The 114,723-nt window shown below is 42.3% G+C and overlaps 4 protein-coding genes across 9 annotated transcripts; 2 read left to right on the top strand and 2 right to left on the bottom strand.

Annotated features, from left to right (window-relative positions):
- Positions 1-1,255: 1,255 nt before the first annotated feature.
- Positions 1,256-1,774, bottom strand: C2H4orf46 (chromosome 2 C4orf46 homolog). Its single transcript, XM_055794810.1, has 2 exons — positions 1,552-1,774; positions 1,256-1,433 (listed from the first exon to the last, which is right to left on the bottom strand). Exons 1-2 carry the CDS (start codon positions 1,711-1,713, stop codon positions 1,278-1,280), a joined length of 318 nt encoding a protein of 105 aa, XP_055650785.1. The 5' UTR covers positions 1,714-1,774; the 3' UTR covers positions 1,256-1,277.
- A 183-nt stretch (positions 1,775-1,957) lies between these two features.
- Positions 1,958-23,501, top strand: ETFDH (electron transfer flavoprotein dehydrogenase). Of its 2 annotated transcripts, none has more exons than XM_055794806.1 (13): positions 1,958-2,110; positions 3,972-4,118; positions 4,787-5,016; positions 6,521-6,602; positions 6,847-6,965; positions 7,272-7,349; positions 10,036-10,182; positions 15,308-15,448; positions 17,448-17,591; positions 20,663-20,831; positions 22,093-22,275; positions 22,629-22,850; positions 23,157-23,501. In XM_055794806.1, the coding sequence occupies exons 1-13, from the start codon at positions 2,077-2,079 to the stop codon at positions 23,318-23,320; spliced, it is 1,860 nt and encodes a 619-aa protein (XP_055650781.1). In that variant the 5' UTR covers positions 1,958-2,076; the 3' UTR covers positions 23,321-23,501. The 2 variants fall into 2 exon arrangements, with proteins under 2 accessions (XP_055650781.1, XP_055650782.1); XM_055794807.1 differs by lacking the exon at positions 1,958-2,110 and adding an exon at positions 2,277-2,493.
- Positions 23,502-24,119: 618 nt separating this feature from the next.
- On the bottom strand, positions 24,120-39,445 carry PPID (peptidylprolyl isomerase D). 2 transcript variants are annotated; one of them, XM_055794808.1, is made up of 10 exons: positions 39,262-39,445; positions 37,316-37,456; positions 36,768-36,874; positions 32,685-32,873; positions 31,806-31,928; positions 30,104-30,210; positions 27,420-27,561; positions 25,024-25,110; positions 24,897-24,939; positions 24,120-24,354 (listed from the first exon to the last, which is right to left on the bottom strand). In XM_055794808.1, exons 1-10 carry the CDS (start codon positions 39,344-39,346, stop codon positions 24,263-24,265), a joined length of 1,116 nt encoding a protein of 371 aa, XP_055650783.1. In that variant the 5' UTR covers positions 39,347-39,445; the 3' UTR covers positions 24,120-24,262. The 2 variants fall into 2 exon arrangements, with proteins under 2 accessions (XP_055650783.1, XP_055650784.1); XM_055794809.1 differs by having other exon boundaries at positions 24,120-24,351; positions 39,262-39,442.
- A 7,503-nt stretch (positions 39,446-46,948) lies between these two features.
- FNIP2 (folliculin interacting protein 2) lies at positions 46,949-99,301 on the top strand. 4 transcript variants are annotated; one of them, XM_055794176.1, is made up of 18 exons: positions 46,949-47,306; positions 69,543-69,669; positions 73,040-73,174; positions 74,245-74,345; positions 74,428-74,499; positions 75,154-75,254; positions 75,410-75,499; positions 76,637-76,708; positions 77,321-77,450; positions 81,326-81,527; positions 82,109-82,197; positions 83,058-83,204; positions 83,348-83,517; positions 86,829-88,146; positions 88,851-89,007; positions 90,171-90,371; positions 94,022-94,137; positions 95,423-99,301. In XM_055794176.1, the coding sequence occupies exons 1-18, from the start codon at positions 47,212-47,214 to the stop codon at positions 95,499-95,501; spliced, it is 3,402 nt and encodes a 1,133-aa protein (XP_055650151.1). In that variant the 5' UTR covers positions 46,949-47,211; the 3' UTR covers positions 95,502-99,301. The 4 variants fall into 4 exon arrangements, with proteins under 4 accessions (XP_055650151.1, XP_055650152.1, XP_013150786.1 ...); XM_013295332.3 differs by lacking the exon at positions 46,949-47,306 and adding an exon at positions 62,290-63,013; XM_055794177.1 differs by lacking the exon at positions 75,410-75,499.
- Positions 99,302-114,723: the final 15,422 nt, after the last annotated feature.

Genomic DNA, 114,723 nt, shown 5'->3' on the forward strand with positions numbered 1-114,723 from the left:
CAATTTAATACAACTTGCGTACTTTGAGGGGCCAAGTCTCCTCAAGGACTGTAACTGCTTTTGATGAGATATGCAAGGATGTCTCTCCTTACCACTACTTCCTTTTTCTCTTAACTTGCTTATGGATATATTCAATGTTGTAATTTTTTCTGTAAGTAACACAAGAATATGCATTATTTCAGATTTTTTTTGTAACATCTTTATTGTTTTGATAAGAAAACTACAGTTTGTCTTTTAAAATGTCCTTCTACCAGTAAAAATAAGGCTGCCTAACAAATCATGGTAAAGCCATGTTCTCCTGCAGCCTGTCATTGCATTTCAGCATTACTTTTTTCACAGTGCTCTGGTAAAGGTATAGGAATTTCAGTACAGCTACTTATTACACATTAGTGATCTTTTGGACCAAAATGTTCTGTTAACAACAAGCTCTAGATTAACTAACTAGTAACTGCTTAAGGCAAAGATAAAAAATAGGGCCAAATACTGAAAAAGCTCTAACATGCTTTCTGAGAGATGGGAGAAACCATTTCACCGACTCTTTTCTAACTGATGGAGGCTTTTACTTACAGTTCAGAATAATCCATCCTATCAATAAATGATGCTGTTAAACTTCTACCATGCAGAGATATATGGTCCATCATAAGGCACTTTATTACAACAAATTATAGTGTAAAATTGTTTGCAGTAATCAAACATCTTGCAACACATCTGCAGCTTTACAGAAATGTATTGCAATACTGCTAAAAGTAGGCAGGTTTGGCACATAAGGCTTATGTGAAGCTTGTAAAAGAGACACAACTTGCCGTATTACCCCATCCTCAAGACAAAGCGTGCATAGAGAAAAGCTGAAGTTAGTTCAGCAAGTTGCTCTGGAGTTGGCAGTGTTTCCGCTGGTGACAGCTCCTAAAGCAGGGCTGGCGAGACCTCGCAGGACACCAGTTCCCCACCAGTAATGTGTTCTGAAGGTACCACACAGGCTGACTTTGCATCCACCGTGCCGGGGGGCGGTTAGAGTATTTCATGAGCGCTTTGAGCTGCAACAGAAGAGTCTAAAAGTCAAAACCGATTCCCTAAACAAGGCCATTTTAGCCGGTGACTTACACACAACATCCATACGACTCATCAAATATTTCTGAAAGAACGCCGGGCTCACGGGGAGCTGCTGCAGGAAAACAAAAATCCACGCCAGCTCCTAAAGAAGCTGGTTCGCAACAGCCCCGCACCCCGGCGCGGCGCAGGCGGGGGCTCGGCGGGCCGTGCGGGGGGCGCGGGCAGGGTCAGCCGCTGGGCTTCAGGGACTCGTACCCCTCCCTCAGCAGGTCCCGCCATGTTCGCAGGAACCGGGCGTTCTCCGAGCACTTGGTGGCGAGCTCCTCCACCTGGGCCGACACGGCCGACGTCGCCTCCAGGATCTTCGCCAGCGAGCAGGCGGCCTGGGGGAACGGCAGAGGTTGGGGGTCGCCGATGCCCTGCAAGCCCCGCCCAGCGCCCTCCGTGAGGAGTCCCCCGCCCGCCCGCCCGCCCGCCCGCCGCCGCCGCGCCGGCACTCACGTTGCCGATCTGCATCTCCACCTCCTCCAGCAGCTCCCGCGCGTCGCCGGCCGGCAGCTCCGGCGGCCGCGACCCTCCGCTCCCGCCGCGGACCCTCCGGGGCCCGGCGCCGGGCGATCGCTCGGGCACCGCCGCGGGCGGCAGCGGCCCCGCCTCGGCCATGTCCCGCTCCGCGCACCGGCGCCGCCCGCCGCCCCGCCCACCCCGCGCCGAGCCCCGCCTCCCGCCCCAGCCCCACCCCCGGCGCGCGCTAGGGGCGGGGGACGGGCGGCGCGCGGCTCGCCGGGAGCGGTAGTCCTTCCCGCCGCCTCCCTCTCTGGGAGGGAATCGGTGCGTACCCGCCCCGGAGGGCGGCTGCCCCGCCGCCGGGAGCGCTGGGAGCCGTAGTCCTGCCTGCGGGGCGGGGCGGGACCCGTGGCCCCTCGCCGGCCACCGAGCGCGCAGGCGCGGCCGAGGGCAGCCGGGGGGCGTGTGCAGGGCCGTCGCGGGGACCGGAGGGCGCTGGGGGGTTCGCGGGCCGCCGCCATGCTGCTCGCTCGCTGCCCGGCCTCTAGCCGAGGTAACGCGCTGGCTGGCTGCGGGGGCGGCCGGGCGGCCCGAGGGGACGGGGCTGGGGCAGCCGCCGCTCGGCGGGGCGGGCGGCTGGCGCGGCGCGGAAGGAGAGCAAAGGTCGCGGCGGGGGCGCGCCCGGGTGTCCGGACGCGGGGCTGGCGGGCGGCCGTGGGGCGGGGGCCGTGGGGCGGCGGGGCTCCCCCTGCCCCGGCAGCCTCTGTCCGCCCGAGCTGGCGGGACGGGCGGGCCGAGCCGGGCCTGAGCGCTGCCCGAGCCCGCCCGGCGCGTTACGGGCGCACGGAGCGTGCGGCTGTTTTGGGAGCGTCGCTGGGTGCCCACCAGCCGCAAAGGGCGAAGTAAAGTCGTTGGATTCGTGCCCGTGCTGAGGGGGTAAGCGTAGAGGCGGCGTGCTGGCCGCCGCCGGAGGGCCGTGGGACCGGGACGTACCTCCCGAGCAGGTGGCTAGCCCCGCGGCCGGCGCGGCCCGAGGCCGGCGGGCTGGTCGGGCCCGGCGCCCCGCGGGAGCAGCCTGCCCGGGAGCGGCCCGCCCGCTCGGGCCTCGGGCCTCGCTGGGGCTGTCAGGCGTGTGCCGAGCTGAATATCGCTCGTGTGTGAAATTAAATGACGGGTTTTAACTCTGCTGTGTGAATTCATATTGCCGTCAGTTGTGCTCAAATAAAAATACCTCAAAAATCCAGTTAAGGTGGTGTGGTTTGGTATGTATGTGGAGGTGTAGTTGTTAACACTCTTACAAAATACTTTGGTCCCAGGTCCTGCCTGGTTGCAGGTAAAGGATAATTAAGAGTCACGAGGTTATATGATAATAACTTTTACGTTACGTTGGTTAAGTACAAAATTGCTGTTAAGAAACCAGCACAGGCAGCACTTACTACCTTGCATATGGTGACCAGCAGCAAGACTGTCCCTGTGGGGCGTTGCAGCGGAGGATGCTTGTGCTGGCATTGCCACTCACCATTCTCAACAAAGCGTTTCAGTCCTAGGATGCTGGGGATACTACTGGTGTAATTTTGCAGAAATACTTAAAATGCAATACTCTTTTTCTTCACCCCTGAAATTAGAGAAGGGAAAAGCCTTAAAGGAAGGAGAAGTACCTGTCAAGGTGCATTAGTTCATAGACCTTTTAACTATAGTTTTGGTGCGAACCGTACCTGTTTTCTGAGTACAAATTGCATGCATATTTGTAATTTTTTGGTGGAAGAGGGAAATCGGGACAAGAATGCGACGTAATAAATCTTCCATTCGGTCCATTTGCTTAAAAAATTCTGATTTGCTTTTGCAACAATTAATGTATCTGCAGCAAAGGTAAAGTTTAACTGTATCTACGGTTTCTAGCTTTGGCTAAAGCATACTTAGGTTTACATCTGAGCTTTTATTGTAGACCATGACATGGACTTTAGCTGAACTGTCTGGTATATCAGTAGCCCAAACTGTGTGTCTCAACATGTGTTGAGATGTCAGAAGAGAGGAACCTGCATGTCGTATCTCTACAGTTATTTGGTCACTTTGAATGAAATTCAAAATGAAGTAGGAGCTTAAAATGTGGTTCATCTGTGTGTTTCGTGCATGTTATCCTATGTCTGCTGTCAGAAATGGTGGGCCAGTGTATTGAGTGGTATTTTGTGAAGAATGCTTTAAGGGGAAGCTCTTCACTCTTCCCTCCCGATATAAAATTATATGGTGCATTCCTAACTTAAATGGTAAAATCTGTGTTTATGGTTTCTCATCTTCACATCACCTAGTAGTCTTTTCAGGGGGAGTTGTTATATTTGTTGTGCCACTTGTGTCTCTGAAAAGTCGAAATATTTGGAAAATTACCGATTTGACAAATTTGTTTCTTGTTTTTGCAGCACGTCAGGGCTTTCATGCTCTAAAGTTGATAAAGAGAGACTGCCATCCATCACTGCATATCGCAAGATGTGCATCTACTGCCTCTGTGCCTCGCATAACTACACACTATACAATTCATCCTCGGGACAAAGACAAACGATGGGAGGGTATGCAAAAAACCGCATTTTTGAAAAGTTTCTTTAGTATTGTTACTCAGTTCTAAATACCTTGAAACGTGTGGCTGGTTTTCTTTCTTTTTACAGAAATCCTGTACTCTTAAATACAGTACTAATACTCCAAATAGAAATGTTGTGGTTGCTATCTCACATGTATGTCTTTAGTGCTATGAAATGGCATCAGATTAAACTTGATCTGAGTTATTGAAAGAAAGTATATACGCAGTTCTTGTTTTAGTTACCATCACAAGATTTAATTTAGTGTAAAATAATGTCACATGTTCTAATTAAGAGTCTTTTTTCTTTTTTCTCCTTTACCTAGAGTTTCACTGAGTGTCTTTGATACACCTAACCGACTGGGCTCTTCAGCTGAACGTTCTTAGATGGTGTTTACTTATGGTGCATAGAGATTGAGTGTATTTTTTTGTGGTATATCTTCTTACAACTTTAAAAGACCTAATTGTACATGGGTGTGCTAATGTCCTTCTCGCTTTTCCAAGCACTGAAGTGGGGATTCCATTTAATATTTAGCCTCCTTTTATGCAAAGTAATACTTCTGGGTTAGCCACTAGCCAGTACCACAGAACAAGGCTTAGTGAGAGAAGACTGAGGGAAACTGTAGAATGGTTTATATTTTTATCTTTTTTTCTCTATTAAAGGGGTAAATATGGAAAGATTTGCAGAGGAAGCTGATGTTGTCATTGTTGGAGGAGGCCCTGCAGGTCTTTCTGCAGCTATTCGACTCAAACAGTTAGCTGCTGAGCACAACAAAGAAATACGTGTTTGTCTGGTGGAAAAGGCTTCCCAGATCGGTGCGCATACACTGTCTGGTGCTTGTCTTGAGCCAAGATCCTTAGAAGAACTGTTTCCGGACTGGAAGGAGCGGGGGGTATGTATTGAGTATGTAAACACCGAAATTGCCAGCTTGTAACGAACTCTGTATCTGACTCAGTCTGGTATGACTTAGTACCTTGGTACCTTTGGCACTTAGTACTGCTTTGAAATACGTTGTTCTAACAAAACCAAAAAAACGTTACCTTCTTTCTAGTCTGTTTCCTTTAGTTCAACAGTGCTAGTTTTATATCTACACAGATATGCTGTGGCCTTTGCTGTTTTAGAGAGTAGTCTTACTGCAGATACGCAGTATGTCTGATGTGTCCTGGGATGCACTACACTTACTGCCTTTGTGCAGAATCCAGCTCCCATGCACCAGCCGTAATATGGTTAGTTCTTGGCAATGTCAGACTCACTGCTTCTGTACAGTAGTTCTCTGTAGTGTCAGAAAATGGCACACATGCTGACTTTTGTGCAGACATAGAGATTTTTTGGAGGCCTAAGATGCTTCTAGGAGGGAGGATAACAAGAAATGAGCCACCATCTGTTGTGGTTTAACCCTAACTGGCAGCTAAGCACCATGCAGCTGCTTGCTCACTCCCTGCAGTGGGATGGGGGAGGGAATTGGAAGGACAGAAGTGAGAAAATTCATGGATTGAGATAAAGACAATTTCATAGAATAAGCAAAACCTGTGCACACAAGCAAAGCAAGGAATTCATTCATCACTTCCCATCAGCAGGCAGGTGTTCAGCCATCTCCAGGAAAGCAGGGCTCCAACAGGCATAATGGTTACATGGGAAGTCAAACACCATAACTCCGAGTGTCCCCCACTTTCTTTTTCTTCTCCCAGCTTTATATACTCAGTGTGATGTTCTATGGTATGGAATATCTCTTTGGCTAGTTCAGGTCAGCTGCTCTGGCTGTGTCCCCTCCCAGTTTCTTGTGCCCCTCCAGCCTTATTGCTGGCAGGGCCTAAGAAACTGGAAAGTCCTTGATTTAGTATGAACATTACCAAGGAACAACTGAAAACATCCATGTGCTGTCAATGTCGTTCCCACACCAAATCCCAAACACAGCACTGCACCAGCTACTAAGAAGAAAACACAATCCCAGCTGAAACCAGGACACCATCTCTGCCTGAGCAGCCACCTGACTTGCAGCCAGTGCCTGCTGTCACCTGGGACCTGCAAGAAGTGGTCTATCAGCTAGTTCTTTTGTCTTACTGGGATAAATATGGAAGTTGAGCTGCCTCCTTTAGAAAGGTCTAGAATACTGATGTAGTACAAGCCTGTGTACAAACTATAAAAGTGATTTTTATTTATTTATTTATAAAAGTGATGTAAGTACTTGTTCCGTTTTTTTTTTTTACCTCAGTAGTTGTGTTGACTCTTGCCTGTTGACTGCCTCATAAAGTACCTTATCTTCTCTTCTGTGATACCTTCCTACAGAAGTGTTTTATTGAACCCTTACAACTGCCAGTTTATTTTATTTATCATTGTTTGTGTTGGATTGGCTAGAAAAGCATAACACTCAGTACGGTTTCCATTTTTTAATGTAGGCTCCACTTAATACTCCTGTAACGGAAGACAAGTTTGGAATTTTAACAAAGAAATCTAGAATTCCAGTGCCAATTCTTCCAGGTAAAGTTTAATGAGGTGACAGAGAGTCGTCTTTTTCTGTGTCTTTTTTAACTTTTCCATGAATCAAACAATTTTGATTCAGCATAGTGCAGCAAGTATATGTAGAATGTGGATGATGTCTGTGGTAATGCGTGACGTTACTGTGAAGATAGTAGTCGCAGAAGTAATGACATCTTGATGTATGCAACTTCTTTTATTTTGCCTACTGTTCTATGTTTTATGTGTGTGTGTTTTGTTTGCCTAGGGCTTCCGATGGTTAATCATGGAAATTACATAGTACGTCTGGGCCACTTTGTGACTTGGCTAGGTGAGCAAGCAGAAGCTTTGGGTGTTGAGCTGTATCCAGGCTATGCAGCCGCGGAGGTAATGACATCAGTGTGTATATGACAAGCATTTTTGTAACCCCTTCCACTCCCAATTACCTGTATATTCACAACATTCCTCTTAACAGACGTGTGTAGTGAAAACTGTGTTTCAGTGTCTAAATTCCCTGGCCCAGATCCAGCAAAGTGCAAGTGGATCGTACAGTATGTTAATAAATACATAATCTTCAAGTTTGACCATTAAAGACATTGTGCTTAGTTAGAAGTTCTGCATTAGAACTTTTTATGAATGGACTAAAATGGCAAATCATTAAAATGTGTTTTGTTTGTTTAAATATTTCCAAAGGTTCTTTTTCATGAAGATGGTAGCGTGAAAGGAGTAGCAACTAATGATGTAGGCATTCGAAAGGATGGAGCACCTAAAGTAAGTAGGCATTTTCCCCATAACTAGAGTCTAATTATGGAAATTGTGATGTATCTGCTTCTACTGCATCAGTAGTCTTGCTGCAGCCTAAGAAAAATGTAAAATTCTGTACCTGTCTTCCCTCTCTGTATATAAAATGGATCAATATCTGTGAAAGTTCTGGTCTCAGAACATTGTAAACTTCTTCTGAGAATAGTAGGAAAAGCCTTCACAGAAAGGTTTGTTTGAGGGTGACTTGAAGGAAATACTGTAAGGGTGTTTTGGCATGTGTGAAGTCAGGAAACAAAGGAAAGGATTCCAGGAACTCCTCGAAAAGAAAGGTGCGAAGGTGAAATAGAAAGCTGTTGTCCCGCTGGTAACGAGCAATGTATAAGGGAGTGTGCTTCTGGCTCTTTTCGGGTTTTTGATATTTACAACTGCAGTTGTATTTGTTGACAGTCTGTCTACCTTGCTGGGGCAAAGTGCACACTGAATCTCTATACCTTTTTCCTGGTGGGTCACATTTCTGTATCCAGAAGGTGACTCCCAGCCCTAGGTGTTGGACTTTGACTTTCAGTGGGATACAGAACCTATGGTAAGCATGTTGCTTCTCTGCCATACATTAGGGACAGTTTGGCACCTCAGAACAACTTTCACGTGGAATTTATTTGGCTATGGAAATTATGGGTACAGGTTTTTTCTTAAGGTTTACTTTCTTTTATGAGGTTTCTTACTAGTTCCTTAGAGTTTCAAAGAGATACTTACTTTCACATAAAATTGTGGGCTGTTTTTCCCATTTAAGGCGGGGAATGAGAAGTAAAGATTTATTCTTATTTTGAGGGAATATAGAAAATGGAGGAGGAAGTGATGGCAGGGAAAAGTAATATTTTTTTCCAGTATAATGTTGTCTGTCTCCTGCAGCGGATGGGTGCACTGTTATTTTCAGATATACATTTTGCCCAGTAGGAGGAGCAAGTAATAAAAAATAAAGTTTCTGTGGTAATATAAATTTATTGGGCGTTTGGTTTTGTTTTAAAATGGGAAGGAACTGTGACTTATTTATTTTCAAGCATCCTCAAAACCTAGAATTTCTTCTATTTTTTCTGAAGAATGTGTCTATTAACTTTTTTCATGTAGGTCATTAGTGTGCCACTACTGCAGCTTTTTGAGTATTCTAGTGTTCTAGCTGTCAGTTAGGTCAGCTGATACTGCTTCCAGTGTATAAAGGTTCAGGCAAATACACATCGTTTGTATAACCTTCAAGGCAAGAATATCTTCAATGTGTTTATACAGAGCCTAATCAAATAGACTGTGGTTAATGAATAGGGTTTCACCTTGCAGTCAGCACCAATCAAACAAAAATGCCAGTGGTAAAAATACATAGTAAAAAGTTGCACGTTAATTCTTATGTAGAACCTGGAGAAAGTTGTTAACCATGACATACAACTTTGAAACATTTCAGTAATGTGACAGATTCATGAATTTCTGATGGTTACAGTGTGCAGTTGTAGTTAATTGGTTTATTTTCTGTAAATCTACTTCAAATTGGACAATATATATTTTTAATCTTTAGATCAAGTAGTAACTCCCTGTAGTTCTTTAAGTGTTCTGTAAGATTAATTCACATTCAGGTTGACTGAATCAGAAATTCAAAGACTACAAAAAAAATCTGGCAAAATCTTGTAACTCCTGTTTAAAGGTAATGCTCAACCAGAGGGAATATTTTCATTTGCTAGCCTTTCAGATATTTCCAACCAGTAAGTTACAGGCAGATCACACCTGAAAGACAATTCAAAACCAAAGCAATAAGCTGCTCCTGGACTTATGCTGGCTTGCCTTGAGATGGTTTTATTAAGTCTGCTGGATATCTTCATCCAGAACTGTTTGCATGATCTTTTTCAACATTAAACTTTCTGACTCAAATCAAGCTTTTTTCTTTTTAAAAAGTTTTAGGGTTTTCTCTGCAAGATTACGTATATTTAGAATCTTGTATCCTTACATTGTAAATTTATTCTAGTAATATTCCAATCCAGTGCACTCACGTATAAAAGTGACATGCTCATATACAAGTATGCCGGTTCCCCTTATCTTACTCTGAGTTTCATTGGAATTTTTGATAAGAAAGTTTTTTTTGTAATGATACTTAATGTTATTTTACTTTCACTATATGTTTTAACATGTAAGATTGGTGTAATATTATAGTAACTTCATTTTGAGATAGTGGCTTCTTTTGGGGGCAGGGGTGATGCTGGTTTTTCTGATCTGGTGTTTCTGTCTAGCCTCTATCATATACATGTGTATGTGTGGGGCACAATGTTTTATTGTGATGTGAGTTCATGAAAAAAAAATGGAAGTGTGAAGTTACAGGTTAAGAGCCTTTGTTCTGTCAAGGCACATATGTGACTCTGCACCATATGAACGACCAGATGCGATGCAAATATCCCCCAATGTGGAAAAGATCTTTTTTCAGTAGCAAATGGCCATTCACTGTACTGCTGCTTTACTGCAGTCCCCTTACAAGATTTGCCAGGGTTCCATCATGGTTAGGTGGAAAAGACAACTGGACTAGAGCCATAGCTTGCAATGGTTTATGGGTTCTGGGCAGTGCCACAAAGTAGTATAAAATCACTTTATTGCCCTCCATCTTCTTGCTGTGAGTTTGACATGGCAAAGATCTAACTGATGATGAAATGCTCTACTTTTTCAGGCTACCTTTGAAAGAGGTTTGGAACTTCATGCTAAAGTCACAGTCTTCGCTGAAGGTTGTCATGGACATCTAGCCAAACAGCTGTACAAAAAATACAATCTAAGGGAAAAGTGTCAACCCCAGAGCTATGGCATTGGACTGAAAGAGGTATCACCTGCGTAATTTTAACAATTAAGGAAAATACTGTTACACTGTAAAGTAGTTTTTATTTGCTTTTAAGCTAATTTGAGTAAGCCATTAGAATGATAGATTTTGAGTTACACTTTCAGAATTCAGAATTTTTGCTATTCCAAAGCGGATCAGAGAAGATGCTCCCTGAATGTTGATTGTTTCATTTCAGCTGCTTCTCCTCTTATGTCTGTGTTGTAGAGGTACCTGTGAATCCACTCTGTTATGTTAATTTGATTTCAAATTACGTTCATTTGTGAAACCTGTTTTCAGCACTTTTACTAAATGAGGTAGGGATTCACGCTGCCTAGTTTTAAGGCTTTTTAGTACCTGAAGAGGGGTGGAAGGGCTTTCTGTGGGGTTTCTGTATGTTAATTAGAGAGGGTGATAGAAAAGAACTGTTCCAGGTGGTGAGTCATGATCTTGGAAGTGCCTGCTGGGTGAGCTATTTTTTCACCCCCCAAAATCTGTTCACTGGGCTTATAAAATTGGAATAGAGTTCAGGTTTCCTTTTAAAAATATTTCATAGTAAGGAAATACCCCTCATGAAAAAGAGCTGTATTATTTAGAATACGTTCAGAGTTTGACTATAACATATTCTTCGTTTATTACTTCAAGCATGTGCTTCAGCTACAAAATATTTGTTAAATAATTAGTTTACACTTCTGTAGAGAATAACCACTCTGGAAATCTATGACAGGTATTAGAAATTGTAACTAAAACTATAAGTTGTCTTTAAAGCAGGGTTTTGCTGTAGAGTTCCTTTGCTTCCAGATGAGACTGACTACTTCAGCAACTAGTACAGTCCAATAGGAATGGATCTGTAAAGTGAAATAGTTGGTGCTGATGAGCTGATACCCATGCTATGCACATTTCAGGTTTATTTTTACTTTGGACTAGCTCTGACCTAGTCCTGTGGACTGAGTGCCCTTTCATGACTGGGATGCTTTAGATGGGCTTCTGGAGCCTGTTGTACAGTTTAGTTTCATGTGAAAGGAATCCAGTTCGTGCTTTCCGTGGTTGCTGTACAATGTGAACGAAAGCACAGTAAGTGGGAGGAATCAGGAGTCCAGCTAAAGAATCTGGCTCTTCATCTAAAATGGAACATTGATGTAAGCCTTCTACAGTCCACTGACTATTACCTGCCGCCGCTGTTTCACGCGGCCACCAGTGATACAGCCAGGAGCAGTCTGAGGAGTAGTAAAAGCATTACAGAGCCCTGGCAGTGGTGGTAAGGGACTCTGAAGCACAGGTAGTTTTTTCATCAGTCCTCCTGGTCAAAGGGAAGAGGTTTGAAAGGGCCAGTCAAATCTAGTGAACCAACAAATGATTGCAGGACTGGTGCCACAGCCAGGGGTTTGGTTTCTTAGACCATGGATCTCACTTTGAGAAACCTTGTCTGCTAGAGGCTCGTGAGGTCTGTCAGTCAGAGCCTGGGAGGAACATCTTTGATCATAGGCTTGCCGGCTCGTGAGGAGAGCTTTAAACTGAAGGTGCTGGGGGACAGGAACCTTGGTCTATCCCACTCCTACCAGTTTGATGCCAGTGCCAGCAAGACATGCCCAGAGCCTGGAGAGGGATGGCAGGGCAGCAGGAGAGCATTTTAAGAGCAGCACAAAGGAATTGCAGCCGCTCCAGCCAGTAAGTCTGCTTCATTGGGGGCCCAGCTTAAATGCCTCTATACAAATGCATGTAGCATGGGGAATAAACAAGAGGAGTTAGAGATGTGCACATGCCTGCAGGGCTACAATCTTGTTGGCATCATGGAGACACGGTGGGATAGTTCCTATGACTGGAGTGTTGGAATGGAAGGACAGGCTCTTTAGGAAGGACAGGTGGGGAGAAGAGAAGGGGCTGTTGCCCTCTGTATCAAAGACCAGCTGGAGTGCATGGAGTTCTACCTGGGGATGGAAGAGAAGCTGACCAAGAGCTTATGAGTCATGACTAAAAGGTGGGCAGGGGCAGTTGACATTATAGTGGGGGTCTGCTACAGGCCACCTGACCAGGAAGACTGAGCAGATGAGGCCCTCGATAGGCAGATAGGACCTGCCTGATGTTCACAAGCCTTGGTCCTCATGGGGGGCTTCAATCTCACTAATATTTGTTGGAGGGACACAACACGGCAGGGCATAGGCAATCCAGGAGGTTCCTGGAATGCATTGATGATAGCTGCCTTCTCCAGGTGACAGAGGAGCCCGTGAGGAGAGGTGCCATGCCGGACCTTGTTTCCAGCAGCAAGGAGGGGCTGGTGGCGAATATGAAGCTCAAGGGCAGCCTTGGCTGCAGTGATCATGAGATGGTGCAGTTCCAGATCCTTAGGGCAGCGAGGAGGGTGCACAGCAAGATCACTACCCTGGACTTCAGGAGAGCAGACTTGGGCCTCTTCAGGGATCTATTTGGTAGAGTGTACCATGGGATAGAGCCCTGGAGGGAAGAGGCACTCAGGAAAGCTGGTTAATATCCAAGGATCACCTCCTCCAAGCTCAGGAGTGATGCATCCCAGCAAAGAGGAAATTGGTCAAAAACACCAGGAGCCCTGCATGGGTGAACAAGGAGCTCCTGGAGAAACTCAAACACAAAAAGGAAGCCTACAGAGGGCAGAAGCAAGGACACGTAGCCTAGGAAGAATGCAGAGAAATTGTCCCAGCATCCAAGGATGAAGTTAGGAAAGCTAAAGCCCTGATAGAATTAAATCTGGCCAGGGCCATCAAGGGCAACAAGAAAAGCTTCTATAGCTACATTGGTGATAAAAGGAAGACAAGGGAAAATGCGGGCCCTCTCCAGAAGGAAACAGGAAACCTGGTTACCTGGGACATGGAGAAGGCTGAGGTACTCAACAGCATTTTTGCCTCAGCCTTTACTGGTAGGAGCTCCAGCCACACTGCCCAGGTCACAGAAGGGAAAGGCAGGGACTGGGAGAATGAAGAACTGCCCACTGTAGAACACTGGGTTTGAGACCATCTAAGGAACCTGAAGGTGCACAAGTCCACGGGACCTGAAGAGATGCGTCCCTGGGTCCTGAGGGAGTTGGTGGATGAAGTGGCTAAGCCACTACCCATTGTATTTGAGAAGCTGTGGCAGCCTGGTGAAGTTCCCACTGGCTGGAAAAGAGGAAACATAACGCCCGTTTTTAAAAGGGAAATAAGGAATACCTGGGGAACGACAGGCTGGTCAGTCTCATCTCTGTGGCCAGCAAAAATCATGAAGCAGATCCTCCTGGAAACTGTGCTAAAGTGCATGGAAAATAAGGAGGTGATTGGTGAGAGCCAGCATGGCTTCACTAAGGGCAAATTGTGCCTGGCAAATTCAGTGGCCTTTTGCGACTGCATTACAAAGTTGGTGGATGAGGGAAAAGCAACTGTTGTCATCTACCTGGACTTGTACAAAGTTTTGTCACATTTGTCCCACACAACATCCTTGTCTGTAACCTGGACAGACATGAATTTGATGCCTGACCACTTAGTGGATGAGAAATTGGCTGGACGGTCACACTCAGTTGCCATCAATGACTTGATGTCCCAGTGGAGACCAATGACAAGTGGCATGGCATTGGGGGGCGGGGGGAGTGGGGTGTGTGTATTAAGACTGGCATTGTTTAACATACTTGTCGGTGACATGGACAGTGGGATCGGTGCACCCTCAGCAGGTTGGCTGATGACACCAAGCTGAGTGGTGTGGTCAGCACGCTGGGGGGAAGGGATGCCATCCAGAGGGACCTTGGCAGGCTTGAGAGCTGGGCCCGTGTGAACCTCATGAAGTTCAACCAGGCCAAGTGCAAGGTCCTGCATGTGGGTCAGGGCAATCCCAAGCACACATACCAGCTGGGCAGAGAAGGGATTGAAAGCACCCCTGAGGAAAAGGTCTTTGGGTGTTGGAGGATGAAAAGCTCAACACGGCCTGGAAATGTGTGCTTACAGCACAGAAAGCCAACTGTGTCCTGGGCCACACCAAAAGAAGTGTGACCAGCAGGTCGAGGGAAGTGATCCTTCCCCTTTGCTCTGCTCTCATGAGACCCACCCAGAGTACTGAGTTCAGCTTTTGGGGCCCCCAACATAAGGACATGGACCTGTTGGAGCAAGCCCAGAGGAGGGCCACGAAAAGGCTCAGAGGGCTGGAGCACCTCTCCTGTGATGACAGGCTGAGAGACTTGGGGTTGTTCAAACTGGAGAAGGCTCTGGGGAGACCTTATAGCAGCCTCTCAGTGCCTAAAGGGGGCCTACAAGAAAGCTGGAGAGGGACTTTTTACAAGGGCATGTTGTGACAGGACAAGTGGTAATGGCTTTAAGCTGAAAGGGGGTAGATTTAGAGTAGATATCAGGAAGAAATTCTTCACTGTGAGAGTGGTGAGGCACTGGAACAGGTTGCCCAGGGAAGCCTGGACGTGTTGGAGGGCAGGTTGGATGGGGCTTTGAGCAGCCTGGTCTGGTGGAAGGTGTCCCTGACCATGGCAGGGGCGGTGGACCTAGATGATCTTCTAAGGTCCCTTCCAGCCCAGACCATTCTATGTACCCTCCATGCTTGAGCTGATCTAATGATGCTCAGCTGCCCTCTGTCAATAGACTGCATCTGGCACATAATTCCATGGTGAAGAGACATTTTGTGAAATAAGCAGAAAATTTATTCACTAGTGGAGACATGAAGATGCTTCTGTGAGTTTGCTGTGGATCAGATGAGCAGAGATGTGCAGAAGAGAGCAGAAAGAGGACAACCTGTTTGACAGCAAATATTTAGATCAACTGAGGCATATTGTTAAGCCTGACCTTGAAAAATTTGTGAGGAAGTTGCAGTGATTCATATGAAAAACTGATGATTTTAAAGAAAAAAGTCAACATAAGCATTGTAGTTGAATGGAAATTTTGGATATAGTACTGGAGCCTGTCAGTGCTTTCCTGATGTGCGCCATTTCAAAGAGAGAAGTATTAGGAAATTCTTAAATGGTAATACAAAACAAGTATACTTATTACTTGGTATTTTGACGCATGAATTTATGCATTGGTCATAGCAGTAAATTGATATTCTTCTATATTCAGTTCTGTGTTTGTTATGTTATTGAAAGACCATTACTTTGCAATACAAAGTCATTTTTTGGTCATCTTCATTTTAGTTATGGACTATTGATGAAAAGAAATGGAAACCAGGAAGAGTAGAACATACTGTAGGCTGGCCTTTAGACAGACATACATATGGAGGATCCTTTCTTTATCACTTAAATGAGAGTGAACCTTTAGTTGCTCTTGGATTTGTGGTAAGTGAAGTTGGTTTTTTTTTATGCTTGTTTATTGTTGTTTGCTCTTCATTTTATGCAGTTTCTTTTCTCTGTTTCAATGTGAAGATGAAAACACAAGAACAGCAACAGACCAGATTTAGTACTTTCTTAATCTTAAGCGCGCTTATATCCGTGTTAGGAAAGGTCAATTTGTCGTGTTAATCTGTCTTTATTCCAGTGCTTCTTACTAAGAACAAAACTAAAAACTTACAAATAAGGTTTTTTGCAAACCAATTTTGATAAAGCTAAAACCAAACAAGTAAAACTGCTCGCAAAATTTTTGCAAGTTAGGTAATGCCTAAATCACATAGGTTTTGTGCAATTCCATTTCCTCAGTTGTGTGCCAGCCTTGGGTGCAACTCCACATTATGAGAGAAGGGTGTAAAGTGGAAGCATTCTGCAGTTCCACAAGAAGCATGCCTTGCATTTCTGAGCTCTTGATTGTTCTTACCATTATTCACCCTCGTTCACCTTGCCACCTTTAGCAACTGCCTTTCTGAATTGGACAGGCAGCGGCTTCTTTCTTACTGCCTCTTTATCAGAAGCGTTGGGATGACTAGAGACACAGTGTTGTGTCATTCTGCCAGCCAGTGATGGATGGAGTGATGGTAGGAAATGTGTTCCTAGCACCTGCAGTTCGAAATGAAGCATGTATTCTTTATCCCATGCATGTGCTTTACACACAGATGGTGTAAGAGTCAGGCACGCTATCTGGACTTTCAGCAGCATGGAATTCAGGTGACGCTTTGGTCTCCTAGATTTCAGAAGGATTCCAGAGTGTTTTTCTGGGGGTGAAAGTTATATTTTTGTCTTAACTGTTTTGTAAGAAACAGTGGAAAAAAACTTGTTAGCTTTTCTCAGGTGTGCATACCTGTCCTGTGCAGATTACCAATACTGGAATTAGTAAGTACAGACAATAGACATTCAAATTCTGTTTGTTTTTAGAAGGGTAAAGAGCTTTGATTCTTACAGAGATTGGTAATCAGTAATGTTCATATTATGTCCAGATAGGAGAAAATCAGCTTTTCTGTGAACATATGAGGGCATGTTTGTCTCTGAACTTTATACCTATGTCAGTCTGAGCTGATTTTTTAGTAGGACTATCTCGTACTTACTTTGAAAATTGTTCATTAACTTTATCTAGCAAGAAAAGTAGATGCAAGCAGTGCCCTAAAAGCAGCGAGCTGCCAGAGAAATCAAGGTACTTTTTGTTGCTGACTCATGATATATTTTATTTGTCTCAAATAAAGCTTCCAGGAACTGGAAGTAACCCCTTTCTCAAAAGAGAAGATTTGGCAACATAAGTCCTTTTAAAGAATGTATTAAACATGGGAAATGCAGAGGTTATCTTTGGGCAAATTCTCGAATGTATAAGATAAGAATCCCAGGCATCCAGCCAATTGGCAGTCTTTCCCCCATTTGCTGCTTTCATCATTGCTCCCCAGTGCTTTACTACAATGGTTCACCTAATTGAAAATGATAATTGACTCAGCTAGATGATGTGAAGAACTGGTTAACATGTGAACATAACGACCTAGAAATAACGATCTAGAAATAACTCTTTTCCTCTCCTTTGAGCTTTTCTAGGGCAAAGAGGTTTTGAAACACAAAACAAGTTTTCTTGCTAGTTTTCTTGCTTATCCTGCCTGTTAAACCATGCTTAATTTAATTTCACTGTTTTATTTCAAAGACAGATGGAAGTTGCTTACAATGCAATTAAATGTTTTCCATGCTTCAGGTTTCAGATAGGGCAGGGAACAGCTTTGTAGCAGCAAATTCTCAGATTTGCTTCTACTGTTCTGCTAATAGTACATATTTTTGGCAGTAGGTTCTTTAAGTAGAAAGATCCTAAGGTTAGTTTAGTATAAAACAGATTTAAAGACTTGATGTGGTAATAGGCAATTGTTTTCTTTTCAAACTTTTGTGGAAATTACATACTTTATTTTCATTAATATTGCACTTTTCTGTTTTTTTTAAGGTTGGTTTAGATTATCAAAATCCCTATTTGAATCCATTTAGGGAATTTCAGAGGTGGAAGCACCATCCTAGTGTACAGCCTACTTTGGAGGGTGGAACAAGGATTGCCTATGGTGCCAGAGCGTTAAATGAAGGTGGTTTCCAGGTAATGTTTTCATGAAGCTCTTTACTTTGAGTTCTCTGTAACAATATTTCCAGTGCTTTAGATTTGAGTTGCATGTGGTTGGGAAACAACTGAACTATAATAAAGCTAGGTAAAGCCAGAAGTTTTGCTGGACAGAAAAGCCTTGCTATCTTGCTGGTTACTGGCTGCTGAGATTTGCTGGACTTAGGCTCTGTCATACTAAAAATCTTCTGACATAGTCACTTTATTTTCTAAATGAAATATAGTCATAGAATTGTTTAGGTTGGTAAAGCCCTGTAGGATCATCAAGTCCAACCATTAACCTAGCATTGCCAAGTCCACCACTAAACCATGTTCTTGAGCACCATATCTGCATGTCTTTTAAATACCTCCAGGGATGGTGACTCAACCACTTCCCTGGGCAGCCTGTACTAATGCTTGACAAGCCTTCCAGTGAAAAAGTTTTTCCTAATATCCAGTCTACATCTTCTCTGGCACAACTTGAGGCTGTTTCCTCTTATCCTGTCACCTTTTACTAGGGAGAAGAGACCAATACAACCTCCTACACATCACTACAACCTCCTTCCAGTTAGTTGTAGAGAGCAATAAGGTCTACCCTCAGCCTTATTTTCTCCAGGCTCAGCAACCCCAGTTCCCTCAGCCATTTCTCATCAAACTTGTGCTCCAGACCCCCCACCAGCCTCGCTGCCCGTCCCTGGACACGCTCCAGCACCTCCCTGTCCCTCTTGCAGCGAGGGGCCCAAACCTGAACTCGGTACCTGAGGTGCGGCCTCACCAGTGCCGAGCGCAGGGGGACGGTCACTGCCCTTGCCCCGCTGGCCACACCGTTTCAGACACGAGCCAGGACGCTGCCGGCCTTCCTGGCCACCTGGGCACCCTGCTGGCTCCTGCCCAGCCGGCTGCCAGCCAGCACCCCCAGGCCCTTTCCCCCCAGGCCCTGCCCAGCCGCTCTCCCCCAGCCTGGAGCGCTGCGGGGGGGTTGCTGTGACCCAAGGGCAGGGCCCGGCACTGAGCCTGGTGGAACCTCGTACAGTGGCCTCGGCCCATCGGTGCAGCCTGCCCAGACCCTCTGCAGAGCCTCCTGCCCTCAGGCCGACCAACACTCCCGCCCAGCTGGGGGCCATCTGCAAACTGGCTGAGGGTGGGCTCCATCCCCTCAGCCAGGCCCTCCATAAAGACACTGAACGGGCCCCAGCACGGAGCCCTGGGGACACCGCGTGTGACCGGCCACCAGCTGGGTGTAACCCCACTCGCCACCACTCCTGGGGCTCGCCCGCCCAGCCAGCTTTTTACCCAGCGTAGAGTACGTCTGTCCAAGCCACGAGCAGCCAGGTCTCCAGGAGAACGCTGTGGGAGACGGTGTAAAAGGCTTTACCAAGGTCCACACAGACAACATCCACAGCCTTTCCCTCGTCCAAGGGGTCAGTCATCTTGTAGAAAGAGACCAGGTTTGTCAAGCAGCACCTGCCTTTCATAAACCCAGGATGGCTGGGCATGTAATCTTTCTGGATCCTGTCTAAGAGAGGAAAGAAATGTAACCAAATGTAACTAAAAATGTAGTTTTGGTTATATTGTTGCAGATTGATTACTTTGTCCGCTCTGAAGTGGAAGTTTGTCATATCACGTTGTAACACACTTGTGTTACTAGCTTAGTTCAGAAACAATTGTTAGTCCATTATTGACACAGATGAGATACAAAATGCCAAGATGTTTTAATCTAGACTTTTGTACAAGAGGGCCTTCTTTTTCCGTCCTGTGCCCTGGTTTATTGCAATGGTCATTACTGAATTTCTGACTTTGAAGAAGTAGCCAGATTGTGACCTCAGTTGCATATTCCTTATACTGCTCAAAACATATGGCTGAAAGAACATGATATTTTTTAAGTACAGACATTGTTTGTGCTAAGTTAGACAGCAGGACTGCAGCTCTTGCACATCTCTGCCCGATCTTTGGACTTCTTTGCTGGACTTAAAATAACATGTCCCTGTGCACAGTTCCTAATATAAAAGTGTGGCTTATTTTGTTGGGGTTTTTTATTTATTTCCTGTAGATAGAATTGTCTGGTTAATGATGAAATCATACTTTTAAATGGCTTTTTTTTTAATACATGCTTTCAGTAATATAAAGCTTTATTGATGATTCACTTAGGAAGATTTTTAAGATTAGCTCTTCTTTTGCATGTGTTGCTTGGATTAATAACTGTAGCAGTCTGACTCACTTGCATCACTGGCATCCAGGAATATATTCTTATGTAAGTTGTTCTGTAGCTCCAGTTTTCTTTTTGGTGACAGTATTGCATCAAATAGGTGTATAAAATTGCCATCAATCTCAGCTTTTTTGTCTGTCATAAGTAACCTTATGATCGTGTTCTTTAGTCTTTGACATCTAGTGATGCTAAGTTGGTGTGAGAGAGAGCAAGTGAGCTCTTGGATGTTTCCCTGATTTTGTAGCTTTTTTGGATATGTGGAAGGAGGGGATGAAGTTTAATAAAACTACATCTGCATAGCTGTTATTTCTTCTGTTTATCAAAATTGCAAAGTCAAGCACTTAAAACTAAAAGTGGGAGCGGGAGGGCGGGGACAGGACAACAGACAGGGAGGGCACTATGCAGTTTCATGGGGAAAAAATTGTGGAAAACCACCAAGTAATAAACTCTAAGATGAGATGCGTACAGCTTAGTGTGTGGAAAGCAGGAACACAAATGTGTCTTCTTTTTTTTTTTTTTTTTTTTTTCACCCAATTGACAGAAACTTGAAGGAAGAAAATAGTATCGGTGGCTGACATTGCCACAGTCCTGTTGCAGATAAAGCAGCTGGAGAGAGGATATAAGGAAAATATTGTCATGATGTTATACTCTGCCCTGGTACAGTGTCTGTATTCTTACCTGCTTACTGTGCCAAAGTTCCTTGATGAAATGGACTGACTGTGGTGTATTTTTAGATAGTGCACGTGCAAGTCTAAAAATGTAAAGGGCACTCAAGCCTAATGCCAGTTTCATGTGGAGAATGTTATTTTCACTTTAAAAGAACAGAACAAAATAAACAAAACACCTTTCTTTGTTTCCTCTTCAGTCAATACCCAAACTCACCTTCCCAGGTGGATTATTAATTGGTTGCAGTCCTGGACTCATGAATGTTCCTAAGATCAAAGGGACACATACTGCGATGAAAAGTGGCATGTTGGCTTCAGAAGCCATCTTTAGCCAATTAATCAATGAAAATCTCCAATCAAAGACAATAGGTAAGATCACTGTATTTTGGTTTGTAGTTACCTTGTGTTCCATTAAAATCTCCAGCAGCTTAGCAGTAACTAAATGTGTGAAGGAATTAGTTGGAAATGCAAATAAATCAGGAAATTAGTGTGGTTCAGTTATTCTGGAGATGGACATTGGTGCCACACGATTATTATTTTAGAAATATCTTCTCTGTAGTGGTGGACTCGGTCCTAGTGAGCTTTCATTCAGCTGCAGCAGGTGTATTGACACGTTGCCACAGAGGGTATGCTGAACAGTTAAAACTTCAACGAGTACAACAGGTTAAAATCTTGCAACCCATCTGAAACAATAAACATGCTTCCTGGGTCGTGTGCCACTCCTGTTTCATTATGGACAGGTTTTTTATGGTGTTTCCAGTTTTGTCAAGACTGTAGAATATTACAGCCCCCTTTCTTTTCTGTGTGTAGGTAATGAGCTTTTTCCAGAGCCTTATGTGAGACAGAAAATAGGAACTGTGTTTTCATGTATAGACAAGGCTTAAAACTTATTATTTAGAACACCTATTCCTATACAGTAGTAATGGAGAACGGTGAGGGGGAAGCTCTCAGAAAATTGTCATTTGAAGAAACAGGTTTTTTGTAAGATAATTACTTCGTTTTAACTACACTGCAATAGATGTGTCATGTCAAGTGTGCAGCATCTAGTATTTGTAAAGAATACAAAGAGTTTAAATCAAAAGCTTGTAGTCTAATGTGTCTCGTTCACTTGCTGATTACAAAGGGAAGAAAAAAACGTTCTCTAGCACTGGCATCATGTATTGGGCTGTAGTCATAGTTACTGAAATCAGAATGTTTGTGATTGTGTAATCTGTAAAGAAAAAGCTTTTGAACTTGACAATGTTGAAATTACAGACCTGACTCTTGGATCACAGGTAGATTCTCCTGGTCAATTTTTAGATTCTATGAGCAAGTGGCTGTTTTCCTGTAGAGGTGCCAGTACGGCCACCTGCCTGGTTATCTTTATATTTTGCTGAGGTTTGAGGCAATTTAACGCTGCTTGCGGGTGATTTAAGAGACTACAATGGAGCAGTAGGTATCTGCTGGTACCCACCAACAAACGGGTCTCTTCAAGAGGCTGAGATGTGTTGTCTAGTATATTCCTTGGTTATTGTTCTGAAGTTCTCATTTTGCTGCCTTGGTTGCTAACAATTGCTTTTATTCAGTAATTTTTTATTTCAAGGATAGTCTTTATGTACTGTAGGTACCTAACAAGTATGTACTGCCTTAGGACTTGATGTACAAGAATATGAAGAGAACCTGAAAAAGTCCTGGGTCTGGAAAGAGCTGTACGCAGTTAGAAACATCCGACCATCCTGCCACAGCATACTTGGTGTGTATGGAGGAATGATATACACGGGTATCTTTTATTGGATACTGAGAGGAATGGAACCATGGACGTTAAAACATCCAGGTAATTTCATTATCTCCTGAAAGAAGATACTAGATTTGTATGTCAGTCTTTTCTGGTCTTAGTCGAAGCTGCGTAGAGCACGTTCGGTCAAGTGGTAAGGCCTTAAAGTGTTGGAAAGAAAGCAATGATACAGCACTGAAGCCAACTTTGTCATATTACCTAGCATATAAGTGAAGACATGAAAGCACTGTTCTACTCAGCATAGGTTTTTTGTTTCATGAAAATGGCTACCTTTTATTAAATACTTCATTCTGATGATAAGGAAAGTTAAAATAGCTAAATTAAATTGTTTTTGAGTAACTGCAAATTACAGTAATTCTATACTGAAACTTTATTTATTAAAATATATTTAGGACCGGATTTTGCTCAGCTCAAGCCAGCCAAAGATTGCACGCCAATCGAATACCCAAAGCCTGATGGAAAAATCAGTTTTGATCTCCTGTCGTCCGTGGCTTTAAGTGGCACAAACCACGAACACGACCAGCCTGCTCATTTAACTCTCAAAGATGACAGCATCCCTGTGAGCAGGAATCTGGCTGTATTCGATGGACCAGAACAAAGGTTTTGTCCAGCAGGTAAGTAATAAAAATATGTCTCTGAGCTGTTATTGCAAGATGAAAGACTACTTTGGGAAGAGCTCACCTGGCCTACTACTTACTTCAAGTATACTATCCAAATCCTCCCCCTAGAACAGGGATCAAGTGCACAGTACTTTGAAGATTAAATGATTACTACGCAGAAGAAGGTAGTTGAATCGCACTAGTAATACACTTCCCTCATTGCGCTTGCTAAGTAGTAGAGTAGTAAGCTTTTCAGTAGTAGAGCATACATGCAGGGGGAAACTGCTCAGTGAAGTGATAGCTCTCTTTTGCTCTTCACAGGAGTTTACGAATATATTCCTCTGGAAACAGGAGAAGGATCAAGACTGCAGATAAATGCTCAGAACTGTGTCCACTGCAAAACATGTGATATTAAAGACCCAAGTCAGAATATTAACTGGGTAGTGCCTGAAGGTGGAGGAGGACCAGCATATAATGGGATGTAAACTTACGGGAAACCAATTCAGTGACTTCTGATCACCAACAATTAAGTTGGAGTATTTTATGCTGCACTGTAACTAAAGTACAGCACTGACCTGAATGTTAAAGAGTTTGAGACTAATATGCCATTCTGAATTTTAGGTATGACCGTTGCATTAAATGGAAAGTTGGTGCCTTGTGGTTAAACCCTAGCCTTATTTAAATAGGACTTCTTTACAGGAGTTGTGTGGTGGGCAGAATAAAGTTCTTCTCAGGACTGACAGAGGAACTTTGGATCTTGGAATTATTGCTGAAGTTCAGTGATAACAGAAGCCATATCCAGAATCTTGGGTATGGTAGAAGAATTTAGTATGTGCCCTTAAAAAAAAGTCTGTCTCTATGTGTGATTTATACTATATGTAATCCTACCCTGCAGTAGGAAAAATACATCAGTCTAGAAAATTGTTACTGCTTTTAAGTGTTACACATTTTACATCAAATTTACAGGTGGGTTGTTGGGTTTTTTTGCTGATGATAACAGAGCCCATCTGCAATACACCCTGTAAAACACTTTAAAAAAAAAAAAAAAAGTGTTATACTTGCACCTTCAATGTATGTCTATCAGCATTTTTATTCCTTAGAAGAGATGAGGCCTGCTTAATAAAAACTCTTAGCAGAAACTGCCTAAATTGTCTTGGTGTGAAACCAAGCTGCTTAGGAGGCACTATTAAGCTGCAAAGCCACCACTGATTAACACATCTAGAAGCACACCTGAGTCACAAAATGAAAGCTACTACAACTTAAAAAACAAACAACCCACAACACTTCACCTTTGAACAGTTTGTCTTTATTATTGGACTTCTGAGTTGTAAACACTGAAAACTGCAGTACAGGGCCAATGAAAGAAGCAGCTCTGTTAATCTTTTTGCATGAGTTAGTGCAAAGATTTAAAAGCTTAGAAAAAAAATTCAAGCAAACATTTTAGCATAAGCTGCCTTCTCTTTCTCCTTTTGGGCTTTTATCTTCTGCTTGATTTTGAGTGTTTCCGTCTGGATAGCTGCTTAAAAAGAAAATCCATGATAGTTACAGTAATCCTTCTAATATGTCAAGACCAGGTCACACTGTTGCAACTTACCCGTGTTATTTCATTTACTAGAACTGCATTTAATCTTGTGTTAGGTCAGATGCTAGCAGCAAAACAACCTTGTCCCTTACTTTGTTTCACCTGGTAAGGTAACAGAGTAGAGGGTGTAGCAAGCATAGTATTGGTGCCAGCACCGAATTTATGAGCTAAAAATCTTACCCAATTAGACCAGTAAATTAAGAAAGTTAGTAAGACCCCTGTGAGACAGGGAGGTGGTACGGGAGGTGTGCTGTTGACCTACATACGCAGGTTTCTCGGTGCAACAGAAGCATCACTGCTTTATAAAAACATGTTTTCTACCTCAGTGGGCTATGTGCTTAATACATTGGTGTTTAAGCTCTTAGAAGCCAGCATTTTAGGCATCACACGGGTACAATTTCCTACTCAATACTGTCCTGGTTACTTTATTACATTCTTTAAAAAAGTAAAGAATTTCTAAAGAAACAGCTTTATTTTACCTTTGTCTTCAGGAGCTATTTCATGAGCCTTTTTAAGATCAACCTTGAATAAAAGAGAAATACAAATTCATGTTCTAATGAAATGCTTTGATTATAAAAAAAAATAATCAAATATTGCGATCATTACCAATGCCTGATCGAGATCTTTTATTCCCTGCCATCCTTGAGCCCGTCTGTAGAGAGCTTTCGTATTTGCTGGATCTATTTTGAGAGCCTGTAAATTTAATAAAATTGTCACATTAATGTTCCATATACTTCACAGCCTCCCATCTCCACAAATGGCACAGTTCACACAAGCAGACAATCTCTCCAGTTGGTTTGAGGGTAAGCTGTCAACACATTAACTGTGTAAAAAGGAACGCTGTAATGTAGCACACTGAAGAGCTAGCTAATCGGTTTTAACACCACTGCACCAGAAGTGGTCTTTTCTGAAGGAGAAGCATGCATGAGCGTAAAATGGAACCTAGAGTAGAATATACACACACCATATAGCTGTCAAGGCAGAGGTGTAGAGTTGTTTCTGCAGTTCAAATTATTCTAACCTTGAGTCTCACAGTACAAGTCTATAGTGCAGCTGCTTCCTTCACACCAAAAAACACTCAAATAGTGTCTTAAATAAAACACACAAATTTCCTGTAAATCTTTTTCCACTGCAGGCTAGAAAGATACACACAAGCAATCCATCTCATGCTTCAGGAACCTCGCAGAGTTGCAGTCATTACACCTTTTTTGAGCTAAATGGTTTTGCTAACTTGTACATATTCCAGCTCTAATATGACAGTATCAAAACAGCAACCACTGGCTGGGCAAAGAGATTGTTCCACTACGTGGTTACTTACTGTTTTCTTCAAAGTGCCTCAAGTAAAGTAGCTAGCTGGCTGTTTTGTTTTCTTGCCTGTGAAGATTGTGTTCTTTTTTCTTATTGCAGGTCGTTCTATAGTGTCTTTTTTAATTATTATTTTAAAGAATATAGTTTCTCAGTGAGCAGAGAAAATCTCTTTGCACGAATGTTTGGATTTGTTAATTGCGTTTATTAACTTTAAATCATTAATTAAGAATTATAGACATTGGACTATACAATCACAGTTTTTAAAAGCACTTCACTATTGGCTGCTACTATAAAGAAAGTCTTACTCTATGTGCTGCTCCTGATCTGCCTGTGTAAAGCCTGGAGCCTCTTCTGTGTTGAGAATCAGAAAATCTGGTGTCTGTGTTGTGTACACATAGGCAGCATTCCTTGGGTTTAGCTTGACCGTTGTGCTTACAGCTGTTTTAAAGCAAGGTTTGTTTGAACAGGTTCAGCTGTTTGCAGTTCCTTATTTACACCAACTAATGCATGTACTGCAGATTGTTAATTTAAATTGATTTTGGCTTTAGGAAATCGTAAAAGTGAAAGTATATAGTTTCTTATTAACAGTTACCTTGAACTCGTACTTGTTAATCTTAGGAAACTGGTGTTCTGATTAAAACACTGATACACTGTGTAACGCTTGTTATGGACGTAGGCTAAATTACAGGTATGGTGTTGCCTTTATCTATTTTTATGTATTTATATAATTCTGTAATCGTAAAAAAGAGGAAGTAGGGTTTTTTTTTCCCCACAGTGGTATTATGATTAATAATGTTTATCTGTAATACTTTAATGCTGTTTCAATTTGTACCATTTTCTAGATGACTGATACCACATTACACAGTTTTTTTCTTTCCTCATTTCCCATTTGTCTATTCTGAATATAGGTTTATTAAAGTCTTCCACGTGGTAACACCATCAGCAGGCTAGAAAGCAAGCCAGTTCTCTAAAGACCCCTCACGCCCAGGTTAGCTGAGACTCCTGCTTCCAGTCTGAAGCCCTAGGAGATGCTGCTCAGGATCCTCTGCTAACAGATAAGAGCATTCTTTACTCTGTTTCCTTCAAAATGTCAAGAGTCTTACTGATTTATTTAAAGTTTTCTCAAATGTACTAACTTCTGTCAGTATGTCTATGTCACTGTTCACACTTTTTTTTCTTTAATTCTACTATTTTTCAGTGTTTCCTTATTTAGCATGTTTCTCTCTCTGTTTCTGTTCACTGGTTTCATTTCACTGCTATGCCTACCTGAAAAGGCTTTAGTTAGAAAAGTCACTTCAATGAATAAAATATAAGACCATCAAATCTAAAAGCAAGAAGTGTTTTGCTCATACTAGTCTTCCAGAGAAAAGTATTACTTTCACTGAAGATAGTTAAGTCTTTGTAAAACAAAAATTAGCTCTGCAAACCAAACTGACAATGGCAGTGTGCATTTTTTCTGGCAGTAGGCAAGTGACAGCCTTCTTTTGTTTGTTTCTAGTCAGGCATTTCAATTTCAAAATCTTTTTAAAAAGCCACATATTGGAAAGTTAGTAATAACTTCACAATCAGCCTTCTACTTTGTTTACTTTCAGACCATAAGCCTGTAAAAAGACTCTTCAAAAAAGCTTTGTAGTTCCAGTCTCCATCTTCTATATAGGCTAATTGTTAATCAAAACACTAAATATTTCATTTACCTCTGAACAACTTTCAATAGCTCCTTGCCAATCCAACAGTTTTAGTTTACAAGCGCCAATATTTAAAACACAGGTCAAAGCAACAGTCTTTAACTTTGGTTTGTCTGCCGCCTCTGCCACTGCTTCAGAAGCTTCTACATACCTGCAGGAAAACAGAGTTACAAGGAACACGGATTAGTGTCGCAAGTTCCATTTTGTTCTGCCCTTGGCTATCTTTCCATAGATGTGTGTGAACTGGCCTATCCAAACTGCTATTTTTAAAGCGGCTTCAATTCCACTATTACAAATATTTATTAAACTAAACATAGGAGACCTACCCTGAGAAAAATGAACTCACTGGTGAAATGTTTTCACCTAACTCCTAGTCCTCCACTGCACTAACAGCATTCTTTTTCTTAGACAAATGCACTATCCTAGATGGCATGAAACCATTAGACTTTATCTCAATGACTGGTTATTCTCAGGAAACATATTGCTTATCAGTGGCAAAAAGTCAACACCACCACTGCCCCTTCCACGTTCATGAGAAGCTTCATCTCTTCTTCAGTTTCCTCAGTAATATTTTAATTAGTTTAGGCATTTATGACTGAAGTCTGAAGCTAACGTGACTTTGTAAAGGAGGGTGGTTTATGAGCATTAGTAACTCCACCTTCTTTCCACTGTCTTGCTTCACGACTTTCTTCCTGAATTTCAAAACTGACACTGGCTCAGGACTAAGCCACATCAGTTACTGCATCTCTGTGTCACAGGCAAACTGTATCTCGTTCTTCTTAATTTACAATGTGCTAATGCTGTCAGGTTTTTATTTCAAGTGGCAAAGGTCTGTTGTGCATATATAAAAGTTCTAACTTTTAACCGCCTACTTGAGAGAACTTCTGTGGTTTTTATTTAAAAAATAACTATGTATTTGCATACACTCACATTTTAAGCATGCCATCATTAATGCAGTTTTTGCATATCCGTGCCTATGTACGTTCAATTTTTGCATGCCCTATCTTTTGGGTGTTGCATGGTTTGTATGCAACTTTGGACCAGAGAAGTAACCAATGCTTTAAAAGTAAATTAGACCTAGTCCCAGTGATTTTTCCACTTGCTGGGCATCATGTGAAAGATGAGAACCAGAAGACAGAGAAAAGGGTAAAAAGCTCAGTAGAGTTATAATACAAAACTGTTATGTTCAAAACAAACAGAAGACACCTAAAATATTTCTAAATCACACCAAAACATGGAAGACTGCAACCACTCTGGAAACAAAATTAGAGCTTCCAAGTCAAAGAATCAGTAAGACGACTATCAAGGCAGACAACAGGAAGTAATAAATTTTTTGGCAAGATAGTGTCAATTCTTACGTACAAAATGAATTTTTAAAATGGTTACACAGCAATAAGAGAAAAAAAAGAACAGAAGGTTATAATGGTTACTGTGGGTAAAAAGAAAAAAACATTGCCAGATGGTTTGCTAGGTGAGTTGTAAGATATGGGAGATACTCCAATAAGAGCTAAAGTACACCATCCTAGGTATAGTATTAGATTTTAAGATACAATAACAGGGCCTGTCTGCAAAAATATGACCTATAAAGAGGAGCTGGAATTATCAGATTTGTTTAGTCTAGAAGAGTTATCCTCTCCATCCACAAGGACAACTCTCCATCCACAAGGACAAGCACCAAATCGAAGCTGTCTACAAAAACTGGAAAAGCCTTCATTGGGTGTGCTTAGAAGTGAGCAAGATGCCTAACTGTAAGGGATGGCTTAATTATACCTGATATTTACCTAAGAATGGGGGAAGGAAATGGACAGAGATCCTTAAAGATCATTCCAGCCTTTTTCCTGTATGATTTCTAAAAGGTTTGCATAGAAATCCTATTAACTTTAAGGTTTGTGTTGGTCTGTGATGGGCTTTTTGAGGGTGGGGGAGACATTGCATCTTGGGTTAATAATCTGTGATTAAAGGATTCGTTTTTATGCTTCAGAAAGACAATTGTTTGAAACCCAGTGAAAAACTTCGCTGAAGCATTAAATATGCCTGAATTCTTTTTCTCTCCTTACTTGTTACTGGTAGTTAACCAGTGATCATTAAGAAGGCAGGGATAAAGGTCAGTTTTTAGTTTTTCGGAGAAGCTCCTACATGTAAAGCAAAAATCATAAAAAGAAGAAAGGAGCAGTATGAAAACAAAAGCAGAAAAGACGACCATGGTTTTGAAGGCAAGTCTGAATTATACAAGGAGCCAGGATGATGGTATGGAGCCTCACAAAAAAAAATAATGAATTAATAGGGTCACATTTGGGGGTACTCTTAACCTACCAATTTCCTAAACCTAGTGTTTTTTAGAAATTAGAGAAAAAGCATCTCCCTCTTTTCCTGTCCGTTAACTGCCCTGTATACAATTGTGCTTTTCTTCCCAGTTACGTACCAGCACAGCAAGAATATTAAAAAAGGAGCATTTAGTCACTTCTAAACAATTCTTCCTGCCTATAGCTCTTACCTAGCAATGAGTACAAGACCTACTTGAATAAGTACCTAAAAATCAACCAGATATTTTCCAGATTCACAAGGCTCTTTTTTTTAAAAAAGAGAAAACAAAGAGCACAGCAATAGGTACTTTTTAAATGCATGTTTCATTGCTTGACACTGATATTAATCTGGGTTACAGGAACTACCTGAATGATTGATGACAGCCTTACCGTAAACTTTTACTATACTTTTTAGCTGCCACTGCCCAATTTTGCGATTTGAAGAAAGTATTTCCTATATTCTTTATGTCTTCTGCTATGGCCACAATCTTGTCAACCTAATAAAATAGATGGAAAATATAAAGTATGAATGTACTTACGAAAGAAATCATGAATTACTTAATGTTTAACAGTAGGATCCCATGTCCATCCTCTTTCAACAATTATAAAATCTCAGAATAAAAATACTCCCAGTTTCAGACAAATATTAGCTTCAAACCACTCCTACAATATCCTCTACTTTATGTAACACAGTAGTCTGAAAGATGAAATTCCTAATGGGTTCTCTACAGTATAAAGGGTGAGAAAATACCAGAGACGACATAGCAGTTCAGCTCCTTCCCCTAAATGTTGCTACCCACACGGAGCTATATATAAAGGTGTTGACCGTTATTCATAGAAAAGATGACATGTTAACAATCAAAGTGTTCAACCAAGACTGCCTTATTCCTGAGAAAATTTTGTCTTCTGCTTCTCAAAATGGTATTAGTCACCTGAACTCTGCACGCTCTCAACCTGGAAGTTGTATCAACACAATTCTCCTTCTCTCAAAACACTTAAAACAGCTATGGAAGAGAAAAAGAGCAACTGCCTGTCTTTATCAAATCCATCATTTCTATTTCCAGAACGGCACACATTTCAGGTGTTAAGTTACTTTTCCAGTGGCATTAAACAGTTTATAATTACTGCTGTCTATACCACAGTTGCCTTAAGCTGTGAATAATTGTATATATTGCTATTTGTAATACTATCAGCTTACACTTCTACCCTACTAGAATTAATGATCTTGAAAAAAACTGGTCGCAGCATGAGACCAATGTCACCATGGTTTCTGCAGTTAGTTTACGTGAACAAGTTTAAAGTTAAAATATGGCACCTGCCAACTTCAGTCCTGAACCACAGCGAATGCTATCCAAAAACATTTTCATAAGTTGTAGTGCTTCTCAATAGTCACATACAAGGAGTTTCTGGTTTCTAGCTGTGTTTTTTAACTATTCTATTTCTAATTCTGTATTTGGAATCTACATGTGCAGTCCCCGCCTTTTTTCCCCCCTCTCAAAAAATCACTGTTTGATTTACAGAGTTTGTCTATTTCACAACAGAAGTAAAAACCTGCAGAAGAGCTTCGTGATGTCACCAGTCTGCTCCTTAACCCCCAACAACAGGTCTTCCCGAAAACCACACAGCTACTGGGAATTGAGAACTACTAGCTCGGACGTACTAAAAATCTTTGGAAAAGGTTGATCCTTTATTATTTCTAGTAAGTGAGGCAGAATCTTTTTAAGAATGGATATTTAAAAAGCTTCATCAAAAAAATGCTTAGTTGTCTGCAGGAAGGAGTTCTAGTAATGGCAATTTGTCACTACAGCACAAACAAAAGTAAAAAGAAATCAACAGAAAAAAAAATAAGTGCAATAATTGTAAGTAATTGTGGTTTTAATTACTGGGGCGGGAAATCAGGTACAATTAGCACTGAAAAAAAGCGATAGCAGTCCACAGCATACTCTTTTCTAAAACTGAATGTGACTGTTTAATCAGAACCTTGATCGATTCTTAAGAAAAAGGCTTAGTGAACATCATCATAGACACCATGTAACTCAGATTACCTACAAGTCTTGCATTCTGTAAAATACCTTACAAGAAAAATACTTACATCTTTCAAATCTATATCTGAATCTTCAGGAAAATCTGGATGAGCATCTCCAGATCCATCCTGGGGAACAATGCCCCAGTCATCGCCTTCCTTTAGCTCTCCACATTCTGCAATGACACACAACTAAAAAAATAAAGTGTAAACAGCAGTATTAGTAACTAAGACAATTAAAAAAAAAAAGGCACAGCTTCTCAGTACTCTTTGAAATTCACTAAAAATGCTTTTTCATCTGTTGTTTGGGTGCATTGATTTCAAAAATGCATCACATCATTAGCCTGTCCTCATCAGAAAGCTTTTATCACAGAAAGTGTTGCGTTTGGAGGAGCAGCAGTCCAAGACCACCATACCCACACTCCAGGGAGAGGCTGGAAGAGGAACTCGCAGCAAAATGCAAGACATTGCAGTCCTACTATATTAGAGAAGACAGTTCTTTCTTAAACTGCCAAGTCTTTTAAAGTTATAGAGGTATTAATTTTTCAAATAACCACAAACTGACATGACCTATGTGCTGATTGCTTTTGCAGAAATACAATAATTTCTGACATTAGAATTCATAAGAATGACATATCACTTAGGTAGGGTTATGAATTCCACCTTTTAATTTCATCACCCATCCCACACTTCCAGCTGTGCATTTCCACCTTCACCCTGATAAAGACTTCCATCCTCACAGATACGTTGAACAATAAATTGTTTGTGCAACGGAAATTTGCAGCAAAAGAACAAAACCTCTTTACAAGGAGTAAAATGGAAATTAACACTTAGTAAAAATAACATTTACTAGCTCTAAACATTACACCAAACATTTAAAATGAAATTAATATACATCTTATAATGGAAGAATAAACATCATCCCTAAGTGTTTTGGATTTTGTTTACCTGAACAGGATTTTCTCCTTTTACTTCAACGTTTTCTAGCATTTTAACTACACCCATTCCTTTGATCACTTGGCCAAACACCACATGTTTCCCATCCAGGTGAGAAGTAGGCACCGTTGTAATAAAGAATTGAGAGCCATTAGTACCAGGTCCTGCATTTGCCATGCTCAGCAGCCCTGGTTTATCATGCTGCATCGGAAGGGGAAAAAAATCACAGACAACACAGAAAAGATCTGTTATAAAACCATACGTAAGATTCTGTAAGGCTATTAACATGTATAGCAAGGCCAGCTAGAATAACAACTTGGTAAACCAGTTACATACAGTTGTACATACCAGGTATGTACAAACCAGTTACCATTGGCAACTAATTTTACTGGTCATGACCGAAGAGGGCCAATGCCCAGCTCTGCAGCGTCACTTGCCACCCAGCAATCTAGCAAGCAGAGCCACAGGTGTGACCTGATGCTGTGATGCTTCTTTACACACAGCCCCTGCCCAGCTGTGGAGTGTAGAGGGATCTCCTGAGGGACATGTGAAGTTCCTCACTGGATTTTTCAAGACGACTGTCCTCAAGAAACAAAGCTACACCACTTAAACCAACTTGAATCTTACACTGTCAAGATGGGTATGTCTCGTTAATTTTATATGGGCTACTGACACAAAGTATGTTGTAGAACTGTGGCATTTAGGGGACTGTTGTCTTTATTATTTAAGGGTCGGTGGCTTTTTTTTTTTTTTAACTCCTTCACTTTCCTAGAGAGACAGTTTTTATTCTGTTGAAATTTTTAACCATCTAATTATTTTGGTTCATGCTACTAGGCCACAAACTAACAAAAATTTATTAAGGTATTGTTTATTTTTTTTCTCAGAAGTATTTTTTCTTTCTTCAAAATAAGAATTACCTTGCTCCATCATACAGATTATTTCATTTTCACTTGTTACTGCAAAGATGTACTTTTTGTATGTGTTGTGAATCTCCTGCTCTTAAACTGGCGTGAACAGCCATTAAGATATTATTCTCCCTAAGCTGATCTCGTTATTAAGTGCAAGGAACTCCAATTAATTTAAGTCAGTATGTTGTACCAAGACACTGGTACTTGTCTGAAGCATGCAAGCTGTGGTATTCCTAAGAAACTTGATACTGTGGTGAAAAAGGGAGAGCAACCAAAAAAACCCACCAAACCCCAAAAAACCAGTATGACAGGCCAGAGGAGAAGGAAGCAGACATTGCTAGGAAGTAGACCTCAGAACTCCACGGGAGGTTGATAGTTTGAGACAACAGGCTGAGACAGCCGTATTTAAGCATCTGGTTTGTCCCTGTAGTTTCTACCACCTCAAAGAACCTATTGTTGTGAAAACTTTTCCCACATGGTGTTTGGATTTTCATGGTGGTATGGAAAACTCCTTGCCTGAGGTGTTCATCTGGTCATACAGCACAGTGACCCTGAATCTTTCAACCAGGATTTGGCTTAGGAACTCTGGGAAAAGGTTGTACAGCTGAGAGCCAGACCTAGCCAACAGAAAGCGACAGAAACAATCTTGGCTTTGTCTCTTCTGATCTTGAAACTCATCCTGGGAATCAGAGGTGGCAAATGACAGAAGAAGCCTGTGTTCCACAGCAAAAGAAGGCATCTAGTAAGGCATTCCTAGCAAGCCTGCAGGAATGCAGCTTCCAAAACACACATCTGACAAACTGGCGAGTAAGTTACTCAAAAGGGTTCCCCTGTAGGAGATTTTTGCAAATACCAGTTGAGGCTGGTCACTGTTTCACTGCCCGTGAGGCAGAGTAAGACCTGTAAATCTTATTTCCCCCCTTCCCCCGCCCCCCCCCCCCCCGCAGTTATAACTAAAGATAGACAAGCAACAGTTTGTAAACAAAGAGCCAAGTAACAATAAGCTCTGGTGTTACCTTACACCTGCAGGTTTACCTTTCATCTATAAAGATTTGGAAGGTTACAGACAGCAGTCTGGTGGCTCCAATCTTCACACTTAATGCAACCCCATTTCATTTGGGACCAAGTCCCAAAATCAGTCTCATGATGACAGTCCCTATTTATAAACAAAACTGTTGTGACTCGTGCATTTTCTTGCCATGAGTGTTTTGAAAAGCACTGCAGATAGTATTTCCCGTGATGGTTTCTGCTTGTCATTTTGTAAGCTTATAAAGCAAGTAAAAAGGTCCAGACAAAATCAGATTCTCTGGCAGATTGAAGGCTGGCAAAACCACACCATGGTAACACCACTTGCCTGAAGACACTGTAAGCTGGGTGTTCCACAACAGCACAGCCATTCGCTGAAGAAGTGACACCAAAGAAAGCCTAGTGGGATTGATCTGACATGGTAAGCAAAAAAAATGACAAAAGTCTTGCAGTTTATTGCAATTTACAGGAAACCATATGAACACCACAAGGACAAACAGGAGCTCCAGTGTCCTCAAGTATCAACAAAAACAACTCATTATTGTCCGAGAAAGTGGTCTGAGGAGTTTGCAGGACTACTAGAATAAGGGCAAAATCTAGTCAATTTCTATGTAATAAGGGCATTCTAGCTCCCACCAAAATCCCAACATACTTGGTCAACAGATGATGGGAACTGAGGTCCCAGACTCTGTACAAGATCCAAGTGAGTTCTTCAACCCATCCCTGGCACACTGACAACTTTTTGCTATAGCTCAGCCATCAGAGAAGTACAGAAATGGGGATCATTTGCATTCCATTCATAATTACCTCCAGATCTCACTTGACAGTACAACCAAAATAGCAACAATGACAGAAAGTCTCCTTCAGGGAGAGAGAGATCCTGTGAGAGGGACCGATATTTTAAGCAGCAGTGCTATGGGCACCACCACGGCAAGTGTCAGACTTCAGAGAACGTCTCTCACAACTGTAACTCGGTAATGAATGCTGCAGCTACATGTCCAGCTATTGCTCCAAACTTGTAATGGACTTTGATGCCCGATTATTGGAGGATTACCATATTTTATTTTTCTAAAAATACTGTCTGGAGGAAGCACAACTGCAGTCAGGGGGTTTTTTTGACCACAGGACAACGATGTCTGTACATTTTTTAGTCAGTGTTGTTGAGGAGTCATTATAATAATACGTGATAATACGATATGAAAACAGTTAACAAAACATGAAAAGACGAGACACAGGACACATCCTGAGGTAACTGTTCTTCAAAAATTGTACTTGTTGTATGTGTAAAGTACATGCACCTGCAGTCTTTCTGGTGTCACTACATAGATTTCAAGGACAAAGACAGTTTTTGAATTTCCTGCTCTCACAGTAGAGCTCCCTCCTCTCTTCCCACAGCTGGGCTGACAACACTGCTTGTGGGACTGCACTGTGGCTGCTAGTAATGAAAGTCAGCTCTCATACAGGAGTGGGAATAAGTAATGGGAGGGGTAGGAGTTTCTGTCACCAAAGTCAGCATCGCTTAAAATGATACCTTCAAATTCAGACCTTTGCATATTCAAAAACTTGCTTTATTCACAGCACATTTTCCCAACGTTCTGGGTGAAAAAAAGCCATTTGTGAACAGCCTTTTACTTCTCACATCATTGAAAATAACTGTAGTGGGGAAAATACTTCCTTTTAAATTTTCCTTTGGATTAATTCTGCAATCTACCATGGATTTCCCACTTCTTAAGAAAGGTATTTCTTATATCCTATCTTATGAATGTTATTAGTGTATGAAAAAAAGGCATAAAATACATTTAATGCTAACATACTGTATATCTCTCAGTTACAAAATCTGCCACTCTTAAAATAATATCCCTACTTCAATGAGAATTAAAATGCTGTTTTAAATAAATTTCTGATGGTGCAATTAAAAAGAGAACTTAAACTATGGTTGTCTTTGTTTTTGAGGGTTGACCTCATTTTGTACGTATTCATACATGTATTTGTTCTATATTCAACAAAGACTTCAAGGACAAACTAGTTAGCAGCTTTTTTGCTGCATTCTTTCCACTGCCTAAAAATACCTTAACCTTGAGTGCTAATTCTGGACTCGAAGAAAAATAAAAATCACTGAAACGTTAAAAACTTAATACAAATAGTATTTTGAATAGAGTACCTTATAATGAAAGTTTTCATCTTCAAATTTTTCACCGTATATACTTTCTCCACCTGTGCCATTCTGGTTTGAGAAATCTCCACCCTGGATCATAAATTGCTTAATAACTGTAAAAGAAGATAATTATGAAATATAGCAGCAAGGCAGGAAAGGCACGAAGAAAAATGATTCAGAGATGAAGAGCAATGCCTGTCACCAGCACCTGTGCCTAAATAAAATGAAAACCAACCTTTTATTTATCAAGTGCTCCCTAAGTACTCCTTTTCAGTTGTAGCCATCACTGGTTACTTAATCCTTTACCTGAACTCCATTCCAACCTATTCACAACTCATAGTAAACTAGTTTTACTATTACTAACTTACTAGCAAATTTGTAATTTACTACGGTCTGCATAACAAGAACATCTAGTCATTAGGAGGATCAGGAAGTCAACTTACTTCCAGTCAAGCTATTTCTTAAACAAGTGCTCTGAAGTATTATTTAACATTAAATACCGATAATGGAGGACTTCTGTTACCAACAGGAAAATAAGATTTCATAGAACTTACTTCTGTGGAAAGGACATCCTTTATAATGGAGAGGTTTTCCAGTGGTAGGCCCTGTTCCCTTCTCTCCTGTACATAACGCACGGAAATTTTCAGCAGTTTTAGGTACAACATCAGCAAATAATTCAAAGACAATGCGTCCAACTGAAACGACAAAGAGAGAATGAGACGTATTTTTAAGTCCTGCCCTTGACTTGGTGATGTGTTGAGCACTACAAGACAAAGGAAATTAATGCTTCAGACCTGAGTATTTTTATTTAATTACTATCAGATTTACAGTTTGGGGTTGTTTCATGGCAATCACTGGCAGAGTTACATTAGGTTTTTTAGCAAGGTTAATTCATGTAACAATGAATTCCACTATCAAAAATAATGTAGGGGGAATAAAGACAGATTCTGCCAGAAACTACCAAAAACACTAAATGCATTTTCTGCCAAAAAAAATGTTTGTGGAAAATCACACACACCTATCTTAAAGCTAAAACACATAGTTTAACACATATACTTATTTTACATCAATTTTAACATGCCTATGTAACTTGTTCAATCAAAAACAGATACTGTATGGAAAAGACTGTTTTGTGGAGACTTTTATTTGAGCAAAAAGCTTAGGTCAAGCACGTACGCCAACCTTACTCCTCATACTCCTAAACCCCAGTTTTACTAAGTGACAGCAATACTTAACGTGTGTATGAATAATGGCTATTTATAGTTACAGATGCTACGAGCAAGCCTTAAATTCAAAAGCGTGCATGTTTTAACTAAAGGAAGTGAAACCTGAGTAGCTAACAGATCCGGCACTGGCTGATAAATGGATTCTGCGTCAGATTCTCATCTTTCACAGACTGGCTTCTCGGAGAGCTATTTCTCACTCCTAGCAGCCACCATCAGTTGATGCTCTTGTTTTCTCATCAGCCTCACAGTCAATTAGTTAACATAACTTCACTCTACTGGAAGGTAAATATGTTAATTCTAATTAATACAGGAATGAAAACAAATTAGAAAACTGAAAGTCAATAACGGGCAAATCATCCTACAGACTTTCTTTTATTCTTTTGAGTAGCAGGAGGAATAAATGAGCAAGAATATCTTGACAAAAGGGCAGCGCCTGTCTTCACCTGTTTTGAAGACCTGTGCTTTCAAACATCACCCCAGCTTCTATGTTGTTCTCTCCTTTTGACCATTTGCCCAGATTTCTGAACATCCTCTGGCGATGCCATGAGCACCGCCAGCACCACCGGGTTGCCCCAGCTTTTGCCGCCGCAGCCCCGACGGGCACGGGGGCTCCGGCGCGGGCACCCCCTGCTCCGGCGCGGCCAGGCGTGGCCGCGGGTTCGAAGCCCGGCGCCGCAGCCCCACGTGTGTGTCGCTGCGGCCGAGGCGGAGCGGGCCGCAGGCGGAGCGGGCCGCAGGCGCCGGGGCCGGCAGGGCGGCGGCCCAGGCTGCCACGCTCGGTGCGGCGCGGCTCTCAAGGGACCGCGCCGCAGGGGGGCACTGATGGCCGTGCAGGTACCTGCGCCCCCGCGCCACCCGCGGGGATTTCCCGCCCTGGGAGGCCGCGACGAGCGCGGCGCCTGCGCAGCCATTTGCCCTCCTCTGCTCCTCCGGCCGGTCCGTCCCGGCGGGTGAGCTTCACCTCGGCGGGGGCGCCAGCCCTGAGGGCAGGCCCGCTCCCGCCCCGCAGGAGGCTCGGCCGCGGCGGGGCCGCGCTCCTCCTCCCCGTCGCCCGCTGCGCTCGCAGCCCGCGGGGACAGCGCCCGGCGGGGCCCGGCGCCACCGGGGCCTAACGGATCCCCCCCGTCCAACGTAAGCCGCGCAGCTGCCGCCCGCTCCCCGCCGCCCGGCCCGGCCCGGCCCGGCCCCTCGCGTTCTGCCCTGGGGCGCCCCGGCCCCACCGCGCGGGTCTCGGCCGCGTCCCCGCCGCGGGGCCCTTCCCGCCCCCTCCCCACCTCGCTCGCCCCCGATGTCCACGTCGAAGAAGGCGCGGGGGTTGCAGGGCTGGCTGGGCCGGGCGGCAGGGGACGGGTGCGACATATCGCAGCTGCCCGCCGGCGCGGCGCTGGCTCCGCCTCGCTCGGCCGCCCGCGATTCCGGCCGCCGCGGGGTCGGGGCCACTCCCGCTCCTCCCACCGGCGGCGGCGGGCGGCGCGGAGCCGAGCGGGCCGCGGCGACCGGGCGGGGCGGGAACAGCGCGGCCGGGCTGGGCGCCTGGGCCTGGGGGCGGTGGGTGCCCCCGGCGCCTGTGGGTGCCCCCGGCGCCTGTGGGTGCCCCGGCGCGGCCCCTTCCGCACTGCCCGGCCGCAGGCGGCGGGGCCGAGGTGCCGCCCGCGGTGGCGGCCCGGCGGAGCCCGTGTCCCGCGGGTGGCTGCGGGAGGGGCCTGGCCCAGCGGCCCGGCGCTGGCGGCCTTCATGGCTGGGGGATCCTTGCAAAAATAACGTCTTCCTTAGCGTGTGTGCACTAGAGGAGGCCTGAAAGGGTGGGTGAGGAGAGGGGGGCTTGGTTGTGCCTGGGTTTATGGGGGCAGTGCAGGCCTGGGGACCCATGGAAAACTGGGCAGAATGTCAAAAGTGACTGTTCACCACATGAGTGTTTAGAAACACCGAATAACTCCAGTCTTCCCAAGGGCTGAAAATAAAAAGCATCTCTTCCCACAGTATGAGTATCGCAATAATTGCTCCACGGCTGACAGTGTCTTTCAGCTGCTTGTGTTGGCCGTGGGATGTGAATGCTGTCAACAAACCTCATTCGGGTGCACCTCAAGGTGCAGAATTCCCAAGCAGGTGAGTGGCCACCGTGGCCGCATCCTGAGCTGACCGGCATCATGAGGGCAAGGCGCGTGTTGAGGCAAAAGCGGGTGGGGCAGCAGAGTGCTGGGCTCTGACTCCTGCACACTTGCAGACCTGGGAATGCTGCTGATCAGAATGAGCCTCTCTGTTCCTTGGGCTTCTCTAATCCACCCCAGACACCTCCACCACATTCATTCTTTGATATATCATATCCTCCCAAGGCTTTCTCCTCTAATTCATGTCATCTTTATATGCTTGGACCTGAGCTTCATCAAGCTGGTTTTCATCTCTCAGTATGTTCTCAATATTAGATGTGTCAGAGGGCAGTTGTAATTCCCACATTGAAAGAAAAGATAAAGTAGCATTGATATTAATAACGCTGCAGTCCATACACCACATCGTGATCATTCCCACAGCCTCTGTACAGATGTTGGATAGAAGAGGTGATCGGCACTGAGTGCTGTTGCGTACTGCATCTGGGAACCCTTAACAGAAGGAAAAGCCATCTGCTACCATCTGCGAACACTTAGTGAGGAATCAGTGGAACCACGCTAAGGCATTTCTCTCTCGGAGCCAGGTCATACAGCTGTGTCAGGGATTTCACATGCTCCACAATGTCAAAGGCCACCAATGCTTTGAGTAATCTGCAAGTCACGAGGCATCTGGCCATGGTCACTGCCTGAGATATTTTTATCATTATGCTTAGCATAAGCGAGGTGCAGTGGAGTAGGAGAAGTGATCTCAGTGAGGCGGTTGCTAGCCAAGTGAGTACGGTCTAGAAGAGATTTCTTTAGCAATCATCAGAGTAAAGTGTATTTTGTTGGTGTGTGTCCCCCGCAAGAGCTGTTGGCAGCTTCCTCTCAGGAAGAGGCAGTGATTCATTCTTCCAGGAGCAGACTTACGCAGTCCCTGCAGTTTTTTTCCCTGGCCAAGTTGGAATAGTCTAGATTCTAGATTAGTAATTCGTATTACAGTAGTTGCTCAGAAGTTCCTTTATGCAAGGAACTTTAAAGGTACAAAGGAAAAGGCAATCCCTGTGCTGATTTGGAGATGGGAGCTGAACAAGACAGAAATTAAGCGACTTTCTCAGTGTCAGTAGGAGATTCTGGAAAATACGTCAGCTGAATTAATATCTCCCAAGCACTGCAGTAGCATAATTGCTATACATAATGATTTATAGTCATTGACAGATGGTAAAGAGCAACTATAGTGTGACTTCTGTCAAGAATTTACTGAGTGATTTGATGTTCTATTTAGTATATTGTTTTACACCAAATTGAGAAATAATCCCTTTCAAAGTCAGACTTACTTTATAAAGTCCACTAAAATCTCTGTTTTCAAGCAGAAAAATTGCCTTTGTGATCCTCTAATGCTCTGTGATCTTGTAATTTAAAAATGTTTCTTACTACCACTCTTATATATAGATACTTCCTATAGTTTACATAGTAAATACCTGTAAAGCAGTACATTGAAAACAGGCACTGTAACTGAATTGTCTGTTAAATGTTTTAATTCAGATACCTATTTTTCTGCACGTACAGCTTTGGCTGCCTGGTAAAATTAGTTAGAGTATTATCGTTAGATAAACATGTGTTGGGGGCGCTAAAACCCTAAAGCCGTTGGCTTCAAGTCCAGGTCTCCCCTCCACCAAGCATGTCATACCCGCTCAAGTATGGCACTCCAGCCTGATTGAACTTAAAAAGCAGTCAGAGAAAGGGATCACCCAGTTACAGAATTTTCATTTTCACCTCTTCTTCCCTCCCTGACTAAAGAAGTTCTCATTGGTAAATGCATAGAAATGTATATATGATTCTAAAACTTGTAATCTGATTGAAGACATAATAAGCACATTTATTTCATAATCATTCTAGCCTGTCAAATAGCATTCATGAAAGAATAATCTGCAAAATAAGGATTATTTATAATAGTTGCTGATTGTGTAAGATGGGCAAATACGTACACTAGAAAAGACTAGGATTTTTTGCTTTGTTTAATTTTCTTGCTCTTTTTTCACCTCTAAATCTGTATTTGACACTGTGAAGAAGATAGAATTCCACCAGCAGGTGAGTGCTTTGGCTCAGTGCCTTGTCTAAGGATAATAAAAGTCATTTTGATTTGTATAGGAGTGATTGTATGTTTGTGGGGGTTTCACTGGACTGAGTGGTGGCTTCAGAATATGGTCCCGTGGAGTACTGGTGGGATCTGCCTGATAAGCGACTGAAACACATACCTCACCAGCTTTTCAGAACACCTATCAAGAAGCTTCCAATTTGCATTTTTTTGGTAACAGTCTTGGTAAGGATGCTTTCACTGCTTGCTGTGACACAGAGCAGCCATTCAGCCTTTGCTGTGCTGCGTGACACACAGGGCGCATCATGTATCATGTGCTATTCCCATGTGACCTGGCGCTTCAAGCATGTCACCTTGATGAGAGACAGGAGAGAAATACATCTGTTGTCTCATCATCAGGCTTATTGTTCCCCATCTGCATCAAGTCTTTTTCTGCATAAAGCTGAATAAGGAAGTCCCAGATTAAACCCATACTGAGCAGTTCCTGACTCTGAGCCGATTCCTCTAAGCTGAATTAAAATGCAATGTTAAACAATGGAAGAACCGTATGTTCTTGTCTCAGGATGTTTTAAAAAGAAAATTGTCTACACAGAGCTGACATAATATGACAGAAATTGAAAGAAAAGTCATGCATTTACTCATCACTTTCAGATACACCTGTACCTAAAGAAACGGTTTAGCTAACTACCAAGCAAAAATAAGCAGACTTCTTAGCTATGTATTTTATTTCTGCTTAGAACATGTTCTGGAGGAGAATAACCAGAGTGGCATTTAGGACCTCAGGTCATGAGGAGGCATGGCAGAGAGTGCCTGCGACTTCTAGTATCAGTCCAAGCTTGCAAGAAGGAGAGTAGCTAGCTGCTGGCCACGGCTGCCACAGTGCTGATGCGCGCTGTCCATTTTAGTGTTAAATTCCTGCCCTCGCTTTTGATACAAATGTATGTCCCGTATATATTGCTGCAATTTCATGTAAATGTATAATGCTCTTTACCATAGTTATAACTGGGAGGGATTAAAATACCAATTATGATGACTGCATTCTTTACTGTGTAGAAAGCCTGTTTGATCTGCATCTCGTGGGTAGGATGGAGTCCAAGGTGAACTACACCAGCATCGATTTGAAGACAAGAGTGCAACCAGCAAACAGTAAGTCCCAGGATGGGTTTTGCCATTGAAAATCTGAGACATGGGGATTTCCAGCTAGGCTTTGGCTGGAGTCCTGGGCACAGGTTTAGAAATACAGCCTAGCAATGCTAACAACTTTGTTGTAGAGAGGAACCAAATGAGGTTCTAAACAAGTGTTCTGAACATTCACCCATGTGTACATCTTCAGGCTCTTCTGCAGGAAAATGTAGTGTACGTTTGCTTTAGGAAATTTAAGAAGATACATAGGTAGTGATTTCAGAGGACTGGACATGCCTGTTACCTTCACACAATCCCATTCTCACCATATCACTCCATAGTTCTGTTGCGATTAAAAGAAGACATCTCTTATGTGGTCTTTCGCTTTGTCTTTAACACCAAAGACTGTTGAACATTAAATGTTTCATTACATACATCAACACTTCCCAGTAATTTTGAAACACTTAAACCAACATTTCCCTTTAAACTGTCTTTCATTTTAAACCGACTGTATCTTTGTGTAAAAAGGCAGTGGACCTGCTTACCTGTATGAGGCAGCACCTTTGTGGCCCTGTTCGGGGGCTGGGAAAGTTTTTGCAGGGGCTGCAGGAGTTACCAGTTAGGTAAGGCTGTTCCCGGGAGGATGAGTAAGCTGCTTTGCAGGGGGCTGCAATCCCAAACTCTCCCTTTCTGTCGCTGCTTGCAAAGCAGAATACATATCATAGTAGGTTTTAAAATTCAGTGATTTAGACTTACAGTGCTAAATAGTAATAATAGCAGTATGGAGAGGGAATAATTTTAGACATTTCTTGATATCGCACTTCACTAGGCATGTTTGAAGTGGCAATAAAGATCGGAATTTATTTATTTTACAGAATCCAAAATGCTGCTGATGCATTGCAAAGTGCAGCAAGGCTTATCTGTGTTCCTGTAACTTATACAGTATGTGTCGCCATGCAAAGCAGTAAGTCATCAGGGAACATCCTAGATCAGCAAACTTTTTCTTAAATCTTCTGCTCTCTGCTGCCTTTTTATGGTTCCTCCAAAGCCTAGTTCTGACAACAGAGGTTTAGGAGCACTTTGGACTTGTGCGTTCAGGACTGAGCGGGGTGCAAGGGAAGCAGCTGTAATGGAACTCCAAAGTTTTGTCAGGTCTATGTGACGGGGGTGCAAAGTGTGGCTTAGGAGACTTGGCTTTTCACCCAGCCTGTCCAGGCTGTAAAAACTAGTTCCTACATTCTCAAGAGAGACTTTTCAGAGAGATTTCTCTTCAATGAAACACAGAGATACTTACCCAAGCATTCAGCTGTTCCAGGATTTGAATGATCCTTTTTACTTATTGACAACTTTCTAACAAAGTCCCATCTATTTCTGCATTAAGCATCGGGCTCCTTTTCTGACCAAAGTTTCATCAGTTGCACTGTCTTTCTCTGCACGTAAAGAGTCTGACCCTTAGTCAGAATATTACAAATAAGGTTTTGATTCTCATATGCCACATTTTCATTTCCTAGAAGAGGGCTGTACACACACTGTAGACGTCTTGCTTGTAAAATGGTCTTTGTGTGACAGGTAGCGTGGCTTTTTTCTTTACTTCTGCTCATATTTTGCTTTCATGGATTTGTGAAAAATCACTGCATTTGCTTTGCCAGGTGTTCTTTATAACCAAACTCTGTTTGGGGTGGCACAGTGTGCACTGACTGAGAAAGCTATGTTGTAGTCCTTTGCTAATTCTGCTGTGTTTTCCCCATTTTTTTTCCCCAGAAATAACCTTCAGAACACTAGTGTCTTAATGTTTTGTTATCAATTTCAGATCATAATGGCTGTCACACACATTAACAGAAAATACTGAGAACTAGTTTTGTACTGAGCATCAGCTAACATGTAGGCTGCATTTACGGTGCCATTTTTGCTCAGATCAGAAGTGCATTTTTGAAGTCGGTGTCCCAGTTGTCCTCATTGACTTTGTCTTGCTTCACATTTTGGAGTGGCATCCGGGCACACAAAGCAGATCCTTTTCAGATTAAACTAAACCAAATGTTTTTCAGAAACACATTCAGTGTGCTCCAACCACTGACACTCATTCTGCTGACAGGACCATATTACAACTACTCCAAAATGTTCGTGATGTGGACTTTGGGCTCTGTCAGGCAGACGGTTTAGCTTTTGATTCTGCCCACACCAGCCAGCACTACTCGCTAACGAGATGTACCACAGAGTGGGAGCCATGGTGTTGGCAACTTTTAAGTTTTTTGAGATTGTTCCGTGAGAAATACAGTCCAGCGCTTATTTCTGGAGCTGGATGCCTGGATTCTCATTTGCATTGATTACTATGTCAACCACGATGTCTTTCATCTTGTCCAGCCACACCCTGCTATTCATTTCCCTTTCAGCGTGCTGCCATCGCCATACCCTCACTTTTCTGTCCTTCAGCTTTGGGCGAGTGGATTGACCTTAATGAGAGCAGTTGGTGATGGTGGTGGAAGGCAGGAATCAGAAGCAGTGAGAACACCCAAGCTGAAAGATTTACGCCAGGTGTTCAGTCTCACCAATGAGGTGGTTGAGAGCCTTCAAAATGGTGATCCCTTCCCAGAACGGGACCTCCAGACAGGGTCGGACAACTGGCTTACAGAGGGAGCAGCTGATCACGTTATCAGGCCAGTAGATGGTCATCTCTTGATTTTTATTTTAAAGACAAATCAGCTTCTCCAGCTACAACTATCGTCACGATCGCCATTCTCCATGCTGTGTCTCCAAGTTCCCTGAAAAGAGCAGGAAGCTATCACGATTCCCCTTTTCTCCCCCTCGCCACCCTGAGCAGCTGCCTAACTGTTTGAAAAGGAGCATTTGAAGTTACGTTCCCTCGGTGGGTGCGTGGTGGTGTCATCCTGCTGCTGGGCAAACCCACACAAACAAGCCTTTCCCACAGAGTTAACAAACATAAAGCTCCGAGTGGCCCCCCAATACCGTAGCAGTATCTTATTATTTTGTGAATGACGTAGATCAATTAAAGAGAAATAAGGGAAAGCAGGCACTGTCCCAGCAGAGCTGCCTTCCACACAAATGAGCTCGGGTTCTGGGAGGGAATCGCGGTACTTCTGCTGTCTTGTACCAGGGTGCTCCCTTACAGGGTCAGGACCAGGGAAAAAAATTGGATTAAAACTTTCCCGGGTTGATGGGCTGAGATTTGTGCGTTGCTCGCGCTCACTTCCACGTGCAAAGCCGGTGCTGTGCATCACAAATACGTGATTTACATGCGTGCACATACCGGGGATGCCTGTGCGAAGAGGTGCTGTATGCACACAGGTACCTGCCCAGCAACGCTTTGTAACACACGTTACACATACATGTACGTATGTGCCCATGCTTATTTCTATGGTTATACAAAATACGCACAGGGTATGTGCCCATGCCCCCGCACATGCGTGTCCCTGCCTGCCTGCCTGCCCGGCCGCCCCCACAGGCCCGCTGGGCTGCTAGGGACACACGCGGAGGCACGCACGCGTCGCCGTCGCCCCCACCCCTCGCGGGCCGGACGCCTGCCCCTTTAAGCCCTGCCTCCGGCGCCTTACCACGTGCTGGGGGCGGGGCAGGGGGCGCCGCGCAGCCAATGGGGAACGCGCGGGGGGCGCGGCGCGTCCCCGTCCCCGTCGCGCCGTGCCGTGCCCCGTCCGGCGGGCAGGCGGCTGTCAGCGCCGCCGGGCGGGCGGGCTCGCTCGGCCCCTCGGTCAGGTGACGGGCGGCCGCCGGCAGCGGTGCGGCTGAGCGGGCCGGCGCTCCCCTCCCCTCGTTTCGCCTCCGCGCGATGTTGGGCGGCTCCGCGGCGGGGATGCTGCCGCAGCTGCCGCCGCTCGCCGCCCGCTGAGCCGCTGCGAGAGGCGCGGTGGGGCCGCCGGCGGGCGGGGCGGCGGCAGGGCGGCAGCATGGCCCCCACCCTGCTCCAGAAGCTCTTCAACAAAAGGGGCGGCAGCGCGGCGGCCCCCCACGGCCGGGCTCCGGGGGAGGGTCCCGCCTTCAGGTGAGCGGCGGGGGCAGGGCGGGTCCGGGCTCGCCCGAGCCGCCTCAGCGTGGGCCCCGCGGGCCGCCCCGGCTGAGGGGGCGGCGGGGAGGCCGGCCGGGGGCGAGGGCATCGCGGCCGCAGGTGCGCCGCAGCCCCCCCTTGGGGCTCCCCCTCTGCGAAGTTTCCGCAGGGGCCGGGAGCGGCGGCCGGTAGGGCCGGGGCGCCGCCGGGCGGGGGAGGGGGGCGGCGGGAGGCACCGTCGCGCCGGGCGGCTCCTCTCCCGCCTCTCGGAGCTCTCAGCCATTTTACATCCCGGCGGGAGGCGGCAGGCCCGGGAGCCGCGGGGCGCTCGCCGCCCGGCCTCGGCAGCACCGGCGGGGGGCGCCGGCCTGCGCTGCCCTCGCGTCCGTGCGGGGCGTCCGCGCCCGGGTGGCCTCGGCCCGGGGGAACCGGGCGGGGGGGCCGTGCCCCGGGCACGTGCGCGGCCGGTCCCAGCCCTCCCTGCCCGCGCCGCGCGGGGCCCTGGCGGTGGGAGCTGGTGGCCGTGCCGCTGCCTCGGGGCCCGAGCACGGAATCTGCAGGTAGCGCTGAATTACGGCTGGATTGTGATTCCTCGGGCCGGTGGTTTGGAGCTTTGTCACGTCCAGCAGCTGTTCCGCTCACAAGACCGAACGGGTCCTGGTGAGCGCAGTGACCATCACATGCGTGTCCCGCAAGCTCTGTGTCTTTTTTTTTTTTTTATTTTCCTGTTCAGCATGAGTTGACTAGTCTTGTGACCGGGTAGTGTACAGGATTGAATTGGAATCTGGCCTTCGCTGCTGAAACTATTAAGAACGGTAAGGGAGAGGGGTGGACAAATATCTTGATCTGCAACGTGCCATAGCACCATGTATGAAAGATCACAGTCATGGAGCCATTAAGATTTCAGAGATGGTCTCTGTGGGCTGTGGCCAAAGCAGCAAGATCGTGGTGAAAAATGGAGTAACGTCAAAATGGCATTAGGGTATCTGGGTTATAAGGTGATTCCTTTGAAAGTGGTAGGGCGCAGGACTGGTGCTGTGTTCATAGCAGAGAACAGGGCTGGTGAATTTCCAGAAGCTGTAAAGTCTATATGCTATACTTACTTTATGTAGCGTAGCACTTATTCACCTTATGAATTAAATCTCTCCTTTAATTTGAAAGAAAGCAAACATATTTTCCACATTTAAACTGAGTGACTGTTCCAGACTAACTGTTAATTTTGCCTTGTACTTAAAGTCTTACCAAGTACTCTGTCGGAGACCAGTGCTCTAGATTTAAGGCTATTGGCTTTGTCGAGGATCTGCATGAAGGCAGGTTCCTTGCACAGTGTGTCCACCATTAAAATCAGTAAGATTGCTCTAACTGAGGTATTTTGTGAGGTTAGGGATTGTATTTTCTTCTTTCTGTTCCTTACGTAAGATGTTCTATGCTCAGTTTTCAGTTTGAATAATATTTAAGTGATGTGACACTTCAAAGGAAAACACACCTAAAATAGTATTGGAAGTACCCATCGCTCTTTTCATCCCGTTTTCCTCCATTGCCTTGCTATCTGATTAGTTTTTTTGCAAACTTAAGGTTGATAGTTATTTGAAGCAATTTTCATGTGAGTTGTTTTCTCACCTGTTAATATTGCATTAAGCTTCCTTATGACTTCTAAATGTGCTGCAATGCTTTTTCTTATAGTGATCTGTTGATGACCTTCAGGAGCGTACTTACTGGGTCTTAGAAGCTCTACTACAGTGTCCTTAACGGACTTTCTGTTGAATGGTAATCTCAGTTTGATTGGAGAGATGTGATTGAATCTATGTAAAATGGAAGACTTAATCCTTAGGTAGCTTCTTTATTAAGCATATGCTGCTGGTCACTGTTAGAGGCAAAGAGGCAGGATCATTTTCTGTTCTAACAGCAAGTCTATATTTTTAAGGATTTTAGTTGTATTCTTTCTTCATGTTCCAGTTAGTGAGGTCCCTCTACATTCAGTAGGTCTTGCTGTGTATGGCTCTCTTAAGTGGCCCTGTAAGACCAGTAACAATCTGTATCCTTGGACTTTGAATTGTTATGAAAGTCTTGAAAGCCTAAGTGTGTTCACGCACCCTCCTTACCCAGAACAACAGCAGAATCACCAAAGATCTCTTCAGAAGCTTTGTTAGGAAATTTTGCATTTTCTAGCCTTTCTAAGAACACCAGAAGCTCTGTTGCAGAGAGCCATCAACCAGGCTTGAGTTTTGCCTGTAATAAGCTCTGCGTGTGCTTTTTCTGTTGCCCCATTTCCTTAAATGGGAGCTAAATCTTGAGCAAATGTCAGTGCTGCTTTCTCTCTGGCTCTGAAGAAAACAGCAAGCTACAAGGGCCATGCTGCTTACCAGAACGAGCTGGCACAGCCTTGGAGAGACAGAGACCTGGTGCCTGTAGCTGAATGTGGAGCCACAGGAAATGGTTTCTTGAGTGCACAAGCATTAACATCTTAATTTGGATCAGGAGTGCTCTTCTAAAGAAACCCTCTCAATTGTCTCCACTTGCTGCACTTTGGCTCACGTAGCCAAGTGGCTTCTGTGCATAAACTGGATTTCTGTTGGAATGAATGAATTCAAGTGTGCTCCAATCACTAATGGGCGTTCAGTCCCTGGGACCAGGCTGCAGCTGGTCAAAAGTGAAACCCCAGAACATACATTGTGTGGGTGTCAGGTCCTTAGCACCAATTAATTCACTCTGTGGTTCTAGTTCTGTTGGGCAGAAGTACTTGTTCATGTAAACACAACTCTTACTTGCTGGGTAAGGAGAAAATAAACACGAGGTGTAGATTTTAATGTAGAGCTATTAGCATAGTAGGGCTTTCTGCTGGCCTGTGCTTCCCTTCAAAGTAATGGAAGCATGAAGTTGTAGAAGGGTGGTAGCTCAAATTGTAGAATGTCTTCATTCTTTGTTGTGTGTGTTTTTTTTTTTTTAAAGAGGAATTATAAACCAGCTGGAGAACAGATGGGTATTAGTGACATGACACTCTATTTGTTCTAAGCAGTTATGTACACAATCTTCAGCTTCTGGTTTCTGTTACTACTGCTTTTTTGCTTCCCTTAAATAAAAATATCTATATACGGTTGTGTATATATGTGTATAATGCATATTGAAAAATACATGTGTCTACACCCCCCTCAAATCACCTTTCAACTGAGACATTTGAGTGACTGTAGTTCAATACATTTCTTTTTAGCCTCTAACTCTCTGAGGAAATCTTTATTACTTTGTGTGTGAGAAATGTGTATTTGTGTGGTTAAATTTCCCTGGTATTTCTTGTTTCCTTATCAAATGTTACTTCCCTTAAAAGACTGATTTAGAGTAGTTCAGGGGTTTGGAGTGCTACCAGGGTCACATGCTCAGCAGAATGGTAGCTATTAACTGCAAAACCAGAGCATCCTACTCCCCATGAATTTTAAATTTCAGGGATTAAGCAGAGTATTTTATCAGGACATAGTATCTCAAGGCTAGAATGTCTCAAGTGCTAAGCATATATTTGAGTAAGGTATTGGGGGATGGCTTTAAGGAAACAGATATGGGTTGCAAATAGTTTGAGTGTACTTAAATTTACAGCAGTTCCTCTGTGTTATCCTGATTCTAGAGTGAGATTTCACATCAGTGCTTTTTTGTACTTTTCCACATGAAAGACTGACATTATTCTTAAACTGAAGGCTAAGGTTTCACACTAATTTCAGTCTTTGATAGGTGGGGTTTTTTTGTTTGTTTTTTTTTGTAATGAAGTACCGGTATCCAGGCATATAATAAGAACAAAAATCAATGCCTTAGACTTTTTGGAAGACACTGCTTTTGTTACTGAATGTGTAATTTCTCCATTGCGACCTCTGATGAGATTTCTTTGATATTGGTATGTTTAGCAAAGGAATGTTGTGAAACTGAATAATTTCATTTTATGTGGATTCTATTAAAAAAAAAAAAGGTGGTGTTATTTCAGCTGTGTCTGAAACTTCCAAATGGGCTGTTTCTTCAGCTTTAAGTATCAGCTGCTCCTTCTGGTCTGTAATGGAGCGGATGTCATGTTGTAGCTGCAGGATATCTATCTGGTAACAGTTTGTTAGCTTTGGTATATGAGATCATTTGTTTGGCAGCTGATACTAGTAATTCCTTTGGTCATAGTGCTGAAATGCTCGGTGAGATCCTACTTGCTAAGCATTATTTCACAGCATTTATTACCAGCCTGGCAATGTTCCACCTTCTGAAAAAGGAAAGAAAGCGGGAGTGAGCTTTGAGTCTGCTTGCATGTCAGTTTGTTCTATCTTTGTTAAAATTAAAAACTCCTCAGTAAATTCTTGTAGCCTAATCTGGTTTCTCTTGCGCTTTCTGCAGCTTTGTAGACATCCACACAGCAATAATGCTACTGAGCACCCATGTACGTCTTCATACATGGAAATATCATTAAACATCTGGCTCTTAACCCTTCAAAAAGCGTTTGAAAGAAAATCACCATTTCGTATGCTGTAGGAAGGGTGATGCAGCCCAGGCCCAGATTTCAGCACGGGGGCAGGGAAGGTTAACCAGCAAGCCGAAGCAGCTTACCTCTTCACCAACAGCTGAAGGTGAGCCTTAAGGTGCAGTATTATTCCTCTGCTCTGGCATTAGCCTTTCCTCAGTGATGAAAGGTAAAGAGCAGGTTCTGCTGAAAGAGATTTACAGTCTCACTCAAGAAAACAGATTGGAGAGGAAGTGATTGAAAATACAGTCTTTTGACTTGGAAACCACACTTCCAGCCTGGGGCTGATTTGAAGGAAAACAAACAAACCTCAAGCCCTCCAGCTTTTGAGCTTTGCAGGAACCAAGGCCATTCTCCTAAGCTGTCTGGATTTCCCCTCCCCTGCACACTTCTGTCACTGCAAAGACCTCTTGGTTTCCTCTAGCTTTGCTCTGACAGTAACTCTCATTCTCTATTAAAGTTTCAAGAAGACACCCTTTTTTTCTTTTTTTTTTTTTTGCCACGCATGGCTAAAAACTGTGTGGAAATGCATAAGCTACTGAAGTTCTAAGAGGGATGGGGGTATTGCTGTTACTTAATTTCATGCAAAGATTCATTCTTGCCTGACTGATCAAACTGGGTTTGCCAGTGGGTTATCTTATTTCTGATCTACAAGTAACTTACCCATGTGGCATAACAGCTAGTAGTGTATTTCCTACATACCTGACTCTTATATTGATGCACAGTTGGGTAGTAGGCGCTTGATTCCTTACTCTTAGGGTAGTTCTGCTGTTAACGTGTCTGAAACTGGGTAGGTGAGTACTTTGCCACTGACTACGCTCAGTAGAAAGTGATTAGGGGAAGGGTAGACACAGAAAGCCTTGGAGCTACCTTCCCTTGTCGGTAGCCCAACTTAAAGCAGAATACTACAATGTAAAGCAATGATGCTAATGCTGTAGGGGAACACTTCTCTGTTGGTGTAAATGGATTGATGTGAGTGAGAAGATAGAGCTGCTTGGGGCTGAAAAATGTGGGCATTCATTCATAAAAACTGAATTAATCGAGAAACTTTTTAAAAGCTGATGCAGAGCTTTATTGCCTGTAGAGGCCAGCTTCATGTAAACTTTGTTGAAGTAGCAGAATATCTTTGTTAAAATTTGAGAGGAAAGGAGCTTGGAAGAGGTTTGACAGAAATGTTATCATTAGTCATCATGTCATCCCACTTTGACATTGTGGGATGCAGGTGTTCTGTGCATGGTAGTGGCCTTTAGCCGTAGCTTTGATCTGAACGGCGAGTAACAGCAGACTGAAAGCCCAGGAAGAACAGATGTGACAAAGTAGCTGGGGTCAGAGGAGCTGCAAAAATGTAGCAGTTGTCTTTATGAAAGCAATATATTTCTTGTTTTGGCATTTCAGTAATATTCAAGCTGCTGAGGACCTCTTTGCAAAGAGAATTCTTTGGATTAATACTGACTACGTGTGCTGCAAACCTTGGTGAAATACCTGTTCCTTTAGGTACTCCTGACACTAACAGTCAAACGCTTTCATCTGTAACCTACTTTGCACCGTAGTGATGTTCAGGGATGGCTTCTGAAAAGATGACTCAGTCTTAGAGCCATGTGTTGTGTTTTATACTTGTCAACCGTTGTTTCTACTAAGTACACCCCTGATGAAAAGCACACAGACATCTTGCATGCCACTCAAAGTGTTGTAAGAAGGATGTTCTTATGCTATCCTAATTATCAGTGTTTGCTATGTGAAGGTTTCCATGGGTACATTTGTTAGGCAAAAGATGAGGAGTGCAATTCTGTACGATGGTGGCTAACAAGCTTGCTAGAGAGAATAAGCAAGAAAAGGAGGACTTTGATTTGGGTGCTTTTTTTGCCTGAAGACAGCCAACGTGTCTGTCTGCACCTCAGCTGGCACTTCCCATGGTAGTGTCACATCGGTACCGGTCTGGCTAACAGGCACCCTCATGGGTGTTCACCTCTGCCCGTCATGCATCAGCCCCTCCGTGTGTGCTCTGCCTCCACGTAACCTTCAGGCTTGGTTCCTTTCTGTTCTGCTTTCTCCTCACCCCAACGGTGCTTGCTGCTTTCCTTGCCTCTCTGTTTTCTTTATTTGTAGGTGTTTGTTGCTGGAATACCGTAGCGATGTCATGTTTTCATATGCTAGAGGTCACAAGATGAGCTCCTGTGCAGACTGCAAGACAAAGCGTTGCTCCGAGCCGCCGGGAGGACTAGTTCAGGAGTTTCAGGAATGGTGCCTGTGCCCTCCCCGCTACAGTTAGGGCAAGTGTGGGTGCTTTCACATGACCAACAGCCAGTGTTTTGTCAGTCAGCACGCTTCCTGGGAATTGGGGAGATTCTTAGAATTGTAGTGATAAATGGGCATGAGGGCTTTACATCACACCTGCTGCTGTTAAAACTGACTCATGCTTTTCCTTCCATGTACTGTGCTGAAGTGAAACTTGAGGTGCGTGTGATGTAATTACTGAGTCAGTATGGAGCTTTCTCTGCAGCATGTTCTCACCTCAATGCAACACACTCCGGCTTCAAGGTGCTCAGTGGAGTTTCACACATGCTAATGAAATCAGCTGTGTTAAGTAAACAATCTGACTATTTATTTACTTTTCTAATAGAGGAGCTAACAGGCTGAATTTGGTATTAGCACTTTCACATTGGAAATCTGAATGCTTTAGTACTTCATATTTTATAATGAAGTCAGGAAGTTTCTTAAACAATAGCTTAGGGTTTATTGTTGTTAACTTTACAGACTTTTATGAAAGAAAACTGGGTTGAACGAACTCAGATTCTGCACAGAAATCCAGAACACTTTGCACTGAATTCTGAATCTGGATATTATCCAGCACCTGAAATTGCTCAACTTTTGGGGCTGGGTGTGTGAATGCACAGCTTCAGGGGTACAGAAAACCTGAGCAGAGTACATTAGGTGATGTTTTTGAAGGACACCCCAGAGAGGAAGATCTACAAACTGTAGAATACATAGTTCTAAGCAGGTTATTCTTAAATTGTTACTTCCACTGGGTGTGGATCACTAACATTACAACGTTATGTTAAATTCTGTAAAAAGCCCTCTGTGGTCTGGAAAAGACAACTATGGATTTTTCTTTAAAAAGTCTGCAACTCAAAGGAATTAGCTTATGTTCAGACAAAATTTTTGTCTTCTGTTATTCTGTGTGGGTGCATGAGCTCATCCAACTATTGCCCATTGGTTGCGAGCTTGTATCTGTCACCTTTGTTTGCCTTTCACCTTTCTTTCATATTCCCACAAAATGACCTTCTACTTTTTAAGACAAATGGTACTATAGGAAAGGTCTTGGGCCTTTTGTTTATGAAGTCCTGGCTTCTTTAAGGTGGCTGGGTTAAACAAGCTAGGCAGAGACCTGTGAAGCTGCTGGAAAGGAAGGCTGGTGACCTCTGGTGCAGGTGCAGGGAAGAAGCGAGTTAGGTGCAGGAGCTGCTTTGCCCAGCTGCACAGCGGTGGGGGTGGTCAGGGTCTGTGCTAAGGCTCTGTCTTGTCAAATGGCTGCAGTGGTACAAGGTGCTATTGCGTTCCTGTGCTGTGCTGAAATTGATTATTGGCTGGGCATTGTCACTTCCATGGTAGCACTGACAGAATAGCGAGTATTGGAGCTCTCCTTGGTCACCTCTGTGTAAGAGGTCACTGACAGAACCATCTCTTGCAGCAGTTTGTATTGAGGTGTGAGGCTTCGTGATGAAACAGTTATGAAGGGCTCATAGGTTCTAGTCCTCAGCGGTGTCAAGGAGGCTAGAATAGAGAGCTGGGAACTGGTAACCACTTCAGTCCACTTGGCAGACAACTGTAGTGACATACATCTGAACTCTTGCTTGGTCTTGGCTTTTAGCCTGCAGAAAGGTTGCTCTCACATGGTGGCCAGTTAAAACAGCTTCAGGAGTGCTGACCTCTGCCTTACCAACTGTTAAAAAGACATTTCTAAATCACATCAAGTTAAAGAGTTGGAAATATTAACTCTCTCTGATTATAAAGGTATTTATGACATCTGGCAGTGGGTATACTGCATGCTTGCTAAGCACTAAAACGATTTCACTTCTGATTCCAAGTTTTAGAGTGGGTAACACCTGATGACTTCAGTATTTGGGAGGCTCAAGGGTATACAGCGTTCATGACCTGTGGACTAGATCAGAGTACAGTTTGATTCAGAAATGATTCAGGTACTAAACTTCTTGCAGTCAGAAGTTCGTGTTGTCTTACAGGAATATGTTTGGGAAGGCTTTTGAATGGAACTAGGAAAATAATGTGTATTTGAAAACTATTTTTTTCTGTTTGTCACTTTATGGTGGCACTTGGTAACTGTTAAATGCCTGTGTATAGCTGGATTGGATACTGGGTCCAGGAATAGTTATGCAATGGAGAAGAATATGTGAACAGAACCTGTATTTTGTAGTGGACATGTTTTTTTTTTCAAAACAATCAGTCAACTCAATGAACCTGTGTACACACTGATACTGCATCTGCCTGATTTTTCTTTTTAAACAAAAAAAACCACCTGGGTGGAATGTCAAAGATAAATTGAACCTCTGAGAAACTGTAATGGTATATTTGTATTGAAATGTGGTGTTGGCACGTAAACTAGAAATCTGATTGAAGCAGTGGCTTTCTTGTTTGCATTGCAGAAGCGCTAGAAGTTGGCTAGGGTGTAGACTTCATTAGAGTTGTATCCTTGGGCCCTGTTTTGACTAGAAAAGAAAGTGAGAGTTTTGTTTGTTTTTCAGTGAAGCTGTCCTGAAACAGTAACTGTTAAGAAGGCTCCTGGTGAGTCTGCTCTGGTAGGCTTCATCTCTGGAGAAAGTCAGGTTTGTTATAAAGGACTTCCTTACTCAGTGTTTTACTGGGGAACACTGAAGGAGCTTGACCAGTTCTTACCTTCTCATGAGGAGGAAGGTTTCTAATTTGTCCTAACAGGTAATTGCTACATCAGCTTGCTGACTGAAATTTTGGTTTGTTTCCATCACTGAATCTTCACTGTGTGAAGCATTTTCCTATTGCATGACAGGGTTGCAACTGGCTCTTTCCTGTGATGTTTATCTTTTTGTGCAGATATTTCATGACTGATGCATTGCTACTTGGCAGCCAAATCTTAGCACATTACTGCGTGTGGTCAGCTGTGTCTGTGTATTAAACCTGGCTCTATAAACTTTTAAGTCTAATATAATACCAGTATTTTTGAGAAAATGTTTATGTGATCCTATGTGAGTAGTCGGAGCGGTTGACCTGCTTCGAGGAGGCTATTTCATAACTTAATGACTATTTATACATTCAAAGTCCTACGCAACTGGTGGTAAACAGAACGTAACTCTTGCATAGTGTCTTGCAACAAGGCTGGGTTTGCTCACGCCAGTCAGCTGCAGGACTGTGGTTTGTTTGTTTGGTTTAGTGTGTAGTCTTTCTCATTGAGAAGGTATCATGGTATGAGTGATTTCATTATGTGATCTTCTGTACAGGGTCCGAAGATGTGGCTCCTCCTTCCCTTTCCAGTGAAACTTGAAAAGAAATGTATGTAAGCCTTCAAGATTCAGTGCTAGTTACTAAAAAGCTACCTTCCATGCTGCCTACAAGATAGGGTTAAGGAAAGTGTTTTGGATGGAATAGACAAATTATCATAACAACAACAAGAGGAGCAAAACATATTTTTGGCTATAACTAGTGAAAAATGCCGGAGCTGACGTTATATCCGTCTGTGTTATCACTTCATTCAATCTAAATCAGGATTTCCTGGCATTCATCTAGACAGAGGCAATGGACTGCTGTTCATGCTATAGCAACTTCTGAGGGATCAGGCATGGCTTCTCGTGTATGTGTTCTTTCCTATTTCTTGTGGAGTAAATCAGTAAATTGTCATAAATATTTGACATAGTTTTTCTTCATTCACTTCCTGACAATGTCCATTTTAAAATAATCCAAACCAGTCTTGCTTTTACAGCAGTTTAACATAACCATTTATAGAGGGCTCACCAATAGTATGTTAGTTGATTAAAAAAAAAGGGGGGGGGGGGGGGGCTGCTTTAGCTCTCAGCACTGCTAGAGTGCTACATCTGATGTCTTTGTTTTCATATATTATGAATTTGGGAGGATGCACCTAGAACCAGGTAACTTTTAATTTTTTAATTTTTTTAAATATTTTTTTTTTGTGAAGTCGTACTGCTGAATTTATACTTCTGGGTTGGTTGGACCTGACGCCTTGTAAAGCAGTGTCCCTGGGACGCGCGGGGGTCCCTGGGTAGTGCGTACCTCCAGCCTGGCCTGGGAGCGTGTGTTCGGAGCAGGGTGAGGAGGGGGGTGTAACGCTTTGGAGGGAGCACCCTCGGCGGTGAGCTGTGTCCCCTGAGGTTCACAAACCCTCTGGTAACGGAGCCTTTTCATAGCAGGAGTGCAGGAAATCTATAGAGAAATCATTTCTGTTGATATGCAGGTGGGTTTTGTTCCTTTGAGTGAAGGTGTTTATGTGTGTTTTCAGCTAACCAGAAAAAAATCGGGGGGGGGGGGGGGGGGACGACACGTGTGTGTCATTGTTTGTATTTCTTATCAGTTGGCATTACTGTATATTTACTTATGTCTAAAATAATATTGTTTCTCAGCCGGGTTTCTCTGTTTTCATATTCTAAAACTACTCCTTTTGAACAGCGTCTTGAAAGCTGCGTGCAGACTTTCCTATTAAATAAATAATTTTTAAAAAGGTCTTTACAGAAGGGGGGGAAAGGACAGGAAAGAACAGGCAACCAAGCCCGTGCCCGGGGGTGTGGTGGCGGTGCCCGTGCTGCCCTGCTGGGCTGCGTAGGAGATACTAAGGGCTGCTGGGCTGCGTAGGAGATACTAAGGGCTGCGGTACGTCGGGCCTCCGTGCGACGCTAGAAATACCAGCCCCTGCCTTGCGCTGCTGCGCAGGGGCCTCCGGCAGGCGCGCAGTGCGGCTGTGGGGGTGGGGAGGGCGCTGTGCACCCCGCGCTCTGGCAGAGGCCCGCTCGGACGTGCCTTGGCAGCGCCCGTGCTCGGGAGCCGCGTCCCTGGCCGCCGGCCCAGTCACATGGCGCCGCTGGAACCGGTGACACGGGAATGATGCCTTAGCGGGGGGCGGCGGGGGGGGGAGGGCGGGGCCAGGGGCGGGGGGGTGGGCGGGGCGGGGCGGGCCCCCGCACCGCTCCCGGGAGGGCTGGGGGCTGCTCACGGGAGCTGCGTTTGAACTGATACACGGGGAAGAAAAAAGCCAAACCGCCCGACCCCTAACGAACGTGAAATTAACAAGTAAACTTTCAGCTCTCTGAAATGAGAAAAGGCAATTACCGCGAGACAAATCCTGCGGAGTGTTTGGCTTAATCGAAATGAGCGGATCTCTCAGCTGGTGGGAGCTGGGGGGCTGGGGGACAGCAGGGTGCAAAGGAGAAAGTTGATTAAGCAGCGTGCTGTGTACTGAGGAAAGGACTAGGTGACAGATCGAGGGTGCTAACCTTTTCACATACTTTATCTTCCTTTGTCTGAGGTCCTAGTTTATCAGAAATAAACACATTTAATGGTAAAACGCAATTAAATAAACGCACTTTTTTTGGTGCAAGTACAAATCTTGGGCTCTGCTCTTTGCTAATGAGGGATTCCATTTCTGGGGTTCACAACTGAGAGCCCTGGCTCTGCTGGTTATGGTCCTACTCCAAACACCTTGTTCTTGTTGGGTTTTTTGTTTGGTTAGGGATTTTTTTTATTGTTATTATTTTTAAGTTTTCTCTGTTTTTACATTATTGCTGAGCCACTGTCTGAAGCCTAGCTTCCAAAGTTCTGCCTTGTAGATAAACCAACCACCAGTGAATCCAAACTTACGAAAGTTGGCTGAATTATGAAACACGGGTTTAGTAGGCTGTTCTTGTTAGTGGAAAGCTGATGTGTGCAGTTTATGGTGACTTTAACTGGTATACATCTGTTTGGTAGCCTCTGTCAGGTGTGTGTGGGTTTTGTGGTCCTTTTTTGTGCATGCGTGTGTGGCTTTGCTTTCTAGCAACAAAGGTGATGGAAAATGCTTCCAACCTTGCAAAAATCCAATATATTCTCCTTCCCCAAGCAGGTAGTTTGGGAATTCTAAATTTTCAGTGAACAGATACATCCAATGTTGTTTTGCTTTTCATGCAGTAACACATAGACTTATCTTTTTTTTTTAAAAAAAGTAACTTTTCTGTCCAGTGACCTGGTAGAGAGAACTTTTTCTCCACCAGAACTCTTTCTACAGGAAAACCTAAATGGAGAGGGAGAAGCGCTGCAAATAACATGTTCCTTCACTTGTTGCATGACTAATCTGCAATGTATCCTGCCTAACTTGTGTGAAACTAGTAACTATGTATCATGCTGGAACAAGGTGGTTCATCTGAGGTTAATAGTGCTTTACCATATTAGGACTACTTTAAATCATTGGAAAAAGAATGTAGTGTGGCATCAGCACAACTCTTCCATACCCAGGGTTTTAAAAAGAGGAGCAGCAATGCAGAGTAAATACTTCAAATTGTGAGAGGAAGGGAACCTACCTTTACATAAGCTATTCAACAGACTTAAAGAGGGAAATGCATCATTAAGTAATCCAAAATAGATTCCACTTCACCTTTAAACGTGTTTTGGCACTCATCCTGAATGTCTGGGTCTGGGTGTTTTTCTGCGTATCAATCTCACTAAGTGTATATTTTGCAAAAACATGCTCACTGAAACAGCAGCTGTAGTTCAAACTCTGTTTTCCTATGCTTCTCTAGCCTGCTTCTAAAAGCAGTTTGGAAAATAAAACTTCACAGGGGGTTCTGCAAATATTCTGCTAGGTTTGTAAACAGTGCTTAAGTTTTAGTGAACAGCTGTAACTTAGGCAGAAAATTATTCTTCATTAGATCATTCCATCATAAATAGTTCCTCTTACCCCCACCCCAAATTTTCTTGCTGAAATATTACCTTGAATTGAATTCATTTAGGCAGCTGTCTCCCAGTGGAGATGATGGACAGGAAATTACCTACAAATGGAGCAGGTGACATGCTGCGGATAGCCTAGAAAAAGTGATGAAACTCTGCTTCCCACAGGATTGTATCTGGAGAGCAGGACACGTTTCTTCCATTTTCTCTTATTATCTGCTCCTTGGCCTCAGGGTGTTTTCCATGTGAGGGTTTGCTGCTTTGTTGTTGTTCAGAAACTGTTCCATGGAGTTTTGGTGGCAATTCCCCAGGTATTTTGGGAATTACAGTGTTCTTTCTAAAGATGTGGCAGTGTTGTGAAGCACATCTATTGAGTGAGCTTACAGGAGTGCCCATATCTGGCGTCTGATGTGAATCTGATATTGCGGTCGTTTAACTGAATGTTTCAGGATTTGGGGTTTTGTTGGTGGAAAAGATAGGACAGAAGTGAAGGCTATCAACTGCTGATCTCAGGCAAAGTGGAGGAAGCTGGCAATCAGTTGCTTGTTTCATTCGCACTTCAAAGGTGGCTGGGAACACCGATGGTTTACTGTAGTTCTGGATGAGGTGAGGGCTGGGAGTTGCCCTCTCCCAAATCCTTTGAATCACTTGAGAACAGGCCAAAGCTTTTCACTTGTTTCCCTCACCTGGGAGAAGGAGTGATTGTGATCTAGTATTTGTCACTGCTCTGGGAATTGAAACTGAGCTTTTTGTTTTAAAGTATTATTGTTGCTTAGGCTTCCTTCTGCAGCTGAGCAAGCTGTTCAGCCTAACCTTGCTCCAGTTTTCTGCTTGACTTTTGTCCAGTGCTTAGGGGTTGGGGTTTACTGAGATTACAAAATCCTTTTAAGAAGGGTGCTGTACTATTTAGCAGGTAGCACGTAGCACTAGGTTTTGAAATCTTACTGTGTTTTGTAACTCTACTGCTGTGTTTCTGGGTGACCATTAGCAAAGTTATTTTCCTTTTTTAATCTGGAAGGGAAATAGCACTATGGCCGTCATTTTATAAAATGTCTAAAATTTTACTGTTGGGGAAGCTGTGAGACGTGAATTATGAGCAGACATAACTTTTTTTAAACAAAGATGAAGGAGCTTTGTTCTGTAGTGGCATCACCTGAGCTTGAACAAAATATCAGATTCCTTCATTCTGTTTAAAAACTTAATTTTTCTTGGTCAGAAGTATTTTATCAGACATTTGTCATCAGTACTGCCGTTACATTGTTTTAATAGGCACATGACTAAATTGTCATCAACCAACCTGATGTCTGAGACAAACTTTTTTGATTGTTTTCCCTTCTACTTTTTTTTTTAAAAAAAAACTTTTCAAAACAGTAGTTCCAGATTCTTGGCCAAGTGTAAATACTATTTGTCCTTAAAAGTAAAAGCATTACAGTGCACAATATCTAGTGTGTTTCTTGGTGTTGGTCACGTTTTTGAACTGATAACCATATGGCAATGCTGACAGATTCTTATTTGCTCCTGAGCTATATGGGGTTGCTAGGGCTTGTCAGATGACACTTGCTCACATGAGAGCCATTAACAGGGTGTTGTAGCCAGTGTTAGAACAACCTTGCAACTAAGGGCGAGTCACTGCAAAAGCAACTATGCTTTTATTTTTTTTAAGAGGCCATATGGTTCAGTCTTGTGACTACATAATTGCCAGCTACCTAAATCACATACCAGGAAACAAACATAGTTAAAGTCAATATTAGCTGTTGTATCTGCTACAGCTTTGCACCAAGCTCGGTAGGAAAAACTCTGTAACAGCAGCAAGAGCGAGTCTGCCATGGCTTCTGAAACTTGACAGTCATGTCTGCTCCTCTGTCTGGAGTAACTGCAGCAGTATGTTGGCTACAGCCGTCTTTCTGCATTAATGGCTTATAGAATACATGAAGATCTCTTTGCTTTTTTTTTCCCTAAGAGGACATTCAGCAGACTGTGCTCCTGTATAGGGAAGAAAGCTGATGGTAAATTAGGATTGTTAATGGTTGATCTATAGTAAAGAAATCAGCTTGAAGCTGTATCTCTTCAGCGGGTGTTTAGTTTCTTTCAGGGAGCTTTGGAAAAGGATTTGTAGCAAAAGAAAAATGTGTGGGGGTACACCAAAAGCTACAAATGGCACAGGGGGACAAAGAGAACAAGCAAGAAACAGCAGTGATGTACCACTTGGAAATAATCGCTCTTGTACCAAATTGGATGAAAGGATTAGAAAATCTTTGAGAGACCAAAGTGTCAGCTGTGTGAACAAAGTGACTACACTGCTGCAAAACAGGTATGCATGTAACTTTTTTGATATACGTTACTTTTGACAGAGAATGGACAATTTTAGTTGATACTGGATTTATAATGATGTGCTGAAAGGCTATTTCGTAAATAATTGGAAGGGTTGTATTAAAAGCTTATTCTTGCTGCTGATGGTGACTGATACTGCAGAAAGTCTTCCCTGTTTGAAACTTGAATCTACATTCTTGACTGCAATGTGTAAGTCTTATGTATATGCAAACAGAGGGATGAAGGATAACTGACTTTTCAGTTAAGGTTAAATGATCTTACCTTCCCTTTCTAGTTTTCTAATTAGTTTTTCCCTCTTATTTTTTTGCCAGCTCCTGTGTTAGTAGGTCAAGTAGTAACAGTGTGCAGAACAGACGGTACAGAATGCTGTGAAGTGGGGGGAAGAATGGAGGGGGAACCCTCTCCTTTACTTGTAAATGACCTCTAGACCAAGTATTACATCAAAGTAAGCTGGAGTATGAATAATGTTTCTTTGACTTTTGTGCTGTCTCTTTTCAGATGTGTGCCAGTGTGTCCCCAGTGTTTCAGTCTCTACTGCCGTGTAACTGTTGAAAATACAGTTCAAGGCAGCTTCTTCCAAATTCTAACACCCAAGGGTGTAGAATTAATATTCTATATTCAGGATTGCAAATCTAAGAAGCAGAAAAGCATAGATAGGTATATAGATATGTTTCAGCCGTTTTATTTCTCTAGCCTATGGATACTGCATCAAAGCAGTGAGTGGTTAGTCACTTTCAAAAATGTGGTTAGTCACTTTCAAAAATGTTTTAAGGTCAGCTGAAGTAGTTTTTGAATATAGATGAATAGGTCACTCTTCAGTTATTGCATACATGCTGATCATTATAAAGATGATCCAGAAGCTTTCTTTGTAAAGTTCAGGGTTTGGAGATCTGTATTAACTGAAAATACTGATTCAGGGCAAAATGGGGCAAGCTTCTTGTGACTTTTCTAGAAACAAATGAGTCTGCCTTTCCACTAAGACAGATCTCTGCCTCTGTGTCTTGTAGTGGAAAAACGAAAGTAGCTTATATGCAAATCTAAGAGAAAATAAAACTTAAGCTTAATATGGAATCTGGGGAGTAAACTCGCCTAGGATATCTGTAAATTGTTCCAAACTTGTGGCTTCCTGGAGAAAAAAAAAATAAAAAAACCATAGTGTTTTAGTATCTTTAGTAGACCTGGTTTTCGTGTTATATGAATGTAGACAGCTTGATTATATTTATTTTTTAAATTGAAGATGATATTAGTTCTAGCATCTTCCACATGCAGGAAAGATCCACTCTGAAGGTGAGGCTAGATAAGCCGAGCTGTTCATACTGCTGCCACTGAAGGAAGTAATCGCTTTGCCTGTCTTCCTTTGCTTTCTGGCATCATGCTCTTGTCCTTTTTCCCCTTGCGCTGGCCTTGGCCTTTCCAATCCTTCTGGAGCTGGCTCCCCTTAGGTTGTCAGTTCAGCTTACTAAGCGGGCAGAAAACTGACTCGGGGAGCAAGACAACTCAATTAACGTTCTAACTAGCCTCAATACTTACTTGGAATGTATAGGGAACATTTTCTTTGTGCCCTTTCCTAAAGGTCTATAGCTCCATGGACAAAGTGAGTTGGTGTAACTCATGCTGCCACCAAGAGGTGGAGGTTTGATTGCCTTCTGCTTCTGCCTTCTCTTTCCCAGCTGCGCTTCTGATCTGCTTTCGTGTGCCGGGACAGACTTCTGCTGCAGAGAATTCAGCTTACAGAAAGGTCCAGCAATTCCCAGAACAGACATAAATAACAGAAGGGTCACATAGTTACAAAAATAGGAGAAAGAATATGTGGGGCTTTTGTAGTCAAACAAAAAACCAAACAAATTTGGTCAAAATAGCCACATTTAACGTGAAATAGGAAAGTCTGTGCAAGATCATGTTAGTTTAATTCAGGTAATTTTTAAGAATATGTGAGACCTAGCATAATGCATTGTTTTTTAAGCCAGAGTGAAACATTTCTTTTCACTTCCTTACATCTCAAGGGTGTAATGTTATCAGAAGCCTGTTTTGTCATTTTGTAATACATTGACACTCAGGTGGCTGGAAAAAAACAAAACCTCTGATTTTATTCCCTTTATGTGTAACATTTATTTTGTAAGTCACTTAGCAATATGTATTCCTTCAGCACAGAACTTTGATCGTTCTATTTAAGTAGCTCTTAAACACAAATTGAACATAGAAGATCTTGTATAAGCAGAATGAGAACATTTTTATATAAGTAGTGGGTAAGGCAAACGTTTGTGTTTAGTGAAACTTAATTTTTGAAGGCTTTTTTTAAGCTGACTGAAAGAAGCAACAGTTGTTATCCAAAGGTAACGATTATAGCACATTTATTCTTGCTAAACATTCGTGAGAAATATGAAGCTTGCCCTGGGGATTACATAGTTTTGTTATCAGAAGTAAGACGTTTGGCAGTAGGTACATATGCAAAACTACTTGTGTTAAACAACTCGTGCTCAGCTTCCTTCAGTACCTGCCTGTGAGGTTGGGTAAGCTGTTTCAGGCAGAAACGGAGAAAAAAGGAACAGGGTGCCAATTAAGATTTTACCAGCTGAGTCTTGAGATGTGAAGTAGGAGTGTGTTGGGAGTGGTGGTGAAGAACTAAAAGGACACTTCTGATATGAATAAATATTGATATTTGTTCTAATAGGACATGGAGTATACTGTTAGAATCTTATAATGTGGTGCAGCTAGAAAATAAGGGGCTTCTTCTGAGTGTGTTGAGGGTTTGCTTTCTATCCAAAAGTGGAAGAACTAATGATTTTGTTACCAAATTGTCAATGAAAAATAGAAAATTCAGTCTAATAATGTGCAAACTTTTCACGTAACACTTTCAGAATTTTCTCTTTCCCCATCCTCTACTTATGTCCCACAAACGCATCGTGAGGGTTTTTTTTTGTTGCCTTAAAGTTAACATTAGTTCATGTTGTGGCCTTGGAGAGGGAGAAGGAAGAATCTGTTATCTCCTTCACTATTTTTGGAAGATAGAAATATGTGTCCCTTGGTCAAAACTGGTGGTTGAAATTGATTAGTGAATTAACAAATAATTATGCAGGGTGAACCTGTATGCATGCAGCTTCCCTGTGAGCATAGGGACCTTTTCTCCTTAGGAAAAACCAGACTACAATATTTCTGTTGGCTATTTCAGTGTTTTTGGTCTTAATTTTTAGAAACAACTGATGGAGGAGTGAAAGGTGTTTTCTACTCCTAGTCAAACCTTTAAGCTATTACTTTCTAACATCTAAAGGTATGTTAAGCTGTACAGTGCAGAAGTGTGGTAGTTTTTTTGTTGTCTTTTTACCATGAAGTGGTATTTCATGAAAGAGCATCTTCTTTCTTTCAAAAACTGTATGTGAAGAAGAAACAAAAAGTACATGCCTTCCAGCATTGCTGAATAAGCAAGTAACAGTTTGGGAGTTTGGTTTTTATGCATGTGAAAAGGGAGCTGATGAATGAGTCTGTGTATTTTCTGTGTTCTTCAACACTCTGCTTTTAGGAGATGATTGAATCTGCTGTCCCTGGTCTGGGGGCAGCATGTTATATAGGCTGGCTTAAACAATAAAGGGTTGAAGTACTGTAAGCAGTTTGCTCATCAGCTTTTGTGATGGGGAAGAACATCCTGGTTATCTGACTAGTCTTGGACCTGGTGCTAGATTCCATGTGGAAGTAATGAGGCTAGTGTTTCTATGCTGGTATAACTTGCCTACAGATATGCTTGATTTTATCAGATGAGGTCTTAGTAGGACGGATCTCTCCTGTAGTAGGTAGGACTGCTGCAGGAACTGCCTCTTGTGTTCTGGGTAATTCAAAGCCTGAAAGCAAGGACTTCATTAAAACCTAAGTTTGATATTTGGTTAGTACTGTAGGAAGCATTATCTGGAGTCACTTCCCTGGATATGGTCTATTAATCACATAAAGGTCTGTTTGGCAGGTTTTATGTAACTCCTTAGCTTTTTGCTATCTGTCACTAGAATCTGTTTGAAATTCTGAAAAATTGCACCCATCTTTCATTCTAGTGTGCTGTGTGGAAAAGGCGCCTCAGCAGGCTGTTAAATTGGCTTCTACTTCAGCATTTGTTATAAACTCCAGTTCAAGTCTTACACAGAAGTCAGCACCTCACAAGCAACGTGAAGTTTGCTTTAGTGCAGAATGTGGGAATTCACTCGTTCATGAGGAAACTTAAATTCGTGCAACACAAGCATTGAACACGCTTTTAACATGGGTGGGCACAGCTGGAATGGCTCAGGCCACGCCTGAAGTGGATCCTTCTCTGTTTAGATGTGCGGTCCTGTGGGCTGAACTACAGATCCTGCTGTGCCAGTCCTGGAGATAAATTGTATGCAAGACCAACACCTTAATTTAAGGCCATAGTGATGTGCCTTTTCTTTGTTGTTAAAAGGAGGGAAGACCTGTGGCCTTTGTAAGAAAGCAACATCATTACTTAAGGTGGTGTCTGTTGCAGAAGGTATGTAGATAGCTGTGTAACCGAAGGGGTATCCGAGTATCTGGTACCGAAGATAATCAGATCCATGCAGCAGGCTAGAACGAAGTCTGCCGACGGTTCTGACTTCTTTTGCGTTCTGTGTAACTTGATTCTGTAATAGCATTGCATAGGCAGTGGGCTGGGAAACTAGTAACAGACTCTTAAAACAGATGGTGTAGTTAGAGCTCTCTGCATATGTGAATTGTGTAGGATCTTTGTTGGGCAACTATCAACAATGGTATCAGGCCTGATCTCCGGCAGGTTAACGTCATGCTGTGACTCCCTTTGAAGAGAAAGACTTGAAAAGAAACCTGCCCGGCATTCCTAGCATTTTGGCGGCAACATTTTACAAACACATCAACAAGTTTCCTGGCTGTTGATGGCAAAACAGCACCTATAGCATGGTTCCATGATCTGGCTTTGATCCTTACAGGACCCTTGTATATTATGTACATGGAGCACCCTTCTATCAGAGTACCTTCCAGTGGAGGTGGGCATCTGGCTTACTCTGTCCCAAGGTATTTAAAAATAGAATAAAACCTTCCAGATTGAGGTCTTTTCAGCTTTGAAAAAGGTGCTCATTTTTCTTTCTAGCTACGCTGGTCTCTGAAATGCAAGATGAGGCACAAAGAAATGAAACTGGCTTTACTTATAATGACTTTAAATTTGCAAGTCTCTGAGTGTGCTCCTGAAGCAGTTGCCCATGGTTACCTTGCTGACTAACAGGAGTTGGTGGCGTTTACCTCACTATTGATTTATGGCTGTTAACAGAGCATGGAATAAAAGAAATGGCTTCAGAAATTCTTGTCTTTCAGCTGTGTAGGGGTTTTGTGTTTTTTTTTCCCCCAGTTCTCTACCTTCCTCCTCTGTAGGGCATAATTTGGGAAAATTCCTAAATGAAACGTCCTTTTGGGTGGGAGAGCAGCGTGGCCTTGACTGAAGTCTGTTATGCAATTTGTTAAACCAACAACTGTTAATAACCGCTGTGCTCCTCTCCCCGAGATACGGTCCGTCCAGGTCGGGGGTGAGGCGGTACGACTGAGCACCATGCTGTGCTTTATGAACTGCTTTATGCAGTAGTAGGTTTTTTCCATTTAATTCCAGCTTTTCAGCTACATAACATGAACCTGAGGCCCAGGAAAACTCCATGCTCTGATTGCAGACCGGTTCCTTTTGGAATTAAGAAATAAAGTCTCTTGCCATTGCAGCTGTGATCAGGGGTACTCAGCCTCCTGCGGCAGTGCAAGGAGGTGAGCCGTGTGCCACGGTGCCTCTCTGAGGAACAGGTAGTTTCTGGCTCCAGAGAGTTGTTTTGCTTCAGGCTGAATCTCAGTGTACCTTGGTTTCATCTACTAAATGAGTTTCTCCGTAGTCAGAGGTCAAGTCTCAGTAATCTCTGATTGCTCTGTAAACCCTGAAATATCTCAGAAAAGAAAGGGGAAAAACAATGGAATAAACCTTGTCTTTCAGTTACAAGAATGAAACTTTGGAAAAATCATAATTTGTATTGATAGGAATAGGTCGAAAGGAATTTTGTGTTGTGTTTTTTAGAGGAGGGGAAAGGGTGAGGGAGCTTGTAATCCTTGAGTTTGTGAAAGGCTGTAGTACAGAGGATGGTGATCTGTTGTTGTTTATTGCCATTGAGGGAATTGCACAAAACAGTACACCTACCTTGCAATAAGGATAATCCAGACTGTGTATGGAGAAGGGCATAAATCTGAGAGTAGTTTGCTGGAGCAGATTGCTAAGAAAAAATTTTGTGTTGTCTTTCTGGAAAATTTTGAAGAAAGGTGGATGAAAATTGGTCTGGCTGTGCCTGCCTGTGTATCAGTGACGCTGGGCTTAGATGCTCCTTTGAGTTCCTTTTTGGTCAGAGTTCTGTGATTACAGCCCAATTCTTATAAATGCAGAGTTAAAGATGTATTTGTCAAATACCTGCTTCTTCACTTAAATAAGCCTGCAAAGTAAGCACACTATTTTAACATCTTGTATTTATAATCTGCAGCTGGACTTTTTCAGAGTTTGACTTGAATGAGATCCGCCTGATAGTTTACCAAGACTGTGAGAGGAGAGGCAGACAAGTCTTATTTGATTCCAAAGCAGTCCGCAAAATCGATGAAGCTGTGGTTCAGGTATGAAATGATAATTTTCTTTTTGTCTTACTGCGCTTTTGTTTCTCTTCCCAAAAGCAGGAGTTTTAATAGGACAGTGTGCACTTCTTAATCTTACTGGTGATCTTTCACTTGATTTCATTTCTGTGATAGCTGCAACAAGAGTGTGTTAGATTCCAAAAAGCCTGTGAGCACACCTGGTATTTGTAATATAGATATGATATTAAAGCATAACAGCTTAGACCTGATCTGCTTTCAAGCTAAACAATCTATAACCCTTCAAACTGAGTATTTTCTTAGCCTTTTTAATGTTGGCTGGGATTGTTTTTTGTTGTTAACCTTGGTTGTCCCATTGTCCCAGTGATGTCTAGCACCTCTGTAAATGTGCTCATCTTCCTTTGGTATTTGGGGATTAGTAAAGTTGTTGGCTCTGTGTGAATTAAAACAGTTCCACTTTGGCTAACCATGCCATGAAGGGTAAGACTGGCATATGGTAATATATAGCCATGTAAGTTTTTGTGACACACGTAGAAGCACGACTAGATGCTGCAGAGATGCAAATTCTTTGTGCTGCTCTCTGGGCACACAAGTTGTGGAGTAATGCTTCCAGTAAACTTAGCTGATTGTAAGGCAAGTAAAACGATAATATTTTCTGTTTTGTGGTTGGTGGTGGTTTTTTTTTTTTCCCCTACCAGCTCCATGTTTATCTTCTACATTTAATAATTTCTTTTTTTTTTTTTGTTTTGAAGCCTGTGTTACAGCCAGGAGCTTTGGCCTGTCCGATTAGCATAGTTTATTGAATCACTAGCTATATATGAATAATTGTGACTGGTAGAAATTATGCTTATAAAACAGGGGTCTATTTCAGTCACTGCAAATATTCCATTGTGCCAAATCACTAGGACTGATAAGTAGATGATCAGTCATCAGCTGATGATGCTTAAGAGGGTAAATGGGTCAGACTGGTCTGTTAATCTTGCCCCCCTCCTGCCCCATCAAGGCTGTTACTTCCTTGAGTTGGTTTAAAACACAGAGCATGTGAGGAGGAAATATATTTCTGGTTTCATTTAAATACTTAGTATTGAAGCAAGTGGAATAATTTTTTCAACTAAAAGTTAACTATAAAACATCCTATCAGAAATTCTATGCAACACTGACACAAAACACTTTATAACCTTCCTCATAACATGTGATACCGGCTATAATCTGTTTTCTAGCCAGACACTAATCTAGGTACCCTTTTAAAACAGCCAGAGTGCTTTGGATGGCATGCAAACACATAGATGTTAAGTGATCTTGAATGTTCGCTTGTTCGAGCCAAAACTGATTCGTTTAAGGCAAAATGACTCTTAAGTTCATTCCTGTTTAAATTGAAGTCAAGAAAATGTGTGTGTGTATTGTGCCTTTATCCATTTTCCTGAAAAACAGTAAAGCTTATTCACATTGAATATTCAAATACATTGTCTTTAAAGTATGTGGTCAGCTTACCTGGGGGAACTAGCAGGTCTGTCTTGCATTTAAGTATATGTTTGTTTAATACACTGTGTTTCTCTTCAGTGTTCTTAATCTAATCTGCAATTCTTTCTGCAGGTGGCATGTATCAGACTGCTTTTATTAGGCGGTTTTCGTCAGTAGCTCATTAAACACATGACTACTGACACTGGTGCATTTCTAAACCTCTAATGACAGTCACGTTGGGATTAGATAAGCAGTAGCACATAAGTACTATGCCAGGAAAGACTGCACAAAAGGAGTGCAAATATAGGATAAAATATAGAAGTCTAGGATTTTACTTTTAACACGCTTTTTTTTTTAACAGGCTTATTTTTAAACCGGTAAAGGAGCTGTACTATCACTATAGTTTAAACTCAGCTTTTTTAAAAAATGACATATCTACTCATTTTCTTGGCTTGCGCTTACTCTTTTTCTTCTGCATCTTTCTTTTGCTCGTTTCATCATCTTGTCATTGTGACTATTCTGAAATGTACTACAGTTACTGCACTGTAGTAAGCATTCATTTTAGGCTTGTGGAACATTGGACTCTACTTTTATTTCCAGTTAATTTCTTGTTGTTGTTCCTTTCTTGTCTTGCTGAGCTCAAAATATGTTATGTAAATGTGGCTATGGCTGCTTTTTACTAGCTTCTAGGTTATTACTGTTTCTTTTTGCCTGCTTGCTTGGTTTTTCTATAAACTATGTACCTTGTTGACTTTTAAAAAACCCAAAAAACAACTTCGTTGATCTCTGCCAGTGAATGTTTCCGATGAGGTAAACCATGCTGGTACAAAATGAGACGTAAAAATACACTTTGTTCTGATGTGCACCAAATGAATGTATGTTTACATTAATACACATTAAATATGTTGATTAAGGGATTTTGAATTTCTTAAATATATAAAAAGTTTAAAAGAGTGTGAGATAAGCTTCCTAAGACTTTCTAAGCAGTTTTTATTGCTGCAAGGTTACAGTTCTGCTCCCTTCATATAAAAAAATTCAACTGCATGTGAGAAGTATGTTTGAAGTAATGTGGGACTTTTAATTGACATCTAATGAATATTTAGATTGGGGGTGGGTGGGTGAGGGAGGAAGCAGCCATTGAACAAAACCCAGTAAGTTTCTTGTTCTCTTTAAGAAAACTATATTAATCAATTCCCAATGAATTAAATGCAGCTTGTGTTAAGAAACACGTACAAATAGCATTAATGTAATCAGTAGCTTTCCAAGACTTCCTTTACACCTTTCTGATCAGATCTAAGATGTTGTTAAAACATAGTGGCTTGAGAGTAAACTTTGAATTAAACAGTCATCTGGATTTAAGAATTCATTTGTTGAGCTCTGCCTTTTTTTTTTTTCTTCACAAATCCTTTACAGGTTTAACAAATAGATTTTCTAACCTGCTAATTCTACCAAATAATGCATTATTCACTACTTGTTTTTGCTGGCTGTTCTTCGGTTTAAGAATTCTGTTAATCAGTCAGTGAGCAAAAGTTATGTGCAATATGAGTAAGTAATTGTGCAAAAGATTACAGAAATTGTTTTGTAAGCAACCCATAAACTGAGTGGGGTTTTTTACATAAACTTTGGCAAATGTTACACAGCAATTCATAATAATTGGGAATGATCTTCCAGTGGAACTTTGATTAATTACTCTGTATGATACTATAAAAACTTGTCTGATGATATAAATGTGAGAGTGGTTCTGCACTTTCTCTGATGCTGACCTTTTATTAAAAATCTTTAAAAATGGATACGTATTTTTTTGAATCGAATAAGAATATCTTTTCTGTAGCTTACCCGGAGTTCAAGAAAAATCTTGCTGTGGTGTTTTTATAGGTGGGAGTTCTCATGTTTTCTTTAATTGTTCTCACTGTTTTGTTCTGTTTTGACACAGAAAATGGCAGAGGATGCTTCTGCAAAGGCGTCTGCCAAGAACTGCCAAGCAAGCAATGGGAACAGCAATATTTCTTCCCATAGTCCCTCAATAAGCTGTATGCAAAATATAAAAGAACAGATCTCGAAGTATCAGGTAATGTTCGTTACTTTTGTAGTTTGTACTTACGCGTTTTACTGAAGAAGACTATATAAAAGCCTTGACTTTAATACATGGAATGACGGATATATTACAAGTTTATTTGAATGTTGAGGTATCTACTCTATATTTAAAGTGTTCTAGAGTAATAACATGTGTGTACATCTTAACCTTTTTGTCTGTTTTGGTCTTGTCTTTGAAAGAGCTACAAAAGATATTTAATAGCATTGTTATTTGTGAAGAACATGAAAAGCACAATACCATTTTCTGTTCTTGTTTTGAAAGATGTCTGTGCTTCAGGTCAGTTCTGAAGCTCTTGAACACGTATTAAGAGTTCCTTTAGTCTCATATTATAACATGACATTTTTAAGCGAATTATTTTTTAGGTGCTCTGGCTGTTTCTCAGTAAAAGCATAAAAATTTCATCTAGAAAAATGTAATTTGAAGCATGTATAGATTAAGGAAGAAAAAATTATATTTAACTGGAAGTTAAGTGATTTCCTTCAGAATTAACAAACTTCTCTCCATATTTGCTATAGATGATCAGTCTTCAAAACGAAGTAAGAAATCAATCTGATTATACTCAGAAACACAGTCTTCGCAAATTATTTTCCAGTCAAAAGTGTTTCCAAGAAGCTTTCTATAGGGGCAGGGAAAGAGAATTTACTCATTTGAAAAAGAAGACAGTTTAATGCTTGGGGATTCAGACCACAAAATCGAAGTCCTGTGAAGGCCTACAGGTTTCATCAAACACTGTTATCTGGGAATGTTGCTGGACACAGCTATTTCTTTGGAAATGCAATAGATATTTTTGCTTCTTTCTTGCCTTTGGAGGTCCCCCTGGAACAAGGGTAGCAATGCTCATCTAGTGAGCAAACAGAGCATATAGTCCAGCTGCATTTGCTTGTACTTGCACTCGGTGTGTTGGTAGAATCACACAAGATCTCAGTCTGCATGGAAAAGCAGAACTTGGGTTCTCCATTCAAAATGTAGCCCTATGGCACTTGATTAAATTGAAATAGTATGCCAAGTTATTACTGACTTAGCTCTTCTCATCTTGCCTGTAGTACACCAGACCAGTCTCTGATGTCAACATGCTGGGAGAAATGATGTTTGGCTCGGTGGCAATGAGTTACAAAGGCTCCACCTTGAAAATTCACTATATACGGTAAGCGTCCTTCCCTGTGATGCACACTCTAGTCAGGCACTTGGAATTGATGACTCACTGAAATGGCCGTTTATCCTTTCAGCTCTCCCCCACAGCTGATGATAAGTAAAGTCTTCTCAGCCAGGGTAGGAAGCTTCAGTGGAAGCAACAATAAGTAAGAATGCTTTTTTTTTCTTCCCCCATCCAATGCGGTGTTCTTTCCTTTTTCCTGTTGTAGTCCTTCTGTCACTGTTTCTAAATTTGCTGAAGTGGGGAAGTCTAGTAGAAAATCAGAAGTGGTGGCTGTGGAGGATTCCCTTAGTAGATCCTGGCCAGGCCACCCAAGTTTAAAAAATAAAATCTCTCCAAGTTTCTGCTTCTTAACTTGTCCAGGACATGCAGTAAACTGGAGAGGTTAGGTGCTTTGGGCAGACAAAGCCCCTCTCTCCTCCTGCTGCCAGAAGGGTGAAGAAGGGGTATATGTTGAGGAGTCTTTGTGTCCCTGCACCCCGCTCCTGTTTTCCATAACAATGACAGAAGATACACTGTTTCTTATCTCTACCCTTTTTTACTTGTCCCCAAAATGGGCAAATACGAATAAACTGAATCCCAAATGTGATAGAGAGAAATTTACAGTAAGTCAAAGAGGTAGCCTCTATAGAAAATAAATGTCTATTGCCATACAGTTTCAGAAAACCGACTGGTCCTTGAGTTTGATTGTAAATTTAATTTCAGCCTTCTCTCTTCCATAAAATGAGCCTAATTCTCAAGCTAATGTTAATGCCTATTGATCACATTAAGGAATGCTGGCTTTCCCCCCATTTTTTAGCTTACAAGACAGCTTTGAATACATCAACCAAGATCCCAGCCTGGGAAAGCTGAGCTCGAATCAGAATGGTTTGGGAACCTGTCGCAGTGGAAGTAATTTAGGTAAATATTTCCAGATTCTATGTCTTTATGATAGCATGAGGCCATCTGTTCCTTCAGTTTGTTTTTTCCCTGTGCATTGCCTTTTTTCTTTTTTTCCATTTTTTTTAAACTTTTTTTTTGCATTGCATTGTCTCTACATTGCTTTTGTTTCCTAGGTGTGTTACAGCTGTGTAGCAGCAAACTGCTGCAGGGTGTGTCTGAAGGAGGTCCCCTCCGGCTCATCCGCAGTGCTTCTTTCTTTGCAGGTTTGTGTGGAATGCCAGCCACAGTGTGACCATCCATATGCACACACAAATCCAGCTCCTTCTGAATCCTTGCAGGGCATACATAATTACTCTAGAAACAGAAGGGGCTAAAATAGTGACAAGATATATCTGGCTTACACTTAAAAATCTTTCTTCCAAAAAAATAGCTAAATTAATTGCTACTTGTCCACATTTCTTTTCCAGTTCCTGTGTTAAATTTTAAAGATGTTTATGCAATGTTTTTAATAATAAATGAGCCCTTATGTTTCTTAGAGAAATTATGTTTTCTGGCTTATTAGTTGGTTTCTTGCTAGTGTGCAGGTGTCTTGCTGGTGTACAGCTCTTTCTTCTCTTACCTCTTGCTACTTTTTTTTAATGACAGACATTCAAAATTAATTCTTGAGCTGTCTGGGAGGCTTTAAGGTTTTTGAAAATTAAAGAAATGGATATTGTTAAAGAAAAACTTTAAACTATGTAGTCTGCTTTTACAGGCATATTGATGACCCATGCAGGTGGGTAGATCTTAGGCCTGATTAATTCTGTTAATTGCAAAAATGTGAACTGGAATACCATTGCAGTTTCTTCACAGCCTTTGCAAATCTTGCATGCTCTACAATTTGAGTGACTCTGCACTACTAACACTTCAATGTAATATGACATAGGCTGAATTTTTCTTACTGTGAAGCTCTATGGATAGTAAGTCTTTGCTTGGGGAGTGAATCAGAAGCTTAATGGACCTCTGTTTGTCTATTTCATTATGATGCTGACCTGTGTAAAACGACAATTTTGCATGCACAAAAAAAATGTCAAAAGTGACAGATGGGGCCACTACCAGCTCTCATTTTGAAAGCATATCTGATTTCTGATAATGTAGACTGTATTCATATTCTTAAGCTTCTTAGAGATGTTTTTCGGTTGGGGCAAACAACCAGCTTACTGTAGTAACATGGTACTCGGTGTGGAGTACTGTTGGCTGCAACCTCTGCTCACACCATACTGCTTATTTGGAGTAACAAACAGTACAGGATGTAACTTTGCTGTTTTGTGACCTTTAAACTTAAAACTTTTTTTGAAATGCTGAGAAACAGTGTGATGAGTTATGTAATGCTCTCTATTGATCCGATGTGTTTGTTTTAGCGCACAGCACGCCTGTTGATATGCCTAGCAGAGGACAAAATGAGGACAGAGACAGTGGCATTGCTCGGTCAGGTATCTGCTGTCCATCTTGTTTGCCTGCTTTTGTAATTACATTACAATTCTTTGGTGCAGTGATTCACCTGAAATACAGGTACCTCACGACCATTAAACCCAAAATTTTTTGGATCTGCTGAGCGGTTTTCCTTCTACTTTTGCCTCAAGCCTTTTATGCAAGATTATGTAATGATATTCATTGTTTAAGCCATCGTTTTCTGGGTTCTTAACCAATCTATAATATCGAGAAAGAACTGACTGGAGCCTTTACTAAAGCAAGGGAAGAGAAAATGGTTTAGCACTGAATAGGAAAAGGAGTCCAGGAGACCAAGAGATCTGTCTGTTGTAATGGGAGGGCAACACCTCTTAGGACAGAATACTTTTAATGAGAGTAAGATTTTTAGTATGTTCTAGTAGAGAAGATCTCTGACTTTGTAAGAAAAGACTGTCCTCAGACAGCAAGATTTATTTAAAATAGTTCTTTTCTGTTGCAAGGGAGTTATGTGAAAAAGATCAGCAAGCATGAGCAATATTTGTGGGAGTTTGTTCCCAGTTAAAAGTATGAAGAGAAATATTTAACCAGCACTCTTTGTAATTCAGTGTATGTGGGGTTTCTTGCTTTCTTGATAGCATCTCTGAGCAGTCTTCTGGTCACTCCTTTTCCATCTCCAAGCTCTTCAGCATCGTCTTCTAGCAGCTACCAACGTCGCTGGCTCCGAAGTCAGACAACCAGTTTAGAGAATGGAATTATTCCAAGGTGGTGAGTGCAACAGCTTCCTTCTTACAAGAGCTGTTTGGCAGTAATTTAAGCTAAATAGAGTTTAAGCCTCTTTAATAACAGGATTTGTTCTTTAAATGCTCTCAGTTCAGTCTAAACTCTGTGCATGTTACCTAAGATTGCCAATATGAAGAAAGATCAAGTTTTGGCTAAGTATGAGCTGCAAGGCTTGAATTGAAATGTACTTACTTTTATTGAATGTATAGGCTGTGTGTGAAGCCACATTCTGTAAAGCAAATTAAACTTTCTGAAGGAGCAGAGCATCCTGTTGAGATGAAAGGGACTGTAACAGCACTGCTGCCATAATTACATTATACTATGATGAATTCTGACTAGTGAGCAGTTATTGAAATTTTGGAGTAATAGCCCATGATGACTGTCTTGGCTGGTACAGGATGTTCCTGATGTGACTTCTGCCAAAACAGGAAGGGAAAAAAAAAAAGCTGTGATCAAAAAGCTTGGGGTCTGCTTTGGAATTTTACTAGCTTTTGTAGCTCGGTGACATAACAAAGCATGGAATGCAGCAGACCTTTCATACCTAATAAGCAAATTCTTCCCTTGTCAGCTGCAAAATAGCAAATGGTTCTTGATTATCTGCTCATATGTACCCATCCACATGCACCCAGAGACAGCATGGATTTAGTGGAGAGCTACAAGAAAATCCGGCTGTTTGGCCCCTCTCCCTCTTCGCTGCTTTAAGTTAAGAGAAGCTTAAAAGCTATGGCCTGTAAAAAGTACAAACCCCAAACATCTCTGAAAACACTACTTTTCCTAGTGTCTCAGCACTTGAAGCTTTTTCCTGGATATTCTTACTGAATTACTTTTAACATGATGAATTGTGCAGTGTTGCTAGTGTAGTAGTCAGGCTTTCTAAATCATGCTTTCAGTTGAGAATAAGCTAGTAAACATTTTGCTTTCAGTAAATTGAAGTACTTTTTGGTTTCTTAAAGAAATAAGTTAAAACATTTTGGGGTAAATAATTTCAGCCCAGTTCAAGAAGTAGCCAGTTTCACTAAAAAGTTTCCTGAAAATATTATGAAAGTAACAAATTGTTTAGAGGAGAGTAGCCTTTTTGGGGCTGCTTGTTTGCTGTAGGGTGTAGATTGTGTTTCTTCAGCATTGGAGAATCAATGCTGGGGAAAGATACTTTAAACAGGACGTTATTATTTCCACTGTGTAGAACTACTCTTGAATTGGAGGTCTTTCTAAGCCAAAAAGCCTCTTCAGATACTTGTTTCCTGATTGCTTGCTGGAGAAACAGTAGGCTTCTGTCACTGCAGTGGCAGCAGAGTTTGCACTTCAGTTTGTACAGCCAAGATTCTACGGTTTCTGTGACTGGTGTTTTAGGCCAATAGCTCAAAGAAAATGAGATGTCTAGCTGGAACTCCATGTAGTCAATTGGCAGGCAAGCTAGATTAGCAGCTTTGAAAAGACTTCTCTCCCAGACCTGAATTCTTCAATTTTTGTTCCTGGGAAGCAGCACAAAAGCTTGTGACGTTTTAGATGCTGACTGACCAACCTTCTTTGGAATTTCTGTGTCTGCATGCAAGTTCCTGAAGTTTAAATAAGGTTATGTTTTTGTCTTGAACTCTGGTTTCCCACAAGCTTTTTTGCTGGAGTTTTAGTGCGTATGTGTTCCTGTATTCCTGGACTCGTACCTCTATGATGAGAAACTTTTGTATACTTAACTTTGTCAAACCAATTAAACTGTAAACCACTTAATTTTAGAATGAACTTAGAATTAATGTTTAGCGTTCAGTCTTTCCTCTTGTGAATTGCTTCATAGTGGTCTGTAAATGCCACAGGACCTATTTCAAGATAATTCTGATAGGAAAACCCTTCAAGCTTTTAATTATCGCTGACTGATACTGACGTACGGAATTAGACTCTATAACTCGAAAGTTATAAAGTAGGTATGTTTATTGCATGCAGATGCACGGGGGATCGCTCCTCCACAAGCATGCATGCCTGAAGTGACGAACCATCTCACATTTATACAATAAAACAAATATTCAATTAACGCCTATACATATTCATTTCCTAAACCCGCTTACTCTCGCTTCGTATGTTAATTAGCTTATCAGTCCGTTGCCTGGAATGTGGTGGTCTTGCAGGTTTGTAGGTGATTCATGTCCTTGTGAACATCTGAACTTCTCCAGCAAGAAGACTTAGCACTCCCTTCCTCTAGATAACATTGAAATGTGTCTCATCCTTTTCTCATCCTTTTTATAAATAGCCCCTTTGTTAGAGGAAGAAGGGCAGGTGTCTCCTCAAGGCTGTGTGCCTATGTGACCAGACACCGCGCCCACGACCAGTCACCATACCCACATTCCTTGAGCAGACATACACAATCACAATCAATGTCCATTGTCCCCATTTCACACTATTTCTCCATATCAGTACTGCAGTCTAACTTAAAAAAAAACTCCAAACCCGAGCTATTTCTATATGAGCTGCTGCTCTAAATGTCTCCATTTGTGTTCTAATGGCTTCTTGTCTCTTACCCTTTCCCCCCTGTAATTTCTTAGTGGATTAAAAGCCATTGCTCAACGGAAGTTCCTTCCAAAAGGCATTTTCACCATGCTATTTTACTCATTGATGGATATACTTTTTAAAGATTTTTTTAAGTTAAATTGATCTAGCAAAATAATTAATCATTTAAGTTGAGATAAGCAAAAAAAAAAAAGTTCTGTAAATCCAGCAACATCAATATCTAGCAATGCAAGCTTTTATGGAGGAACAGGGTGAGGGGATTGCCACCCTTTTGTATAATTACAGAAAAAATTATACTGGGCTGAGACTTTTGGATAATCATCCAAATTGGTTGCCTGTGCAAAGGACTAACTTGGAATTTAGATCAGGTTGCTGTGGAACCCGTCTAATTCAGTCTTGAAAATCTCCAAGGATGGAGCTTCCACAAGCTCTCTGGACAGTGCCCTCCAGGGTATTGACCATTCTCCCCCCATTTACCATCATCTACAGACTACACTGAAGGTGTGTTTTGCTTCACAGGCCAAGCTGGTAGTGAAGATATTGAGCAGTACTGACCTCAGTATCAACCCATGTGTCATACTGAAAAGCGGTATAACTGTTGGCAGAGCTATCAAGTGAATATTAGAACTTGGGGAAATAATAATGGCTGTAAAATAAACACTGTTTTGGGTTTTTTTCTTCTTTTTTAGTAGAAAACAAAGCATTTAAAACTGTAGTATATCCAGCTTTGAGCTAATCACACATGTAGGTGTTTGTAGGTGTTACGTTTGTGTTTACACAGTAATTACTAAGTGGTGACATCTTGTCTACAGTTAAAATAGAAAGCTTTATTTTGCATGTTTAAGTGCCTTAAAACATCCCTCTTAAGGTACTGGAACAGTATAGGTTGCGTGTTTCCCAACTTCCCTCATGAGCAGCAGCACAGACTGAGGAGCATCACAGACGTACTGCTGAGAAGCTAGGCAGGAGCTTGGCTGCTGGGTGCAGTTCATAGCTTTAAAGTTACCTTTAGCCTTTTTTGCTGCTGATTTGTATTGTGTGTCTCCATTCCCTTTTCTTTATCTCCCTTAAAGGTAAATCCAGAAGGAGAGGTTTTGCAGTAGCTCTGTTCCAGAGGAAAGTGTTCACACCACTCTAGGAGCTGGCCTCTTTGAGGATTGCCTCCCTCCTATCTGAGCAAACATAGGTCTTATCTATTAAAATGTTGGGTGCCCTCTGCTCAGAGCCAGGTGACAGCAAAGTCTTACATAGTCAGTCAAAGGAGACCTGAGAATGAATTACCTTTTACTACTTGGAGAGGTAGGGACAGAAGACAAACTACCTCTCAGTACATAGGTAACTGTCCTAATAAATCTATCTTGCAGGTCCACTGAAGAAATGTTTAGCATGGCTGATGAAAGCTGCAGCTCCAATCCTGCAATGGTTCGAAGGAAAAAAATTGCGATCAGCATAATCTTTTCTCTGCCTGAAAAAGAAGAAGCACAGAGAAACTTCCAGGATTTCTTTTTCTCTCACTTTCCTCTTTTTGAATCTCACATGAACAAGCTGAAATATGCAATAGAAAAGGTACAGAATACTAGTTTGGTTTAATGTGGAAAAATAAATGTCAAACAGAATGAAGTATTCTAGAATCTGATAGATGAAGAGTGGGAGAAGATGTGTGGTTTCAAGCTTCCCTCCCTCCTTACACATGTAGTTTTGAGCCTGAGCCCAGTGTAGGAATTTTGCATTTACTGAAAAAGAGGTGTGGTTTCTTTTCTAATCGGAATAAGAATAGAGAGTTTTATGCTATGGGTGTTTTTTCTTTTTCTTTCCTTCTTACCATATTTCACTATGAGGTTTTCTTGACTCCCTGGAGACTGTGGAAATGATGGTATTCTATCCTTTCATGCAGTCACTGAAAGAGACACACAACATGTTTGTTGCTGTCTTCCCCTTACTTCCTCAAAAATGTTCTCTTCTCTCCCCATGTCCAGCCATAGGGATTGGTCTGTCGTGAGGTGGAGGGAGGTTGGCAGCTGTTGCTGTCCTGAGTGGCTGTATAGCACTGGGGCTAGATCTTAATTTTGACATGTTAATGAAGCTTAAAAAGATGAAGAATGTGAATCCTTTAAGAAGCTGTTTTGTGTCTTTAACTCTTAATCAAGGCCATGATCTCATGTAGAAAAATAGCAGAATCCAGCCAAAGAGTGCAGGTTTATATCAGCCGTGTCATGGATGCCCTGGGAGAATTCAGGTGAGTTGATGGAATTCTGAATTACAAGGAGAGCTCTTCTCATGCCCCTCTAAAATTTGTCACTTCCAGTTATAAGCAGCTGAATGCAGGGTCTTGTAATTCAGCCAGTCTTGGAGTTAGTGTGAGTGAATTTTCTGTGTTGGGTATTTGGTAACTGTTCTTAGAAAACTTCTAGCAAACCCAGCTCAGCCATTTTCAGAATGAGAATGAAAGTAGTTCTGTTGCACTCACCTGTACCTGGGACTGTCAGCTGAAGTCTTTAAGATCTCATCAAGAGTTGGCTTCTGCTGATGCCTGTGCAGATGGGTGGATCGATTGTTGTATCGAGGCAGATGCAGTTGTCCACTCCGAGCTATAGATGCTGAGCAGTGTAACTGACAAGAAAGTTGCTGTCAAAAGCTCTTTTTGATACCTGAGAGAGGAAGGAATGGCCAGAAGCAGAGAAAAGCAATCCAGGAGAAAGATAAGGCTTTAGTGGGATGGAATTTCTGCAATGTCTGGAATGTGGAATTGGATCACTGTGATGAACAGAATGTGTTCTGTCCCCCCTCAAAATTATTTCTGAATCGTTTCTCTGAATACAAGTACACAGGGGAATGCAAGAAAGGGAAGACAAATACTTAGTTGATACATGGACACTGTTAGTGGTAGTCTGAACTGAACAGACTAGTGTTCTGGGACACTAGTAACTACTAGTAATTACTGGAAGAGTAAAAATTCTTCTAGTTTGCTTAGTATCCTAGATCTTACAAAAAGTAAATAAAAATCAATGGACAATAGAAGAGGAAAGGGGCTACTTGTATTTGCAAGATTGAAATGTGCACGTTAACACTTGCTTTCTGGGAATTTTCTTTGAGCAGAGTTACCATCTGGAACCTATATTCTGTTCCAAGGATTGCAGAGCCTGTGTGGCTTAATATGATGTCTAGCACCCTGGAAAAGAACCAGCTATGCCAGCGTTTTCTTAAAGAATTTACATTTCTGATAGAACAGATCAACAAAAATCAGTAAGCTTCCCTCTGCCCCTTTTTCTTAAAAAAAAAAAAAAAAAAAAAAAAGATTGTGTGCTTCCCAGTACATGTGGATATGTTGAAGCACTTAATGGAATATTTTTTTGCTGGTGTTACTTTGGTCATATTCTTTTTCCTAGGTTCTTTGCTGCTTTGTTAACAGCAGTGCTGACGTATCATCTGGCTTGGGTCCCAACAGTAATGCCGGTTGACCATCCTCCCATAAAGGCCTTCTCCGAGAAGCGTACATCACAGTCTGTGAACATGCTGGCAAAATCCCATCCATACAACCCTCTCTGGGCACAGCTTGGTCAGTAGGAAATGAGAAGCTTCAGATTTCTCTATAACGGGCACCTTCCTGCACCCACTCCTCTTACCCAAGAGCTGCTTGTGATCCAGATCACATTTGCTGATGTACCTTGCTGCCAGCTGTGCAGAGCTACCAACAGGTGTCTGGGCCTGCTTAAATGGAGTGTTCAGAGCCCTGTTTGCATAGCCCGAGTACTCTGCTTTTTTCCTTGATGCCTTGTTGTTCTCCTCTGTTAAACTGTCTGATTAAATAACTTGGTATAGAAGTACTGAGCCTGTGCAAGTGCTGTGTGTGATCTAAGCAGTTTAGGAAGTACAAGAGGGGAACAGACTGGATTGAGGGGGGTTCTCTGAGCCCTGGAGGCCCTTTGTAGTTGCAACTGCCTTGGCTGTCTCCTTTTACCTTTCTCACGGAGCTAGGACAGACACCAGGGCAACAGAGTAGAAGTCTGGCACTTCCATTCATGCACAGTTATGTGAGTGGGCTTGGGCCAAATTTTCATTCTATGCCCAGCTCCTCAGGCTGTTCTCTGACAAATATCTTGCAGCTTTTAAGTTATCTTGATACAGGGGATTAAATAACTTCCTGTCGAAGGAGTAGGTGAGTGAGAGCTGGGAGAATAACGCTGCCAGTGGTAAATTCTTGAAAATTCCTCCTCCTCTTGGCAGCAGCTGTGAGTCTGACATCAGATTGGCCTTAACTGATACACTGTATTGCCATGTAAAGTAACATACATGCACACTAAAGCAATGTTTTTACACCATGCTACTAGTTGTGTTTCTTGCTAATTGTTATGTTTGTTGTTCTCAGCAGTCTTTGTGAAACTGATGCGAAACAATGGCCGTGTAGTTGTAGTAGGAGTGTTTCCTGTTTCAGGATGTCTTTTAAAATGTTACGCAAAGGAGTAGTGGATTAGGCTCGGAGGGGAAAATGCAAGCTTGCTCAGGGCGTTGAGGATGGAGCCAGGCCTGGGGTTATAAAAACCAGCTGGGCTGGAGGCGTAGTGTCAGCAGTAGTTCTTGTGGTCGCTCCCAGGAGTCACCACTGGTGACTAGTCAAGAATCTGTTTCTCTTCTCGCCTTCCCAGGCCGTATGTTGCTACCAGCATTGGCCTAGCCAAGGTCTGGGTGCCTGAACTCAAAATGCTTTCTAGTTTTGTCTTGTTCTTACAAAGCCCCAAAGCCATTATTAGGTGTTCCGCAGTAACTAGTAAGGAAAGTGAGATGTTGCCCTCTGCTGGTTTCCCTCTTTAAAAAGATGGGGGGCGGGGAATATAAAATGGGAATTACTTTTTATCACGGAAGTGATTTTGACGTACCTGTCTCTCCACCTTCAGACCTATGTTTTCATTGCACATTATGTATCAATTAGAATTACATACTGATATAACTGTAAGTACTACTGTCAGGAAGACATAATGCTGTCTCTTAAACATCAGCTTCAATCTAATGGTCTTAACAGTAGTCATTAGCATGTTTTGAAGACCACAATTTTGACTTTTTGTGCTGTCTTATTAATAGTGGATTTATATAAAGTCAATTGTGCAAATGAACATGAAGTCTGAATCTGATTTCCGTAGCAACTGTGCTCAACTCAAAAGTAAAGAGAGATCTTCCCATTTCCTTTCCAAATTGCTAGTCCTTGTGGCCCAGCGGGCATTGAGGTTAATTCCAGCGTAGTAGTTGCAAGCCCATTTTCCGTCACTGAGGAATGAATTTGCTGGCATGTTAGGCTCTGGGGCTAGTTGCAAGGGTGTTGATGCTACCACACAGCAGCCTCTGCAGCGCATCACTGGCATCGTGGGAGATGGCAGATCTTGGCAGGGGAGACAGTGAGAGCAGTGGAATTACTGTCTCATTGATCCTTGTTTTGCAGGAATGGAGTCAGGAGCCTTATTCCTTTTATGCCCAGCCTCCTCTGACATACAGAACATAAATGTGTTGTTTTGTTCGTGGGTGTGTCCTGTTTTAGTCTGCTCATGTTGAAACCAGCGGTCCCCTTGCCCTTAGTAAAAACCTTCTTGGAGGTCTGATCCTGACTTTAATTTAGTGTTGCTTCTTGAGGTCTAAAACAAAATCCTGGTAGCAAACTTGGTCCAGAACATTTGAGCAGCCGAGCAAAGACTTGGCATCTAAAGCAGTCTGGTAGGTTAACAGGTAGCTGGTGAAGCCTCAAGGCAGGGAAGCCTGCTTTCAAGGTGAACACTTACAGTGGCTAAAGAAAATTGAGCTTTTGGTGGTTGTCCCCCATCTGCTGGTGTTGTCTGCCACAGTTTGGTTAGGCAGAGATAATTTAGTGGGTGCTTCTAATGGATGTTAGGTGAAGACAGCTGGGTTAAGTTAGGCTAGTAATTGACATTTCTTGAGTTAACCCATCTTGATTTGACAGAGCGTGTGAATGTTCTTATACTGGCTATCTATCTATGCTTACTTCTCCCAGGACTTCTGGAGTAGAAACCCTTCAGCTGATGGAGGATTATAGGCAGCTGGAAGATAGTTACCACTCTCACAAACAAATATGTTGAAAGTAGGATATGTATGGCATTAGTTCTGTTCAAAAAGCGGTTCTTCATGATGAATGAGCTAGCAAATAAGCAGTTCCTGGCGGGGATTCAGATTGTTGTAGTACCTACCTTGCATATTACGGTTGTATTTTAAGTAGTGAATGTATTTTCTAGTTCTCCGCCATCCCCTGCCATGTTAGCAAGGTTGATTCCAAGTACACAGAAGTACACGTGCCTTGCACGTAAGGTACTTACATGCCTCTCTTTTTCAGAACCTTATTTATTAAGCTAATATTGAATCCTTTTTTGCTTCTTTTCATAACGTAATCCTGAAAAATCTAATTCGGATTTTATCTGTATGAAAATTCCTGTGTTTAACAGAAAAAGTGACTGCAATAAAACAGAATAACTTTGATGTGAAAGAACATGAGTAGAAAAAAAACTGTACCTGGCCTCAGAGTTTAGCTTGATCTGTATTCCTCTTCACACCCTGTTGTGTCAATTTCCAAGTGATAGTATCTTACAAGCATCGTGTAAATAAAAACCTTAGTGGCTTTGAACAGAAAGAAATGGAGCAATGGCAGCTAATCCCTCCCAAAACCCTTCTGGACAAAAGCCAGGTATAAGAAGTGCCAAGGGACTTGTTTTATTATTCTTTGTTTTAAATTCTTATGAACTTACTGTGAAAGAAATTAGCTGTCTGATTTATGTCCATAGTAAATGCTCTTTCAAAATGTGTTGAATTTAAATGGTATAGCTTTTATTGCAACCAAACATAAGCATGTGAAATTTTTGTTTTCCTGTATAGGCGATCTCTACGGTGCCATAGGCTCTCCAGTTAGATTGACTCGAACTGTTATTGTTGGGAAACGCAAGGAGTTGGTGCAGCGCTTGCTCTATGTTCTAACTTATTTCATTCGGTGCTCTGAGCTGCAGGAAAATCAGCTGACATGGAGTGAGAAGGCTGGGGAAGGAGAGCAGGTGCTAAATGGAAGCAAGATCACAACTGCACTGGAAAAGGGAGAGGTAGAGGAGTCTGATTATGTGGTTGTCACTGTTAAAAATGAGCCTGCTCTTGTGCCTCCAATCCTACCTCCAAAGAATGATGGAAGTAAGAACAGTGGTATTGCAGAGTGGGTACATGACCCAGAAAGCACTCGTGCTATCCCAGCCTCCTCAAAAGAAAAGAGGGAAGCAATAGGAAAGTCCAGTCAGAACTCTGAAATGTCTGTTGATTGTCTAACTAGCAGTTTCCGTAAAGGAGCAGCTGATGGGAGGAAAAGAACCGTCACTGATACAGGAATCGTATCCTACCACTTTGAAGAGCCATCTAAATTGGAGGATTTAATGGATACGAAGAAAAACAAGAACCAGAATGAGAGAAGAGTGGAAAAGCAGTTGTCTAGTAGGTCATCTGCATTACCTTGTCCTGAAAGGCCTGGCCACAGGAGTTCACACTTGGAAAAGGTCACCTTTCAGATTGGAAGCTCTGCGTCACCAGAGTCAGACTTAGAAACTCATAGAAGGGAAATGGAAGAAAATCTGAAGGCATTAAAAAAAAATCCAGAGGTGATACATTGTGCCTCAAGTCCCACAAATCTGGCTGTGGATGCTTCCCAGAATCGAAAGGAAAGTTCTGAAGCTGCCTTTATACACTTCAGTAAACATACTGTTTGTTACGCACAAATCCCACCTCGTGAGGGGAAGGAGGGTATACTTAACCAACATACAGAAAGTAAAGGAACTGAAACAAACTTAGCGAACATGGTATCTAGTGAACCAGTTTTGCCCACAGATAATGTAGAAACTGTAAAATTGCCAAGACTGAAAGAAACTAGAACTTTATGCTCTGGCAATCTGGAGAACTGTTCCCCTGGCTGCATAGAAGTAGGTTCGGCTATCAAACAGGATTCCCCTAAAGTAGGTGCTGAAGATGTCCCCTATGGGGATGCTGGAAGGAAAACCCCCTTCAGAGCTGAAGGGGACATTCCAAGGAACGAGAGTTCAGACAGTGCTCTTGGAGCCAGCGATGAAGAAGGTGATTGTTGTATCCCTGATGAAGTGCATCACGATAACGTCAGCAAAAGACTGGAAGAGTTTGCAGAAGTGGAACTTCCTTTACCAAGGTAAGGTAAAGAAGTTTAATTTAGAACTAAATGGAGTCAAAAGCTGTTGCTACTTTAGAGAAGTTTCAGTGTTTAAAGTGGGAAATCCTCTGGGATCTTGACTAAATTCCTTGCAAACCTATCTGTAACAGACACTGGTGTGGTTAGGTTCTTGTAAACAGGCTTGGCAAAAAGAAAACAAGACAGAGCAGATTTAGGTAGTGAAGCTTTGTGACAAAAGTGTTCTTCAAATGTCTAATAGAGAATGATCAAACTCTTATAACCGCCTGCAATGTTTAATGTAGACAGAACTTCTGAGGACAAGCAAAATTTTGCTTAAACTGGTAACTGTTTAGATTTGACATACTTGGCAAATCAAAACAGATTTGAAATAAATAAGGGCACCCTGTTGGAAGACTTTTGAGCTTTACAGCTGGTGCATGTGGAGCTTGCTGATGCTTAAGGTAGGTGGAAAGAGTTTACTACTTTGGCTGCGTTGGAGAAAGCTCAAATTCAGCAAATCTGTTAGCTGCAGAATAGGGAGCTCATATGTACCAGAAGCTCTAATACATGTAAAGTTGCCTGTTTACTGTATGTTGAGTACAATTGTTGATTGTTACTTGCAGTAGAAGCAGGGGTGATAAACCAGTTTTTGCATTCAGGTAAAATCTGAACGCAGTTTGTCAAGCAAGAATCTTACCTGCTTTGTCTTTCTTGTATTTCAGGTCAAGTACAATCAGCAGTCAGTGTGTGAAAAATTTTGGAAGATCACTTCTAGGTGGTTACTGTCATACGTATATACCTGATCTAGTGCTGCATGGAATAAATAATGATGAGAAACTTAGGCAGTGTCTACTAGCAGACCTACTTCATGCAATGCATGTGAGTTAAAGAACCGTTCTGAGTTACAGTAGGAGTTGTGGTATCACTGACATCTACAGAAGCAGGTCCTTTGAGTAGGTTTTGTTCTACGTGATTGTTCTTAACAGCCACACCTGACATGTGTTCCTTCTTGAAAGGTGTAAGCCCTGAATTCATTGTGTGCAGAGCCAGTTCACGCAAGAATTTACTTGCTCCTGCCTTCTCGTGTGTGCTTTCTTTCATACTCTCTTAAGGCTTATCTTCGAAGGCAAACACAAGGAAAATTGTTGGCAACTTCAAGCTGCAAACTGCTTCTCTTTTTTCAGCCACAATAGCAGACAGAGTTACCTAGATTTCACAAAAATGATATGAAAGTTGAAACATCTTATTTTGCCACTTAGTGGCATCCATTGCAAGGGAGATGAAGTCTTGTGGAGGCTGATGTTACACTAGACTGTAGCAGAAATGACTGACTACAGAAAGTAATTGTTTATAGGTAAGGACTGTGCCGTGTTCTTGCTCGAGGTACTTGTAAATTATAGAATTCATTTATAACCTTTCACTAAAGTAACTGTGTGACCTTAGTATGCAATTTTAAATGTTTATCTAGTAATTAACACCTTGAAAGTAATTAAGAATCATCCTGATGGAATGAGTTCATGTGCTATCCAAAACAGTGATGTGTGTATAACTTCTTTAAACATCATCAGATGGATCTAATGCAATGCTGCCTCTTCATGCATACCCTGCCTCGATTGTCATAGTGAAGTCCCGCACGTATCTCTGAAACATTAAATATACTTTCACCATCACTGGATCAGTATAATTATTACTCTTTTCAGTTTTCATTACTACTTTTTGGAAGCAACTCACCTTTTCAGGGAAGATGGAATACCTGGAGAAAAGAATTATTGGAATAGTGATTTTGAAGCACTACTTAAAATTAAATGCCTTGATCAAATTGGCAGTTAAGACTTACACGGTGTGACTGCATGTAAACTGTCACTGAAGTTGGTATTCCTTGTAATATTTGAGATGCCTTTGGCTTCCTAGTGGACAAAAACATTGATTGGATCACTTTCTTGTTCCCTGCTTCAGCGTGAATAAAAGTGGAACCTCAAACTGGATTGTAGAAATGTATCTGGAAGTGCCACGTCATGTTTGTAATTTTCTATCTGTTGCAGCATCCAGTGCTAGATGAGCCCATAGCAGAAGCAGTCTGCATTATTGCAGACACAGATAAATGGAACGTACAAGTAGCTACAAGCCAGAGGAAGATGATGGACAATATGAAGCTAGGCAAGGATGTTTTGGTTTCAAGTCAAGTATCCAGTTTATTGCAGTCTATTTTACAGCTTTACAAACTCAACATCCCAGCTGACTTTGTAAGTATTTCTTTACTGAAGATTGAAGCTAATGAAAATTGTTTAGCTTAGGTAGCAAGTGCAGAGTTTTGTGTGCCATGTTGCTATACCAATAAACAAACGCCTGTAATAATGCAGAGCTGGGACAACGTACTTAAAAGAATGCATGGTACGGTCCTAAAACAGTATCCTGTTGCATCTGTGACTTACATCTAATAGATCAAAGTTAACTATTCCGAAGTACATAGGCCAAAACAAGTTCTTTAGGCAATTTTAGCATGGTCCTCATCTGTTTACAGTTAGGACTCTTAAATCTGGCTTTTATTTTTTTGTTTGTATAATTTCCACACTCCTCTACTGTTTGCTGTTGAAGCGTCTATCTCCCCAAGCCTGTTTCTAGCATACAGCTTTCTGTTCTTGGGCTTTCTCTCCCACCCCATGCAGTGGATGCCACTTATCTCGCCTCCCCAAATAATTGTGCTTGTGTGTTTACTTGTTATAGACATATTTTAGCCAACCCTGTCAGCAAGTGGTGTCTTGGATAGCCATGCTGCTGCCTCCCTAGGATGGCTGGGAGGAGGCTGAAAGCTGCTAACCCTTGGGGCAGGGGGGGTTACTTTGTCGTATTGCATACTCCCTGTCCCACAGCATCCTTCCCTGTCCTCGGTAGGAGTGGAATTCATCAGAGCAAATCACCAATAATGGGTTTGCTGATTACAGCAGTATTACCCACAAGTCTAACAGTGGTAATTATAATAGTTTTTAGTACAGAATTGTAGGTGAGGGGAGATGGGATGCTTTTTTTCAGGAGTCACCCCTTTCTCAATTAACAGAATTGGTCTGTCCTTCAGCAGAAAACATCGAGAAACTTTGCAGGAAGCCTGTGTAACGGCTGCGCTAGCAGATGGAAGAGGAAGATAGAGCTAAACAGTAACAGCTGTAAATAGTATTAGTTGGCATTGTTTTGGATAAAATTATTGATACCGAATACACTTAAGTTTTTGAAGTCAAGTGCTAGGCAAAATACATGTTGTAAATGTTGTCTCTGCTTTCTTTTGAGCATCAGAAAATAGGCAACTTTGGTTAAAATTATATCCTAACATTTGCACAGTAATACCTTCAAATGTGGGCATTTTTTAACTGAATAGCTGGTTCTGCAGCTGAGGTGCTCTTCCCAGTGTTGTCTTGAGGTTTGTGTATGCCATTTCTGTATGCTTTGTGTGGTGTGGGAGGGGTTTGGTGCTAGAATGTTTTTCAGGCGTTTTTTTTATTTCCTTTTTCTCACAAAAAGGAACACTGAAGTGACAGTGCTAGTAGCTTGTAAATTTTCAATCATAAACGTTAGAGATACTTTGATCCTTCTGTTGGTGGATTTTACAGCTCTTTGCTAAAGCAGAGCCATCAGTGTGTGGAAGTGAAGTGTTCCACTAAACTCTAGGGGAAGAAGTGTGACTTTTTTTGTTGTTGTACTGATTCTATTGATCTAAATTTTGGCAAAAACATAAATACTAATATTGATCAGAGAGGAGCTTAATGCAGCATGTTTGAAGTTTCCTTTAGGAGTGCACGTTTCTTTACATGCAGTTACTGTTCAGATGAGTAAATTGAGTAAAATGAGAAAATGAGTAAAAAACCCCACAAAACCCAACTTTGGACCAAATGAAAGGCGAGTGGTGTTGTCTTTGTTGTGGCACTTCAGACTGGTAGCCATACCACAGAGGGCTTTGCAGTGTGCCAGGGTGAGAGGGAAGGGATGATAGCAACTGCTGCATATCAGCAATACATCAAAAGTTTTAACTGCACCTTTAAACTCATTTTAAGCTACTCTTCTATTTTTAGAAGTGACTTGACTTACACCACCACCACTGCCACCCCCCATTTAGTCAATGAGAGAAGCTGTGGAGGAAGCTAACATTAAAAAACCCAAAGCTGTGCACATTTTGCATAAAATGGATCGATGTAGCAAGCTTATGGAAAATGTCTTTTCTTTATGGGCATTCATGAGTAGATAATATTAAGTAAAGAATCTTTTTTTAGAGAGAAATCTCTTCTAGTGGCATTCTTCCTTACTTGCTGCCTCACAACTACAAAAATAATTCATTATATATTAGCACAAGTACTGGAATTTAGATATATTGAACTGCTGCTTTGTGGATCAGCTGCATGCTGCCCTGAACCACTGCAGAGCTGCTCATAAGCTGTTGCATTAGGGCTACCGGTAACGGAAAAATCATGTTTCCCTCGTGCCTAGAATCAGAAGGGTTATAACAACTTGAGTGAAAACTTGCCTGAAGCAAATAGATCCAAATTGCTCTCAGAAAGCTTTTGCCTTTCCTTCACTGGTGGCAGTGATGTTATTCTAGTACTATGTTGGATGCTTTTTAAAATGCCTCTTGATCTTCCATGAATAAGACCCGGTATAAGCTCAGAGAATCATTAAAAATCATCTTGCTCCCAAACATCAGAAAAACACATGGTAGGCTACCTATAAACATTTGTCCTTTTTTTCCTCATTATTTTTTAATTGGCAAAACTGGTTTCACAGGATCTTTTTTCTAATAGTTATGGTTTCCATTCAACTTAAAAAGTACATTGGGCGATGGCCTGAAGCTGTTTGCAGGTACTGTTTGTAATTGCTGTCTCTGTTGGGTGACTGTGCAGTTGATAATGTGAGGTTCTACATGCACTCCCTGCTTTCATCTCCTGGAGTTTGGAGAGCTGAACTAATTTAACTTTTTTTTGAAGTGGCCATCCCAGTGGAAAGAAGGAATATGACAAATTGAATATACCTTTTGTCCTAGAACAAAATACCTGATAAGACATCCTACCTACTGGTCTTGTCTTCCCAAAATAAACCCTCTCTCTTTGAAACAAAGGTTCACCTGCTCTCCTGCAGTTGGTGTATGAGAAATTACCATGCATCATATGACATATTTAAAAATAATTTGCATTTCTAGCATGCTGCTGCTGAAAGAAAAGGGGAGTGATTAAACTGGTGTTTCAACTTGAACTATTACCTTTTGGCAAGCAGTGTCAAATGCTTAAGCAATTTTAAACTGGAAGTGCCTAGGATTAATAAAAACAAATGCCTAAAAGGGATTTGTAACTAGCTTATACAGTAAAGCAGTGGAAAAAAAGAGCTATAATTTTTATGATGATGAAGATAATGGTGTCTTCCACTTCTTGAATCTTAGTTTCTTGAATGGGAGAGTTCTAGAGCTAGAGTACTAATTTTAGAAGCTATTATCTAAACTGAGTCTTTCAGAAAAAATGGTACTGACAAAGACATCTTGATCCAGGTATTCTGGTTTGATCCGTAGTAAGATGTCTTTGGTGTCTTTGAACCTGGTTAAAACATCTAGAGTCAGCAGAAATGCTGTGGCTGACTTGAGTGGAAAATGCACATGCAGTAAGTGCAACAAACTTGCTGCCCAGGAAGGCTGGAATGCCCCAGTCCTACCAGGGGGTTCCCCTTCGAGGGAGTAGTGTAGCTGTTCGATGTTGCTAGTACAGCTGTAACGAAGCAAACTGCCTCTTCTGGATTTTAGAGCAGAGATTTAGATTGAAAGATGCTCTAGCTAAGATAAAAACTAAAATGATGTGCTTGCATTTCTGTAAAACTTGCATGCGATTGCTAAAGCTGTTCTGAGGTTTTTGGTCTGTGTTTACAGTGCATAATGCATCTTGAGGATAGACTACAAGAGATGTATCTCAAAAGCAAAATGCTTTCAGAGTATCTGCGAGGACATACAAGAGTGCATGTAAAAGAACTAGGAATTGTATTGGGGTGAGTATTGCAGGTATCTGTTTTAACCAATGGCCAAACTTGAGGCAGTTTATCTGCCTTTGCAGTTTCTGAATGTTGACATCTTGTTCCCACAATGACGTGCTTGCTTCTTCATATTCAGCACTCTCCTCTTTCGTGTACTTAATAAAGTGTAAAAATGGGTTCTACTGAGCCATCTGAAAATCAGGAGGCGGCCCATTTCTACAGGAAGAACAAATTACTTGTCATTCTTATATCTTCTGAATGAAGAAAGTTTGGATTTTGGTCATTAGGAGGTTCTCCGTGGATTCATATGCACTCTTTCTGTCTTGATCTCCTTAATGAAAACTTCATCCCAACAAATACTTGAGAATTTTTGGAACGTTAGGTGGTGCAGTTGTATCTCGAACAAAAAGGAGTTCTCAAAAAGCAGGTGTCCTGTTTGGCAGCTGTCTTCTAATAATAGTACTTGACTGGTGTACAACCTTCAGGGATGCACCTGCTGACAGCAGAAGAGGGGGAAGGGGGAAGAAGGAAATACACATTTTTAACAGTTGGACTGTATGATCTTAAGGGTCTTTTCCAACCTAAACACTTCTGGTTCCCAAGATGATTTTTAGCACTGTAGGTAAAACTTAATTTATCTGTATCCAAACTGTTCCAAGATTTCATACTGAGAAATGTAGTTGTAAATAGTGAAACCCTGAAACAGGCACTTTTCTGTGTGTGTGTGCATATACACACGTGTTCTGGCCTCAGATCAGCTTTATGTTTGGAAATGTTTGGAAACGGATTGTTGCATTTGAGAGATGTTCTTGATACTGTTATTGCATAATTAATAATTACAGCTTTTGGTCATTTTTGCTAAGAAAGCACTACTATATGGTGAACTGAGTTATATTCAAAACACGAAATGCAGTTTTCCATAAGCTGACATTTAGTACTTTCTTAAACTGAGCTTATTGGTGCCTACAGACTGGCAAGACTACAAGCTAAGACTTATGGCTGGGCAAATAAATAAAATTTTTTATTTAAACCACGAAATATTATACACCACAAAATGTAATACTGCTATCTTTTGGCTTAAATGGTAGCATACTTCCTAGTTTCAAACACTTTTACTTACCCTTACTGGTATGTTGTCAGTAATAGCAATAAATAATAATTAAACAATGAACTCAGTTATAGCAAGACACTTCCAGTTTCTTTAAAGTGGATGAAAAATATCTTCTTGTTTCTCTTCTTTTGTGAAGGTGACTATATTTTAAAGTCTGTCTCTTTTTTTTTTTTTTTTTTTAATTTCTAGGATTGAATCCAATGACTTGCCTTTGTTGGCTGCTATAGCAAGTACTCATTCCCCATATGTTGCTCAAATACTCTTATAAAAAAATCTCAGGATAGTCATTCCCTTAAAGTAAAATAAAGGGAACGGGAATGTTGAATGAAGAACAGAGGTGCCAAACACTGGTAAAGGGGAACGCTGAGGAAAGCAGGTGATGACTGTACGTTCTACCACCTTCTGATTCTGATTTCATCCGGATGTTTTATCGGAGGACTTCAGTTTACATAACGTAAAAGGCATTCAGGTTTTTCATACAATCTCACTTCTGACTTAAATCAAGAAAATGACTGCATCTTGCATTTTGTTATTACTCAAAGGACAAAAGTTAACACTATGTGGCAGACCAGGAGCTGCCATCCAAAACGCTGCTCAAAACCATGAAGTAACAGTTTAAAAGAACAAGTGGGTTAGAATGGATTTTAGAATGGATTTTGTAATACTACACTTGAGTGTGGTGTGGTGCATGTTTCTTTACTGGGAAGGAGGAGGAGCTGTAAACTATGTATATAGCATTCCTATACACAAGTGTATTAGATGGGACATGATTTTTCTTGTGGAGCATATGTGTGATTTTATATAGTGGAAGTGATGGGCTCAGAACAAGGAACCTGGATTCAGCAGCCAAATGTTTTGTGGGAATAGAGGTGTGTATGAGGTGATGTGACTTTTCCCTTTAAGGACAAGAAGTTAAGAAAGCTGTGGCTGCTTCTGTTTTAATGAGGAGGCATTCAAATGAGCCCATGGCTAGAATGGAATGGACTTCTGAGATAGGGATTTTGTGGGAAAGCCTTATGGAGTTTCTGCTACAAGTTTACATTTGTTGCTGATGCAACTTTAATAACTCTCGAGTTTCTGTATGACTGTAGTCCTGGGAACTAAACCTGTGTCTTGGTGTCATCAAGTATTGCTATCTCCAAGGAGTAAGAGTTTGACAAACTTTTGTACGATCCCAGTGCTGTTAGCACATGTCCGTGCACACCGACACCGAGCGCTTGGCAGCAACTGAAGACAATCTCACTGGGGAAATAAAAGGCAACAACCAACCCCCACCAAACCTTTAGTCAAAAGTGTTAGTTACCACCTTTTCCCAGCTACTAGTTGTCACTCTAAGTAGGAATAAAAGAGGACCATTGTTTGGAGTAAAACAAAATGTAGGGGGCAAACCCCAATATTTGGTATTACTATGAATGTTTGCAGTTACCCTTTTTGATTCTTCAGAAATCTTGAACTATCATCTGGGTGCCTTTCCTTAATAGGTTAACTACTCTGAGACCAGAAACTACTCCACTAGCTGATACTGGCCTTCTCTGTTTCTAGAAATGAAAATAAAATTTTGTATTTTACTGTTTTCACGTGGTTGATAACATGAATGTAAAACCAAACTTTTTTTGCATAAAGCACTGTTAAGCTGGATGTGAAACTATGGACCAGACTGAGGAGAGAACAAAGGATCAAAACAAACATTCTTAAAGAAATGGAAAACTCAATGTTGGACTGTTCTGTTGTGAGCCAGCATGAATAAGGTGTCTGAAACTGGCAGCTTGCAAACAAATTGCTAGCAACACAATAGCTTGGGAATAGCGAATTCTAATAAGAAACTCCTGGTCACCGGTTGTGAGTTCTCCTTGTTGGTGATTACAGATTTTTAACACTGAAGGCACATGCTTTTATTAGAAGTGTTTTTATTTCCTACTACCTTGATGTTTGGACTTTTCTACAGTAAACTTTAAATGATTTGAGATAATGAAATGCGCATATTGTAAGCTGTTTAAATGTCATAGGGGTCTTGATTAACCTTGTGTTGCTTTTTGAGGGTAACAGGTAGACTGACCTACTGTGAAGAGAGGTTGTTTCCAAGTGGAGGGATAATTAATATTCTGATACAACGCTTCTAAAGCTGTTTCTTATATGCTGTGTTTCTGACCTGACATTCCAGATGTTTCTTTTATCACATTTTCATACTTGTCCCTAATAGTCTGCCCAAAAAGGCTAAATTCTTTCTATGGTTCAGGGTTTTCTCCTACTGCTTATAGTTAAGCAAACTTTTCTTGTCTTTGGTTTGTGAATCCTTCTAGCTGCTGGAAAGTAAACTTACCTCTGCATCTAGCTGTTGGCAGATACCACTCTCTGTTCCACAAGGTTAAGACTAAGTAAGAACCGTAGAGCAAGTCACATAGTCCTAAACTACCCCTGTGATGGAGAATGTTGCGCGTGCATGTATAAGACTATGAAACTGCTTCCCTGGGTGTATATAGAAGTCTTCATGTACTTTCTCTATTTCTTACCAATCTTAAATAGTAGCTGAGCTCATTAAAAGTCAGTTCCAGTTTTCTTAAAGTGTTACTTGGGCTTTTATCTGCACAGACTCTTGACAATTCTTCAAAGAAATATGTGCTAACGTAGAAATACATTTTTGTTATCATAGTGTACTAAGAAAGTCAAAGGTCAGCCAACATTCAGTGATTTCAAAGCTAACACCGTGATCAGTAACACCAGATTTTATTACATGAACTATTAAAAAAAAAAAAAATCTTAATAATCTGCTGTTTGGCCAGACATCAAATTTAACCTATGGGTGGTGTGTGAGCTGATGGTCAAAAGCACTTGGATTTTCTTCAGCCCAGGCTAAAACTTTATAGTTCTTGCTGCTTTCTCTAACATTTTGCTGCTCTTCAGAAATTACATGATGAACTATCCAGTTCTGACAGTTCTGGGTTTGGGGGAAAGAAAATCCAATATGAAAGCTGTTTATTACCTTTAAAAGGCTTTAGTCTAAAGAAAGTTCAATATGTATTTTCCCCTCCACCAAATGTACTACCTCAGTTAACAGGATTCCACCTTCTAGGGCTTTTTTTGACTCCAAGTCTTTAATTTGTTTTTGGTAGCATCTTGCTGTTTGTGTAAATTAGTGTGGCATGACAGGGCAGTAAGTATTTACAGATGTGTTGTTAGACATCTTTAGGGCATGTTACTGTTTTATTTTAATAGGATGAAAAGTGATATGAATGTACAGATGTGTTTAAAATTGATAATGTAGCTTAATTTTCAAATATTCCAAAGTTGTTTTTATCAGTATTATGTAGTTTTTTGTAAACTTAAATACATACTTTCTTGGTTAAGTGGGAGTGCACAGTCTTTTCCAAAATCCCACATAAATGCAGTTTACACAGTGCAATTTAAGGAATGTACGCTTTTTTCAGGCAAGACTAAACCTTCATATACAGAGGGGAGGAATGAACTGCGAAATTGTATTATTCTGTATGAATTCTTTACCCACCCACCCACCCCCAAATACCAAGTTCTAAACATTTTAAGTGGGTACTCTCTGAACTAGTACATACACCTTTCTTCTGCCCAAAAGAAACAAACATTGATTCTGTAATTCACGTTTCTAGTGGCATCCTCTGGAGTTACGGATTGATCTTCCCCACTCCCTACTATATACATCTTTACTCTTCAAGTCAAAACCCTTTTCAGACAGACCAATCTTTTGATCTTTTGTATATAAAGTTTACACAAAATGATCGCTTATCCCTCAAGTATAACTTCTACTTCAGTTAACAGGACCCAAATCAAAGTTGAGTCTGAACTGCTGAATATACTCTAGACTTTTATTTTGTTTTATTTAGGTCAGGTGGGCTAATTTGACGTACATAGCAGGTTTTCCATAGTAGAAAAAAAAAATGTGTGTTGCTATTGCATGTTTGGAGAGCATAGGCTTTTTTAGGAATGACTGAATACCAATGTCAAACTACATGAGTTTTTTTCTTAGTTTTTTTATGTACACTATCATTTTGGTCTATTTCTTTGCGGCATTTGGTGCAATAAACTTTCTGAAATGAATGTAAGTGGTATTTGGTATCTTCCTTTTTTAAGACTTCTGAAATAGCTGTTCTTGTTGTAGCTGAGATCTAATAGCGCATGGACATTCGATAACCCATTAGGGGAGTAAGTAACTGTTGCAAGAAGTGTCTTTAACGGGAGAGCTTCACAAAATTTCGAACCTGATTGAACACTGTCTTGAACGCTTTTTTGGAAGCTTTACCCCACTTATGTAAACAAGTGCTCTTACAGTGTGAAAACTAACTGTAAAAAATAAAAAAGTGAAGACACTGACTGTTGAAATACCTCTCTCCTGCAGAGGTTCCACACACCTGTGTGGCTGGCATTTAGCTCAAATGCATATGAAAAGAGCTGTCTGAAAAATGTGTCACTATTACATAACATACCCAATTTTAAAATTACTCAACCCAACAGGAATGAGTGACACCCTGTGTCTACTATATTATGAATTGGTTAATGGGCTTGACATGAATAGTTTAAAATAAAGAGGTCTTCAATTTGTGTCAAACTCTCCATGACCTGAATTTCTATTTGGTATTCTGCAGCTTACTGGAAAGTCCTTATTTACAAAATAATGGAGAAGTGATCAACTGTAATTATGCTGAACATCTTTGAACGTGTCTGAGCTATAGTCTGATTTGTAGGCTCTAAGTACTTCTTACCAGTAGACAGAAATGTTTGCTGTTTGCTTGTTGGTCAGGCTAACAAGGGTTGGAGATAAAACAGAAGTCCAGGGACTTTGGCATCAAGGACTTTTCACAGTGCTTTGAATACAGCTTCTGGCTTTCTGGTCTAGCTGCTCTGGAGTATTTGGAGATAAATGTACTTATTTTCTCATGTTTAAAGGTGCTAAATGCTTGTGTGCACACTTGAAATAAGAAGAAAAGTCTGTTGTGTGTCTGCTATGACTCCTGTGATATTGGTGCTTCTTTTAGTACTCCTGCACAGTGACCTCTTATAGAGGTTGATCAGACTGGGTGTTTATGAGAATGGAAGCTTTTTTTTTTAGTGTCAAAACAAATGACAGTGCTGTCTGTAGCCTCACTCCAGCTCTATTCTTGCTAAATTGTGTAGCTGCCTGCCTCTTTCCAAGCCTGTGCTTTCATGAGAAGGCTTGAAACAATAGCTAACTGCTGTAACAAGGGGAGACCCCACTGCCCTGTCTGGGCTTTGCTGCTGTCGTACTACAGCTGCACCTGCAAGTGGCTTGTGCTCTGTGGCTTGTGCTGTTGCTCATTGAATCACTCATAGCCAGGTGCAGCGTGTTTGCAGGAAAAAAAAAAAAAAAAAAAGCTGCTGGTAATTGTCTGCTGAGTTGAATTTGGCTCCAGTAAGTGCCAGCATAAAGGCAAGGGAAGAGATGAGCCCTCTTAGCTAGGAACAAGAAAGCAAAGGACTGAGATGGCTCCAGCTTCTGCTGTCTTTGATAGCTGTGGACCATTGGAGTGTCTCGGCAGTTTGTGCAGGGCAGGAGCCTGGGCTTCCCAAGACTCCATGAAGCTCCTCTGCTCTGACTTCCCTGCTTTTGAAAATATGTAGTTAAACCACTTGACATGACCAACAGCTTAACTTTGGACTAAAGGGACTTAGCTAATCTCCTTCAGAACTTGGGTGACTGGGACTGTGGCAGGTTAGCACGTGTGTAGAGCAGCCAGGCGGTGGGAAGGGTTGGAGACCTGTATTAATAAATACTTGCATGGTATGGCTGAGAGGGCTGCCAAGGAACTTCTAGAACTGACAGCTGCAAAAGAGAAAATAATACCTAGATTTGAAAAACTCTCAAACTCTGCGAATTCCATTATTTGTTCAGAAGACATGACTTGAAACAACATGAACACTAATGGTGAGCAACAGATTTAACCATTTTCCCTCTCACGTAAATGGCAAGGAGCATCACAGAACTGATGAAGAGATTCTCCTTATTCATAACAAGGAGTTCAAGGCTACGGCAGGCACAAGGAAACCTGAACCATACCCCAAAGCAAGCAAGCCTTGTGCCAAAATTCTGCCGGTCTTTCTCCCTCCTTTTCTAAATGAAAGTCGTATAACATAGCAAAGCTTTCTGTTAATTATCCATGCACCATATTCTTTGGTTTTCTGTATGTATTTGGCTGAAGGGGGCATGACTGGACATACGAGACAGGATTTGGGCCCTACTGGACATGCGGTTGAGTGGCAAACCATGAGACTGTGACCTGTAAGGCTTCTGATCCTATATAAAATTAGCTTAAGTGGCCACATGCTAGTAATCCACATGCTGGAAAATTACTCTTATAATAGTTGCCGTCAGTTGTCTGTCTGGCACAATCCCAAAGCTAAAACAGTTTAAGCAGTACAAGTAGAGCAGCATTTTGTATCGAAATCCTAAAGGTCAACACAAGGCTGAAGGGCTTAGGAGTGACAGTGAAGCACTTAAATACGATCTCGTGAACTGGATTTCTTCCACTTGGAGCGACAGGAGAGATTCTGCTGTGGTCTGACAAAATGGTGTTTGAGAGAGAGAAAGCTACCCTGAGGAAGGAATTCCCCACCAAGGAGGAAAGCTCCCACTCCTACGGGCAGAGAAATGTTTGTGGATGTGGAAATATGGAGCAACACTGGGGGCTGCTGAGATCTTCCGAGGCAGCGGTTCTGCTGCCTGATATGAGTGCCGTGGGGTCAAGGGCTGGGATATTTGGCTTGCAAAAATGTTTTCCCTTTGATTGGATTGAGTTCCAACCCTGTACATAACAAAACTGTTTCAATTAGGTCCTTTGCTATTTTAGCTTTATTTAACTACCTCATCTCTTTTTCCCTAGGCAAAATGAGGGTGGGTCTGCGTGTGTGTGTTCTCCTCTTTTCTGCACAGACTGTCATGTAAATGTTTTCATTTTTCATTTTCTACAGTATTGTATCATCTTTTTTTTTTTCCTAAGATCTGCACAGGCTCTGCTAGCCTTAGATGGACAAATCTTCTAAAATTGTTCACTTTAGCTTTGAAAAATGTAGGGAGTTTGAGTATTTTTTCTTGAACTACTTTTGATTCCTTAGAACATGCAACTTTTTGACCTTGAAAAGGCTGCACCATGAGCAACGTGAAATTAAAAATCACGTTTCCAAACTCTCAGGTCTTCGTGCCCTGGGTAGGGGCACTACAGTTACGGTGCAGGCGCTTGAATTCTTCAGGTTTGTTTCTAACGGAGCGAACGCACCTCGCCTGGTGGTTTGGGAAGCAGAGGTGCCTGGGCTGCCCGAAGCGTTGCAGCCTCCGCGGCTGCCCCAGTCCCCAGCTAGCCTGGCCCTGCATGGTGACACCACTGTTCAGGAACGTTCGGAGCAGACTGTAGGCGGGAGCATAAACCAAAAATGGAGTTAGTGCTGAGTTTTCCCTTTGCCCCGCTGTTTGCCATAACTGCACTTCTGACGGTCTGGTGTAAGGGCCTGACGTCCCTGCCGTGACTGAACCCAGGGGCTGGTTGAGCAGGGCCCCCTCCCTGTCCCCTGGGGGTGACCTGACCCACATCGGCACGGGGACATACCTTAGCCACCAGTATTTCAAGTGAGTTTGTCAGGCCTCTGGTATTTAAACCATTTGCGTTCGACTTAGCCGTGGCTACGCCCTGCGGGCAGGCCGCTGCCCCCGTTTCAGTGTGCCATGTTCTCCCCCCGGCACGCAGCCCTCTCTCCTGGCGCTCAGTAGCAGGTAAACACCCAAAGCAAAAGACGCAAAGCCCATTTGTAACATTGCCAAATAAATTCTGAGTGTCGTAGGTAATTCATTGGCTAGTGGCAGCAGCTGGAGGAGTAGCTGTGCATTACTGTATACTTGAATTAAGCTCTGAAGAAGACCTGGTGGCGTCCCAGGTGTGGGTGCCTGCGCTCTTCATAGACAAGGAAGCTGGTAAATCAAGAACTGTTCTCATCGTCAGAAGGCTTCCTATCCTGAGCCTTGTGATGGTTGAACTGTGTTGCTGCTAAGGGCCTTATCTTACTAGTTAATCTCTAGGATCATACTAAAATTCTTCTTGCCTTCTCCCCACCTTGCTGCTTTTCAAATTAGTGTTCTCTCTTTTCTTCTAAATACGTGAAGCTTTTTCTGCGTGTCTCTTAGTGGCCAGCAACTGCTCTGCCAGCCCTGGGGAAAGCTGGTATGGGCTTTATGGTTTGTGCTGAGGAAGTTGCAAACCTTGGTCTGGTTGGAGAGCTCAGAGCTGGGTGGTCCCATCCCCAGAAGCAAAGCGCTTGAAGCAGGGCTCCCTAGAAATTGCTGTTCCGATGGACCCGCGTGGCAAACTGTAGCTGCAGGTCTTGCCGCTGGTCGCTGAGTATCACCAAGCATCACTCTTTCTCCAACAAAAGGGAACTACACTGAAAAGCATCTAACTACAATTTTGCACATAGATGAGTTTGTTGGCAGTGTGGGGTGAAGTGTCCGGCAGTATCAGACTACCCTTGGCATTGTCACCCTTCAGTAGCTCCATGATGGTTAGCTGCCAACATGCACACCACTGCCCTTTTTCTCAGAGCTGTGACGCTGAGGCGGGTTGCGTTGTAGTTGAGGTTGAAACACGACTGTGAACTTTGCAGTGTGGAGGACTTGCCTGAGTTAAACGCGGTTTTACGCGCCCTGCGGTGATGAACAGCTTAGAGCACCCTGATAGCACAGCTTGTCAGCCTAGTGCAGCACTGTGCAGCAATGCTGAGATCATCTCTGGATTCACTAAACCTGTGTCTAGTCACTCCATAACACATCTTAATCTCAGTACCATGCTGAGTTAGCCACACTGATTAGCCGTTCCTAATTCTTGATTAAGCTTGGCTGGCGGCAGGTTGGGAATTTTCATCCTGTGTCTGTGGCTCAGCATCAAATCAGCCCCTGTTTGTGTTCTCAGCATTCTGGCGATTACTGCTGTTCGTTACAGGAGGATGAGGCGACGGGCCAAAGGCATGCGGGGAGTCTGCGGCAAAGGTTGGTACCTGATCATCGGAGTCCTAAAATAACGCCTTTATCATTGAACAGTCCTACCAGCCACGCTGGGGTGAGTAGGATGCATACACCTCCCTTTTCCCTTCCTGGCAATTGCTTTAAAGAGACAGAGACATAGTGTCTGGCATCCAGACATCTGTGTTTTGGGAAAGAAAAAAAGAGAAAAAAGGTTCTCTCATTCTTGTATGCTGTCTTGAAATCTTATTGTGTACAATTACAATTATGCCTGTAAGGATAGTTTAGCTGAAAGTATGTGCCACATGGATGCTGTCAAAGAAATGTATTTTGGTTTTCTAAACACCTGCTGCTTTGCTCTTGCGCATCTTTATTTTTTGCTTGGGATGCATGAATGATGTGGGAAAAAGTAACTCATGACAAGCTGCTAAACAACACTCTGTGAGAAATAGCAGGAGTTGGTAACCACTTAAGAGAAGCGCTAGTTTTCAGAAAAATAAAGGCAGAAATTAAAGATCAAACTTGTCTCTGAGTAAGTTTCTTGTTTGAGGCAGTGGGAAGGTGTTACAGGCAAGCATGTGGAGCGTACAAGATGTTAACTTACTGCTTCACAGAAACAGCTTATGCGGTAGCTTTTACACATTGGCATGCAGGTATCTGTAATGAATGTTCTGCCGTGGCAATGCAGCATCTTTATATTTGTCTTATTTTAATATAGAAAATAGCGATGCAATGCGGTTTTGCTCCAAAGTTCGCATACAAGCTGAAATACTATAACCAGTGTTACGGCTCTAAACTATGTGAAAGTATAGGGGCAGGAGGAAATGCAAGATGAATGAGCAAAAAAGTAAAATTATGGCTCATAAATGCCACTTGACTTTGTACCAGTATCTGTTGTGAGTTCCTGATTCAGTCTCGGTGCAGCTTATTTTAATCCATGTGGTGGGAATCAGAAGACGAAAAGCAACCATGAGCAGACAAGGTGTCACTGTTGCTCTCAAAGGGATGAATTGCCATGGCAATCCCGGCTGTCGGTGGGGCGCTGGCTGATTCTGGCCAGCTGCTGGATAGCTGGAGGTGGTGGGTCCCCTTGGGGATCAGGTGCCTCTTGGATAATCAGACAAACATACAAACTGTGTCTCAAAACAAAGAATATTGAATGATTTCTTTCTGCTGCTTGAGGTTATGTAGTGACTCTTGTAAAAACGAGTGGCTGGGAGGTACCACTGGTTTCTGAAGGACAGCAAATGCTGAAGGCAGTCAGAGCCTGGGGTTTACCATATGCCGAGGGGAATGCAAGGTCTGACAGCAAGAGAGAGGCGGCTCGGTGCCTGCCACGGGGATGTACACAGCTTACAGAATCATAGATTAGTTTGGGTTGGAAGGGACCTTTAAAGGCCATCTAGTCCGACTCCCCTGCAATGAGCAGGGACGTCTGCAGCTAGAGCAGGTTGCTCAGAGCCACAGCCAACCCACAAGCACATTATTTTGGTCTTTGTGCCCATGGGATGAAGCTGGGTCTCTGAGCTCATCACCCGAGCGCGCGATGCCACTGCCAAGGGAAGGGGCTGCAGCAGGGGAGGAGGACAGCAGGTCTATCCCTTCCAGTGCAGTCCGCTTAAAGCAGTGATGGCTCGGGAGTTCTGGGAAGCGGGTTTCACTTCAGCCAGTCTGCTGGTGGGAATCTCCCCTTACCTACCTGCTTGCCATAGGGGTCAGGTGGGAGCTGCTACCTATGCCTTGAGAATCCATAGCCAGGTGGTGAGGATGAGAGGGAGAAGCATGACTTCCCTTTCCAGCATCCCCTCCCCATTGCTTCAGCCGAGCTATAACATGAAAACTGCCCTCTGAAGGACTGGTGAAGTCACAGAGCTACAGCTGGCTCTGATGCCAAATGTGTGTTTTGTGGGACCTGTGCCAATTCAATTCTCCTTTTCCCCAGCTGCAGTTAGTGTAAAAGCTGGTTTCAGATTGCTTGCCTAGCTCAGTTGGCATCAAACAGCTGGGCTTTGCAGACCCTGGTACCCTTCACCGTATGGCCTACCAGACTTGATTGTTATTCCACTGGAGACTGTCTGAAGTAACCTATAGAAATACATCTCAGCTGTTCCCTTCCTCCCCGCTGAAGCCCCCTGTGGGGTAGCTGTCGTTATTTCTGACCTTAATTCTGCTCTAAGAGGAGGAGTAACTCCTGGAAAAGTGCAGAACATATTCATTCTGTTTCCAGTTTGTGAGTCTGCTCCCTGAGCATTAGGAGTGTCCGCAGGGACGTGGGGCTGGCTGGTGGTGGGCGTCAGTGGGAGCAGGAGCCGGTAATCCAGTGATTGTCTCCCACAGCTGTGGAAGCTGTAGAAGGGCACCGTGTAGCTCTTGTTTCCTTCAGGAGTGGAGCCCTGGTTCGCCATGAATTATGACCAGGGTTGTCAGTGCTCTGAGCACCAGCAAAGGAAGCTGCTGATAAATTAGGTGCGGTAGCAGCAGCTGCAAAATCGCTGTCCTGCTGGCTGGGGAAAGGCAAAGTCATTAGAGAATTAAGATGAACTGCTAAGCACATTTTGCACTCAGAAGGCAGTTTTGTACGAATTACAAGGAAGACAGCGCCATAGAAAAGTTTTTCTAACTTCTGCTGGAGCTACAGCTGTTGTTCTTCAGGCCTGATATTCTTCCATGCAATTAACTGCCCCCACTCAGCTTCTTCAAATAGGATCAAAAGGATCAGCTGAAAAAATCCATAAAGACGTGGAACAATTCAAAGAAGAATGCAAGGGCTTTGAGCGGTGGCTGCTCGGAAATCAAGGCCAAATCGTGTCTTGATAGCTAAGACTCCATCCAGGAGTTCAGAGATCTTAAATTAGTCCCTAATGATCATGACTGGGTAGAAGACAGGAGTCCACATCTTTTTTTAAACTCCTGTCTTGTGCATGGAAAAGTGGCTGTATGCCACCAACAGAGAATAAGAAAAAGTCTTCCTCTTTCAATGCTTTTTGCTCCTGTGAGATCGAGGTTTCACACTAGCCATCCTATAAAAAAATCAATAAGGAACCCCAAAATAATAGTAACCATTCAAGCTGCGATGTGTTCAGCACATGGAAGTCCTGCTGGAACCAGGACTCGGTCATCTTGTTAATTTAGGCAAAATGATATCAATGATAGCAGGTCATCTTGTTAATTTAGGCAAAATTGTATTAATGATAGAAACTTCAAAAAAAACTTCAAACTTGCACTTTGCTGTCACTTGTCCTCAGTTATTCTGGTCACATGCCCCTCCAGTTGAGGACTTGTAACCGCTATAGTGTTATTTGTACCTTTTGCAGTGTATTATTTCAGTTATACGTCAAATGTAGCAAATCTTAAGTTTCTGTAATGTACTTTGCAGCCAGCTTCCTTTGCCCAAGCTAACTGGAAGCTATTAAGAACTTACCTTAAAACCAACAACAGAAACAGGGCTGCCTTCTGTCTTCTTCTCTTGCCGGCATCCAATGCTTCCTGGTGCAGTGAAAACTCAATTTAAATTTACCTGTAAATGTGACCAGCTGCACAGCTGGACTTTGAAATGCTAAAACTTTGAATTAATAAAAGCCTTTTGTTAGTCTACCTCTGATACTGTGGTGTCTCCAGAAATGGCCTAAAGCATGTTGCAGAAGTCTGTTTTGCTGAGCAGCTGACTTCTACCTGGTCAGCAGAGAGTAGAGTTAAGTAGACCTTGAAGAGTAGCTCTCTATGCATTTCTCATGCTCGAGGTCATGAGCAAGAATTGAACCCACAGGCTCTGAACTGCAAAGACGGGACTCTTCCAGATCAGCTCTTCTGAGAAGCAGGTGCCCAGCTGCAGCCTCTGCTCCAGGTAGGACACGGTTTTCTCCCCTGTGCTGTGCCGGTGTCTGCAGGGCTGCAGCAGAGCTCTGGGCTTAGGCTGGCCCTTTCTCCCCCGGATCTAAAACCAGACTGTGGGCTACTGATGGCAACGTGGCCTGTTGTAAGGGTGCACATGTTTGCTTCCCCCTGTCTGAGCCCACAGATGGATCCTCCACGCTTGCGTTGGCCACACTGTGCTCGCTGAGCACAGAAAAAGGCAACCCAGCCGTGGGCAAGCGGGCGGTGGCTGCCAGAGGCACGGGACCGAAGCGATGATTTAGTCCTTTAACCTGACAGATCCAGGCTTTTTCACCACCCCCGTCCACCCTGGGACTGTGAAACCTCTTAGCACACTGGAAATGTCCTCAACACCAGTAATTCCTGTTTCCCAAAGGCCCGCTCAGGTGAGACGCCGGCCCCTCAGCCCGGGGTTCAGCACAGCACCCCTGAGGCTGCAGGGCGAGCGCGCCTGATTCACTTCTCTGTCACAAGGCTGTCTGCACTGTGGTATGGAACTGCTGGGGCTGGCCTTGCTGGAGTTAAATACGTGCTTTCCTTCATCAAACTGCTTTCTGCCATTGCTGCACGTTGCACAAGATGCTTGAGTTACTGGCAAATAAAATTTACAGCCAGAAACTTGGCCCCTTTAGGAACCCAAAGAGGAGTTGCAAGGCATTGTATGCATTTCAAAAATTAGTTTTCAGATGTTCTGACGAGAAAGTTTAACCGATGCTAATGTCAATGATTATTATTTTTTTTTTAATCAACTCTTTGCAGCTAAAAAATGTGATCAGTCCAACAAACAAAAAAGCTTAACCTGCAGAAATGAGGCAGCTGCAGCCAGCAGTTTGGCTGTTTAATAAAATCCCTGCACTAACAGCCTGTGTCTGCGCTGTCGCAGTATGTGAAAAATGTGTTGGGTGCCACAGTGGTGTCACGAGCCCCAAGCTGATCGCTGCTTATGGCTTCCAGCTGGGCTGCTGAGCACTGGAGGCACTGCAGGCCAAGCAGGTCACAGCTTTGGTGGAAGCAGCATCCAAAACCTACCTCATCTCCATTGTCTCCTGACCTAAATCCCTGATTAGTCAGGAAAACGGTGACCACCTCTGCTCTGGCTGAGGTGTGGCAGCTTTCTGTGCAGTGTCCTGAGCCCCCTGCCTGGCCGTTTGCTGCAGCTGGCGCGGCTCAGGTGACCCCGTGGTGACTCAGGTGGCTGGTGTCCACCGTTGTGCTTGAAATCTGCTTTTGGGGAAGGTCTGACGTAAGGCTGACTGAGAGATAGATGCCAAATTTAGGATGAATTGCTGTTCCAATGAGAGGAGAAACCCCAGGGAGATGTTTAATCACTGCAGATCGAGCAATATTAATGGTAAAATGTTTTATCCTTCGTGTTATTAACAAAAGTCATACTGGTGGCCGCGCACTGATTGAGTTGCTCAGTTCTTTTACTGGCCAGAATTCTTTCTTTGCTAACCCTGCTCTCTCTACAATATTTTTTTCCTCCTGTTCATCTGGGTGTATCTAAATTTAGATGACCAGCTTTCCGGGGCCGGCACCTGTCCGTGCTTATAAAGTTTCTGGGGGATTGTTTGAAGACCACAGGCAGATTAGTTCACTCCTTCCCTTACTGGATGGTCTCAAAAGAGAAACTGCTGAGACAAGATCTTTCAGGAATGTAAATGGCTCCCTTTGTCTGTGCTACAAATTAAGAAACAAAGATAAATGTCACCCTCGGGTGCCTCCTTTGGAGACTATTCAAGTCCAGCAGGACTGCTTTAGTTCAGGAATTCCAAGCACTTGCCGTTTTCATACCTGAATTAGGAAATAGGGGATTTAACAGATGAATGTGATGCATGTATTTTCATTAAATCACATATGTATTAGGGGTTCATCTGCAGCAGAAGGTTCTGGGAGCACTGGAGTGCTGCTCCTGGACAAGGCAAACGGCCACCAGCAGTGAAGTCCAGCTCTCCAGGCGGGGTGATGCCAAGGGGCAGCGCGCTTTGCAACCTGCCTGCGAGCAGCGCGTGCGGGGGAGCAGAGCTTAGCGTGTGTTTGCACACACAAATTTTCAAGAATTCTGGCTCTTCTTGGTGAATTCTGGCTCTTGTGGTGAATGCTCTTCGCTCATCTTTTTCGCTTCAGACAGCATAATTCCCAATATTTGTGGGTTTTCATCTTTTGAGGTAGGCAATACACAAACCATGGTGGCACATCCAGGCTGCAGTTTCAGAAAAACGGCTTGAATTTAATGTTGATGAGAATCTGATGTTCCAACTTTGAGTCAATGTGACATGTGTCAGGCTTTCAGCAGCATTAACTTGCCAATACCTATAATGAAATCCTTATCCATCTGGCTATCCTCAGCCATAAAACCAACAAAAAAAAAAATTAGCTACTATCCAAACATAAACCTGTTTTTTTGCTGAACCAACATGAATGTGTCATATACCATTTAAAAGCTCATATCAATAACAGAGTTCTAATCAGTGCTTCTGTTTGTATATTTTGCCATTTAGAGGACTAATTTTCTCACAAAACTCACCTTGAATAACAAAGCATCAATTATGATTTTTTTTTCCTATATGGCCTGCATAATTGATGTTTAAGATGTATGTAGGCAAAAAAGCCTGTTTGTAACTGATAGGAGGAAGAATTTATATCCACGCAGCAGTTATTCTTTAAGGAGCCCAGAATTTCCAGGTTGTCAACTCTCTGTTAATTATTTGCATTCTTCCTGTGCTTTGCCCGACAGTCAGATCTGATTGCCTTTTAAAGCTGCTATAGTAGGGATTTTTTGTTACATTGAGAAAAAGAAATGAAAATACAATTAAGGGTGCAGAAGGCAGCATTTATAGGTAGGTCATGAGGAGAATGAGAAAGCATGTTTTTCCTCACTGGGTTTTCTAGCTGTTTGCTAGACAGCAGAGGTATGGTGAGGCTCAAGAGCTGTCTGTTCGTTGTCAAATCCTGAAACAAAGTGTGAGAGAGGACTGATTAGAGACCCCTTCAGTTCCCACCTCTACCTCTCCGGCTTCTGCCTTTGTCTCCTCCTGGCTTGCAGCCTTTCCCCCATCCTCTGCTCCTGCTGTTGGGTTTGGGCTCTTCTGCTCTCATCTTTTTCCATCTTCATGGCCACCTTCTCTCACTTTGTGTTATTTTTAATACCTTCTCATCTTTAGACCTCTTCTGTCTTTTCCCTGTTCAAAGGACATGGAGCACATGCAGTACTGGAAATATTCGCTGAACTTAGGTGACAAATTCTTATAGATTGCTTCTGAGAACAAAGCCCTGCTTGCCCCAAGCTGTAGAGCTCGGTCAGTTGGAGACTGCAAAAGCACAACCTCGTCATGACAGCAAACTTGGTGAATTTCAAGTGTCCTTTCTGGAGTTGCTAGGTGAGAGTGCTAACAAAACCCATTTCTTGTTTTATAATAATTGTTTTTTAATATTTTGTTTATGTATTTCCTTAAAAAGGAATCATAATTACAGGTGCTGCTGCCTCTAATTGACATACAGAAAACTGACTTATTTTATAATATCACTTAGAACAGAAAAAGAGAAGAATGAATATCGTAGGCAGTACTATATTTCTCCCCATCTATCTGGACTGATGAGTATTCACCTTCTTGCTTGGACAACATTTTAAAAAGACAAAAATTTAGACAATACACTCAGCAAAATTCTCCTCCTTCATTAACTAAGTGCCTGAGACGAATGAACAGAGAGCTAGGCTCTTCTATTCAAAAGGAGGTTGCAGATTAAATGTTGCAATAAATTTACCCCTGGGTTAAAAGTGAATTTTCTTCTAACATAAAAATCTCCTTTTGGGGGTGTTGGAAACTTTACAGGCTGCAAGCTAAAATGATAGGAAATAACACTGCAGAGCTATAGATGAGATAATGCAGAAGTGGTGTATATCTACGGCAGTCCTTTACACCGTCGCTAGAAACAGACTACTACAGATGCAGTCATTTAGGTGGGGAGGAGAAACTCCCTGAAATGGCAGTTTGTCTTACATATTTAAAGTTTATTATCAAGTAGCTGTCTTCTAAATAAATGCTGTTGAGTGTTGTGCACAATTAAACTGCTAAAACAAATAGTTACTGTTTTTTCCAAGATTATTGTTTTTCCCAATAAGACTCTTAACAGTGCATTTCCCATATGTTATCCACTTTATGGGAACTGTATGTCTTATTTCACATGTGCCTCATTTTAAATATTCAGTAGCATGTACTTTTAATTTATGACCAAATATTTCAGCAGCTGAGAAGGTAGGTAAATACTATTTGTCTCATTTTTGTAGCTAAGGCAGCTAGGGAATATACAAGTCAATGCTTTGTGCTATGAAATATTGGCATTTTGCTTGTGACTAGCAGTCTCCTCAAAACTGAAAGCATGACCTTTTGCGAAATGGCGTTCTTTTATTGAACAAATGTGTTTTTAATGTATTCTGTTATAGCTGTTTGCTGTTGTGATTATATGAAATTGAACTGCCTTTTGCAACAGTGAAAACTACAGCAGGAACAAAGGGACCGAACTGGTTTTGACTCTTTCTTCTGCAAATCTGCAAAAGGATTTGTTGGAGCCTGTGCAAATCAGATGCTGCTAACATTAGATCTCAGCTTTCACAGTTTTGCTACAGGGTAGCCTGAAGTCATGAGTTAGTGACAGGAGAAATGAGAGAAACCTGAGCTGCAATGTTTTTATGATTATTTTATTTTTTAAAGTAAAAACTTTTAATAAAGCCAAGTAAATCCTTACTCATTTGCTTGCAATTTTATCTCAAGCTATAAACCAGCAGTGGCTGAGAACAGGTTATGTGAGTTCTTTGTGAAACCCCCTTATGCAAGAGACAACATCCTCTTTCCCTCAGCTGAAGGCTGAGGAAAGGGCAGGTCAGATTTCTGCTTATGCCAAAGCCCCACTTCTCCACAGTCCTGCATCAAGCAGTGCCAGCAGTCGTAAGGCCTGACATTTCTAAGTTGGTGGAGGGGACTGAGAAGGGTAGAGAAAATCTATTTATTTTAGGGAAAGATGGAAGATATGTCTATCACTGAAAGTGTATCAGCAGAGGGTACAGACAAGAAAATAATTTTTGTAGCTCATCACTTAAAAATATGTTTTAGGTCTTGTACATAAAGGACACCAAGATTTGAATCAGTGTGCAGCTGACAGCGTGAAGGTAAGAAAACCAATTTCTCTGTTGGAAACAACACTGTACAGCGAGTCATGACAGCTATGAGCTGGAACTACTGCCTTCATCTCTGAACATGTCCATGTTTTGAACCATTTTGCTGCTGCTCACTTCAATAGATATAGCTAAGTGCATAGGCAAACCTCAGAGGAACACCACCACGGCTTTATCACTAGCCTTGGTTGCATCCATGGAGACAGCAGCTGGTAAGAAAGTACATGACCTCTTCATTACAAAGAACTGTGAGATGTTGGTTATTAAAATATTAATATTTTCTTTTTGTTTAAAAGGGAAATACCATTTTCCTTTTTACAGGATATTTATTTTATTTAGAATAAATATCAATTTTATTTAGAATACCATAATTCAGTAAAATGCATTAACATTGGGAAGAGAAAGACTGTCGTTAATAACTTCCGGATTGAAAAATGGAGGTAGACTATTCTATTAATACACGCGCAGGGAAACCGAAGGCCAGATGGACCCAGCAGGGGCTCCCCAAGGCGTTTGTGACTTGAGATCCACTTAGGACGTAGCTTGGCTTGGTGGTTCCTGGGTCTGTTTATGAGGATGTGTCTCCAGAACATGTCTGGCTTTGACAGATCCTTTCTCTTCCTCTTACAGAATAACTGACAGCCCACTCGGGGAGTATCTCCATGGTGTGCAGTCAGAGCTGACCTCTGCACAGGGAGGCAGCTGCCAGCATTTCCAACAGCAGCCATGTGATGGCTGGATGCAGTTTGGCAGCTTTCTGTGTCTGACTCACGGTGGATCTGGGCCTGAGGTTTTCTTTCTTTTGTTTTTTTTTTTTGCCTTCTTACATTTTCATCTAAATCAAACACTAAGGAATAATGAAGGAGAAGGATGGTCTTGTGGTTGTGTGGCACTTAATGAAGTGGCAGTTTGGAACTGGGAACTATTCCTGGCTCCACCACATCTAATAGTCAAGGACAAATAATTTAAGATCTTTTGGTCTCAGGGTTTTCCTATTTATAAGATGAGGGTGAAAGCCCTCTGTGGGTGACTGAATGGCTTGAGTGCTTTGATTCCCAACAGAAAGAGCTAGAGAAAATAAAAAAAAAAGGATTTCCAAATCAATAATAAAAATAGAGAGCAGATAATTATCCTGTCGCTGGCTCTTCTCCACTCTGTCACAGCCGCCCTGATTCGCAGTGAGAAAGAGGATGCCCTGTGCTACCTGTTCCGCAGCCTGTTTGCCACAGCTGGTCTGCTGCATGGAGAGACAGGCGGGTGCTGAACTGTATGCCAGTGAGATCCGAGGCAGAAGGTGGGATATGTGTAAGAGTTTATCTTCTTCCCTCACTCTGTAGGTGTACCTGAACAAGTAGTTGATTTTACACTCAGGAACAGCACTGAACAAGGGTAAAGCAAGAGTCGATCTCCGCGTTCAGGCTCAGCCTCTCCTCAGGTTTTCCCTGGCTACTGGTG

This window comes from Falco peregrinus, chromosome 2 (assembly GCF_023634155.1).
Source record: "Falco peregrinus isolate bFalPer1 chromosome 2, bFalPer1.pri, whole genome shotgun sequence".
Taxonomy (NCBI): Eukaryota; Metazoa; Chordata; class Aves; order Falconiformes; family Falconidae; genus Falco; species Falco peregrinus.

What these genes read in the sequence shown, in the direction of transcription:
- ETFDH (XM_055794806.1), top strand. Translation starts at nt 2,077, where the DNA reads ATGCTGCTCGCTCGCTGCCCGGCCTCTAGCCGAG. An exon ending in CTGCCCGGCCTCTAGCCGAG is followed by an intron (nt 2,111 to 3,971) that starts GTAACGCGCTGG and finishes TTGTTTTTGCAG; the next exon opens with CACGTCAGGGCTTTCATGCT. An exon ending in GAAAGGATGGAGCACCTAAA is followed by an intron (nt 7,350 to 10,035) that starts GTAAGTAGGCAT and finishes CTACTTTTTCAG; the next exon opens with GCTACCTTTGAAAGAGGTTT.
- C2H4orf46 (XM_055794810.1), bottom strand. Translation starts at nt 1,713, where the DNA reads ATGGCCGAGGCGGGGCCGCTGCCGCCCGCGGCGGTGCCCGAGCGATCG. An exon ending in TGGAGATGCAGATCGGCAAC is followed by an intron (nt 1,434 to 1,551) that starts GTGAGTGCCGGC and finishes CCGTTCCCCCAG; the next exon opens with GCCGCCTGCTCGCTGGCGAA.
- PPID (XM_055794808.1), bottom strand. Translation starts at nt 39,346, where the DNA reads ATGTCGCACCCGTCCCCTGCCGCCCGGCCCAGCCAGCCCTGCAACCCC. An exon ending in GGACATCGGGGGCGAGCGAG is followed by an intron (nt 37,457 to 39,261) that starts GTGGGGAGGGGG and finishes TTGTCGTTTCAG; the next exon opens with TTGGACGCATTGTCTTTGAA. An exon ending in AATAGCTCCTGAAGACAAAG is followed by an intron (nt 24,355 to 24,896) that starts GTAAAATAAAGC and finishes TTTCTTTTTAAG; the next exon opens with CAGCTATCCAGACGGAAACA.
- FNIP2 (XM_013295332.3), top strand. Translation starts at nt 62,829, where the DNA reads ATGTGTGGGGGTACACCAAAAGCTACAAATGGCACAGGGGGACAAAGA. An exon ending in ACTACACTGCTGCAAAACAG is followed by an intron (nt 63,014 to 69,542) that starts GTATGCATGTAA and finishes TATAATCTGCAG; the next exon opens with CTGGACTTTTTCAGAGTTTG. An exon ending in AACAGATCTCGAAGTATCAG is followed by an intron (nt 73,175 to 74,244) that starts GTAATGTTCGTT and finishes TCTTGCCTGTAG; the next exon opens with TACACCAGACCAGTCTCTGA.